The 117,316-nt window shown below is 43.2% G+C and overlaps 1 protein-coding gene and 1 long non-coding RNA gene across 2 annotated transcripts; one reads left to right on the top strand and one right to left on the bottom strand.

Annotated features, from left to right (window-relative positions):
- Window positions 1-23,723: 23,723 nt before the first annotated feature.
- Window positions 23,724-28,484, bottom strand: LOC133775233 (uncharacterized). The gene is made up of 3 exons (XR_009868212.1): window positions 28,444-28,484; window positions 26,532-26,607; window positions 23,724-23,788 (listed from the first exon to the last, which is right to left on the bottom strand). It is a non-coding gene; the product is annotated as an uncharacterized LOC133775233 (long non-coding RNA).
- A 9,720-nt stretch (window positions 28,485-38,204) lies between these two features.
- On the top strand, window positions 38,205-116,886 carry DCUN1D4 (defective in cullin neddylation 1 domain containing 4). The gene is given in 12 exon segments (XM_062213222.1): window positions 38,205-38,248; window positions 38,250-38,344; window positions 64,163-64,233; window positions 64,418-64,457; window positions 75,237-75,351; window positions 78,513-78,604; window positions 86,975-87,045; window positions 93,910-94,001; window positions 100,286-100,394; window positions 111,267-111,371; window positions 113,293-113,395; window positions 113,505-116,886. Coding segments are annotated over 12 exon segments (993 nt in total). The 3' UTR covers window positions 113,561-116,886.
- Window positions 116,887-117,316: the final 430 nt, after the last annotated feature.

The following is a 117,316-nucleotide window of genomic DNA, read 5'->3' as shown; positions in this document are numbered from 1 at the left end:
CTTCCTGAACATGAAGCATCTCTGGGCATTTTCCTCATACTTACATGGTTACCTGTGACACACTGTGTTGATGCTTCCAATCACTCAGGTCCCCAGGATCTCAGGGAACACACCTCAACACACAGCTGGATCCCACCGAGTGAACTTTCTTCCCTATAACCAAGCAGGCTGGTCAGGGGGAGGATTCAGCCCCAAAGTGCCGACCCCACAGAGGGCAGCGACTTGAATGTTGGTCCTGGAGGCACAGAGGTTCTCAGAACTGGGAACTGCTTCATCATTTGGGGCCAACATAAAAATTGGATGAACTGGCAGAGACAGATTTTCCAAATGTTTTATGTCACAGTCTAAGAGATTGACTTGGGTCAATTTAACAAAAGTATACTGAGTACACTGCCATATGCAAAACACTGTATCCCTGTGGTTAAAAAAATATCCTCAGGGCAGGCATTTGGCCTACAGGTTAAGACACAGAAAGTGAACAGAAAATTAACTCCAAAGACAGTAGAATACAGGAAATAAAGATAAGAGCAGAAATAAATGAAATGGAAAAACAATTAAAATAGGTAGAATCAACAAAACTGAAATTTGGTTCTTTTGTGAAACTAATAAAGGCAAAAACGACCAACATCAGGAATGAAAAAGCAGAGCACCCGCCCCCCCCCCCCCAGATCTTACAAATATAAAGAAAATAGAGTTTATGAGCAAAGTCACACCAATTAATTTGCCTCACAAAATATAACTACAACCAATACAAGAAAATACAGGAAACCTATTACAAAAAAACAAAATTTGACAAGCAAACAAAGTAAAACTTCTGGACTAAATTGCCAACGTCACAGGCAAGAAGAACTGCCATGAGTTCCAGTGTGCCCTCATGTACTGCTGCTCATCTCTGTGGCTTACAGCTTGTTCTTGCTGTCCCCACAGCCACCCTGCAGACGTCCTGCTCCAACCTCAGGCCTGAAGCCAACAGCCTTTGAGACCACTTAAGGTGTGGAAGGTCAAGTCTCTGCAGTAAGCACTTACATGTATTCTAGTGGTTCTGAAATAAATAAGTAAATAATACTTTAAAAAGTGACATAGCAGGTTTGAAAAGAAAATTAAAATTTTGGAATTCTCAAAAAAGCTTACTGAAATTTAGAATTCAATGAAATAATTTAACCGCAGTATAGACAAATTGTTGAAGGAAATTTGTAAACTGGAAGATAGAATGGAAGGCACTCCAATCTGGAGGTGGAGAGAAGAGGGATATGAATCAGATGCATCTATTTAATATTTACCAAGACAGTATCCTTGGTACACATGTAATGTGCACCTGTTTCATAATTCCTCTATACCTCTGTGCAGTGATGTGCTTTGTGTAAGTCAAAGTGTGCACCTTCCACTAGTTTTAACAGAAAGCAAGTGATCATTCTCTCTGCACTCATGGAGTCATTCAGAGAGCCTCTGATCACCCAGGCCTCAAAGGCGCTTGTTGTTGTGGAATCGGCTCTGATATTTCGGGTGGGGTGAGAGTGTGGCTGAACATAGTTCTTAGGCTCCTGGGCTAAGGCCTGGTAGCTTGTGAGGGTAGGAATGTGCCATCCAGGGAACTGATGGGGACTGCTTTGATAAAGTGGTTGAGCTTGAGATGGTTAGTACACTGGTAGAATCTGTGAACTCAGCACAATATAAAACATTCTTAGCTCTCCTTACTTGTAAGGTTTCTGAGGGAATCTATCTGTGAGAAATTAAATCAATTCCATGGAAGCGTGCTGTGCTTGTTAGTAGCAGCGCCAGAGTCACCAGTGTTCTATCGCTGGGCCCCAGATGACTGGGAGTGGTGGGGACCTCGTTCCCTTTGATTGCAGCTTACTTGGAGGAGGAGCAAAGTGTTGGAGTCTAGCGGTTGCACTGCCCACCAATGGAGCAGAGCACTGAGTAAACATTTCTGAATTTTTTTCACTATAGCAAACTTTCCAGCAATACCTCCATAAACATTTTCTAACATTTCTGCCAGTTTTCCTTTCGTTTTGTTTCATTTTGTTCCCTCTCCTGTCTCTCTCTCCTTCTTTCCTTCCATATTTTCTTCTTTCCTTCCTTTTCTCTTTTTGAAGTTTAGCTATGCACTAAGATGTTAACTTTGGATGTTCCCTGTCTTTCTTCCCCAAATGCTCTTTTCCTTTTTTTTTCTTTTTTGACAGGCAGAGTGGACAGTGAGAGAGAGAGAGAGAGAGAGAGACAGAGAGAAAGGTCTTCCTTTACTGTTGGTTCACCCACCAATGGCTGCTGCGGCCGGCGAAGCCAGGAGCCAGGTGCTTCTCCTGGTCTCCCATGCGGGTGCAGGGCCCAAGCACTTGGGCCATCCTCCACTGCCTTCCCGGGCCACAGCAGAGAGCTGGACTGGAAGAGGAGCAACCAGGACAGAATCCGGTGCCCCGACCGGGACTAGAACCCGGTGTGCCGGTGCTGCAGGTGGAGGATTAGCCTAGTCAGCCGTAGTGCCGGCCCCCAGATGCTCTTTCAAGCTAAGGCAAAAACACACACATTTCTCGAAAGCATCCTTATGATAGGTCTCACAGCCCAGTTACTCTCAGCCTGGGGTGTTGTGGTCTATAGATGGGTAACGCAGGTTCCTGTGAGAAAATGGAACATCCAGTCTCTCCCCGACATTTCTCTCAACAGTCCAGCTTTCCTCCTTTCTGGGGACCATGCTCTTCTGTTCTGCCCCACTTGCTCCTCAAACAGCGCCCACTTAGGGGAATCTGGCAATGCAGGAGGCGTTGTTCTCTGGCCTCCTACTTCTCACTCGTTTTTTGAAGCCGAGTAAGCTTTGTAGATGAAACGATGGATTCTGCAGATAATAGACAAGACGAGGAAGTAGAAAAGTGCTCATCTGCGCCGGCGCCGTGGCTTAACAGGCTAATCCTCCACCTTGCGGCGCCGGCACACCGGGTTCTAGTCCCGGTCGGGGCACCGGATTCTGTCCCCTCTTCCAGGCCAGCTCTCTGCTGTGGCCCAGGAGTGCAGTGGAGGATGGCCCAAATGCTTGGGCCCTGCACCCCATGGGAGACCAGGAGAAGCACCTGGCTCCTGGCTTCGGATCAGTGAGATGCGCTGGCTGCAGCGGCCATTGGAGGGTGAACCAACGGCAAAAGGAAGACCTTTCTCTCTGTCTCTCTCTCTCACTGTCCACTCTGCCTGTCAAAAAAAGAAAAAAAAGAAAAGTGCTCATCTGGTAGAATACTGGACTGTGAATTCCTTCTTTCATCCAGTTGAATCCATGATTTCGTTATCCATAGTTTCGGTTAACCCATAGTCAACCACATTCAAAATCATTAAATGGAAAATTGCAGAAATAAATAATTCCCATTCTAAAGAGTGTGATGAAATCTTATGCCCTCCTGTTCCATCCTGATTCACATCCAGGGGTGTGAACCATCCCTTGTCGAACGTATCCATACCGTGTATGCTATCTGCACATTAAGTCTCTTAGCAACCACTGCGGTTATCAAACCAACTGTTGAGGTGTTACAGTGCTTGTGCTCACGTAACTATCATTTCACTTAATAGTGACTCCAAAACACAACACCAGTGATGCTGACAATCTGGATATACCAAAGAGAAGCAATCATCTCACATCATCACAAGAAGAAGGTGACTACAGTAGAATAAGGCATTGTTAAAAAAGATGATTTATTGGCCGACGCCGTGGCTTAACAGGCTAATCCTCCGCCTTGCGGTGCCGGCACACCGGGTTCTAGTCCCGGTCGGGGCACCGGATTCTATCCCGGTTGCCCCTCTTCCAGGCCAGCTCTCTGCTGTGGCCCAGGAAGGCAGTGGAGGATGGCCCAAGTCCTTGGGCCCTGCACCCGCATGGGAGACCAGGAGGAAGCACCTGGCTCCTGGCTTCGGATCGGCGCGATGCACCGGCTGCAGCGGCCATTGGAGGGTGAACCAGCGGCAAAAAGGAAGACCTTCCTCTCTGTCTCTCTCTCTCACTATCCACTCTGCCTGTCAAAAAAAAAAAAAATTAAAATTAAAAAAAAAAAGATGATTTATTTGAAAGAGCTGGAGCTACAGCGAGAGCGAGAGAGAAAATCTTCCATCTGCTGGTTTACTCCCCAGATGGTCCAGGGCTGGGTCAGGCCAAAGCCAGGAGCCAGGAGCTTCTTCCAGGTCTCCTACATGGGTAGCAAGGGCCCAAATACTTGGGCCATCTTTTGCTGCTTTCCTCAGGCCACTAGCAGGGAGCTGGATGGGAAGTGGAACAGCCAAGACTCGAATCTGCACCCATATGGGATGTCGTATCACAGGCAGTGGCTTTACCTGCTGTGCCACAATGCTGGCCCTAGAATAAGACATTTTTGAAGGAGAATGAGAAAGCAGATTAGCCTAAGTATTACAGTACAAGGACACTCCACAAAGTTCTTGTGTAGTGGAATTAAAAGATAAATTGTGGTGCAAAAATGTTTTGAAATCCATGCATAGTTTTTCTCATGATACACATTATCTTTTTTTTTTTTTTTTTTTTTTTTTTGACAGGCAGAGTGGACAGTGAGAGAGACAGAGAGAAAGGTCTTCCTTTGCCGTTGGTTCACTCTCCAATGGCTGCCGCGGCCAGCGCGCTGCGGCCAGCGCACTGCGCTGATCCGAAGCCAGGAGCCAGGTGCTTATCCTGGTCTCCCATGGGGTGCAGGGCCCAAGCACTTGGGCCATCCTCCTCTGCACTCCCTGGCCACAGCAGAGAGCTGGCCTGGAAGAGGGGCAACCGGGACAGAATCCGGTGCCCCGACCGGGACTAGAACCCGGCGTGCTGGCTCCACAAGGCGGAGGATTAGCCTGTTGAGCCACGGCGCCGGCCTTGATACACATTTTCTAAGAACTTTTTGAAGGCTCCTTGTTTATACAATTACAAATTTGAGGGAGGCATCAAAATAAACTTGCCTTTTAATTCCATTTTTTCCCACAACCTTTTTGAAGTCCCCTTTATATATTGGGGTCAGTACTATGCATAGTTTTAGGCGTCCTCTGCAGTTCTTAGAATGTATCCCATTTGGGCCAGGGGCACTGCTGTAGCTGTTTGTTCTCTTGGATTTGGGAAGCATTTGATTATCTTAGCTACAGGTTCCTACGAACTAATATCAATACAATTTTTCTGCCTCCACCCCCTCCCCCCCATTTCTTTCTCTCTCAGTTAAACTACCTTGATCTATATTAAGGAGCTCTAGAAGAGTTAATGTCTTGAGCTGCCTTCATTATATGAGCAGCAAATTGGAGCAGCAGCATTGTTGGGTAATTTCTGAGTAAAGACATTAAAGAAGACTTAGAATGGGAACCACTTAGTCAAACATTGATCTGGTTGAATATGTTTTATGAGGCTTTATAACAAAGCAGCTACATGGAATTAGTGGTGGAATTTTTTTAAACTCTAAAATGTATGTATTTTTAAACTCTAGAATATATGCAATATTACAACCTATTTGAGATTCCACTGCCCGTGTTTTGGAATGTTACTGTCATTAATGCATTATTTCCATTGGAAAATGAATTTTATGCTTTGAACATGCAACTTATAAATTTGCTTTTGGAATACAATCTTATCAACAGTTTGGATTTCCTGAACTCCTAAGGCAAAAAAAAAAAATTACTAAAGCATTTTGGAAATATTTTAAACAAGAAGCATTGATGAAATTTTCAGATAATTACAATACCATATTATGAATGCTTTTATTAGCAGAGTTTATGTCTTTAAAATGCTCTGAAGTGAAATAGAGAAGGAAAGAAATCATTGCTCCAAATTCATTAGACAAGTAAGTAGCTTAGTTTTACAGGATGTTCTTTTCTTAGCTGGACTCAAAGCCCTCGCTCTCATCAAAGTAAACAAGAACTTGAATATATTTCACTTAATCTCTCCAGTTGCAACAGGATGGTGATTGATTTTGCATCCCTCAACAGAGAGTAATTAATTATTAATTATTATTAATTGTGAACATCTCTGATCAGAGACTACATCTGTTCTTTTGTATAATATTGAAAATGCATGTTGCTTAGTAGTCTAGTGGTCCTTTTCCATATACTGTTATCCCTCAGTATCCAGGAGGCATTTATTCTAGGACCACTCTTGGATATCAAAATCCCTGGATGCCCAAGCCTGTTATATAAAATGGCATAGTACTTGTCTATAATCCTACAGAACCCTCCTGTATCAGTTAAATCATGTCTAGATGATTAATGCCTAATACAAATGTTACACAAATAGTTCCTACATTATATTGTTTAGGGAATAATAACAAGAAAATAGTATCTGCATATTTTGTACTGACACAGGTTTTCATTTCAGATGTTTTGATTGCAGTTAGTTGAACCAATTTATATGGAACCTGCAGACACAGAAAGCTGTACAATTTATGTATGTATTTATTAGGCTTTTATTTATTTATTTGAAGTATAGTTACAGATAGGGGTAGATATGGAGAGAGAGAGAGAGAGAGATGGAGAGAGAGAGAGAGAGAGAAATCTTCCATCTGCTGGTTCACTCCCTAAATGGCCACAGTGGCCAGGGCTGTACTAGACTAATCCAGGAGCCTGGAACTCCACCCAGGTCTCCCACACGGTGGCAGGGGCCCAAGGACTTGAGCCATTGTCTGCTGCCTTCCCAGGTACATTGGCAGGGAGCTGGATTGGAAGTGAAACAGCCAGGACTTGAACCGGTGCTCCTATGGGATACCAGCATTGCAGGCAACAGCTTAACTTGCTATGCCACAATGTGGGCCCCTGACTATACAATGTATTTTTGATTCACAATCTTTGAAAGCTAGTGTTCTGGGTATCTACTGTTACATAATAAGCTCTATCTCATGATTTTTGTGGGTTAGGAATTTGGGCAGACTTAGCCGGGCAATCAATCCTGCTCCGTGAAAAACTGACTGGGGTCACTTGCTGATGTCTGGATGGTGGCTGGGCTGGGCTGTAAGGTCCAAGCTACTCTCACCCACATGAAGATGACTAAAAGACTCAGCCCCAGCTGCTTTCTTTATGTAGTTGGGCTTTATGTATGATGGCTCATGGCTCCAAAAACAGGTGTTCCAAGGGATAGAAAATGGAAGCTTCCAGAATAGTAAGACTCAGAAATTGGAACAATATTACTTCTTCTGTAGCCTAGTCACCAAATTAATTGTTAAATTCAAGGAGAAAGAACCAAGATATCACATCTCAATAGACAAGGCATCAAACAGTGTGTGGCCATTTTTAACCCATTATAGCTAGACTTCAAGGGGCAGTATGACTGTTTGCATTTTATAGATGAGGGAAATAAGACTAGGCTAATGGGACCACTTTCCCAGTATAGCCAACTTACTAAGTGGTGAAGGTGGGCACTATCCAAGGACTATTGACTCCAAAATAAGTATATATTTTAAAAATTTTGTTTACTTGAAAAGCAAAGAGAGACATATATATATATACACACATACATACATCTATATGTATATATACATATATAATATATACACTCTATAATATATCTCTATATATATTCTCTATACATGTAAAGAATAATATAGAGAGAATATATCTCTCTATATGGGGAGAATATATATATAGAGAATATATATATATGTGTGTGTATATATATATATATATATATATATGGAGAGAAAGAGAGAGAGAGAGAGAGAAGTATTTTCTTCCATCCACTGGCTCACCCCCACAACAGCCAGGGCTGGGCCAAGCTGAAGCCAGGATCTAGGAACTCCATCCAGGTTTCCTACATGGGTGGCAGGAACCCAAGTGTTTGGGTCATTATATGCTACCTCCTAGGGTATACACTTCCAGGAAACTGGATAGGAAACAGAGAAGCTGAGACTTGAACCAGCACTTCAATATTGGATGTAGGCATCCCAAGTGATGGCTTAACCCACTGAGCCACCATGCCTGGCTCGCTAAGCAGCATGATTTAATGCTTTTAATCACTACACCAAATTCTCACCCCAAAACTCAATGTATTTTCTACCCTCCACTAGTATGTATTATGCTTGCTGGACACCGTGTTGGACCCAAATAGTTTCAGAAGAACATAACTTGATAATTACTATTTCTATTTTGCTCTTTGGCTTTTATAACTTATTGGGGACTTTGAGACATGCGAGAGCCCAGATGGGCCATTCTGCTGGCACACGCCCCAGTGTTTCTCTTTTCCCATTTGACTTACAGCTAGTTTTGGAGGTGGGATAGAAGTGACGGCCAAGGGGGGAAGAGGCCCGTTTCCTAAGGGTAAGCGGTTGGGATAATAGCAGCAATGCCAGAGGCAGTCTTTACTAGATGGAGGTGAGTGAGTTACTACCGAGTTCTGAGCAAGCAAGGGGCTCACCTATGGAGGAAGCACCATTAATTTGAAATGAATGGAGATAGGAAAGTAGTCAGGAATTAAGTAGCCATAGGGTGAAGGAATACATCTGAACCATTCTGTCGACCAAAATGAATCAGTCCTTTGGAATCTGATCTTAAATTGAGATATTGTCTAAGAGATGGAGAGTGTGTTTCACAGCAGTTTTCTTGTACATTACAAATGACTTTTGGAAGAGCAGCTCCAAGCACATGACATTTGCTCTGTGGCTCAGATTTGGTGCAGGAAATCCTGGGGCTATCTCTGGCACATGGCACTTTGTCTTTGCTAATAAGCTATGTTTTCACTTTTTTTTTCCTCAAAACTCCAAAAGATGTTTCCTTTCTCTTCCAGTGAAGCAGCGGCTAATGCCAACCCTTCCTTTTTTTCTTATTACAGTGGAATTTATTGCCAGACTATCCCTTAGTTTAAATGTGTGCTCTAAGTCTGTGCAAATACTGCCTCTCCTCTTTCAAAGTGCTGGGATTTTTTTTTTAATTATTTATTTAGTAAAAATAAATTTCCAACGTACAGTTTATGGATTACAATGGCTCCCCTCCCCCCATAATTTCCCTCCCACTCACACCCCTCCCATCTCCTGCTCCCTCTCTGGGATTTGTTTTATTTACTGCCTGTAAACCTGCCCCATTTTTCACCATGAAGCAAACGCACTGTATACCCTGGCAATCTACATCACATGCGAGCAGGGAAACATTCCCTTCCAGGTGGTTCTGAACGTAATCCATGCTGAACAGCACATTGCGTATGCAGAGCTAGGACTTCAAAGTTACAGCAAAAGGAAAGTTCAATCAGTGTCGTTCCCTTGGAACATTTTTGCTTTGTGGATTTCAAGTACCCCACGTACCTGTGATGACTAGAATTTCCATAAAAGGAACAACAGGAGTGCTCGATTGCATTACTTAAAACTGATGGTAGCTGTTACCACAAAGGGAGAAAATGAAGGTAGAAGAAAGATTATGGGAATAGAGTTAGCTGAAAATGAGAGGCAGAGTGCCTGAGCACTATAAGGAATATGAGTCAGCCTATGAGCTGTGCCCATTTGATGTGTCCCTCCTTTATCTCCTTTATTGGCTGTGTCTGAGGCCGGGAAACTTGTGTGGTCTGTGATGTGCCATCTAACTCATCTCTGACCAGGAGAGCCAGTGTGGTGCTGTTGAGTGCAATGTTTTCCAAAATGAGCCTCTCACTTCTAGGTCTGCATGAGATTATTATCTAGCATATAGAAAAGACATTGATTAGAGTTACTATTTTATTCCATTGTATTTCAAATGCCTATTTGGCGTTATGTTTATAGCAGTGTTATTCAAAGGAAATCCATCACAGGCAGCACCAGCATCATCCAGGGACTGGTTAGATAGGCAAATTCTTGGGTCCCATGTCAAATCTACTGACTAGCTGAAACTCAGGGGGTGGGGCTGATGAGATCTGTGCTAGAACGAGCTCTCCAGGTGATTCTGATCTTGTCAAAGTTGGAAGAGCAAACATATATGAGAAACAGGCCCCGAAGGTGTACTGATGGGCTATTCAAACAAAACAAGTCTGAAGATGATTCAGTAGTGGAAACTTGCTGACTCAGGAACCGCAAATTCTCTTCTACTGGTTTCCACATTTTGCTATGTAACCCTGGGATCAGGAAGGTTGTTTCACCGCTTTCACTTCCTGGGCAAGGTTAAGCAAATAACTTAAATCACCCTGAGAAATGCGAATACAATGAAATAGCACAAATTCCACATGACTGGTGTGATGCCCACAGCATGCAGTGAGCCTTGAGCCCAGAACAGGTGCTTGGTTTCTCTGGTCTCGGGTAGCAGTGAACTCCACCACCAGGATAAATTCTTCTGCCTGTTAGGAAACATACTAGTCCTCAGATACGTCACTGTGTTGTATGTGTGAAAGCCAGAGTCTCTTATGATCTGTTACAGCCTGATGTATTACATGTGGTGAAACCTTGACAATAAAGGCATGTGGGGTGAGCACTGTGCAAGGCTGTTTGACATATATTTACCCTTTCCAAGAGATGCATGTAGTTTTCCACTAAATCCCAAGCTGCAGGAAATAGCAACATATGATTCTGTAGATGACCAATATCACATTGTTGTAGGAACAACTAGGAAAGCCACACTACTGATTATCCTGCTAGAACAAGTATCTAGGGTCTGTCTTAGGCTGTGCCTGCTGTAGTCTCACAGTTGGCAATAAATGAGTGCATTCATGGGAGATAATGAAGTGTTGGCCAAAGCTTTTCTCCAAGAGACCTGGGACAGGGCTCCTAACCTTTGCCATTCATAAGAATCACCTGGGGAGCTTGTGCAGTTGGCACACTTTGGGCCTCACTCTCAGAGCTTTTGTTTCAAAATGTATGAAGTGGGTCTAAAAAACCTGCAAGCGTCACAGGTGATTCTGCTGCAAGTGGTTCACACAGAAGAGAATTTTTATGACTTGAGTCACAAATGTTTTAGAGGCAATAAGCACTTTTGAGCTCATTTGGTGTAAGATTTCTTAACCTTTTTCCGTTCCTAAGAGCCAAAACGATTGCCATTAAGATAAATGCATGACACTTTCAAGTTAATATATTCAGGTTTGACAAAACCACAAATGTTAGAAAGGACAAAAAAAAGCCACCATATGCACAGTGGTAACTCATTGCAGACTGAGGCATAGGTAGGATTGTCAGTGTGCTTTACTCAATTCCCCACTGCTGAATTTAACATTACCTCTCAAGAAAACTTATCAGAATGCAAGGGAGAGAGAGTAAGTGTTAACACAGGGATGACCTTGAATCCACTCATGTTTTTAAAATAGTTCATTAGTAATCTTGAACACTTGTAAAAAAGAGATTTTTTTTTATTTGAAAGGTAGAATGACAGAGAGGGAGAAAGGGAAAGAGGGAGAGAGGGAGAGAGAGGGAGGGGAGAGGGAAGAGGGGAGGGGTAGAGGGGGAGGGGAGAGGAAGAGGGAAAAGGGGAGAGAGAAAGAATGTTCCATCCACTGGTTCGCTCCCCAGATGGCCTCAAATGTTGAGGCTGGGCCAGGCTGAAACCAGGAGCTTGGAACTCCATCTTGGTCTCCCATAGGGGCGGCATGGGCCATCTTTTGCTGCTTTCCCAGGTGCATAGCAGGGAGCTGGATCACAAGCAGAGTAGCCTGGACTCAAATTGGCACTCTGATACTGGATGTGGGTGTCCCAAGTGGTGACTTAACCTGCTGTGCCACAACAACAGCCCCTGAACGCTTTATTAGTATTGGATTACCTGGTGATAGAAGGCACAACTGAGACAGCATTGTTCTGGAGTGCAGTAGTGGTTCCCAGATATTTCTTTTTCTCTTTGACTCATGTAAGTACCTTATTTTAACTAGGCATGTAGACACTCAGAATAAAAGACTGCCTTTCCCCCATCTCTTGCCACTAGGCATGGCAATGGGACTTGGTTCTTGCCAATAGGATAAAGAGGAAGTAGTGAGTGTGACTTCTAGAAAATGTTCTTAAAGAGAAGGACACTTTTTTTCCTTTTTTCTGGAGGTGGAATGTGGAGGTGAAGCTACAGCAGCCATCTTGGACTATGATGAGGAACCTTTGTGTTAAAGGTGGTGAGGAAAGAACCACATAGAAGGAATCTGGGTTCCTGAAGATGCCGGAGCTGTCATGGGAGTCCTGGGTTGTTTATGTGGGGATTACATTTTATCTTGCTTAAGCCACTGTTATTTCTGGCTTTTCATTTGATGTTTCAACCCTAATTTCTTTTTTTTTTTTTTAAGTTTTTATTTGGGACTGGCACTGTGGTGCAGTGGATTAACGCCCTGGCCTGAAGCACCAGCATCCCATATGGGCGCTGGTTCGAGACCTGGCTGCTCCACAACCGATCCAGCTCTCTGCTATGGCTTGGGAGACCAGTAGAAGATGGCCCAAGTCCTTGGGCCTCTGCACCTGCATGGGAAACCTGGAGGAGGCTCCTGGCTCCTGGCTTCGGATAGGTACAGCTCCGGCCGTTGCGGCCAATAGGGGAGTGAACAGGAGGATGGAAGACTCTCTCTCTCTCTGCCTCTCCTCTCTATATAAGTCTGACTTTCAAATAAATAAATAAATCTTGAGAAAAAGTTTTTTATTTAATGAATACATTTTTAATAGATACAACTTTAGGAATATAGCAGTTCTTTCCCCCTTACCCACACACCCACCCCAACTCCCATCCTGCCTCCCTCTCCCTCTCCATATCCTTCGTTATGGTTCATTTTTAGTTTGATTTTTATATACAAAGAACCAATTCCATGTTAAGCATAGATTTCAAGTTTGCACCCACGTACACACACACCATATTGTGTACATTTTGAGAACAAGACTTGCAGTTGATTCTCATAGTACAACTCATTAAAGATGGAGGTCCTACATAGGGAGTAAGTGCACAGTGACTTCTAGTGTTCCTTTAACAATTAACACTCTTATTTATTATGTCAGTGATCACCCAAGGCTCTTGCCATGGGCTGCCAAGGCTATGGAAGCCTTCTGTGACCATAGACTCCATCGGTATTTGGACACGGCCACAAGCAAAGTGGATGTTCTTTCTTCCCTTCAGAGAAGAGTACATCCTTCTTTGATGACCTTTCTTTCCACTGAGGTCTCACAGAGATCCTCCGTGTAGGATATTTCTCAGGGCTTTCAGCCAGACCACGAAGCCTTAAGGGTTGATTCTGAGGTCAGAGTGTTATTTACAGCAAATGTCATTCTAGGAGTCTGCTGTGTGGACTGCTTCCCATGTTGGACTTTCCTTTTTAATTCTAATATTATTACCAGGCACTTGATGTTATTTATATGATACACTTAAACCTATATATATGTTGGCTTTAACATTTAATATGATCATTTTAACAGTTAAGATGGCATTTATACCACTGATTTTTATGGATTTGGAGTTCCATGACAAGTTTTTAGGCTGTACCCTTAAAAGCAGTAGGACTGTATGCAAAACTATACTGCTTTACAGTTATAGACTACCTCCTCCCTCTCTTATTCCCCCTCTTATTTTTAACTGGGATCTTTTTCCAAATGACTTAAAATACATATGATTAACTCTATGTTACATAAAGAGTTCACTGTATAGTATGAAGAAGAGAAAAGGAAAAGAAAGAAATAAAACAGAGGATATATAAAATAAAAAGTAACAATAATAAACTGTCCCTCGACAGTCAGGTCAAAGACTATTCAAGTCACTGATTCCCAAAGTGTCAATTTTGCTTCTAATAGCTTTCAGGAGTGCTATTAATTCTCCCAAATCAGGGAGAACATGTGGTATTTGCTTCTTTGTGACTGGGTTATTTCACTAAGTATGAGGTCTTCCAGCTTGCTCCATTTTGTTGCAAATGACCAGATTTCACCCCTTTTTACTGCTGTGTAGTATTCCATAGTGTACATATCCCACAATTTCTGCCTCTCTGTAACTCTGCCTTTCAAATAAATACATCTTACAAAAAGAACAAAGCACGTGGTCTCAAATGTTTATACATGAAAGTGTATGGCAATGGGGCTTGATAAAAATGAAGTTTTTTTTTTAAGGTCAGCTCCCTTATAGTTTGGTTTAGTAGATCTTGATTTGGGGCTAGGTGATTCTGATGCAAGTGGTCCATAGATTTCACTTTTGAGAAACACTAGCATGGTGGCATGGTAACAAACAACATGGGTTTCAATGTTAATGTGCCAAAGAAATAAGACCTTACAGGTATCTTTGAGACTTAGATAAAATAGATAATTGAACAAAGGCAATTGAGAGTAATATACCCTTCAAAATAAGCCAGTTGATAGAAGAGGGAGCAGAATGAATTTTGTATCTAAAAGTAGACAACTTGGAACAACCCACATATCTGTTGCAAAACAGTGGTGAGCACTCTATTAGAAATTAAAATGAAGAGAAGCAGAAGTACATCTTTATAGGAGTTCTTCAGATTACATGGTCTTGACATAGTGTGAGATATGTTAGTTGGTTATTTGTAGTAACAATGGAATGCCTATTTGAATGTTTCAGTTTTTAATTGAGGTGAAATTCACAGAATATCAAGTTAGCTATTTTAAAGTGATCAGTGGAATTTAGTAGATTCATAATGTTGTGTAATAACCACCTCTGTCTAGTTCCAAAAATTCTTATCACCCCACAGTAAAAAACTGTACTCATTAAATAGTTACTTTCTACTCCCCAACTCCTGGCAACCACCAATCTGTTCTCTGTCTCTATGGATTTATAGGAATGTTTCCTATGAATGGAATCATACAATATGTGACCTTTTGTATTTGGCTTCTTTCACTTAGCAAAATATTTCAAAGGCTCATCCACATGATATGTATCAGTACTCATTCCTTTTTATGACTAATGATATTCCATTACATATACAGTACAATTTGTCTATTCATTCATCCCTCTATGGACATTTGAGTAGTTTTCATTTTTTGACTATTGTAAATAGTGCTACAATGCTACTATTCTTATACAAGTATTTCCTTGAATACCTGTTTTCAGTTCTTTTTGGTACATATACCTTGGAATGGAATTGCTGGGTCAGATGGAAATTCTATGTTTGAGTTTTTGAGAAACTGTCCAGCTATTTTCTACAGTAGCTGAACCATTTTACATACACTGGAAATGGATTAGGGCTCCACTTTTTCCACATCCTTATTAACAATTGCTATTTTCTTTTTTTTTTCTTCACTGTAACCATGCTGGTGGGTGTAAGCATCTCATTATGGTTTTGATTTGTCTGTACCTAAAGACTAATGATGTTGAACATGTCTTTATTTGTTTGTTGATCATTGTGTATCTTCTTTGGAGAAATATCTATTCCAGTTCTTTGACAGTTTTAAAATTTGGGTTGTTTTGTGGTGTTCAATTTTAAGAGTTCTTTATATATTCTGATATGATTTTCAATTTTTTTTTTTTACTTATTTGACAGGCAGAGTTAGACAGTGAGAGAGAGAGAAACAGAGAGAAAGGTCTTCCTTGTATTGGTTCACCCCCCAAATGGGCGCTATGGCCAGCGCACTGGGCCAATCTGAAGCCAGGAGCCAGGTGCTTCTTCCTGGTCTCCCATGTGGGTGCAGGGGCCCAAGCACTTGGGCCATCTTCCACTGCCTTCCCGGGCCACAGCAGAGAGCTGGACTGGAAGAGGAGCAGCTGGGACTAGAACCCGGTGCCCATATGAGATGCCGGCGCCGCAGGCAGAGGATTAGCCAAGTGAGCCACAGCGCCAGCCCTCAAATATTTTCTTTCATTCTATTTTTTCAAAATAAATTGTGCATATTCAAATTTATCTTTATACTAACATCAATTTCACTCCTTTGCGTTCTAATGTTCTTGAGTGGAAGACTTGCTTAGGGCCCTGAGCATATGAAAGCCTATATATTTATTGCCTCAGTCCTAACCTTAAGAAGTCTGTGGAAACAAATGGCTGATAGAAACACCATTTTTCAAGTGTATGGTAGAAGAAAATGATTGAGAACTATTTTTCCAGGCCAACTATCCAGATTCAAAAATAGAAGTGTGTATTCCTGATTCCTGGATATCAGAAACTGGTACACAAATATGAAATAATAACAGTAGGAAACACTACCTCACATACTGGTCTTCATTCTGTTCTATTATTTCCCTTAGCAACACTGAAGGAATTATATATTTATTTATAAAATTATTTTGTTTTCTATATCTCCCATTGGAATATATGCTCCATGAGAGCATGGAGATTTTAATATTCATAGTGTTATTGAGATGTAATTAACATATAAATAATTTATCTACTTAAAGTGAACAATTCAATAGGTTATAGTATAATCACAGGTTAGTCCAACCATCACCACAATTTTAGATTATTTCATTCCTCTCTCTTCCCCAAACCCTTATTTCTGTTAGCAGTCACTTCTTCTCCCTGTCCTCAGAAGTAATGAGGAGTCCACATTCTGTCTCTATGGATTTGCCTATTCTGGACATTCCATATAATTGGAATTATATAATATGTGTTCTTTATTGCTGGCTTCTTTCATTTTGTATAGTAATTTTCAAGGTCTACAAACTAGTAAACATTCATACTTTATTCTGTCTTATTAATAAATAGTATTTTGTCGTACTGCTATATCACATTTTCTTTATCTACTCATCAATTAGGCATGACTAGTGTGCCATGAACGTTCATGTGAAGTTTTGTGTGGGCGTATTTTTTCCATATCTCTTGGATGTGAAACCTAGGAGAGGAATTACCAGGTTGTATGATAGCTATGTTTAAACTTATGAAAAGCTACCAACTGTTGTCCAAAGCTGTTATACGATTTTGCATTCCCAGTAGCAATGTATGTGGGTTCCAATTTCTCCAACACTTGCTGTTCACCACCACTTTTGTCAAGACTTGCTATTATTTAACTTTTTTATTATAGACATCCTAGTTGGTGTGAAAATCTATCTCATTAAGGTTTTGAATTGCACTTTCCTCATAACTAAGATATAAGTAATTTTCTCATGAGCTTATTGGAATTTGTAGATCTTCTTTGGTAAGACATTTATTCATCACACCTGTTGCCTGTTTTCAGATTGCTATTTGCTTTCTTATTATTGATGTGAGAGTTTTTTATATAGTCCAGATACAAGTAAGTCCCTTTATCAGATACAGATACAGGATTTGAAAATACTTACTCGCATCTATGGGTTGTCTTCTTACTTTGTGGATGGCATCTTTTGAAGCAGACCCACCCCCCCGTAACTCTTTCAAATAAATCAAATCAACCTAGAAAAAAAAGTTATGGGATTGGTGCTGTGGCATAGTGGGTAAAACCACTGCCTGTGGTGTCAGCATCACATATAGGCACTGGCTCAAGTCCCTGCTGCTCCACTTCTGATCCAGCTCCCTACTTATGTGCTTGAGAAAGCAGTGGAGGATGGCCCAAGTGCTGGGACCCCTGAACCCATGTGGGAAACCCTGAAGAAGCTCCAGGCTCCTGGCTTCAGATGGGCCCAGCTCTGGTCATTGAGGCCATTTGGGAAGTGAACCAGCAGATGGAAGACCTCTCTCTCTGCCTCTGCCTCGGTGTAACTCTGCCTTTCAAATTAATTAATTAATTTTTAAAAAGTACAAAAGTTTTTCATTTTAATGAGATTTAATTTGTTTTTGCTTGTGCTTTTGGTATTACATCTAAGAAACTGTTGCCTAATTCAAGCTCACAAAGATTTATTACTGTTATCTATCCAAGTTTCACAGTTTCAGATTTTACACTTATCTGTGATCTGTTTTGAGTTAATTTTGCATACGGTGTGAGGTAGCAGCTCAAATTTCTCCTTTAGCCTGTGGGTACCCAGTTGTCCAGCACCATTTGTTGAAAAGACTGTCCTTTCACCATCAAATTGCTTTGGCACCCTTAATGAAAATTAACTGCCCATAAATACTCATTTTTATTTTAGTGCTCTTAATTCTATTCCATTGATCTATATGTCTACCATTATGCCAATATTACATTGCCTTGATACTGTAGCTTTGTGATAAGTCTTTTTTTTTTTTTTTTGACAGGCAGAGTGGATAGTGAGAGAGAGAGAGACAGAGACAAAGGTCTTCCTTTTTGCCGTTGGTGCACCCTCCAATGGCCACCACGGGTCGGCTCATTGCGTTGATCCAAAGCCAGGAGCCAGGTGCTTCTCCTGGTCTCCCATGCGGGGGCAGGGCCCAAGCACTTGGGCCATCCTCCACTGCCTTCCCGGGGCATAGCAGAGAGCTGGCCTGGAAGAGGGGCAACTGGGATAGAATCCGGCGCCCCAACCAGGACTAGAACCTGGTGTGCCGGTGCTGCAAGGTGGAGGATTAGCCTGTTAAGCCACGGCACCAGCTTGATTACAGTGACTTTTTCCCTCCCATAACTTCCCTCCCACCCGCAACCCTCCCATCTCTTGCTCCCTCTCCCATTCCATTCACATCAAGATTCATTTACAATTATCTTTATATACAGAAGATCAATTTAGTATATATTAAGTAAAGATTTCAACAGTTTGCACCCACACAGAAACACAAAGTGTAAAGTACTGTTTGAGTACTAGTTATAGCATTAATATACATTGTACAACACATTAAAGACAGAGTTCCTACATGGTTGGTAAGTGCACAGTGACTCCTATTGTTGACTTAACAATTGACACTCTTGTTTATGGCATCAGTAATCACCTGAGGCTCTTGTCATCAGCTGCCAAGGTTATGGAAGCCTTTTGAGTTCACCAACTCTGATCTTATTTACACAAGGCCATAGTCAAAGTGGAAGTTCTCTCCTCCCTTCAGAGAAAGGTACCTCCTTCTCTGATGGCCTGTTCTTTCCGCAAGGATCTCACTCACAGAGATCTTTCATTTAGGTCATTTTTTGCCACAGTCTTGGCTTTCCATGTCTGAGATACTGTCATGGGCTTTTTAGCCAGATACGAATGCCTTAAGGGCTGATTCTGAGGCCAGAGTGCTGTCTAGGGCATTGTCATTCTATGAGTCTGCTGTGTATCCCACTTCCCATGTTGGATCCTTCTCTCCCTTTTTAATTCTATCAGTTATTATTAGCAGACACTAGTCTTGTTTATGTGATACCCCTGACTCTTAATTCTATCATTATGCTCAATTGTGAACTGAAACCGATCACTTGGACTAGTGAGATGGCATTGGTATATACCACCTTGATGGGATTGAATTGGAATCCCCTGGCACGTTTCTAACTCTACCATTTGAGGCAAGTCCGATTGAGCATGTCCCAAATTGTACATCTCCTCCCTCTCTTATTCCCACTCTTATATTTAACAGGGATCACTTTTCAGTTAAAATTTAAACACCTAAGAATAATTGTGTGTTAATTAAAGAGTTCAACCAATAGTATTAAGTAGATAAAAAAATACTAAAAGGGATAAAGTACTAAGTTGTTCATCAACAGTCAGGGCAAGGGCTGAACAAGTCACCATTTCTCATAGTGTCCATTTCACTTCAACAGGTTATATTTTTGGTGTTCAGTTAGTTGTCACCAATCAGGGAGAATATATGATATTTGCCCCTTTGGGACTGGCTTATTTCACTCAGCATGATGTTTTCCAGATTCCTCCATTTTGTTGCAAATGACTGGATTTCATCGTTTTTTACTGCTGTATAGTATTCTATAGAGTACATGTCCCATAATTTCTTTATCCAGTCTACCGTTGATGGGCATTTAGGTTGATTCCAGGTCTTAGCTATTGTGAATTGAGCTGTAATAAACATTAAGGTGCAGACAGCTTTTTTATTTGCCAATTTACTTTCCTTTGAGTAAATTCCAAGAAGTCAAACTATCCCTCTTTGCAGATGATATGATTCTTTATTTAGGGGATCCAAAGAACTCTACTAAGAGACTATTGGAACTCATAGAAGAGTTTGACAAAGTAGCATGATATAAAATCAATGCACAAAAATCAACAGCCTTTGTATACACAGGCAATGCCACAGCTGAGAAAGAACTTCTAAGATCAATCCCATTCACAATAGCCACAAAAACAATCAAATACCTTGGGATAAACTTAACCAAGGACATTAAAGATCTCTATGATGAGAATTACAAAATCTTAAAGAAAGAAATAGAAGAGGATACCAAAAGATGGAAAAATCTTCCATGCTCATGGATTGGAAGAATCAATATCATCAAAATGTCCATTCTCCCAAAAGCAATTTATAGATTCAATGTGATACCAATCAAAATACCAAAGACATTCTTCTCAGATCTGGAAAAAATGATGCTGAAATTCATATGGAGACACAGGAGACCTTGAATAGCTAAAGCAAACTTGTACAACAAAAACAAAGCTGGAGGCATCACAATACCAGATTTCAGGACATACTACAGGACAGTTATAATCAAAACAGCATGGTGCTGGTACAGAAAGAGATGGACAGACCAATGGAACAGAATAGAAACACCAGAAATCATTCCAAACATCTACAGCCAACTTATATTTGATCAAGGCTCTAAAACCAATCCCTGGAGTAAGGACAGTCTATTCAATAAATGGTGCTGGGAAAACTGGATTTCCACGTGCAGAAGCATGAAGCAAGACCCCTACCTTACACCTTACACAAAAATCCACTCAACATGGATTAGAGACCTAAATCTATGACCCGACACCATCAAATTATTAGAGAACATTGGAGAAACCCTGCAAGATATAGGCACAGGCAAGGACTTCTTGGAAAAGACCCTGGAGGCATAGGCAGTCAAAGCCAAAATTAACAATTGGGATTACATCAAATTGAGAAGTTTCTGTACAGCAAAAGAAACAGTCAGGAAAGTGAAGAGGCAACCGACAGAATAGGAAAAATATTTGCAAACTATGCAACCGATAAAGGATTAATAACCAGAATCTACAAAGAGATCAAGAAACTGCACAACAACAAAACAAACAACCCACTTAAGAGATGGGCCAAGGACACCTCAACAGACATTTTTCAAAAGAGGAAATCCAAATGGCCAACAGACACATGAAAAAATGTTCAGGATCACTAGCAATCAGGGAAATGCAAATCAAAACCACAATGAGGTTTCACCTCACCCGGGTTAGAATGGCTCACATACAGAAATCTACCAACAACAGATGCTGGCAAGGATGTGGGGAAAAAGGGACACTAACCCACTGTTGGTGGGAATGCGAACTGGTAAAACCACTATGGAAGTCAGTTTGGAGATTCCTCAGAAACCATACAACCCAGCCATCCCATTCCTTGGAATTTACCCAAAGGAAATTAAATTGGGATTACACATTTTAATGAATGAACTGGAACTGCAAGATGAGAAATGTACAAAACAACAAACAAAAAAGCATCACCACAACAAAATAAGTCAAAATATAGATGAAAGTAAATATGAAATGGAGTCCTACTGAATTCTAGTTCCTGGAGCTAATGGATCCTGAAGGTAGACTATCTCTCTGCTGAATGAGGCAGGATTCTTTGACTCCAGTTAAATTATCCAGATGAGGAACTCAGTGGGAGAGAGTTGGGTATCTCACAGAATGCCTGGGGAGGTTGAAAAATCTAGTTAAAGCAAGAAACAAGCAAGTTAGAATCTAATCAAGGTCCTGCCATGTAGAAGTGTTCTGGGGTCCGGCGGCATGGTGCAGTAGGCTAATCCTCTGCCTGCAGCACCGGCATCCCATATGGGCGCCAGTTTGAGACCCGGCTGCTCCTCTTCCAAGCCAGCTCTATGCTATGGCCTGGGAAAGCAGAAGATGGCCCAAGTCCTTGGGCCCCTGCACCCGCATGGGAAACTGGGAGGAAGCTCCTGACTCCTGGTTTCGGATCGGCACAGCTCCGGCCGTTGTGGCCACCTGGGGAGTGAACCAACAGAAGGAAGACCTCTCTCTCTGTCTCTCTCACTGTCTATAACTCTACTTCTCAAATAAAAAAATTCAATTAAATTAAAAGTGTCTGCTTAGGGTGTTGCTGTTGGCACCATGATCCCCAGACATTGCTGCACAGTGATGGACTCTGCCATTCTTGAATTCTCTTTGCCACTGTGACTTTCTCTAATTCCCCCTTACACCTTTGCACCACTCTCCGCAGATGCAAAGTCCTGGGCAGGAACATTTGCTTTTCTTCTGTGGCCTCAGGTCAGCTACTAGGCCTCCTTCAATACCAGGACCAGGGCTTAATAAACACATTTGCTTCACTATTTTTTTTTTTTTGACAGGCAGAGTTAGACAGTGAGAGAGAGAGAGAGACAGAGATAAAGGTCTTCCTTTTTCCATTGGTTCACCCCCCAAGTTGCCACTACGGCCAGCGCGTTATGGCCGGCACACTGCACTGATCCGAAGCCAGGAACCAGGTGCTTCCTCCTGGTCTCCCATGCCGGTGCAGGGCCCAAGCACTTGGGCCATCCTCCACTGCCCTCCCGGGCCACAGCAGAGAGCTGGACTGGAAGAGGAGCAACCGGGACAGAATCCAGCGCCCCAACTGGGACTAGAACCTGGGATGCTGGCACCGCAGGTGGAGGATTAGCTTAGTGAGCCACGGCGCCAGCCCATTTGCTTCACTGTTAAACCTGCTTTTACTTGTTTTGATTTTGTGGTACAAAACAATCACACAAGCAAACACAACTTTCTTTAAACCTAAGCTATATTATAGCAAAAGGTACAGAGTGAAAGGCAATAAAATTATAGGAACAGCTACCACAATTTATGGACTTTTACCAGGTCCTGGGATCAGTGCTTTACATACTGTGTTAGTTTCTTACAGCTGCTGTAACAAATCACCCAAAATTTAGTGATTTGACATAGAATACATTTATTTATCATTTTAAAGGTCTTGAATCAGAAGCCTGAAACGGGTCTCCCAGGGCCTGAAGTTAAGGTGTTGTCAGGACTCTGCCCGCTCTGGCGGCTCTGGAGGGATCCATTTCCTTGCCTGGTTCAACTTCTAGAGGCTGACAGCTCATACGTGGATATCCTGAGGGACCATTATTCTGTCCGCCATGTGTATAGTATCTGTTTTAGCCCTCACACGCCTCCTGTGATGTAGGTGGCAGTGTTGTCCCTGCTCTGGTTTGAATACACACATCCCTTTCAAACTTATACTCTGAAATCCTATCATCCCTGACCCCAACTGCTGGAATGCCATAGTACTAAGAGGTAAGGCCCTTAGGAGGTGAATAAGTACTGTTGTTAAAGGGCTTGAAGGGCGGGGCGTCCTGAATCCAGCTTCAAATGTGGATCCTGAGACAGTGAGTGATGTGATGGCTCCAATAGTTGGGTCCCTGCTTCCCACTTGGGAGATCTGGGTTGAGTTCCTGGCTTCTGGCTTTGGCCTTGGCCCAGCTCTGGCCATTGTGGGTACTTGGGCAGTGAACCAGCAGATGTTTCTCTCTCTCTCTCTGTCTCTCTTTTTCTCTCTGTGCATGTGTTTGTGTGCCTCTCAAATCAATGAATAGAAATGTCAAGGGTGCGTGGTTACTAGCCAGGCCCACTTTGCCCTCTGCTTTCCACCATTTGTGGTCACAGTGTTTGTCCTTCCTGCCTGTCTTTCTTCTGCCATGTGAGGACACAGCCAGGAGCCCCTCAGCAGACACTGAATGCCAGTGCCTTGATCTTAGACCCTCCCAGCTTCCAGAAAGGGAAGCAATCAATGTCTGTTCTTTATAAATAGTCCGTGGTGTTTTGTTACAGCAGCCGACATGGACTCAGTGACTCTTTTAAAGTTAAGGAATTTTGCACAGGGAGGTCTGATGACTGGACAAGCCAGTGCTCAACTCTTGAGTGCTTCATTCCAAAAATACGAGAGTGGAAACTTTTTGTAACTCCTCTACCTGACTGCAGCAGATGCTCTGGTTCTGCAGTTCTGGTGAAGAAAGCGTGGCTGGGATCTGAAGGACGCATCATCTTTGCATTTCTCCTCTCATCTGGTGAACTGGGGAGAAGAATGGCAGTCTTCTGAAACCCTTGGATGCCCAGAGGTGGTGAAGCAAAGCAACCTCATTCTGTGATTCTTATTCCCAAATGTGGGTGTATGCAGCAGCCCCCATAGGACAGTCTGGATCTCAAGCCAATCGTGTCTGGCTTATGAGAAAGGGACATGAGTTTCACAAAAGCCTCAAGTGCCAGCCTCTTTAACAAAATCAGTAGCAGCAGCAGCAGAGGCAGCAGCGTGAGATGCAGTATGAAGTCCTGCAGTTGGAGAGATCTGTCCAGAACAGGGGATGCCCTTAATGTGGGAATAACGCAAAGACCAAAGAGAAAGCAGACTGATTTTGGCTGACAAAACCATAGAGGATTTCAAGTTGCCTGACATCCCTCCCCCCGCTCCCGAGAAGGCCCTAACAGATACAAAGCACAGAGAGAAAACCAGCTTTACTCTCCTGCTCTAGGCTTGCAGATCAGATGTAGGAAGCCCCTCATCTTAAAGGCTGCCCACTGGCACTCAGCATGTGGAGTAAGAGCTGCTGACTCTCCTGCTATTATGAAATCAATCCCTTTAGCAATCCATAGCCAAGTTTTAGACACATCAGAGCCACCCATTAACATGCGTATAAGCCCAAGCTTGCAAATGCTCAGGGACTGTAGAAACCCACGGGTGGTCTTGGTGGGTGATAAGATTGTCATGGAAAAAGGGCGCCCTGTCCCTCCAGCCTTCACCACTTCACCCAGCTGTGGTGGACAAAAGGAGCACTAGTACAGAGTCTGTCAACACTTGATGCATGAAATGTTCACTGAGGATCTATTTTCTGCTGGAGACAGTGCTAAATCCCAAAGACAGAGCCTTTACTCTGAAGAAGAGGAGATCACACAGAGTAGAGATTGCTGTGGTGAAAACATGGGGCCTGGCACGGATAATGGACTGGACGTGGGAGGAAGAACACCTGGACAAGCTTTGCTCTCTGAGCCAGGACTCTCCCAGGGGTAGGTGACCAAACTCTCACGTGAGCTACAGGCATTATAATGCCAGCCATAAGACCAATCCCCTGGAAGGACAAAGGCTCAGCCAGGCTTCAGGAGCCACCAGAACTAGGGACTGGAGTGCCATCAAGACAGGGCCGTTGTATGGGTCATTCCTTTGTCTGGCAAGCTCTTCCCTCCCACTTGGCTAATCTCCTACTCATTATTCATGAGACTCTAGTCACTGCCTCAGAGGAACCCCGCTCCCACCACCCATGTCCCTGACTGGATCACACCCAGAGTCCTAACTGGTCTAGTCAAGCCTTTGGGACAAATTATTATAAGCTGAGCCCTTTGGGAAGACAGTGCCAGTGTGTGAAGAACGGCGCGGCCCTTTCTCTGGACAAACACCTTCTCCCCAGGGCTCATGGGTTGGTGATGGAGTCTAAGCGGGATTTCAGCTCCCTTCCCACCATGGTCTGTGCTCTTTTGTGCAGTGCACAAACTGTACAACAGAATACAGCTGCAGGGCCAGATCCCCTTGTTGGTACACTCTCAGAAAAATTGTGTACATTTTCCTCTTCCTGCATGCTAAAACAGTAGTTTTACTCTGCTTACATGATTATTTAAGAACTATGTTCCCTGTCAACACAGAAGTCCCACCAGGGCAGCATCTAGTTTTAGTCATCATGTTCTTCCTGTAGCCTAGCACAGGGTCTGGCTTCTGGAAGGCCCTTGATAAATAATGATAGCTTCAGGAATGAAGGGGCAAGCCAACAGGTATTTCTGTTTTTTTTTTTCTTGGCTTTTTCTAAGAGGGAGGAGCCATGGTTGCTGGCAGCTGGGACTCTGTAGATGGAGATGGCTGCCTCTCGTTAAATTTCTTTTTTGACAGGCAGAGTTAGACAGTGAGAGAGAGAGACAGAGAGAAAGGTCTTCCTTTTTCCATTGGTTCACCCCACAATGGCCGCTGAGGCTGGCGCGCTGTGGCCGGCGCACTGCGCTGATCTGAAGCCAGAAGCCAGGTGCTTCTCCTGGTCTCCCATGGGGGTGCGGGGCCCAAGCATTTGGGCCATCCTCCACTGCACTCCTGGGCCACAGCAGAGAGCTGGACTGGAAGAGGGGACAGAATCTGGCGCCCCGACCGGGACTAGAACCCAGGGTGCTGGCTCCACGGTAGGAGGATTAGCCTAGTGAGCCGTGGCGCCGGCCTAATTCTTATTTTTAAAATGCCAGTGAAGGAGATTAATTGGTGTGGCTGAGACCACATGCTTACTGGACAGGGAGGCCCTGTGAGTGGCAACCGCTATCAAAGCTTTATGTGATAAATGACATGGGTGAGCTGCTCCCCAAAAGAAGAGGGTGTCTTTCTCAGAAAGGACAGGAGGACAAAGCAGAAGCAACTCTGGGTGTCCCCCCCACAGCCCCTCAATGTGCCACGGGCTGTCCCTTGGGTGTCTCTGTCCCCTCATCTGAGAAATGAAGGAATGTGCTGAGCTCACTTAGAGATTGTCCAGCCTCAAGATTCCACTCCTTGTTGTTCAGGTTCTGGTTCTCCTACCAAATTCCATTCCAGTGCTGGCAGTGGTCAGTGGACAAAGACATGACTGTGGGCAGCTTCAGTCAAGGAAGGCTTCATGGAGGTGAGCTTTCAAGGGAACTGAATGTGGAGGGGGAGGAGAAGAGGCTTGGAAGAGTGGGAGTTTGGCTTGTGGAGTATGTTAAGTGTTAGTGTTGAGACACGTTGAGTCTTTTTTATTTTTCTGTACTGTACATACCTTTATAAGGGGTAATATCTATATTTTCTTCTCAATTAGCTTATCCAAGAACAGCAAGCTGGTCATCCAGAAGGATCTGAGGGAATGACACATTGGACAGGTACATTTTGATAAGGGCAAATTAATCAAAATAGGTCCTGTTACACAGCATCACTAGGGTCTATCAATCAGGCTGACCATATTGGGTTCTAATCTTTGTATATGTGTGATGGGGGCAAGGGGAATGGTACTTATGTTCCAGCAGCACAAACTTAGGGTGACTCGGGGAGGCAGGCAAGAAGGAAGTATGTCCATTTCATGACACTAAACAGACATGATCCGTCTCATACACAAAAGGCTCCCAGCCTTCTCTGTTAGTCAAGTTTTCATCACTACGACTAAATAACAGACACAGGATACTTATGAAGGATGACTTTGGCTCATGGTTTGGGAGGTTCAAAGTCCAAGATTGGATGGTGTTTGATACAGGGGTGGAGGTGGCCGGCAGAAGGTATGTGCAGGAGAAGGATAACATGGTGAGGCAGGAAACAGAGAAAGTTCCTGGGCCCATCTTGGGATTATATAACCAACCCTCTCAAGTTAATTATCTTCAGAGGGTACCTTTCTAATGACCTAAAGACCTCCCACTAGGCCCACTTCCCAATCCCCATGGTTGGATCCAACTTGCCCATAGCACTACCCTGGGGCCCAGCCTTTAACACATGGGCCTTTGTAGAACACTGAAAGTAACATCCAAACTATAATATCTTCTCAGAATCGCCAAGATACAGTAATTCTGGCACCTGGCAGTTCCCTTTCCAACTCTTGAGGCTACCCACTCTGTGGCTTTCCTCAAGGATGCTGTTCAAGCTGATTTGAGTTGTGTTCAGCCTGTGACCAAGGTTAGGGAACGAACAGGTTTGCTTTCCCTTGCTGAGGACAGGCTTCATCCTGAAAATGGGAGCAGTCTGTCCTGGGGAGCCATCTACCAGGAGCCACAGTGAGGGGCCCTGGGCACCCGGAACGGAGAGCTGGAAGGGAAGAGAACTCTCACAGAGGAGATGTGGGAGGAATAGCAGCAAGTGGCATATGTGTGACCCGTGTACCCTTCAATCCTTTAAAGCCACACTGCTTATGGCCTGTCACAACACTCTGCTACATTGGGCCCCTCTCTTACATACCCCAACATGTGGTCCTGTTTCTGGACCCCCTAATTCGTTTAACCAGGAATAGAATAAAGATCCATTCCCTGGAAGAGTGTTTCACGTTGCCATTAATGATAAGCAGAGGGAACACAGAATTGCTTTGGCTTCCGAGGTCTGTGCTGAATGTAGCTGCTCATTGGTGCTCGAAAAATAGGCACAGAGGCTACACTAAGGGACCTGTCTATGCTTCAGTCTCTTTACGTGCAAAATAGATTTTTACAAAAGTATCTACCTCATGGGACAACTGGGAGGGTTAACAGGATTTAGAACAGTACCTGGTACAAAGGGAGCAGCCCTAATTCTATCACCCAATTTGTTATCTATGAATTTGAAATGTTTCCCAGTGCTAAAGGTGTTAACATGTGAGTGGAGGTTTACAACAGACTCAAGTTGTGGTGAGAGAGTTTTGAAGTCAGAAGTGATTATGAGATGAAGGCAGGAAGAATAAAACAGAAGTTAGAGGGCTCAAGTTTGGACTTGCAGGATACACTGACCAGACTGTGGGGGTGGGGCAGAGTATAGAATTGCCATAGAAGTGCCATAGAAATGCCATAGAAGCTTCCAGTTCTGGGGCTCAAGGAGCTGACTGGAGCATCAGGTCAAGGGATGAGGGGATGAGCCGTTAGATGAGTGTCTTTGTCTGTTTTCTGTTGCTGTAACAGAATACCAGGGACTAGGTATTTTGATTTTATTTATAAAGGAAAGAATTTTATTTTGGCTCACAGTACCGTAGGCCAGGAAGTCCAAGACCATTGCGTCAGCATCTGCTTTGCTTCTGGTGAGGGCCTCGAGTCATCATAATACTGCAGAAAGCAGAAGGGCAAATGGTGCATCTGGAAAAAACAAAGCACTGAGGAAGGGAACTTGCTTTATAACAATCTGCTCTCAAGGTAGCTACTCTAGTCCCAGGAGAATGGCATTAATCCCTCCTAACAACCTAACCACTTCCTAAAGTTTATACCCCTCAACTCTCAAATTTCAACACAGGAAAAGGCAAAGAGAGACTGTGGGTGAGTGAGACCCAGAGTCTGGGTGTGGGTAGCTGAGGAAGAAGCTGTTTTGACTTGAACCTCATTTGGAAATGTAAGTGAATAAAATCTGGAAAGAGATGCTTATTCTCAGCATCTCCTCTCCAAAGAGCGCTTCTCCCCTGCTCCATGTTTGATCACACTTCTTTAAAGATGCTGGCTCTGAGCCAAGCCTTCCCAGGAACTCCACCATTTTCCCACATTTTGAAACTGTTTGTCTTACCTGCCACTTCCCAAACAAAATTCCCGTTATTTGAGCACAGGCTCAGATGTCAGCCAGGCTCAGGAGGAAAGCTAACAAAATGGAGTTAACCTCTCGCTAAAGAAATTATGGATGGCACCGACTATTCCCTAAAGCCCCCGAATGTGAAAAAGGAAATACCTATTAACACAGATGAAAGTCTAATCTTGAAATCCTTAAGTTAGGGGATGGTAGAATGGGCATAGGTGGGTTTCAGGCTTTTGCTAGAGCAACATCATTTTCACGGATTCTTAAAGGGTTCTGTGACTCCAAAATAGAAGGGGAATTTGCTTTAACTTATCTTGGCTAAGGCAGTGTAGCGAAGTAAAATATAGCGTAAGTTGGAAGAAGAGATTTTTCAATTGGGTAAGCTAGTGATTTTTGTGTGTGCATATGCACACACACGCACATGTGCACAAAGGTAGGTCTGCATAGTAATCAAATATGTATCTCCAAATTATTTTCTGTTTCAATTTTGAAACCATAGATTTTTCTTAAATGTTTGGATCTACTGCTTTCCTCCCTCCAACATGGCTCCTGTAGTATTTTCAGCTGGAAGTTCAGGTTTGAATGTTGGGAGGCACAGGGTGGCTAAGGCAGCTGTAGTAGAATCTGAAATCTGCTTAGTCATGGGTTTTTGACATCCTACATACCCTTCCTTTCCAGAACAGGAAGTTCTTATTTCCATAGCATGTTATTATCCCAAGGAAGTGAGCATGTATTTTCTACAGCTCCCACCCTCCTCTTCCCTCCCCTTCTTCCTGCCTTCTCCATCCTGCTATCTGCCTTCTCCATCCACTCTCCCAGAATGCTTCACTTTGGGATAATGAGATGCTCGGCTGCCTTGCAGCTACTGCCGTCTGGAGATGGATGGGGTCTCCTGTACTGCACAGAGAGAGATGTTAAAAAGACATTGTATTCATGGAAACAAGCTAGGGAAGTCGAGGGGAAACGAAGAGCCTGACAGCACACAGAAGCCACTGTCTAAGTAAATGGTTATTCTTTCTGTCCATCCCCTGCTAGCTGAAGTAATTGAAGCTATGCTGTATTTATGGAAGACACCATAAAGGTCATGCATTGTTTAGAGTCAATTGGAAAATTATACCTTCTGAGATCGAATTAAATGCAGCATCATTAGGATTTGATTAGCTCAATGTGGAGTAAGGTGAAAATACCCAATTTTAAAAAGAATATGCAGTAATGAATGAGTACATTTTTATTCAAATACTGTTAATTCTCTAGGTAGGTGTGATTTCCATAAAAGAAAAGGCCCTGAGTAAAAAAGGAAGAGTCAGTTTAAGCATTTTATAGCTGTGCTGGAGAAAAAGATTGGCAAAAAGACATGAATGCCATGGCTGATATTCATGTGTTCAGAAACCTTGGAAGTTAGAAATAGTTTTCAAAATAAATGAAATTTCCTTTATATCTAGGAGAGGCAAAAAAGATTCATTGTTAAATGAAATTTAAATTGAAACACTGATGTCAAATTTAAGTAAAACTGGCAAATTCTTAGCTTTTCTGAGATCCTTAGGATGACTACTTTCTTCAAGAAACAACGCAGAATTTTCTAGAAAATTTAAAAGTACAGATTCATTTTACTTGAAATTGTCGCTAAGCAGAAAAATTAGACAGGTGTCCCTCACATGATTGCATTAGGTTCACAAGGAAACATGTGACGGTGTCACATAATTGGTAGCCATGCATTCATTCCTGCTTTCCTCTTCTACTGTTGTACATGCTTTTACATATTTTATCTTGTTTAGCCCTTATTTATCCCTTGAAGATATTATTTCCATTTTTTATAGATGAAGGAACTGAGGTCCAGATAAGTTTAATGCCTTATTCACGGGTGTAAATGGTAGAGTCTGAATGTTAATCCAGGCTGGCCCAAGGGGAATACTTAAAAACACTGGCCTTCACCTCTGGTATAGCAGATGAAAAATGTTTTAAGTGAATAACCATGCTCTCAGGGAAGGGTAATATTACTTCAAAGTGCTAGGAAGAGAAATTATTCATTGTGGGAACACAATAGGTGTCTCTATTCACATAGAATCTCCTGTAATTTACTACCATCTGTTTACTTTTTAAGGACACCATCCTATAGTCACAGGAATTTTCTGTTTCCTTATTCATTTGAACTCTCAGTATCAATCAATTCTCATTAAGCTAGTTTTCAAGGAGTTTGAATGATGTAATATTACTGTTGGGTCTCTCTTTTTTTTCTTTATTGTGTAAAGTTTCACATTTTAGCTTCCCTACTGGAGGCAGACGCCAGTGAAGGACGTTTTTACATTCTAACTCAACGTTCACCATAAACTCTAGGAGCCAGGGAAGAAGGAAGTCAAGCAATAAAAAATAGTGACAGCAGTTTTATATATCCTCAGGGGAGAAAAGGGGTTAGCTTGGAGGAAGAGCAAGATTTGGGGTGACAAACTGGATGCAATGGGACAGGGCTTCTTCAGGAAAGTGATGGTACTGTAGAGTGACACAGTGACACTAGCATTGCTTATTAGGCATTAGTTGAGCATTTCTATGTGCTGGGTATTTTTAAGAGCTTTACTTACATTTATTCATTTAATCCTCACAACATCCCCTGAGGATATGTGGAAACTGAGGCACATAGCTATGAAGTAATTTCTTCTTCTTTAGTGGTAGAGGCACCAGAATTTTCAACTAGGCCATCTGGCTCCAGAAAGTTTATGTTCTGCTTCTGAAAAAATAGCAAACATGCTCCCAGGGCTAAAATGTCCAGTAAAAAGTTGATTCCCAAAGGTTCCGTGCCATTCTATCTCTTAAAGTTTTTAAATTTTGGGTGATACATTACAACCCCAATGGAAGATGATTGGAGAAAAAAAAGAAAAAAGGAAGTCCCTTGAAGTTGTATTGTAACTCCACATTTCAGGAGCCTGACAACTGTGGTGATTAGAAAGAAGTCACTTGCTTATTTTTAAAGTTCAACTTTCTGCCCTCTAGAAGCTGATGCAAAAAAAAGTATATTAAAGGAAGACACATGACAAATATTGTTATCCTTTCAGCTTGTCAGTCACTACCACTGTGAGGAGAGGATGTCCTCATTGGCATAGTGAGGGAAATGTCTACTTCTATGCTCTTTCCATTAACCTGGTAGTAGGGACCTGACTGTATACAGGTATTGAAAAATGAAACTAACATTTTTATTATTCTTTTAGCATCTGGTTAGTAGTTATCTGCAAAACTGTTTCCTGAAAAGCAACATATGTTATAGTGACATTCTTTTGTTATTATAGACTTGAGATGAAACTGAGTCCCAATAACATAGGTGTCATTGGCTGACAGGTTAATAACAGTAAGACCAAAGAAGCCGCCCTTCTCAGTAATATAGCCAAGTAAAAATTTGGGGGCAGGAATCTGACCTAGCCCATTCAGACGCTTCTATCCCATGTTGGGCTATCTGGGTTTGATGACCACCTCTGGCTTCTGATTCCAGCTTCCTGCAACTGCAGACCCTGGGAAGCAGCCTTTATGGCTCAAGTAATTGTGTTCTTGCCACACCCATGTGGGAGATCTGGATCGAACTGTCAGCTCCTGGCTTTGGCACAGCCCAGATCTGGCCCTTGTGGGTATTTGGGGGGAGTGAACCAGAAAATGAGAACTCTCTCTTGGTCTCTTTTTCTCTCTGCCTCTCAAATTAATAGATTTTTAAAGATTTATTTATTTATTTGAAAGTCAGAGTTACACAAAGAGAGGAGAGTCAGAAAGAGAGCGAAAGAGAGAGAGAGAGAGAGAGAGAGAGAGAGAGAGAGAGGTTTTCCACCTGCTGGTTCACTCCCCAATTGGCCGAAATTGCCAGAGCTGTGCAAATCCAGAGCCAGCAGCCAGGAGCTTCCTCCAGGTCTCCCATGGGAGTGCAGGGACCCAAGGACTCGGGCCATCTTCCACTGCCTTCCCAGGCCATAGCAGAGAGCTGGATTGGAAGTGGAGCAGCCAGTACTGGAACCAGCGCCCATATGGGATGCCGGCACTGCAGGTGGCGGCCCCACCCACTATGCTACAGCACTGGCCCCTAATAAAAAATTTTTTTAAAAAGGAGAATGATTTACATTTAGCAAATCCTCATCAGTACACTGGATAAATAATCTCATTAAAATATGGCAGAAATCTTTCTGACTCATTCTTTTCATAATTTTTATCTACAAAGGCAGTCTGGGAGGATACATGTTCAATACTGGAAAGAGGTCTGGTTTCATTATTTATTTATTTTTAGATTTTTAATTTTATTTGAAAGGCAGAGTTACAGAGAGAGAGAGAGAGAGAGACAGAAGGAAAGAGAGAGAGAGCGAGAGAGAGAGCGCATGCACTCCCATCTTCTGGTTCTCTCTTCTAGATGCCTGCAACAGCCAAGGCTGGGCCAGGCCAAAGCCATGAACTTCCATCTGGATCTCCCACGTGGGTGATAGATGCCCAAGTATTTGGGCCATATTCCATTGCCTTCTGGAGCCTTAGCAGGGAGCTGGATCAAAAATGGAGCAGCTAGGACTTGAACAGGCACTCATATGGGATGCTGGTGTCACAGGTGATAGCTAAACCACTGTGCTGCAATGCGAGCCCCTTTTCTTTTTCTTCCTTTTTTTATTTTTGACAGGCAGAGTGGACAATGAGAGAGAGAGAGAGAGAGAGAGAGAGAGAGAGAGAAAGGTCTTCCTTTGCCGTTGGTTCACCCTCCAATGGCCGCCGCGGCTGGCACGCTGCAGCCAGCGCACCGCGCTGATCCGAAGCCAGGAGCCAGGTGCTTCTCCTGGTCTCCCATGGGGTGCAGGGCCCAAGCACTTGAGCCATCCTCCTCTGCACTCCCGGGCCATAGCAGAGAGCTGGCCTGGAAGAGAGGCAACCAGGACAGAATCCGGCGCCCCGACCGGGACTAGAACCTGGTGTGCCGGCGCCGCTAGGTGGAGGATTAGCCTGTTGAGCCGCGGCGCCGGCCTCGAGCCCCTTTTCTTTTACACTTGATCTTAGCCAAAAGGCAGAGAAGTGATTACCTGTTACCTTTTAAAAGTACATTCACATCCATATTATTGTCTCCTTATAAATACCTCTCTGAGGAATGTAGGGCATATATCAGGGGTCTTCAAAAAGCTAATGGAAAATGTAAATTATGAAAAAAACTTACATGGATTTCAATATTTTGGTTATCTTTTATTTCCATTTTTCCCCCCACAAATGTCATGAAGTACTCTTGTATTCACCTTATTGCAAAGAGAAGGAACTGAAGTTTGGCAGGGGACTATTATATCCTGAGCATTTGGCTGCTTAGGGTCAGTTTTACTAATTAGGTGGTTATCGAAGCTCTCTAAGCCTCAGTTAATTTACCTTTAAATTGAGGATGATATTAATACCCCTTTGGGTTGCTGTGAGGTTTGGTAGAATAGTTTGTAACTATCACACAATTAGAGTAGTGTCACATAGGAGGCATGAAAAAAAAGTAGCCGTCTTTGGGGAAAGGAAATTGTCAGTTATGAGTTTGGAGAGAAAAACTTTCCTGTTCTCTATGGATACATTTACTATTTTTTGTTTTTCATTTCCATATCCTGGAAACCCAGTTGGTCTGACTTGTTATAACTACAAGAGTTCCACATATTCTCTCACTGTAATCTAAGGTTGAATTAATTATTCCCTGCTGTATGTTCTTTCTTGATCTCTTCGGATCTTACAGAGGCATATTTATCTGTCTGAGCAAGCCTAACTATTTCAGTCTTGAGGACAATGTTGTCCATTCTCTATTGGACAGCACATCTCAACATGCACAAGAAAAGCATGCTATAGTGGGGTTTGTGGAATCTGGGGATAAGTTTAAAATTTGTTTGAAGAACTCTGCTGTTTTTCTTACTAGATTTTTCCATATTAAATTCTAATATTGGCTTAGGGTATTTCAAAATATACCTGGCTAAAATTAACATTGTATACTTAATAAGAAAAAATTCAATTAAATTAGGTATTAGTTAACATAAGGTCACTTGATTAAATACTTGGTTAAAACACTCCTGGCTCTACTTGTGGTTCCAGCTTCCTGTTAATGCTCACCCTGGAAATTAGCAGTAATAGCTCAAGCAGTTGTGTCTCTGCTACCCATATGGGAGACCTAGATGGAATACTGGGGTCCTGGTTTCAGCCTAGCCCAAACCTGGCTGTTGTGGGTATTTGGGGGAGTGAAACAGAAGCTGAAGATCTCTTTAACTTACTGTTTCTGTGTCTCTCTCAAATAATAATTTTTTAAAATAACTTGTATCAATTTGACATAATAATTTATAAATGGGAAGAGAGTATTTACCCATTTTGGAATTTGGATTTTTGATACTGGTGTGGTGTAGGGGAAAAGTGCAGTTGTGTGGTGTAGGGGAAAGGAGCTGGACTGGGAGTTGGGAAACTTGAATTTAAGTATTGCTTTGTTAGTAACTAGCTGAGTGACTTGAATTAGACACGTAACTCCTCTGGTCCTCAAGTCTCATATTCTTAAAATGAGGAAGGTGGATTCATAATCTCCAAAGTTCCTTCCAGATCTAAAATTTCACATCAGTCAACATTCAGTTTACTTTAAGGAGCAATTAACCAGTGCCTCCTTCCAAGTGCTCTACTAGGTGCTAGGGAAATAAAAAGATAAACATAACAAGCTTCCTGACCTCAAAGGTTTTTTTATCTTGTGGATTATTAAAATGACTAGGTAATATTTGCAGACCAGTATGTTGTCATTTTATTATACCGGTTTTATTATTCATAAAACATGTGGGCCAGTGAGGCTCAGAAGACTGAGCTTTGCCTCTCAATCCTCAGGCTGTAGCTAAGTCTATTTTTAACTTGAAAATAATCATACTAACCCAATTTGCAGCAAAGCTGAGAAATGACAAACGTGTATTCTATACATTTTTATGGACACCATGTAGGTGCCAAGGGAGTGCTGACAGCTAGGGAGAAGGCAGCTAGCAGGTCCCTCACACAGCTTAAGCACATACATTATTAGAAAGTTTGCCCTTGAAGTACCACCATAAACAGTACAAAACAACAAAAACAAAGGAAAAACCCCAATTCTTTTTTACACAAAGATTAGAAAATTGTATAAATCTACATGTAATTAATATTCCCTAGATTTGATCAGGCTGAAAACATGGCTCCAAGCAAGGACAGTCTTTCTTACAACTAGATCAGCCCGAGAAGGAATTGGCCACTGAGTCCAGAGGTACCTACCCATCTGTATGGGGCCCAGCCGAGGTCAGGTGCAAGGAGATCCACGAGGGACGTTCTTGTCTTGAGAAGGATCATAATTCTGACTAGGTGAGGCCGTTCATAAGTGTATGAATGACGAAAACAGGACAGGTAAAATACGGAGGATGCAATGACTAAGAAGTTAGGGGACCTAGAGATGGAGCAGTTTACAGTGGGAGTGGTGTGGGGCACAGGAATGGTTTCTTTGAGCCCCTTCTTTGAATCTCTTGCTTTGGCGAGATACCTATGTCCTGATAAGAAACCTCAATTTCAGACACCGGCGCCTCCAACGCCTTGGCTGTAGAAATCTATCACGCAAACGCCTGGGCATGTTGTTCCCTGCGGCTAGGGGTGTCACGGTGGCATCGTGGGGACGCCCAGGCTGAGGGGCTGCGGTGCGGCCTTGGGATACAGGGAAGGAGTGTGGGTCGCTGTTGGATTCGAGGAGAGGGTGATCCTTCGCTCATGTCGCAAAATGTTACTCCGCTATCGTCGTGTGGTGGTGGGACGATTTGGTCACCAAACACCGAAAACCCAGGGCGAAATTTGGAAGCCTGGTGTGAATTCTTGGCGTGGGAAACCCCAGGCGCGGAATTCACCTCAGCTAACAGCCTGCCTCTGTTTCGTGTCGTGGTCGCCCTCTGCGCGTCCCGCCTTGGGTGCCCTCCGGTGACGCTGCTCTGAGGTGGGCCGGCGACTCGCCGACGCGCCCGAGCGACCCCGGCCCTGGATTTCCGGCATGCTGCCCGGGGCACGCGGACGGGGACGGCTGTGGGAATGCTGTGGCATTCGAAGCCTTCGTGACAGCCCCGCTGGCACTCGCAGGGGGAAGGAGTGGTGTAGCCTCTGGGAAAGAAGCGCTTTTCCAAAGTGTGGAGAGGGCTGCAGGTTGCACGAGAGACAGCGTTTTGTTCCCCACCGGAGGGTCTGCTCGGAATTCAAGACCTGACAATGCTTGATCCGGTTCTCTGTGGTAGGAAAAAGCCGGCAAGAAAGTCCCGGTCCAAGTTCGGCGAAGCCCGGGCTCCTGCAGAGTCCCTCTGAGGACGGGGGGCGGGAAGGCCGGACGCGTCGTGCCAGGCGCCAGGAGTGGGCTGTCCTCCCTACTCCGTGCAACTCGAGACAAACTGCCCCAACTGCGCTTCCCCGTCTCAGCTCAGGGAACACTTTGCATGCTTTGTTTCAGACGCCCACCCATCTTTCTCAGTGGGTCTCCCGCTCCACCAATCCCGCCCGTCACGGGGCGGGGCTTCAGGGTCAAGGTGGACCAATTTCCCCAGCCTCGCCCCTACACGCGCTTTCGGACCCCCGGGGATGACTGACGGCAACCGGGTCCAACCTGCTACTCCCGAGCGTGGCCTCCGCTAGGGGCGTTACGGAGACCAGACACCGGGACCAATCGCTTTGGAGCCCAGGGGGCGGGGCCTCTTTGCCAGCTCCAGACCGGCGCTATCGGCACTCCTTCTGTCAAATCAGAGACGCGAAGAGGCGGTCCCTTGGTCGAGGCTCAGCCAATGGAGGAGGCGAGGTGGGCGGGCCCGGAGTGCTTGGCGGCGGGTCCTTAGCTCCCAGCCGAGGTGCGGTGAGCCGGTGGGGGGACCGCGAGGCGAGCGCGGGAGCCCGGGAGGCGAACGGGGTGTGAGCTGCCCGAAAATGCACTCGGATGCCGCAGCTGTCAGTGAGTTTGGGCGAGCCAGCGGGCTGGCGCCGCCGGCACTTTCCGCTCGGGTCCCGCCAGTCCCCGCCCCGCGCCTCCCGTCCCGAAACGCGCCGGCAGCCCCTGCCCGGGAGCCACCCCTTCCCCTCGGGGGCCGGGGCGGGCGGTGACGCTGCGGGCGGCGCGGGGCGGAGGCGGGCGTGGGGGGAAGGGGCCGGCCTGCCGGGGGAGGGCGGAGGTGAGGGGGGTGGGGACTGGCTCCGTTTCAGTGTTGGGGGAAGGGGGGGCGGGACGTGCGATGAAGGGCCCGGACCGGAGTGTCCTGGGTGAATGGAGGTGGAGGCGGCTGCGGGCGCTAGCGGGCAGGGCCGGGGCGGGAGAGCGGGGGAGGGCGCGAGCGAGCGAGCGGAGCGCAGGGGTGAGGATTTCCGAGGGGCTGCGCGGTGCGGGCGGCTCCGTGTGGAAGGCGGGTGAGTGCGAGGGGAGCGCGGGGGCGGGGACAATGGGAAGCAGGGCTGGATGGCGGGGGTGGGGGAACAATGGGGCGGGGGAGTGGGGGCCACCCGAGCGGGGCGGGAGGGCGGGCAGGGGGCGAGGGCTGAGGTAACGGGAGAGCGAGGTAGTTGCGAGGGCTTGGGGTGCGGTGGAAGAGTTGGGGAGTCCGGCGGGCGGGAGGGGCCCTGGGAGGGTGGCAGGGTACCGGAGTGATGGGAGGGGACGAGGTGGTGGTGAGCGGCCGGTGCCGGCGGTGTTGGGACGGTGGGGGTCCCGGGGATGGGTTGGGGTGGCAGGATGGGGGCAGGGGTCCGGCGAGGAGGCGGGGGTGAAGAGCTAGTTGGGGAGGAAGGGGAGGCGGGGAGGGGCTGGACTGTCACGTCCAGATTCGGTCCGGCTCCGGGCTGGGGGGTTGTGTCTGGGGGAGGTGCTTCCCCCCCCCCCGATCGAGGCAGGGTCCCGGGGGGGGGGGAGCCCCGACCGTCGGCGTGCGGCGAGAGGAGGGGGCGGGGCTGGGGTGCAGGGGCCGGGGGAGGTGTCCCGAGGTTTGCTCTGGCGGCGGTTCCCGCGAGCGGCGGGAAGCGAGGTCAGCGCTGGCGCGGGCTCCGGCTGCGGGATTGGGAGGCGGGGCAGAGGCGCGGGCTGCGGGTTTTCCGTGGCGGGAGCCGGAGAGGTCGGGCCCCGGAGTCTGGGTGGCGGTTTTGCGCAGGGGAGGTGTCGGGGTCCCTGGCGATCCGTGGGTTTGGCAGTCTGTGACGCAGTTGTCTAATTTCTGGCTGTCAGGTGTGGAGGCTGATGGCTCACGACCCGCTCGCCTGCAGGGAGAGCTTGCCCGGAGGCCTCGCGCAGCGCCCGACGGGCGCGACCTCTCCCTGGCATGCGGGAAGGGCGCTTTAGGGGTTTCCTTAGGGTCTGGTTCCAGTAGCCGGGTGTGAAGGGGAAAGGCAGTCCGCGGAATTCTGGGACTTGTAGTCCCGGCCGCGCCGGGCCGCGGTTGGGTTGGGTGCACGTGGGTAACTGTGGAAACGAGTCCCACAATGCAGCGCGCCCCCGGCGCCTCCCTGCTCTGCCAACTCGTGCTTTATTCCCCAGCTGACCTGAGCTCGCTCTGTGAGGCGCCCCGGTCCTCTGGGACTGGAGCGGTTCCCTGGACCTTCTCCTTCTATCTGCGGGAGAAGCAGAGCCTGAGCAAAGCCCAGGTGCTTCACACTGGAGTTGTTTTTTTTTTTTTTTTCCAGTCTCCTGGTTAACTATTTCCCCCTGTGTTGCGTGGCCTTACTTGTTTGATAAATTCTAAGTCTTGGACCATCTAGCGTGCATACTGTGGAAGACATTCTTTGGCAGCACAATCTGAAGCAATGTTTAGGATGGTGTATTTATTGTGGCACGTAGGTTAAAAGGCTGTCTTACGTAATATGGGAACACAGCAAAGATGACTATAACCCTCGTGAAGATAATATAAATGAGGGGATGATATTTGTTGAAATGTTTGGATTGCTCAAAGATAAGAGAATTTTTTTGGAAAAAAAAAAAGATCTTGAAATGAATTGAGCAATGGAGGTGTCATTTTGGAACATCAGGTGGGAATTATCCCATTCATAAAGCCAGGATGAAAATGTGAAGGTGAACAAAGAGAATATATGATATCTTCGATTTTCAAGAAGCTTGGAAAACAAATGAGACCAGAGGAAGACAAGCTGTATAAAAGTTGGAGAGCCTTAGTTTTTTTGTGTGTATTTGTTTTGTTTTTAGATACAGCTATAATTCTTTCTCTCTTTAATATTAGAGACCTTCTTCTCAGTCTGTAGACTCTCCCTTTACCATTTTTTTAAAAAGATTTATTTATCTGAAAGGCAGAGTTAAAAGAGGGAGGGAGGGAGAGAGGGCTGGGGAGATAGAGAGATCGAGATCCATATCCAGATCTTCTGTCAGCTGCTTCACTCTTCAAATGGCTGCAGTGGGCAGGAAAGCCAAGAATCTGGAACTCCATTCAGGTCTCCCACAGGGGAGCAGGGGCCCAAGCACTGGGCCATCCTCCACCGCTTTCCCAGGTGCATTAGCAGGAAGCTGGATCAGAAGTGGAAAAGGCCTGGACACGAACTGGCATCCATAGGGGGTGCTGGCCTCCCAGGCGGTGGGTTAACCCACCTGGCTACATCACAGGGCCCTTCCTTTACCAGTTCAGTGATCTATAATGTAGAGCACCAGGAGATTAGCTTAGAATTGAAATATAATTTTTATGTGCTGTGTAAGGTGTTAGGAAACAGTTGGTAACATAGTCTCTAGAAGAATGTTCTAATCACCCTAATGATAAAATTTTACCAAGCAATCCTCAGACTTGGACACCTTTTGCTATAATTACAGATATACTGAACATGCGTACCTGATTGCATGATGGTTCTTTTTGTATTGTCTGAAACATTGAGTGTTTTGAGGAAATAATCTCTATCATGTCTTACTTAAGCCAGCAGTGAAATACCCAGCAACTCTTTGTAATAAGTAATATGGACATTTTTCAAAAAATGTTCATTTGTGGAATTTGCTCTTGCAAAGGTGATGAGGTTGAAAAATATTCATGAGCTATAATTGTATTCGAGAAGGTGTTTCTAAAGAAAATATTATGCTAGTTGTATCCCTTCTTTTTTCTTTTGTTCTGTCGCCAAGCATAGAGTCCTCTCCACACATGTACCACCTGCTGCTGGCCCACCCCAGAGCCCCACGTTCCTGCACACATACACTTTTCTTTAGCTTTGGATTTCAGGTTACTCTGATTTTTGGTTATTGAGGAGGTACTTTCTTGTGAACCTACTTATGCATTTAAACAGATACTTGTTATTCTTTATCCCAAATTTTGGAGAGGATTTTTAGGTAATCTTTTCTGTAACATTGCCAGAAAAGAAAGTCTTCATTTTTGTCTTATTCTGTTGTCTTATTCATCTGTACTGGACTTCAAGAAATATCCTTATTGGCACTTGATCACACTTCTTTAAACTTTATCTTATTTATTTTTTCTGTTTTTATTTTTAACTGTTCCCAGCAACTCTTACAGCTTATCGCCTCCTTTTTTGCTATAAGTTTGTGTTATCCTCATCTCAATCATCATTATCCTCATCCAGCTAATAATAGCTAATAATCCTGCTAACTCAGCAGTATACAAATCAACCTGTCAAAAACAGACTTTCGGCAAGTAATAATACTTACTAAAAGTGGCCCATTTTACTTAAAAGACAGAGAGACAGAGGGAGATATTTTATCTGCTAGTTCACTCCCCGAATGCCTACAGCAGTCAGGGCTGGGTCAGACCAAAGCCAGGAGTCTAGACCTTGTTCTAGATCTGCATAGGTGGTAGACACCCATGTACTTGAACCATTATGTGCTACTTCCTAGAATGCACATTAGCAGGAAGCTGGATCAAAAGTGGAGTAGCCAGGACTTGAACCTGACTTTCCAGTATGGGATGTGGGCGTGGCAAGTGATGACTTAACTTAAATTTGGTCCTATTATTGGCTGAATGCCCTGCCCAATATAAGCAGGCTAATTATTGTCTAAAGATAGGTGGTTCTAAGACTGTGGCAGTGGCTTAATGGTGCTGCAAGGTTAGGTCTTTGGATCTTCTTCTCTATATTGTTAGTATTTTGACTTTTGATGCTCAGGTTCATTGCTTTGTGGTTGTAGTATCTATCATTGGTGCAGCACCACACATCTTGCTTATGTAAGAAAACTGGCAGGGGAGCTGGTGCTGTGGCGTAGTGAGTAAAGCCACCACCTGAAGTGTTGGCATCCCATGTGGGCACAGGTTCAAGTCCTGGCTGCTCCACTTGCATAGGGGACCCGGAAGAAGCTCCTGGCTTCTGGCTTCAGAATGGCACAACTATGGCGGTTGTGGCCATTTGGGGAGTGAACCAGCAGATAGAGCTCTCTGCCTCTGCCTTTCTGTAAATCTGCCTTTCAACTAAATAAATAAATCTTCAACAACAACAACAACAACAAAAACTGGGAGGGAAGGAGCATATCACCTCATAACTCCCTCTTAACACACAGGAATCTTTTCCAGAAGCTCCTTGGGTAGAAATGATCTCATGCCGCTGTCATGAGGGCAGCTGAGGAAGTCATTCTGGCATTTTCTGTTGCGGGCTGTGGGCTTTGCTTGAGTGGAAGAAGGGTGAGGAGAATGCTCTGGATTGGCCTCCCACTGGTTATAGCCCGGAACCAGGTGCTTGGGCTGTCTCTGGCTTGGTCTCGATCTTTTTTAATCTGCTAAGTTATTTTTTGTATTACTGTAAAAAAAAATTAGTGCTGACTTACTAAATACAGATAAAGCCTTGTCAAGAAAAGTAAAACAACTTATATATAGACTTAACAAGGTGCAAAGAAAATGCTTAAAATGCTTGCCATGTGTTGGAAATAAGCCATGTATTTGGTTGAGCTCCCTAGCAGTCAAAGCAGAAGAAAATAAGACCAATTAATTTTATTCATTTGGCAATGAAACTGCGGTAATTTTAATAACCGTATTGGAATCTTAAACATTTTTCATCTCTCTTGCTTTCCATGTCTGTCTTTTCCTTTTTACCAGCGACCCAGCCTTTCTTCTATTGTGGTAATAGCCAGTAAGGCTCTGGCCCGGCTCTGGCCAGGCTCGGCGTCCTCTCTCACCCGTGGAGTGGTATTTATTGCTAGAATTTGTCTACTTCAAGAACCTTGAAGGTTTCTAGTTCCTTACTTACATTTGGACTCCTGAGAACCTGGGTAGGCTTGATCTGTAGTTCAAGCCCTTTTTTCAACCTCTTTCCTGACAAACTGCCTTCAGTGATGCGGCCTGGAACTGGTCCTTAATTTGAGATCCTCTCTATTGGGTTCTCCCTCCCTGGCGCCTCCAAAGCACTGCTCAGTTGCGTGTTATATAACCATAGCTGCTTCTGTACTTGCTTCTCCCCTTCCCAGTTTGATTTTACCCCCTTGAGAGAGACCTGGGACCTCATCCTACTTAGTCTGCTGTAGTGGCGTGCAGTATCTTGCTTAGGTCCTCTGATAGGAGGTACTTGTAAAAGTTCATGGAAAATAGAATTAAAAGATTAGTTTCTGGTTTAAAAAATATTTGGAATCTGTACCTATGGAGGGTCTGCAAAAAGCTCATGGGAAATGCATATTATGAAAAAACTGCATGGATTTTCTACTTAAATGGTTAACTGTTCAATAGTGAATTATCTGGAAAATATAGTTCTGCTTTTGGATCCTCTCATTATCTTCAAATTTTTCTTCAAGCAATACAAACTATCACTTATTTCATTTACTGCCTTTTTATTTTAAAGATTTATTTATTTACTTGAAAGTCAGAGTTACACACAGAGTAGAAGAGGCAGAGAGAGAGAGAGAGATTCCATCTGCTGTTTCACTCCCCAATTGGCTGCAATGGCCGAAGCTGTGCTGATCTGAAGCCAGGAGCCATGAGCCAGGAGCTTCTTCCAGGTCTCCCACACGGGTACAGGGGCCCAAGGACTTGGGCCATCCTCTATTGCTTTCCCAGGCCATAACAGAGAGAGCAGCCGGGTCCCGAACCGGCATCCATATGGGATGTCAGCACTTTAGGCCAGCGCTTTAACCTGCTGAACCACAACGCCGGCCCCAGCCTTTTTATTTTTTAAAGTAAGCAGTATGAACACTAATTTAAATGGTCTTTTTAAACTATGTGCAGATAGCAGTTTTGAAGAGTGTCTATGATATGGAAAGAGCAAACTGCTGGGGCTGTGCAGGGAGCTGGAGGAGTGTGTCCATGTGCGGTGCCCGTCCGGATCTCCTGTCACAGTGCTGCTGTGTGTGGAAGGTTAAGGCAGGGCTGCAGGTCTGATGTGGAGGGGCCTTGGAGTGCTTCTACTTTGTCCTGCTTATTTGTTTTGAATGACTTGATCCTGGTTCTATGAACTTATTTCTTAACTGTTTAGTGAGGTTGCTTAAAGCCTTCTTCATTTGGAAAAGGATGGTAAAATATGTAAGTTGAAGGTAAAATTTAGAGTAAAAATTTTTGTGGTAAATCTAACATTGATGCTGATAACTTTTCATAGTTGGTCAGCTTGAATTGATGTTAATAGCTTTTCATAGCTTTTTTTTTCTTATTTTGAAATTTAGGTTAGAAGTGCCTCTTGAGAATCATTCTTTTAAGCAGAATACACATTTAAAAATATATTTTAAGAAAACACTGTTACATTTTAAATAGAATTTGGTACTTCAGCAGTCATTGCATGGCATTTTCAGATTAAAAATTTTTTCCTAGGGTATCTAGCATTCTAGTAAATTTTCTGCTACTTCAGGTTTGAATTGCTTTTCTTTTAATTAGAAAACACTACTAATGAAGAATTATTTTCAATCTAGGAGATAGCTTGTAGATTTTGAAAATAATATACTGAATAAAGAAACAACTAAATTATTTCTCCAGATAGCATTATCTCTGGGTATGATGGTTTGTTTGTTTAAGTTCTATCAGTGAAGATTTTTTTCTTGTGAATGTTGTGTTGAAACCCTTTGTTTATTTAAGTTCTATCAGTGAGGATTTTTTTCTTGTGAATGTTGTGTTGAAAACCTTTCATTACTTGCTGGCCTGCACCAGCAGGATTTGAAGCAGCAGGAGTAAGCCAGTTGTATCTGTAGTGGGCATTGAGAGTCTTCTTGCGCCCTAGCTCTTCCTCTGATTGGACAGTTCCTGCCTCAGCGGGCAGGGCTGCCCAGATGCATATTCCCCAGGGTGAATCTGAAGAGGAGGCAATGGGAAGGTGCCAGGAACCCCTGCAGGCAGTTGTGGTGTGTGAACAGGGGTGACGACTGCTGTTCCTAGAAGCCAGGCTGGGCCTGGCTGTGTGGACAGTGCACTCTGCTGTGTGCCAGTAGGCATTGTTTGGTGGTGCAGCTGATAGGCTTGGTTCTTTGGGTTTCCTAGAGATTTTATGAACTCTTCAGTAGCTCTTTTAAAAATCAATTTCCTGTGTAAATCAAGCAGAACTGGTTTGTGATGCTCACAACTAAGAGTCCTAACACTAACACACCCAGACAGGTCATTGGCCATGTGTGTGGTCTGGCCCTTGTGCAGTAATTTACCTTTTCACCCTGGCTGCCTGTGGGCTGTGTTCAGACATGACCCAAAGGACTGAAGGACACAGGCCATCACAACAGTAGGTCACAGTAGCTGTCTTTGCTGGCAGTAAGGCCAGCATTTGGTGCTCTTTAGGACTGGCTTTGTCCTAATTAACTGTCCCTAAAAAGTCAACTAGACACATGTGAGACCCATTTTTAAAGATCTCACTTGGGAATATTAGCTATGGAAGTGATAATGTCTGGTTTTTTTTTTTTTTTGGTGTGTATGGAATATTTTATTTAGCTAAAAATTGTATCTGATACTGCTAATAGACTTCTTAGTCAACTTAATTGAAGTATGACTTACATATTAACAAATTATACCCATTTTAAGTATACAGATTTGTAGATTTTGATAAATACATGCGTATATATTCTGGTATAAACACTACTAAATTAAGATCAGGACATTTTCTTTAGTTCCTTTGTGCCTTCTATAATCAGTGCATCCTCACCAACCCAATGCTATGGTCTGTCTGTCTTTCTTTCTTTCTTTCTTTCTTTCAGATTAATTGATTTATTTGAAAGGCAGAATTACAGAGAGGCTGAGGCAGAGAGAGAGAGGGAGGTCTTCCATCTGCTGGTTCACTCCCCAGTGGCCACAATGGCCAGAGCTGCATCGATCCAAAGCCATGAGCCAGGAGCTTCTTCTGGGTCTTCCTTGTGGGTATAGGGGCCCAAGAACTTGGGCCATCTTCTGCTTTCCCAGGCCATAGCAGAGAGCTGGAATGGAAGTGGAGCTGCTGGGACTCAAACTGGAGCCCATGTGGGATGCTGGCACTGTAGGCGGTGGCTTTACCCGCTATGCCACAGCACTGGCCCCAGCCAATGCCATGGTTTTTGGCTTTTAATGTATATTTTCTTAGGCTGCCTCCATATCAGTTGATGATTTTGTCATTTTGCTGTTCATGGGAGGTATTACAGTCTAAATTCATCATGTCAATCTCTTTTTTCATTTTTTCTTCCCATTAATTGAACTATAAAGCTAACAGTGCTAGACATTCATATCTAGCTTCTTGCTAATACACCCAGGAGGCAGCAGATATGACCCAAGTTACTTGGGTTCTTCCTGGCCACTTGGGAGACTTGTACAGAATTCCTGGCACTTGGTTTTAGCCTGTCCTAACCTTGGCTATTGCAGGCATTTTGGGAGTAAACCAGTGAATGGAAGACCTCTGTGTGTTTGTGTATCTGTCTTCTGTCATTCTCCCTCTCTCTGCCACGCTGCTTTCAAATAAAACAGTCTTGAAAAAAAAGAAATAAATGAAACCCAGTTGGTGATTTTATGGGATTCCCCATAAAAATCAAAAAGAAAGAAAAAAGAAAAAGAAAAACTGTCAGTGCTATATGCTATAAAAATTATAAATCTATTATTTAGGATTTTACCATATGGGACTGTCTTGAGTTAGATGACTTTGTTCTATTTGCTTTTTTCTATTGACTTTTGTTTTTCTCTTTCTTTCTTTCTTTTTTTTTTTTTTTTGACAGGCAGAGTTAGTGAGAGAGAGAGAGATAATGAGAAAGGTCTTCCTTTCCGTTGGTTCACCCCCCAAGTGGCTGCTACGGCCGGTGTGTTGCAGCTGGTGCGCTGCACCGATCCGAAGCCAGGAGCCAGATGCTTCCTCCTGGTCTCCCATGCAGGTGCAGAGCCCAAGGACCTGGGCCATCCTCCACTGCACTCCCGGGCCACAGCAGAGAGCTGGACTGGAAAAGGAGCAACCGGGACAGAATCCGGCGCCCCAACCAGGACTAGGATCCAGGGTGCCGGCACTGCAGGCAGAGGATTAGCCTAGTGAGCTGCGGTTCTGGCCTAACTTTTGTTTTTCTACGGCCCAAAGATATAGAATGCTAGCAGTTACTGCTTGGTTGTGATGATGTCTCTTATTGCTGCCTGGGTCGGATTGGGAGGCAGGAAAGTCTAGTTGCTAGTATAGGCCATAGTCAAAATGTCTAGATTCAGATCCTTGCACTGCTGTTATCAATAGATGAATTTCTCCTCCACTCTGTGCCCTTCAGAGTCCTCGTATATAAACACTACCTAGTGTGGGATCTGGAGTTGTTTAGTCACCAAGTGTTTATTGAGCACCCACTGTGTACCAGGTGCTGTTCCAGGCACTTCGCAACAAGCAGGACTGCGCCAGGGTCCCTGTGTTGAAGACTTCTTTGAGTGAATTCACCTGTGGAGACAGCAGAGTAATGGGCAGCTGACCCATGAATGATGACGACAGAGCTGGTTGATATGGATTGTCTCTTTTGCTTTTGGGTCGTCTTGGCATGAGTCCCAGCCAGTTCAGGATCTAGAATTTCTGAATCCCTTCTTGCCTACTCTTTTCTGTTGGTTTGCTTGCATTTATAGTAGGCCTTTAATACTGATTCTAACTGGGCAACTGAAGAATTATAGCTTTTTCATACTTCCTCTGCTCACTAATGAAAATTCATTTTTAGTTTTCTTAGATTTTATTTAAAATAGATATGTATTAAAATACTCTTGAAATACTTGTTATATTCTTTTTAAATACAGGAGATATCAAACTACCTTGTAGAAAAGCCAGAGAACATAAAACTTACCTCCTAGTAGAGCTACTAACTAGAGTTGTTGTGTAACAATTTTGAAATTATTTCTTCTTTTTATAGTTTAGGGTTTTTTCCTCCCTTTAATGTCTTTCTACAGATGCCACTCCCCAGATTATACCACAGGCAACTGAGAAGGACAGTTGGACACTCTACTCCAGTGGCTATTGAATTAATAGGTTTGAAGACCCATCATGTTGTTCATCCTGTCCTGTCTTTACTTTTTGGTGCTCTAGGTTCAGTCTGTCTCAGTCTCTTCTGTGTTCTAATAATAATGGAGATAAAATAATGAACCTTGATTGGCGCACAGTACGGGCCAGCACTATGCCAAGTCCTGACATGCACCTTCTCATTTAATCCCCTTCATACAGTCATGGAGAGAACCCCACTATTCTGATAGTACTGATGAGAGTGAAGTTGGGTAACACATGCAGGGTCACCCAGACAGGACGTGACAGAGGTGGGACTTGAACCCAGGGCCTTCTGATGCCACAGCTGGCATTCTTTAACCAGTATCTGGGCTCTTGTAACGTTAGTAAGTTTAAAGGATGATTTTACTCCGAAGGACCAAGTGGATCTGTGTTCTCAGAGGTTAGGTGGGTGAGAAAGAATCTGGGGCTATTTGTACCTTGTCATATTGGGAATGCAGCCAAACCATGTGTCCTGAAGTGACTGATTCCTTTGAGATGGCACCAGCAGGCACAGCCAGCGTGGTGGGTGATGGGAGCTAGGTGGCGGGCTCTCTTCCTGGGCAGCTGGTTTCTTGTCCCAGCCTCTTTTATGGGTTCTGTGAGAGTCAGGAAAAGCCAGCAGCTGTGGACTTGAGTGGCTTTAACTTTGGGTCTTGTGCTCAGTGAAAATGCTGAGTCACCTACACTGACCTGCTGCCCTTATCTATTTACCCTTTTCCAGGGCTCCTCTTTGGCTTTGATGCCTTGTAAATAGCAAATATTTACTGAGGAGGAGAATGAAGTTAACACTGTCCTCACTTGCTAGTTGTTTCCGTTCCTTTTTACTCAACTTTTCAGCCCTGCCAGTTTTTTTTTTTTTTTTTAAAGATTTACTTGTGTTATTGAAAGGCAGAGTTACAGAGAGGGTGAGGCAGAGAGAGGTCTTCCATCTTCTGGTTCACTCTCCAGATGACTGCAGTGGTTGGAGCTGTGCCGATGCGAAGCCAGGAGCTTCTTCCGGGTCTCCCACATGGGTGCAGGGGCCCAGGGACTTGGGCCATCTTCTACTTCTTTCCCAGTCCATAGCAGAGAGCTGGATCGGAAATGAAGCAGCCAGGACTTGAACCAGCGCCCATATGGGATGCCGGCACTGCAGGCGGCAGTTTTACCTGCTACTTCACAGTGCCGGCCCCAGACCTGTGAGCTTTTCCCTGGAACTTGACGTTCTGCCTCTCATCCCACCCCTTCCCCCACTGCTGATGGGATACCCTTGAATAAGTCAGAGTTCTGGCCTGTACTTGGGTGGCTTCCGGAGCACTTGCTGCTGGCAGCTCAGGGTTTGAGTGCAGGGCGAGGGACGGAATGCGGCTCTCCAGCTGCGGACTCAACCGGGCTGCTTGAGAAGATGGAGGCCCTGCTACGTTTCACTTAGTTGGTCTCGATTGGGGGCCCTGACAGAAGTGTGTACTTCAGGCGACCCAGAGACTCATGTGCAGCCAATGAATGTGTTTTTATTTTCTTTGTCTTTTGGATAAGTTTTAAGTTGCTTGTGAGCTGGATTTGATTTGGGCTATGAGGGAGAGGATTCAAGGCATGCCGCAGCTCTTGCATGGGCCCTGCACCAGGCGGCTGGCACATTTCCTGCGCACCTTGTGACATCATGGCCAGCACCTGGGTGGTGCACTGCTGCCCCCTACTCCCACCCCGTGCTAGCAACTGTTCTGTGTGCATAATCTTATGAAGTAGGCAGTGTTGTTATCTATTTTAAGGAAAAAAGAAGTTTCTGTTGCTAGCAATGAAGGGCATATGGACTGAAGCCAACCCATAATCCAGCTTTTAGTTTTTCCTCATTTTGCAGAATGGGAAACTCATTTCCAATCTTTGTGCTTTAATAATTTAGCCTCAAATGTGAATATATATATATGTGTATTATATATATGCATGTATAAAATAAAGATTTATTTGAGAAGCAGAGTTTATGAAAAGAGATAGGGAGGGATAGAGAGAGAATCTTCCATCTGCTAGTTCATTCCCCAAATGGCTGCAATGGAGAGACCTGGGCCAGGAGCCAGGAGCTTCTTCTAGGTCTTCCATGTGGGTGCAGGAGCCCAAGAACTTGGGCCATCCTCCGTTGCTTTCCTAGGTGCATCAGCAGGGAGGTGGACTGGAAGTGGAGCAGCCAGGACTCAAACTGGTACCCATGTGGGATGATGACGTTGAATGCGGCGGCCTCAACCAGTGTGCCACTACGCCGGCCCCTGTATTTGTTTTTGTAAATGAAACAGACCCGTGCCATTTCATAAAGCTAGTAACTATGTATGCAAAAATTGAGCATTGATGTTATAGATCATTTAATATGCTACGTTAAAGTAGACTGCACTTAATGATAGATTTTATTTTCTAAGTCATTTTGAGGTAAAATTTGTTTTAATGTCATACTTCTTTACTTACAATAGATTTTGTACTTTTAAAACCATATGTACTTTGTACTTTTGAACTCATCTGTAGATCTGCACTGACTTGTGACCTGACCTACCTCTTCACATTCAGGCTCACACCTGTAACCTTCCAGGACACTAAGTGTGTCTCACATCAGGGTTTCAAACATGTTCAGGTCCCAGCATCCTAAAACCCAGTGTCAGCACTCAAAATCTCATACATATCTGGTTGCCTTCACAGCCAGACTTCTTGGACACATTGTCTGCATTTGACTTGGTCTGTCTCTCCATCTCCATTCTCTCCTCAGCACACTTCTTTTTGGCCACAGTTCTGTCAGTGCCATCTTTGCTGAGATTATGGGGTAACAGCCATGTTGCTAACTCTAGTGATTTTTTTTCTTTAACATTTATTTTTGTATTTGTTTATTTATTTATTTATTTTGACAGGCAGAGTGGACAGTGAGATAGAGAGAGACAGAGAGAAAGGTCTTCCTTTTCCGTTGGTTCACCCTCCAATGGCTGCCGTGGCCGGTGCGCTGAGGCCGGCACACCGCACTGATCCGAAGCCAGGAGCCAGGTGCTTCTTCTGGTCTCCCATGTGGGTGCAGGGCCCGAGTCCTTGGGCCATCCTCCACTGCCTTCCCGGGCCACAGCAGAGAGCTGGACTGGAAGAGGGGCAACCGGGACAGAATCTGGCACCCCGGCCGGGACTAGAACCCAGGGTGCTGGCGCCACAAGTGGAGGATTAGCCTATTGAGCTGCGGCGCCGGCCCTTATTTTTATATTTGAGAGGTAGAACCAAAGAGAGAGAGAGAGAACAAGCACGCAAGAGAGAGAGCTATCTCATCTGCTGGTTCACTCCCCAAGTGCCTGCAACAGCCAGGAACCAAGAATTTCATCCAGGTCTCCCATGTGGGTGTCAGGAACCCAAAGTACTTGGGCATCATCTACTGCCTCCTGGGCATGTAAGCAGGAAGCTGGCTCAGAAGTGGAAGGAGAACTTGATCCAGGCCACTCCAGTATGAGGTGCAGGTGTCCCAAGGTGTCACTTAACCCACTGTATGACAATATCCACCCCAGTGACTCTTCAAGCATTGATTCCCCTATTTATTGGTACACAAAGCAAAAGAAAGTCTTCAAGGAGCTTGGGCTCTAGGGAACATGACAAAAATGTAAATATATATATAAAATATAATGCAAGTATCATGAAAGACCTCATATTGTATGATTCCACTAATGTAAAATGTCCAAAATAGGCAAATCTACACGGATAGACAATAGGTTAGTTGATTGCCTAGTGTTGAAGGGCAAAGGGAGAAATGGGGACTTTCTACTGAAGGGGTGATAAAAATGTCTTATGATTAGATTGTGGTGAATATACCACAGCCATTGGTTCATATACTTTATTTTAAAAAATTAGTTACATTTTGTTTGAAAGGCACACTCACACACACACTCACATACACACACACACAGAGATATCTAATAATCCACTGGCTTATCCCGAAAGTGCCTGCAACAGCCAGGGCTCTGCCAAGTGATAGTCAGGAGCCTGAACTCCCATTTTACTAAATGGGTGCCAGGGACCCAAATGTTTGAACCATTATCTTCTGTCTGCCAGGTTGTGCATTAGCAGGAAGCTGGAATTGGAAGTGGAGCCAGTAATTAAACCTTGGGACTCTGATATGGGGTGTGGGCATCATAACTTACTATGCCAAATGCCTGCCCCTGGTCCATATAATTAAATGTGTGAATTGAGGGGCTAGCATTGTGGTATAGCAGGTAAAGCTACCACCTGCAATGTTAACATCCTGTATGGGCACTGGTTCATGTCCTGGTTGCTCCATTTCTGATCCAGCTCCCAGCTAATGGCCTGGGAAAAGCAGTGGAAGATGACCTGAGTGTTTGGGCCCCTGCCACTCACATGAGAGACTCGGATGAAGCTCCTGGCTCCTGGCTTTGGCCTGGCCCAGCCCTGACTGTTGTGGATGTCGTGGGAATAAAGCAACAGATGGAAGACATCTCTCTCTGTTTCTCCCTCTCTTTCTGAAACTCTGACTTCTAAAAAATCTTTTTAAAAAGTGTGATTTGTTTGGTGTGTTAATTATATCTCAAAAAGCAGTGAGCCAATGTATTATCAGGAAGTGATGAGATCTGTGAAAAAATTAAGTCCAATAGGGAGGTGGAAGTACTGCTTTGAATGGGCAAGACCTCTGATGAGGTGCCATTGGGTATTTTAATAAAGATGATTGTCAGGCATTTTGACCATCAGGGGTCCTGGAGGTAGAAGGCATAGTAAATGTAAAGGCCCTGAGGTAGAAATTCATTTGAAGATTCAAGGAAGGATGTGGCTGGAAGGGAGTGAGCAAAGATAATAGAGTGACATGACTTAGGTTAGATCATTTAAGGCTTTGTAAGGGCTTGCATTTTTTTGTTTGTTTTTTAATACTTTGGTAAGAAGTCCAGAACCTCAGTGACTGCAATCAAAAGTTGTAACATGTCCTTTGTAGATTGGCAGGGATCTCTGCTCCACATCGTTTGTAGCTTCACCCTTAGTATATTGAAATTCATAGGAAAAAGAGCTTCTGTTTCTAGAAGGAAGACATCAAGGCAGACATCCATGGTGGATCCCAACCACAGCACACTCTGGACTGTAGCAACACTTTGTTTCCTTTTTCTGTATCACTTAGTAAAACAGCTTTTCAGGAGAGGGTTGCCATGTAGCCCTTGGCTTGGCACACCCAGAGCATTCCACGTTGAATCTCAGGGAGGCAGTGGCCTGCACCACTGGATCCCATTCTGTTTGTGGTCCAGATACATTTACATTGAATGCTGATGTTCATAGCTTTTCATTTAGCTTAACTTTTTTTTGGCAATAACATGGTCATTATTCAGTAACCCTCCCCCTTCCCTCCTTTTCTGGTTTATTTAATCATTTTCCTGATCATCACAAAGCATTTATGAAATGCATGGTGTTGTATTCAAAACTTTTGTACCCATTTGAACCTTGCTCACTAATTGACTGGCTGGAGTTTAGCTAATAATGCCTTTGTGAATGTTTAGTGACCAGAAGAATGGAGTATGTTTGAAATAGAAATACCAATTGGCGTTATATATTTCTCCTGCACCACTTTTTTTTCTCTTAAAGTGTGGGTAGGTTGTTTTAGATTTCACTAAGTTTGTGATGTTTTTCTTTAATATTAACATTGTGTACTTGATTACTAACAACTTCGGGTAGGAAAAGTGCTGCTTTTCCCTCTGTGTGGAGGGGGAAGATAGATGGACATTTTTGCTGTTTCAAAATGGAAGAAGTTGCTTTGGGTTGGGAACCAGAAGATGCCGGTTTTTCTCAGGTTGGCTGTGGCTGGCTGCTGTCTGACCCTGCTTGAACTAGTAAGATGAGGAGAATCAGACTGAAGGACGGGATATATCCAACACTTGTCTCTATCTCATCTCCCACATGCCGTCCCATTGGTGTTTCCTTACAGTGTGGTCACATTTTATAGAGAGGCTGGTCCTAAAGTCCCTAGGTAAGGTGAACAGTCACATTCATTAAAGTGCCCCTGGAAATCCTTGGAGGCAGTAGCTCACTGGAGAGCGTCTCAGAGAGTTCAGCTCGACCAGTGCTTTCCTGCGCTGACTCTTCAGTTGAGCACCAGTTGAAGCAGCTGGCTTGCATGTAAGGAGCTGTGTTTTCTGAAAAATACATCTCTTTAAATACTAGACTTACATGTTATAAGTTTCATAAAATGTGATTGGTACATGAAAACTTAGACCAACTGAGGGACTATCCATGTGTCACGTGTTGTGCTTATTAAGTAGAAGGAAAGGCAGTTAGTAGGACAGCTGAACTTTCTCCTTTCTCCTCCCCACGCCTTCTATTTTGGCCAATTAAAGACGGTTGAATTTGCATAAGTTAAATGTCTATTCTCTGCAATTCCAGAGTACTCAGGGCCTCTGCTCTCCACTTGGCCACCTCCTGAGGACCCTAGTCATTTTTCACCTCAGTTACTTCCAGTTGTCTCCATCAAGGGCCATTCTCAATCCAAGACATTCATTATCATGTCTTATACTTGTCCCAGAGCTTTCTAAAAACCTCTGCTGATTAGAACACTTTCATGGCACCCAGGCTCCCATGTGTTGTGGAGGCCAGTAAAGTAAGTAGCTTTAGGGTCCTGGGAGCAGATATGCACGCCGAGTCGGGAGATTTCTTTAAAGTCATGTGCCATAATCATTTTTTTTTCCTTTCATGTAAAATTGTAAATGAAATACCATTGGTGCTGCTTGAATGTGCTACATTTATCCATTACATTTGTATACATACCCTTTGGTGGTCTAGTTGGAAATACAAATGCTTAGGAGATTAAATCTAAATTTTCAAGCAGGATTCACAGGTTATTCATTTTCTGACCTTTACCTTTCTTTTGAGATTCCTCTTTTTCCACATTTCTCACTTGAAGATGACTTGAAATACCCTGAGCATATTGTATTTAAGTCTTGGTATCTTGATTGAATACTTATTGAGCACCTAATATATGCCAAGAACTGTTCTAGATATTAGGGATATAGCAGTAGAGAAGACCATATTGCTAGCCTTTGAGGAGTTTACGTTCTGATGGAGAGGAAGATGATGACAAACATATAGTGTCAGGTGGTACTCACGCTAGAAAGAAAATAAAGCATGGCACAGTGGTGAAGATGGGGAGGGAGATGTTTGTTGGTCTGATGAGATTCTCTAAGGAGGTGATATTTAAATGGCAAATGATAAAGTATGAGAGCAAGCCATGTTGCTGTTAGGGGGAGGAGAGCCTAAAGCAAAGAGAACAGTGCATGCAAAGGCCCAGAGGTAGAAGTATGCTTATTCACAGAATAGCAGGAAGCTTTCATTTGAAAAAAGAATGAGCCAGGGGAAAATGAGTAGGAGATGAAATTGGAGAGATGGGTAGAAGCAGAGTATACAGGGCCCTAAGCCTGTAGTGAGTTTGTTTTGCCTTGAATGCCTTTCCCTTCCATCTGTAACTTTTAGGTGAGGTTGGAGTTAATTTTAGTTTGTTCCACATGTTAGCTAGTTGCCCCTAAATATACTGGATACTCTCTTTTCTATTGATTTTTTTTAAAGATTTACTTATTTATTGGAAAGTCAGAGTTACACAGAGAGTGGAGAGGCAGAGAGAGAGCTAGAGAGAGAGAGAGAGAGGGAGGGAGGGAGCGATGGAAGGAGAGAGAGAGAGAGAGAGGTCTTCCATCTGATGGTTCGCTCCCCAATTGGCTACAACGGCCGGAGCTGTGCCGATCCGAAGCCAGGAGCCAAGAGCTTCTTCCGGGTTTCCCACGCAGGTGCAGGGGCCCAAGGACTTGGGCCATCTTGTACTGCTTTCCCAGGCCATAGCCGGGAGCTGGATCGGAAGTGGAGCAGCTGGGTCTTGAGCCGGCGCCCATATGGGTGCTTCAGGCCTGGGCGTTAACCTGCTGTGCCACTTTGCTGGCCCCTATTGATTTTATTCATACATGAATGTGCTTTAACTGTATGTATATTTATACATATATATGTATGTTTAACAAGTATTTTTCATTGTCTTACCTTTTTTAAAGTAAAAATTGTTTATTCACACTCCTTGAGAAGTTACCATTCCTTTGAAAAATTCTTTATGAACAAAAAGCCAAGAAAATTACAATAGTAGCTAATGCCAAACCAAAAATGTACATCTGATGTATACAGACTTTAAAAAGTATTAACACAGGCGATGCGTTGCTTTATCTTATACATGTACTATACTGTTAAACTTACTCTATGTTATAACAAGAATGGTCAAAACAATGGCCCATAGGCTAAATATGTCTCACTACCTAATTTTTGTAAAGTTCTATTGGAAAGCAGCCATATTCATTTTATGTACTGTTTATGGCTGCGTTTGAGCCACAGTGGCGTAGCTGCAACAGCGATGTGAAATGTCTCTAGAAAGACTAGAAATGTGGATGATTTGGCCCTTTACAGGGAGTCTCCCAACCTCTGCTGTACACTGTGTATTGGTATCTTCAACAATTTTTCCGCCATTCTAGTGTATTTGTTCTGAACTTGAGTGTGAATCTGCCAAACTTGCCTAACTCCCTTCCTTTTCCTCATTTCTTTTTTGGAGTGGAAAACTGGGGAGCAGGCAAAATAGAAATTTGCATTTAATTTATAGGTTAAGGAAGAGGGCTGGATTGCTTTCCCATGTTGGGTCTTTTCCATTCCAGGAATATATCATCTCTACATTTCTATTTTTCAGTAAACTTTTATTGTTCCTTATTGTTTTATTGCTTTTTAAAAATGCTTTATTTCCTATGTGTACTGTTGCCTTTGTTGCTGTTATAACTGAGATCTTTCCCCAGTTATGTTCTGTAAGTGACTCTGATATAAAGGAACATTTTTGCTTTTTGAGAATTTAAATTTTGTTTTTGACCCTCTTGTGGGCATAGATTTTTAGGACTGTTAATTTTTTAATTGTTTATTTAACTTCTATTTATTTGAAAGGCAGAGTGGCACAGATCTCCCATCTGTTGTTGCACTCCCCAAACGTCCTCAGAGCCAGGCCTGGGCCAGGCCAAAGCCAGGAGCTGGGAACTCAGTCTGGATCTGTAACTTGGATGGCAGGAACCCAAGTACTTGAGTCATCACCTGCTGCCTTCCGTGGTGTTCTTTAGAAGGGAGCTGGCATTGAGAGTGGAGCGGGGCTCAAACCCAGGCCCTCCATTGTATGATTCAGAGGTGGCTTAACCACTGTGCCATATGCCTGCTCCCAGGACTTTTCATTTTTAAATGGTTTCTTTGGCTAATAGTCATTGTCTTTACTGGTAGTTGTTTCATCCTTCATATTTGTGTATCTGCCTAAAATGTGGCGTTCTGTTGCTAGGGTGGTTTAGGGGACTGACCTTTGACCCTCTAGTGGTGTTCACTTTTTCCTGTTATATTGCATAGGGCACAATAAATGGGAATTAACAACACTACCAAGCAATTTTATGCCTAGTCAGCATTTATTGATAGTTTTAAGACTACTCAGAAGATAATTAGGGCAACCTGTTAGTCAAGCAGGCTGTGCCATTTTGCAGAGCCAGTTGTTGCTTTTAATATGGAAAATAGAGTTTGCATGCCACGGAAGAAAGTCAAACCCAGTCACTGCTTTACTGTGGCAGGCCATTTGAGCAGAGAATAGTTGACTTAATCTAGCATTTATCCTTTGGAATTGAAATATGAGCAGAAGGAGATTTTTATGAATCACTTAGTGCTTTCCTAAATAGGTTCTCTGTAAAGCATTTGATCTTTACCTTTAACGTCCATGCCTTTAGGATTTGAAATCCATTTTAGATTTTAAGGTCTGTTGCTTGCCCTGAGCACTAAACAGATGAACTGTAAATCCAGTATATGTTAACCTTTGTGAGTCTATCTTTTAATGTCAGTTTTTTCTTTTATTCCCCCCTGAGTTTGTGTCTTCTCCTTATGTTGGTGAAACTAAAGAAAAATTATTTATGTTGCTGGTTTTATTTTTTTTTCTTTTCCTCCCCCTCCCTTTATTTGGGTGAAGAGAAGGTGGTTGTAGGGATTGAATATGGAAATGGGTAATTGCTGACATACGTTATTTGGTCTGTGATGTGAACCTATAGTAAATGAACCTGGTATGTTTTTTGTATTGTGTTACGATTACCTGCGTCTGTCACTATAAACATCAGTTGGAGGCCCATGAATATCACAGTGCCATCACAGGCTGCAGAGCTGTGTCAGGCTCCTGCTCCAATCACGGAGGGAGCTCTGACTTTGGAGTCTTTGATGAGGGACTAGAGATGGACCAAGGCAAGATAGAAACTATTATAAACAGCTGTGTGGTGCAGCGAACAATATAAGCAAATGCAGTGCTAATTAGTATCTCTGTTGAGTACTTACTATGTTCCAGATATTGTGATGGGTGCCTGGACACATCTAGGCATTGTACTAGGTGTCTGAATATATATTTTCATCCTTACAACAATACTATAAACAATCATTTCTTAGCCTCATTTTACAGATGAGGAAATTGAAGTTTAGGTTAAATAACTGGTAGACCTAATTTTTTTTTAGTAGTTCTATTTGTTATTGTTTTGAGGCTTCTCCATACCGTTTACCACAATGGCTATACTCATTTACATTCTTACACATTTCACAAGTGTTGCCTTTTCTCCACATCCTTGCCAACACTTGTCTTTGGTCATTTTTATTTATTTATTTATTTATTTATTTTAGGCAGAGTGGACAGAGAGAGAGAGACAGAGAGAAAGGTCTTCCTTTTGCCGTTGGTTCACCCTCCAATGGCCACCTCGGCCGGTGTGCTGCTGATCCGAAGGCAGGAGCTAGGTGCTTATCCTGGTCTCCCATAGGGTGCAGGACCCAAGGACTTGGGCCATCCTCCACTGCACTCCCAGGCCATAGCAGAGAGCTGGCCTGGAAGAGGGGCAACCGGGACAGAATCCGGCGCCCCGACTGGGACTAGAACCCGGTGTGCCGGCGCTGCAAGGCGGAGGATTAGCCTAGTGAGCCACGGCGCCGGCCGTCTTTGGTCATTTTGATAACAGCCAATCTTGCTGGACTGAGATGATACCTCGTTGTGGTTTTGATGTGCATTTCCCTGATTACTGACGACGTTGAGCATTTTTTCACGTACCTGTTGGCCACTTGTAAGTTTTCCTTTTAGAAATGTCTGTTTAGATCTGTTGCTCGTTTTTTAAAATAAATATTTATTTATTTATTTAAAAGTCAGAAATAGAAGTAGAGAGAGAGAATCTTTCACTACTGGTTCACTCCCCAAATGGCTACAATGGCCATGGCTGTGCCAGGCCAAAGTTAGAAGCCAGGAGCTTCTTCTGAGCCTCCCACGTGGGTACAGGGGCCTAAGGACTTGGGCCATCTTCTGCTGCTTTCCCAGGCACATTAGCAGGGAGCAGGATTGAAAGTTTAGCAGCTGGCACTCAAACCGGTGCCCATATGAAATGCCAGCACTGCAGGTAGTGGCTTTACCCACTACATCACAGCACCAGCCCCTACTGCTCATTTTTTTTTTTAACTAGTTTAAGTTCTTTATATATTTTTAAAAAGATTTACTTATTTATTTGAACGGCAGAGTTACAGAGAGGCAGAGGCAGAGAGAGAGAGAGAGAGAAATCTTCCTTCCACTGGTTCACTCCCCAAATGGCCATAATGGCTGGAGCTGGGCCGAAGTGAAACCAGGAGCCAGGAGCTTCTTCCAGGTCTTCCACGCAGGTGCAGGGGCCCAAGCACTTGGACCATCTTCTACTGTTTTCCCAGGCCACAGCAGAGAGCTGGATTGGAAGTGGAGCAGCCGGGTCTTGAACTGGCACCCATATGAGATGCTGGCACTATGGGCAATGGCTTTACCCACTAAGCAAGAGTGCCAGCCCCAGTTCTTTATATTTTAATTTTTGTTAACTTAAGGTAAACAAATTTCATGTAATTTATATGTACAGATTTAGGAACATAATGATACTTCCCACCCTACCTTCCCTCCCACCCTTCTTGCTCCTTCTTCTCTTATTCCCTCTTTTCATTTATACAATGAACCACTTTCAGTGTACTTTATACTCATAAGATTAGCTCTACACAAAGTAAAGAGTTCAACAAATAGAAGGAAAAGACACTTTTCCTCAACAGTAGAGACAAGGGCTGTAAGCAATCATCAAACCTCAAAATTTCATTCCTACAGATTGCATTTTTGATACTCTATTAATTACCACAGATCAGGGAAAACATGATATTTGTCTATTCAACTGGCTTATTTCACTAAGTATAATGGTTTCCAGTTGCATCCATTTTGTTGCAAAAGACAGGATTTTATTCTTTTTTACAGCTAAGTAGTATTCCATACTATATGTATTCCATACACACACACCACAATTTATCCCACTCATCAGATGATGGACATCTGGGTTGATTCCATATCTTAGCTATTGTGAATTGAGCTGCAGTAAACATGGGGGTACAGATGACTCTTGTATATGCTGATTTCATTTCCCATGGCAGGATTCCCAGGAGTGAGATTGCTGGTACACCTGAGATTTGAATGAGGTTTTAGGCTCCAGGTAATGCAAAGTGGTATTTTGAGCAGGAACAGAGTATGTGCATGTGTACCTGCCTGTGCATGTACACTGGACTCTGTGGAGACTGTGGATGGCAGTGGGCAGACTGGTGTTGGAAAGAAGGCTTTTGTGGAATGGTTTGGTGACCGGGAAGTTTGGAAATATTGGTTCAGCCCAGTTCATGAAATTCCAGGAATTCCAAAATGAGTACAACTTGAAGGTTTTTTTTTTTTTTTTTTTTTTTTTTTTTTTTTATCTCTTCCACTTCTTCTGAATTCATATAAAGGAGTGAGAAAGATGTACCAGTTTCAGTTCCTTAAGATGCTCTTCTGTGAATTTTGACAGTTGAGTTAAGGGCAGCGTGGTGAAATGACAGAGGCATAGCGTGGGGAGTCATGAGAGACCTCACTGCAGCAGTGGCCTTTGGGAAGCCCCTCTCTCTTGTCCTTCCTGGGGCAGCAGGGCAGGGGAGGGGGGAAGCTCAGTGAAAAGAGAATCTAGAGACTCAGGTTTTCTCAGGTTTTGGTTTTGCTCTTCAGGAGGCTTGGGAATTTAATTAATATTTTAAGTTGATAATGGTATGTTTGTCTTCCATTTTTTAAATGAAGAGAGTATTTTTTTAACTTTTATTTAATGAATATAAATTTCCAAAGTACAGCTTATGGATTACAATAGCTCCCCCCCCATAACTTCCCTCCCACCCGCAACCCTCCCCTCTCCCGCTCCCTCTCCTCTTCCATTCACATCAAGATTCATTTTCAATTATCTTTATATACATAAGATCAGTTTAGCATATATTAATTAAAGCTTTCAACAGTTTGCACCCACACAGAAACACAAAGTATAAAATACTGTTTGAGTACTAGTTATAGCATTAAATCACAATGTACAGCACATTAAGGACAGAGATCCTACATGAGGAGTAAGTGCACAGTGACTCCTGTTGTTGACTTAACAAATTGACACTCTTGTTTATGGCATCAGTAATCACCCGAGGCTCTTGTCATGAGTTGCCAAGGCTATGGAAGCCTTTTGAGTTCGCCAACTCTGATCATATTTAGACAAGGTCATAGTCAAAGTGGAAGTTCTCTCCTCCCTTCAGAGAAAGGTACCTCCTTTGATGACCTGTTCTTTCCACTGGGATCTCACTCGCAGAGATCTTTCATTTAGGTCATTTCATTTCTTTTTCTTTTTCTTTTTTTTTTGCCAGAGTGTCTTGGCTTCCCATGCCTGAAATACTCTCATGGGCTTTTCAGTCAGATTCAAATGCCTTTAAGGGCTGATTCTGAGGCCAGAGTGCTGTTTAGGACATCTGCCCTTCTATGAGTCTGCTGTGTATCCCACTTCCCATGTTGGATTGTTCTCTCCCTTTTTGATTCTATCAGTTAGTATTTGTAGACACTAGTCTTGTTTATGTGATCCCTTTGACTCTTAGTCCTATCATTATGATCAATTGTGAACAGAAATTGATCACTTGGACTAGTAAGATGGCATTGGTACATGCCACCTTGATGGGATTGAATTAGAATCCCCTGGCATGTTTCTAACTCTGCCATTTGGGGCAAGTCAATTTGGGATTGAGCATGTCCCAAAGTGTACATCTCAAATGAAGAGAGTATTAAAGAGAGTTATGGCTAGATAGTAGATGGGAGGTGTGTTTGTGCAGGAACTGGGTGTTTAAACTCCTCACGGCGTCTTGCAAGTCAAGGGAGGGCTGTGTCTTCTGGCTTGAAAGACATCTATCCAAGCTTGTGAAACATAAGTAAGTGTGTCCATACACTTGCATTTGCTCACACACCTGCGTACTTTTCTGTGCAGTTGTACCCAGTAATACGGAAACTCGAGAATTCCATGTCCTATCTGTCATCGTTTATCTTAAGCGCGGCTAGACTATTCAGATGCCAAACAGTTGACACGTGTCTATATTAGAGGCCCAGATAGAGCCTGAAGCCCTGCTTTGGATGTCTCTCAGCCCCAGTCCCTGGTTCTTTGGACCCTTCTAGAGGTGGCTGTCTGTGTGGTGTGAGGCTGTTGGCTGCTGCTGGGCTGTGCATGTGTACGTGTACACGTATGGCCTGCAGCTCCTGACACCCGCGTGTGAATGTCAGGGACTCCGCTTCTGGCCTGCCCCTCTGTTAGGAGGAAGGAAAGCTTCCCAGGCGCTGGCATAGGATCAGCTTGCTTTCAGGACTCCACGTAGTAGCGCAGAGAAGGTCCAGCCTTAGCACAGACTGCTTCTGTTGTGGCATCTGCTCTTGGCATCTGATGCGTGGTGTCCCAAATACAAATTCCAGTAAAGGGTGATTTCTTTCTTTCCTTTTTAAATCAAAATGTTATAACCTGCAGAATTACAGTATCTTTTCAAGGTCAATTTCATTTTAACCTTTATGTTAGGAAAAGAAAAGAATCTAATGTAAATCCTGATGTTTCATGACAGTACTCTGTTGATACTCATTCGTAAACTTTGGACTTGTATGCATAGAGCCTAATAGTATGCAAGCATACTTAAGTTTCTGAGAACATTGGAAGTAGATGAAAGCCTTTACTGAACCAAGTGCTTCATGACGTGCAGCACTTTCGGATGGAACAGCTTCGTTTATCTTTTGTGCATGGCTTGGGGTGGAATTTGGAAGTGTGTAGAGATGACACGTGCCTCCCCTCTTTGACCCGGATATGTTTCTGGAGGAGAGGGCTCTCCCTCCATCTCTTGTGCTGGGTATGCTTTAATATTGCAGTGTTTGCAAGGAACTCAACAGACTACCCCTGGGCTCTGCTTTCTGAGACTCGGAGCTTGCAGGACACGGGTGTTTTTTTCGTACATGTACAAGTACAACTGTGGGAGGGGCTTAGATTTTGTTTTTGCCCTCTGTGTTGTATACACAACAAAATAAAAACTCAAAATATGTATGAGTATTTCATGTTAATCAAAATTTTTTTAAAAAAATACTCCTATAAGAAGTGTTGGACATTGTGATTTTTTTCTTTCATTTTCTTCCTGGGAGTTTATTTATTGTACTAGAAATTCTGGGGAAAGGAAAAGGGAAAGTGAATACTTCATTGGAGATCTCTCTTCTATTGGTCTAATTCATTTAATTTGGTAACATTATTGATATTTTTCTATTAATTTCTAGTTCACTGTTGGAGGAATTTTATAGCTACTGTAGTATTTTTTTTTAGAATTCACATGAAAATTTCATGAATTTTAACGTTTGGTTGGGATTTTAGCCTTATTGTCAGACTTTATTTCTGGGAGATGGATTAGTAATTGTATGTTGTTTTTAAATAAGTATCAAATTAATTGAGATAATATTCACTTGTCAAAACCTTTGTCTTTTTAAGTCTTTTTGCAGTTTGGGAAATAATAACATTGAATTTTCTTTTTCTTTTAAAGACTTTCAGCTGAACTCTCATCTCTCAACACTGGCAAATATTCATAAGATCTACCACACCCTCAATAAGCTAGTAAGTCAGTCTTCTAAAGCTAAAAGTACCAACTGTATAAAGTAGGCGTTATATACTATATATAAGTGTGTTTGATGAGAATTTAGATTATAGATATCAATGCATCAACTACTTATGAAAATAGTGAATCTTAAAGCTGCTGTGTGGTGTGCAATATCTTTATTAATGAACATGTTTCTTGCAGAACCTAACAGAAGACGTTGGCCAAGACGATCACCAAACAGGTATTCATAATGTTAACTCTACTTAATTTGAAATAAACTTTCCAATATAAAATTGTGAAAGAGAAGCATTAGCCACAAATACTCTATGTCGCCGTAGTAGACTCCATTAACAAGTTGTCACTTGATTGAAAATGCTTTTCAGGGTACAGTGAAGGCAGCCATATTATAGCTCCTTCCCAGTAAGAAAATCTCTTCTAGAGCTCTACTTTAAATTCCCTTAAAGCACTGGGGATTCTCTCTAGTGGTTGTTGTGTTTTTTTTTTTTTTTTTTTCCTGTACTGAAGTAATACGGTTTGAAAGGTATTCCATAAGTATTTGTTAAATTGAGCTGAAAAAGGATTTGATCAGTAGGTGTGTATGTGTGTGTGTGAGAGAGTGAGCACGCACACAGGTACAGATGCATGTATGTGTGTCTTGCATAGGTCCTGAAGATTATGAATTGGGAAGCTTTGAACTTTGATTATTGTGGTTCTCAAAGTTCAACAGCATTGTGATGACCTGAGGAAGACTTGTTTAAAACACAGATTGCAGGGCAGGCACTGTGGTGTAGCGGGTTAAGCCGCTGCCTGTGACACCTGCATCCCATATGGGTGCTCATTTGATTCCTAGCTCCTCCACTTCTGATCCAGCTCTCTGCTAATGCCCCTTGGAAAGCAGCAGGAGATGGCCCAAGTGTTTGGGCCCCTGCCCCCACTTAGGAGACCCGAATGAAGCTCCTATCTCCTGGCTTCAGCCTGGCTTAACCCTGGGCATTGAGATCATCTGGGGAGTGAACCAGCAGATGGAAGAACTCTCTATCTTCCTCTTCCTCTCTGTAACTTTGCCTTTCAAACAAATAAATCCTTTTTTTAAGAAGAAAAAAAAAAAGATTTATTCATTTGAAAAGCAGAGTTAGAGAGAAGTGGAGAGAGGGAGAGGGGTCTTCCATCCACTGGTTCACCCCTCAAATGGTTGCAATGGCCAGAGCTGTGCCAATCCAAAGCCAGGAGCCTGGAGCTTCTTCCAGGTCTCCCTCGTGCGTGCAGGGGCCCAAGGACTTGGACCGCCTTCTACTGCTTTCCCAGCCATAGCAGAGAGCTGGATGGGAAGTGGAGCAGCCGGGACTTGAACTGGCACCCATATGGGATGCTGGCACTGCAGGCGGCGGCTTTACCTGCTACGCCACAGTGTTGGTCCCAATAAATAAATCTTTAAAAAAAAATTGTTAGGCTCTACCTCGAGAGTTTCTTTTAAAATAGTTTATTTATTTGAAAGGCGGAGAGAAGACACAGAGAAAGAGAAAGCTGCCATCTGCGGATTCAGTTCTCAAATGCTCTGTAAACAGGCAGGACTGGGCTAGGCTGAAGCCAGGAGCCAGGAACTCTATCTGGAATTCCCATATGGGTGGTAGGGATCCAGTTATTTGAGCCATCTCCTGCTGTCCTCCCCCACTCCTGCCAGGTGCACATTAGCAGGAAGCGGGAATTAGGTGTGGGGCCCTGGCTCTGACTTGGGCCTTCCTTTATGGGATGTGGGCGTTTCAAGCGATGCCTTTAACTATTTGTAAAATGTTTGCTCCAACCCCCAGAATTTCTGATTCTTTAAAGTTTGCATTTCTTTTCTTTTTTTAACGAAAACTGTTTTCATTTTATTTGAAAGAGAGACAGACGCACAGAGATCTTTCATTTGCTGGTTCACTCCCCAAATGCTAGCAACAGCTAGGGCTGGGCCAGGCCAAATTCAGCAGCCTGGAATTCACTCTGTGTTTCCCATGTGGTGGCTTGGACCCAAGTTCTTGAGCAGTCACCTGCTGCCTAGCAGGATGTGCATTTGTAGGAGGCTGGATGGGAAGCAGAGAAACCAGATCTGGAGTTTACATTTCTAACAAGCTCTCACATGGGGCTGGTGAGCTGGTCTGGGACCACCTCTCTGAACTGCTGGCAGCCATAAAGCTCCGAAACTTGCAGTGGACCCATAGATACTAAACTTTCAGGAAAAATTATTAAAATGCATTTTAAGTCTTTTGAAAATTACCACAGTAATATAAGAATCTATGTATGTCTTAGTCTGTTTGGGCTGCTGTAACAGAATTTGCCTTAGATTGGGTGGCTGATAAACAACAAAAATCTATGGCTCACCATCCGGAGGTGGGGAAGTCTGATGTGGAGGCCCAGCAGATGGTGTGTCTGGTGAGGGCCTGTTTCCTGTTGATGGTGCCTTCTGGCTGCACCCTCACACAGCAGAAGGGACAGTCAGCTCCCTCAGGCCTTTTTGTAAGGCTCTAATCCCATTCACAAGGGCTTCCGGCTCATGACCTCAAAGTCATGAGTGACCATCACTCCTCAAAGTCCCAGCTGTGTTAATAACAACACATTGGGGATTGGATTTCAACATAAGAACTGGAGGGACACGCACATCCTGGCCATAGTAATGCTTGTTGGAGAATGTCGAATAGCACAAAGTAAATGGAAGGAAAAATAACGGCTCTCCCTCACGTGGCCCAGTCCTACCTTCTCCCCCAGCACACCATTAAATGCACATGCTTTTTTCAGACCTTTTTATTTTTTTAAAGATTTATTTATTTATTTGAAAGTCAGAGTTACAGAGTGAAAGAGAAAGGAAAGATAGAGATCTCTTCCATCCACTGGTTCACTCCAAATGGCTACAACAGCCAGGGCTGGGCCAAGCCAAAGCCAGGAGTTTCATCTTGGTCTCCCACATGGGGGCAGGGGTGCAAGGACTTGGGCTGTCCTTCACTGCTTTCCCAGGCACATTAGCAGGGAGCTGGATCAGAAATGGAGCAGCCAGGACTTGAACCGGTACCCATATGAGATGGCAGTGCTGCAGATGAGATTCAACTCAGCAGTTTAACCAGTTATGCCACAGCACCGGCCTCTGGTTCAGACATTTTTATTCCATTTATATGTTAATAGCAGTGCTTATTAATTTAGTATCATTGATAGTATATCTTTTATTTAATGGTATATCCTAGAGACTGTTGAAATTTAGAATTTTTCCCATCCTTTCCTCCAAATTGGTTCAGAATCAAATGAAAATTAGGCAGATTTTAAGATGCAGATTGAAGTTTTGCTGGGAAACACAGTTCAGATGTACAGCAAGAATGTAAGGCTTTTTAATATATCAACTGAATCATTGCCACAATTAGATACGCACAGGCCAGTGTACCTGCTGCCTCCCTCTCCGCTCCCCCACTGACAGCAGAAGGGTTCATACCCTTTCTGGCAGCTTGGCTGGCAGGCAGTCTTCAAATGGAGTTCAGAGGTGCTGGGGTCTTTGCTAGGTTCTGAGTCTCTGGTCACGAAAGACCAGACATTCCTCCTTCCAGGGGGAAGAACTGAGATGGGGCAGAGACTGTGCCTGGGGTGTTCTTGGGGGTCGCAGCGTATTGAGGGGCCTTTACCTGGTTTTTCCACATCAGTAAATTCAGATCAACTCAATGGCAATCAAAAAACAGTTTCTTTAGTAATTTTAAACCAGTGTATGCACGTGGCTATTTATCTATTTGAGAGGGAGAGGCAGAGAGAGAGCATGTGCTTGCATCTTCTGGTTCACAGCCAAATGCCTGCTATGGCTGGGGCTGGGCCAGGCCAAAGCTAGGAACTGGGAACTCAGTCCAGGGCTCCCACATGGATTGCAGGGATCCAACTACCTGAGCCATCTGAGCTGCCTCCCAGGGTGTGCGTTAGCAAGAAACTAGAATCAGGAGCAGAGCTGGGATTTGAACTGATAGCGGATGTGGACATTCCAGGTGGTATCTTAACTCCTGTGTCAAACACCTGTCTGTACACATGGCTTTAAATGAAGTGTTGAAAATGTTGTAAAACAAAAAGTGAAGGCTTCTGTCCTGTTTTATCATCACTAGCTGCCACCACTTACTAGCACTTCACACTTGATTTTCCATAGGTAACTCTTAAGTGTCTTATAGTTGTTAGCCAAATTTCCTCAAGTATAAGTGTACATTTTGTATGTGTTTGTTTTTGTCACTCAGTGTATCTTTGAAATCTTTTCACAGTGACTCATTTAATGGCTGCATGATTTTCTAACACATGGGTATATCCTAATATGTTTGTCCAGCTTCTTTTTTATTTATTTATTTATTTATTTTTTATTATTTTTGACAGGCAGAGTGGACAGTGAGAGAGAGACAGAGAGAAAGGTCTTCCTTTTGCTGTTGGTTCACCCCCCAATGGCCGCTGCGGCCAGCGCACCGCGCTGATCCGAAGCCAGGAGCCAGGTGCTTCTCCTGGTCTCCCATGGGGTGCAGGGCCCAAGCACTTGGGCCATCCTCCACTGCCTTCCCAGGGCATAGCAGAGAGCTGGCCTGGAAGAGGGGCAACTGGGACAGAATCCGGCGCCCCAACTGGGACTAGAACCCAGAGTGCGGGCGCCGCTAGGCGGAGGATTAGCCTATTGAGCCGTGGCGCCGGCCCCTGTCCAGCTTCTTGTTGATAGACATTTGTGTGTTTCACTTTTAGCTACTACCAGTAATGCTGAAATAAAATTTTCAGGGCCAGTTTTAACAATTAAGGGAGAAGTACCTTTCTCTCTTATTCTGAAACAAAATATTTGTGGGCTTTTGTGGTTAAGGAAAATAAAAGGAGAAAGTATATTTGGCCTCATGCCTCCCCTGTTGCCCTTGGGGGCAGCAGAGGTGCCAGCTGTTTGCTGTGTGTTATGCTGGTGCAGTGCTTGGTACCTCGCAAGTGCCCAGTGTCAGTGAGTGCTAATTTCTTCAAATAGTCCATTTTATTAGCATTTCCCTACTTGGTTAGAGCATCAGGTATGTGGTTCCCATTCCTGGTAGAGTATATTTTTTAAAACTAGACAACATATAATGTGTGTCGTTTGGGAATCTGAGAAAGTTTAATCACTGTAGTACTTCTGTGACTCTTTTGGGCCAGCAGGAGGCCGAGCAGGATCTGTAGTTACTGGATACAGAGGAGCCTGTGTCTCCCTGCTCTGTCTTCTCCAACACTGGTCTTTGATGCTCCCAGTCTTCCTCCCGTGAATAGGTGAGGGTGAGGGAGGTGGAAGAGGAAAGACATAAAGAGACAATAAATCTTGAAGTAGCTCAAAACAGAGGGTGTGAATTAAAAAAAATATATATGAGGAAGGAAGATACAGGTTTCAGAAATAATGTTTAGAGAGAAAGGAGAGGAAGTTTTCTTTTGTTTTAAACAGGTTAAAAATTGTGCATTTAAAAGCTAATAGTTTCACTCAAGCAAGTAAGTAGTTCAATGATCTGTTGCAGAAGATGAAATAAAATATTAGGTACTGATAGGGTGTCTTAAAATGTGACCTGTTTATCAGTTTAAATTACTGTGTCTTTGTGACATTGTTCGGTGAAAAGTGAGTAAAATAGCTATATAAAAAGTACTGAAGTGGCAGGATATCCATGTAAAATGTTATTTAGTGAAACAAGGCTTTGATACAACAAGCCCAGTAAAGTGAAAAATTAGACAGTGGGATTTTTGTGTTGGGAACTTGGCATTTGTACTAAGTTTGGATAAGTCAGAAAAATTCTCTGATTGTGTATACCTGTGTGAGGGTGCTTGGCAATTGGGCACACAGTTTGATCTGTGAGAAATTAATCCTGACATGGACGCTTTTCTTAAGGAGCATCAAGCAAAAAAGATTATAAAAAAAAAAAAAAAAAAGGCAGTGAGGCACCTACTTAGACACCATTTATTGAGAATAGTATGCTTAGTTTTTATCCAAACAGCAAGCTGCCTAGACAGTAAAGGGTCCTTGGTCTGATCCAGGTGAACTCAGGATGCCCTTGGAAGTTGATTTTCTGGCACAAATACTCGGATAGAGTTGCTGAAAAATGTTGGCGGTATTTCTGATTGTTTAACGTAGGATGAAAGGCTAAATTCAATGACTCTCTTACTTACTTGAAAAGATGCTCAGTTAGAAAATACTTCATTTGTCTATATTTAATTTTGTCAGTATTTTCATACTAAACATTTTTTCTAGTTTAGTTTGAAGTAGTTTAGGTGTTGCAAATTCTGAGTGAAGTTTAAATTTAATGATATAAGTGCATACAAATTTGTAGGACATACTCATTTAGATTCAAGTATTTTTATTATAAAAAAACATTGCAGACATATATTAAGAAGCAAACATTCCGCAAACATTTGTTTAAAAAGAGTCCTAGCTGAGAGGAAACTTAGGTTTTTTTTAAACAAATAGAGGAAGTTGAAATACTAGTGTATTATATATTTGTTAGGTGTTTTACAACTCTGGAAATGTACTGATTTTTTTTTAAGCAGAATTTGATTTACATATGTTTTAGGTACACATTTATTCAACAAATACTGATTGGGTGTCTGCTGCAGGACTCAGTAATGTATATATCTTATTACTGTAATGAGCTGCTGTGTCAGCTGCTGGGTATGTAGTGAACCAATCAGGACCCTGCAAGCCAAGGTATGCCTTTGTACGTGCACTTAAAAAATCCTAGCTTTTGCTCCTGCCCAGTTAGGATCCTGGCAAATAACCTTAGTTGCGTGCTGTGTGTGTTTGGTTGATTTCAGTTCATGAAGGCAAATTATTATTTTAAGTCAACTTATTTTCCATAGCATTAAATATATGCTTTTTTATACAGCCTGAAATTTTTCACTATCATCATGGGTTCTAGGGTGGTTCTGTCTTTTTTTTTTTTCTTTCAGATTTATTTATTTATTTGAAAGGCAGAGTTACAGAGAGGCAGAGGCAGAGAGAGAGACAGAGGTCTTCCATATGCTGGTTCACTCTCAAATGGCTTCAATGACCAGAGCTGGGCCTATCCGGAGCCAGGAGCTTCTTCCAGGTCTCCTAGGCAGGCCATCTTGTACTGCTTTCCTAGGCCATAGCAGAGAGCTGGATTGGCAGTGGAGTAGCCAGGACTGGAAGTGGTGCCCAGATGGGAACCTGGCATTGCAGGCGGCAGCTGTACCCACTAGGACACAGTGCTGGTCCCGGTGGTTCTCTCCTAAAGAGCCAGGCTGTCTGGTCCTCAGGGCCTTTCCTTGCCTGCTCTGTGTTTGCTTCATTCTCCCAGGCTACTGGGAGATGGTCAGTGAGTCTGAGAGTGCCTGTGGTGGACATGAGCAGACATGTGAACGATGGCCCCATAAACAGTCTCTCACTGATGATGATGATTAGAGAGAGCTAATTTAAAGTCTTGCCTCATAGCTAAAAGATAACATTAAAAAATCATTGTCATTTTATTTCAAAGGTGAATAGACAGAGAAAGAGCCAGAGAGCTCTTCCATCTGGGAATTCACTCTCCAAATGCCTACAACAGCTGGGGCTGGGCCTGGCTAAAGCAAGGAACCTGGAACTCAATCTGTCTCCCATGTAGTTTGTAAGAACCCCAGTACTTGAGCTGTCACGTGCTGCCTCCTAAGATGTGTATTAGAAGGAAGCTGGGTTGGAAGCAGAGCGTTGGGACTTGAACCAGGCACACTTATGTGAGGTGTGGTCATTCCAGGCTGCGTCTTAACTGCTGTGCCAAACGTCTAGGACATAGGACATAGAAATTTTGAGTAAATGAAAGAATAAATTGCCAAATGTGGGATGGTTTGTGTTTAAATATGAATATTTTACACAGACACAAGAAAAATATTCCATAAAATTGTTAGCAGAAAGTGGTCATCCATTTAAAAACGTGAGAGGAAATGGACAAAGTTGGTTAACTTAGGATGTTGGTATGCTTACCAAAAGTGTGCTGTTCTTGACAAGTAGGATACAGTGAAAGCCAGAACACTGACAGTTGTTTCTGTGAAGGAGCAGAGGGTGCAGGGGCAAGTGAATTAACTTTTTTTTTTTTTTAAGATTTTATTTTTTTATTTGAGAGGTGGAGCTACAGACAGAGGGAGCGACAGAGAGAAAGGTCTTCCATCTGCTGGTTCACTCCCCAAATTGGCTGCAGTGACTAGAGCTGGGCCAGTCTGAAGCCAGGAGCCAGGAGCTTCTTCTGGGCTTCCCATGTGGGTGCAGGGGCCCAAGGACTTGGTCCATCTTCCACTGCTTTCCCAGGCCGTAAACAGGAAGCTGGATCAGAAGAGGAGCAACTGGGACTCAAACCAGCGCCCATATGGGATGCCGGAGCCCCCGGTGGAGACTTAGCCTACTGCAACACAATGCTGACCTCTGGATTAACTTCTAATGGTTGTTATTGGTGCTGATGTGATTTTCAGCAGTGTTTGTCTCCTCACTGACTGAAGAGATAAGTGTATTTTCCCCTGTGTTCAGCAGGTGCTATGGAGACCAAGCTTCAAGGTGTAGGACTTTTTGATTTCTGGGTGTTTAGTTGCTTCACAGCTAGGCAAGCTGGACTTTTCATTCTGTAACCTTCCCCTGGGAAGTCATCAGAATGAGTCTTGCATGTTGGCAGGCTACAAAAGCTTGAGTCACTGCAGTTCTTTGGCCCTTTTAGTATATCAGTGTTTGTAAACAGGATACTGTTTACAGGGAAGATGGATGGGGTATGTGGCTGGGTGGCAGCCCTCTCTCGGGCTCCTTCTCTTCCAGTTCTTGCTGTTGTCATGGGGAGAAACAGGGCGTCACTGTGTTTCTGAAGAGCTCTCTACTCCTGCCCTTTGAAGGACAGGGTCGAGTTGGGCCCCTAGGAAAGGTGGCTGAGGGTTCTGTGTAGACCTGTTTGCGGTCTGGTTGTGTACTGAGGGAGCAGCTAGGGTCTTGGCCTGTGCGCTGTCAGTAGCAGGCTGTGGGCAGGAGCCTCATTCTGGGTTGTAGTTCGGGTTACTCGTACACAGGGGTTTCTGAGTGCTGTGTTCCTGAAGCATGTCATCCTAGGAACTTAGCACGGTGGTAGAAGTGGCCATCAGAACTGGCATTCAGAGTCCAGTTCTGATCATTGCTTTTAGCAGAGTTGTGACTGTTGGCTACTGCCAACTCCTTCCTTGCTGTCAGAGCAGATGTCTTGAAGGAAGCTGTCCGCCTTCCCCATGTCCACTCCCTCACCTCATATCCATCCTGGCCTGGTGCAGTCTGGCCCCTGCTGCTTGCCGTCTCCTGCGTGCCTTCGCTCCTCACCTCTGCCCTGCAGTTGGACACCCCTCCTTGAAGCACACTCTTACCCTTTGGCTGCCAGGGTACACACCCTCCCCCTGGGTTCTCTCCCAGCCCAAATTTGCACCTTCGTTTCGCAGTCTCTTGAAAACCCACGCTCCCCATGGCTCTATTCCTGGTTCCCTGCTTCTCAGCCTCTGTTTCTGTAGCCTTATAGAGGTGGCAGCAAACAATGGCTGAGAGTTTGGGCTTAGCTGCTGGGCTGTTTGGGTTCACACCTCCTCTTGGGCTACTGCTTTCCAGCTGTTACTTATTCTCTCTTGGCTTCAGTTTCTTCCTTTGTAGCACTGGAGGTGCTAATAATACCTCCACGCCAGCATGTTGTGATGGTTGAGGCAGCACTGACGGCTGGCTTGAGTGCTGCATGCATGCCTCTGTGGGGCCACCCAGAACCTGGTTCTTAATGTGACCAACACGAAACATAGTACTTGGCACCTGGGCACTTACTGAATGGATGTTTTCATAAAAATCTTGGGAGGTAGATGTCACAGTTCTCATTCTTCAAATGATGAATGAGAATCCCAGAATGGGTTAGTGACTGAGTCACATAGTTGCACGAGGAGCTGGAGCTCATTGATGGCAAGTTGTTGCAACCCCAGCACCCTTACGCAGTCTGTCCACTTGGCTCAGTGTGCACCCAGGGCCTTCCCGCAGCACCTAACAGGAGCAGACCGTGGGGTCCAGTTCACCACTTCTGACTTCTGAGACCCTGGAAAATCACTTGAATGCCGCCTAAGCCTTAGTTTTTCCTGTTAAGTAGAGATAATCTTTGCCCTGCCTGTCATTCCATGTAATTGTGTGAACCCAATGGCATACTTAATAGCACTTTTGCCAAGAATGGGATATTTTAATTATCTTATGATTATCTTGTGATTTATAATGGTTTGTCTGAAGTGAGACTGCCTGGATAGGAAACCCAATTTTGCCACTTAACCTGTCTCTGCCTGTTTTCTGGCTTGTACAAGGCGCTAGCAGTTCTTTCTTCAGAGGCTTTTTGTGAGCTTAAACGAGCTAATACGTGCAAGGTAAGAGCAGGGCTTGTTTTACAGCAAGGACTTGGTAAGTGTTCAGTGTTATTATTGTCTGTTGCTATTGTATTTTAGTATTTCCTGCCACATGAAAGTCAAGCTTCTTGATTGAAAGCCGTGACTATAAGTGGCAGGATCGTCTTCAAGTAATAGAAACAAACACAAAATTGTTGTGGAAGTTTTGTTTAAGGTCATGTCAGATTTCTGTCACCAAAATCCAAATCCTGTATTTTATCAGCTATCCCTTGAAGCAGAGAAGTGTTGTTGTATGTATTTCAGAGTCAGGGTTGCTGCTTGAGCTGACCTTGCCTCGTGAAGTGCATAAATGAAATAGCAGCACAATTTCTGTTGAAGGAACATGGACAGTAAGAGAAGTGGAAAGCTTAGATTACTTATATCAGGGCTTTTTAGAGAGGAAATAAAATTGTGGCCACTTTTATTTCTGGTATGATTCGGGGCAATGGAAAAATGAACTTGTCATTGTCAGGTTTATTTCTTGACTATAACATTTTTCAAAAAGGAACTAAAAGGCATTTTATTTCTTTGTAGCATTTGCAGATAGCATCTAAACCTTTTACAAGCCATGGCAATTTTTAAACTTAGCAGTAATAGACTTTGGAAGTGTTATGATGTGGCATACCTTAATTCTTTGCACTTTGAATTTATTTTGTAGGAAATCTGCGGTCTTGCAGTTCTTCGGACTGCTTTAATAAAGTGATGCCACCAAGGAAAAAGAGAAGACCTGCCTCTGGAGATGATCTATCTGCCAAGAAAAGTAGACATGATAGGTATGGTGCCGAGACAGTAGGTCAGAGTTGATGACTTGCAAGGTGGGGGATGTGTGTCTCCGGTGTGGGTCTTCCAAGTGTGCCAGTGCCAACTGGGATATTGTTTTAGTTCTGCAAGGCAGACATTCAAGGTGTAATTTTTAATGATGCTCATTTTATATTGGGTTTATAAAATGTAAAAACAAATTAAATAATTTGAGTTCTTAGACATTAAAGTTTTGCTGCAATCCATTGATCCACCAAAACTGTACAGAGTTGATTTCTTTTAAAACCTTGCTATCTGTGCCTGGTGAGGAATTTGTCTCTGTTCTTTAAGGGGACTCAATAAATATGGTGACAGAGATGGAGAGTTTCTTATACTGAGTACTCTACACGTGCTTGGAATACCAGTAAAGTTCAGGTTTATTCTCGTATGGGTGAGAATTGATAGGAACCAAAGGTGTTTAAACCACTTCTCTTTCAGACAAGTGAACTCTTAATGTTGGTAACTCCAAAGGCCTGTTGATTTGTTTACTTTAGATATGTTTATGATATGTTTATATGTTTAGATATGTCCACTGCAGGCCAATTCTAGAACATTTCCATGGTCCCAATCAGATTCCTGATGCCTGTTCACAGTCACTTCCTGTTCCCAGTCCCAGCCCTAGGCAACCAGTAGTCTACTTTTTGTCTCTACAGATTTGCCTTTTGTGAAAATTTCCTATACATGGTCTTTTGGGCCTTATTTCTTTCAATTAACATGATGTTTTTGAGGCACACCAGTGTAATAGCAAATATGAATATTTCATTCCTTTTATTTGCTGGATGGTATTCCATTGTATGGTGTCAGTGGTTTTTGTGTAGACAATTTTTAAGTAATTCAGATATTGTAGTGTCGTACATAGGTCTCCACATTATTGACCATTTACAGGCTTTGAGCTGAGATAGGAATATCAGGGCCCCTGGGGTGGAGCATGTTTGTTTGGACCCTTTGGCCAGTACCCACCCTTGTTTCCAGGTAGTACAATTGCCTTTTGTAAGAGAAATACACACCTGGTGGTTTCCAGGTTCATTAACTTAATACCTATAGCCATGTTCTTTTTTGGTGTTAAAATCCAGAATCTGGGGCTGGGTGTTTGGTGTAGCAGTTAGGATACTGTTTGGGATGCCTGTATCCCATACTGGAGTGGCAGGGTTGAGTCTCCGCTCTGCTCTCTATTCCAGCTTCCAGCGAATACACGCCCTGGGAGACAGCAGGTGATGGCCTAAGTGGCTGGGTCCCTGCTACCTATGTGAAAGACCAGGTTGAGTTCAAAGCTCCCAACTTTGGCCTGGCCCAGCTCTGGCTGTTGTGGACATTTGGGGAGTGAGCCAGTGGATACATGATCTCTCTCTGTCTCTCAAATAAATAAAATAAATAAATAAATAAAAATTAAAGCTATGAAAATGTCTTCCATGGAGGGTTTAAAAAAAAAAAAAACTGGAATCTTTAATCAGAGACATTTGCAGATAATTTGGTGTATGTGTAGGTTGTGAATAAATGTTTGATTAGGAAAAAAAGAATTATATGTGATATTTATATTATGTTCTATATAAATAAAAACTGTATTTATAAGTCATTATATATGTTACTAGTTTACATATCAATAAGGGATAAGTAATGTATACATTCATAATTTTTATATCCAACCCATTATTTTAATGCTTCTGCCTCCTCCCCCTTCCTATGCAGGGGCTCTCTCAGTGCTCAGCCCCTGGTTGTTAGTAAGGAAGGAATTCCTGCAGAAGGCCATGGAATTGCTCTACTTTGTGATTCAGTTGTGCAGCATTTGCTGGGCTTGTACATACTCTATAGAGTTTTAAGGCAACATTAAGAGCCAGGGTTTTCTATATTCCATTTTCCAAGGTTTTAAACTGAAGCTGAAATTAAGAAACCATATGAAGGACTTTCTGTCATTAACCTTATGCCAGAGTTTATTTTCTTCCTGGAAGCTTGGCCATAAGTTGATGTTTCTTTTTATTTGCCTCGTGTTCTTGTGGATTATCTTTTTTTATTATTATTTTTTAAGATTTATTTATTTTGGCCGGTGCCACGGCTTAATAGGCTAATCCTCTGCCTGCGGCGCTGGCACACCGGGTTCTAGTCCCGGTCAGGGTGCCGGATTCTGTCCCTTCCTGGCCAGCTCTCTGCTGTGGCCCGGGAGTGCAGTGGAGGATGGCCCAAGTGCTTGGGCCCTGCACCCGCAAGGGAGACCAGGATAAGCACCTGGCTCCTGGCTTCGGATCAGCGCAGTGTGCCAGCCGCGGCGGCCATTGGAGAGTGAACCAAAAGGAAGACCTTTCTGTCTCTCTCTCTCTCTCTCTCACTGTCTACTCTGCCTGTCAAAGAAAGGAAAAAAAAAAAAGACTTATTTATTTTAAAGTTAGAGCTACAGGGGTAGGGGTGGGGAGAGAGAGACAATTTTCCATCCACTGTTACACTCCCTAAATGGCCTCAATGGCCAGGGCTGGGCCAGACTGAAAGCCAAGAGCCAGGAACTTCATCCAGGTCTCCCTGATGGGTAGCGGAAGCCCAAAGACTTGGGCCATCTTCCACTGCTTTTCCCAGGCCATTGGCAAGGAGCTGGATTGGAAGTGAAGCTGCCAGGACACAAAGCGGCGTCCATATAGGATGCCAGCATCCCAGGCAGTGGCTTTACCTGCTACACCACATTGCTGGCCTCTCATGGGTTATCTTGATACTGACAGATTGTTCCTTAGACTGCTCTGTGCCCGTCTTGACTTTGTAATAACGCAGACGTCAGGAGAACTTCATGGAGATGCATAAGTGATCTTTAGGGTGGACAATAGTGCCCTTGACATTTCTTGCTGTATCTCACTAGCATTCTGTAGTTAGTTGCACATATTGAATACCTGTTCTATTCAGTTTTGACTGATTGTTAACCAGAGAAAAACAGGAAGTATGTGGTTGCTATTTAATTCTTTATTAAGGTATTACTGTTTTTAAACACTGCAGTTATATGGGTTGAAGCTTGCTAATGAGGGAAGTAGGATGTTAAAAATATATTTAAAATACTGATTGAATAAATGCGTGGTTCAGTAAAAGAATAAAAAGTACCTGCTACTTAAAAGAATTCAGTGTCTTTACTTAAAATAACTTATAACTGCTTTTCAATTTCTAGCATGTATAGAAAATATGATTCAACTAGAATAAAGACTGAAGAAGAAGCCTTTTCAAGTAAAAGGTGCTTAGAGTGGTTCTATGAATATGCAGGTAGGTAATCATTGACTCCATCTTTGCCTGATCCTTATGAAAATAAGAAATATTTTAGAGGGGATTAAAAAACTTAAAGATGTGCTTTTCAAATACAGTGTGTGTATGTGTGTGTGTTTGTGTAGGTGTCTGCTGGGGAGAGAGGGAGGGAGGGACATAGTTGAAACAAATCACTGAATGTCCTATTTATAGTCAGCAGCTAAGCCAAAGAATTCAGAACACTATAAGGGAGCTGAACAGATGAAATGTACTTGGGAGAAATACTTTTGATTCCTAGGAAACGTGTAAGCTTTGCTGCTTTGAACTTTAATGTAGTGCCATGAAATTTCTTTATACTAAGTGTCTATTTTGAAAGATCATTTGGCAGAAAATATTTTGTCATTTAAAATGTCTTAAATTCAGTCTCATTTTTGTAACTTACCATAATTGGTTAAATAATATAACATCTTCATAATCTAGGACTTATTTATTTTTGTGACTATGTGTGGCATAAAAAAAATAATTTTGGGCCTGCTTGAGCCGAAGGCTCTGTTCGCCTTCTTCTCCCTCATCTTAATTCAGGCTGTTTCGTAACCTGTCAGCTTGACTCTCCCAACAGTCATTGAACCAATTTTCTTGTCATCAGTCTCTGCTCCAGGCCAGGTGCCTGTGGCCCCTGTTGTGTTCTTTAAGACAAGTAAATAAACTACACAGATAATGCAGATCATTCCCTGATAATTCTGCACATCGCCACTACCTGCAGGATGAATGACAACTAACTTGCTGTCTTTTTGCCAGGCCACCGTTTCTCCACTTTCCATCTGACAAGTCTGTATGTTTTAAGCCCATGGTTAGCTTAGTAGCCTTCTTTGTACTCCCATAGGACATTGTTCATACTTGGTTTTTGTTTTTTTTTAAATATATTATTTATTTATTTGAGAGGTAGAGTTACAGACAGAGAGAGGGAGAGACAGAGAAAAATGTCTTCCACTTGCTGGTTCACTCCCCAAATGACCGCAACAGCCGGAGCTGAGCTGATCCAAAGCCAGGAGCCTGGAGCTTTCTCTAGGTCTCCAATACGAGTGCAGGGGCTGAAGCACCTGGGCCATCTATCCACTGCTTTCATAGGCCATAAGCAGGGAGCTGGATCAGAGAGGGGCAGCCAGGACTAGAACTGGCACCTATATGGGATGCCGGCTCTGCAGGCAGAAGCCTAGCCCACTACACCACAGCGCCGGCCCCCTCATAACTTATTTTGATCTCCATTTATTGTGAATCAGCATGAGGATTTCCTTTTTTGGCCTGAAAAGCCCTTTCACCCCTCCCCCTACTACTTTTGTGTGATAGGAGCCCTGCCCCCTTGGCCACAGGGTAACCTAGACCACGCCTATCACATAGACTTCCTGGGAATTTTGAGAATGATGCTGGGAGGAGAGTGCCATTGTGTTCAGGAGGTGGACTGGGAAGGATCTAGTCCTGATCCCTTACTACTATGGATTTGTGTGAGCCACCCCAGTATCTTTTTTCTAGTGAATTCTCCTTTGTTACTTGATTTGGTTCGCAGGGCATGGACACTAGGCAGACACACAGCCTTAGAGTTTGTGTGTTTTCCTGCTTACTTTATTAGAAGTATCTTTTCTTGAATGCATTTTGTTGTCCTGGTGAAGGTGGTTGACACTGCTGGGGAGGGGCTCGCTCTGCGGGTGCCGAATGAGTGAAGAGTTTTCTCATATTCCTGTTACTTTGATTATGGAGATCATTGCTTTCCTGTAGTGATTCACATTTCGTGTTATGAAAATATATTGTAAAAAAGAAATTTAAAAGAAAAACCCATTAGCATAGGTACTTTGATTTTTTTTTTGGGGGGGGGGATGTCTTCCTTTATAAGCAAACATAAATTTTCCTGCTTATTTGCCTTTTTCTGGCTTCGAAAAGGTGATATTTTGGGAGTGAAGGTTAAGCCGTATGATTTGGGTTCACAAGGATTCCTGCAGAGTGATTCCTTGCAGTTCCTCCTTGCAGGAAGAATGTATACATGTGGCTATCCCTAGTTTCACACCCCTCCCACCTTCTAATTTTGCCTCTTTTCTTGTGTCTTATCAGTGGGGAAAATGGCTTGAAATTGGAAGTAACTGAAGGCACTGGTTGGCACCTGCTTTTACTTTGAGTCCCAACAACCTCATAAATTGAAAGCGTAAGGTCAGAATTGCTCCAGGAAAGTGATGTATGAGAAGCACTGGGATGAGCGAGAGATGGTGTTGTAGGATAAGTTTGTGGGTGTCGGCTGTGAGGCTGCAGCTCCCCTTGATACTATGAGTGGCCCTTAGCGCCCAGGCTGTGTTCATTTTCCCCAGGAGAGAGCCAGCTGACTTGGGCAGTAGATAAACTGACTCCTAGTCTGAAAATCTGGTGGAATGTGGGACGGTCAGGGCCCAGGCACGCTGTTGTTTCGCGTGGATAGCCCCTTAGCCCTTTTCTGAGTTTTCAGCTCCACTTTTTACCTGCCCTCTGCTTTTCATGCCTCCTGCGGCCCACTCCTCCCAGCTTCTGTCTGGCCAGTTAACTCTAGCTATTCTTGGTACATCCAGGAAGCAGCTTTTCATTTTTTTTTTTTAAAAAAGCTCAGTATCGGGTTCTCAAAGTTTAAATAAATAGCCCCTTCCACTAGAAGCTCTTCCTCCTGTTCTAAGTGACTGTGTGTTAGTCTTGTTTGCACTAAAGTTGTCTGTGACTTTAGAATTGGCTGGAGGGTGGCGGGAGTGTGTGCTGTTTAAACCACTCCATCTGAAACTGGAATCTCATTTATTTTAACTTGAATTAAAAGAACCAGTTTTATGTAAATCATTTATCAAAAAAACTCCTCTTTCTGAAATATATCTAAGAGTACAGAATTAAATCAAATACAAGGGCATTCAAAAAAGTTGGTGGAAAAAAGTGTATTATGTGAAAATAGTGCATGGACTTGAGAATACTTTGTACCAAATAAATATTTTTAATTGCATTTCTTATGAACTCTCTGAAGTACCCTTATACACTGGTAGGTGCCAACACTGATTTTTCAGAGTTAACCAAAGCTCATAAACATAGGTCATGCTAGTTCTCTAAGCCCTGACTGCGGTCTCTATTTTGGATTAAGTTTTGTAGCAGACTTGTTGCTTGGTTTACCAGAATGATATTAGAAACCAGGAATAGGTGCAGAGTCTGTCACGGACAGATACAAAAAGCACAAGTGGTCTGACAGTGAAGGAGGAGGAACTAGAGAGCCTGGAAGCCGCATTGGCCTCAGAAATGCATGTGTTGTAATCAGAGAAACTTGAGCATGGCCATGAAATAAAAGAGAAATACAAGTAGTTCAGGACGCCTGCTTCAGATAGCAGAGAAAGTGGTAGGATCGCTTCTATTTTTTTCCTAAATTTTTATTGATATATCTTCTATTCCAAATGTACCATCAACATCTGGTCAGCCAGGGTATTCCCTAGCTTATTATTGTAGATAGAAACTTTTTTAGCCATTTCTCAATCCCACTTCTAGTTTGTGTTAGCCAATGGCATCATTATCTTGCCTGACAAAGGTTATTACCTTAATTCTACAGGTGAATTGATAAATTTTGGGTAAAATACAACCACGATTCCAATGAGCATTATGATTACAGTGAGATTTAGATGTGTGAAATTAAAATAGAAGGATTATGGATATCTCTTAAACATGTTTATTGACAAACTATAATATATTTAGGTTAAAATATTCTTTTGGCAGTTATGGCTTTATAAATCGTCTTCTGAAATCTAGCTTTTTTTTTTTTTAATATTTTATTTATTTGAGAGAGAGAGTTACAGACTGTGAGACGGAGAGAAAGCGAGGTCTTCCATCCGCTGGGTCACTCCCCAAATGGCCGCAGTGGCCGGAGCTGGGCTGATTCAGAACCAGGAGCCTCTTCCAGGTCTCCCATGAGGGTGCCGGGGCCCAAGTATGTGGGTCGTCTTCTACTGCTTTCCCAGGCCATAGCAGAGAGCTGGATCGAAAGAGGAGCAGCCGATACATGAACTGGGCACCCATATGGGATGTTGGCGTCGCAGGCGAAGGATTAACCTGCACCACAGCGCTGGCCCCAAATCTAGCTTTTAAAAGACACTGCAGGGCCAGCACTGTGGCATAGTGAGCTAAGCCTCTAGAGCATGCGGTGTGGCATCCCAATTGCATGCCGGTTTATGTCTCGGTTGCTCCTTTTCCAATCCAGCTCTCTTCTATGGCCTGGGAAAGCAGTAGAAGATGGCCCAAGTGCTTGGGTCCCTGCACCCGTGTGGGAGACCTGGAATAAGCTCCTGGCTCCTGGCTTCAGATCGGTGCAGCTCCAGTTGTTGTGGCCATCTGGGGAGTGAACCAGTGGAAGGAAAACCTTTCTCTCTCTCACTGGAGTCAGGAGCTAGAGTCTGTAATTGAACTCAAGAACTCCGGTGTGGGATGCAGGTGTTTTAACTGCTAGCTAAATGCCTGAAAATACTCTTTAAATCAGGAAAAATAGGAAGTAAAAAAATTGAAAAAGAATTATAAAGTAACTCTTCCCCCCAGGTCTATGCAGTCATCTCCAAGGTGCCATAAAGGCAGATAACAAAAAAAAAAAAAAAAAAAAAAATCTGCTCTTAAAAAAAACCTCTGGGCCGGCGCCGCGGCTCACTAGGCTAATCCTCCGCCTGCGGCGCTGGCACACCAGATTCTGTCCCGGTTGCTCCTCTTCCTGGCCAGCTCTCTGCTATGGCCCGGGAAGGCAGTGGAGGATGGCCCAAGTGCTTGGGCCCTGCACCCGCAAGGGAGACCAGGATAAGCACCTGGCTCCTGGCTTTGGTTCAGCGTGGTGCGCCAGCCGCAGCGGCCATTGAGGGGTGAACCAACGGAAAGGAAGACCTTCCTCTCTGTCTCTCTCTTTACTGTCCACTCTGCCTGTCAAAAACAAAACAAAACAAAACAAAAAAACAAAACCTAACTCTGGCCAAAATAGGAATAGAGGCTGTTTTCTAATCAAAATCGTTACTTAGTCTCACAGTTTAAATACTTTACAGTAGTGGAATGGTGGAAAGAGCTATGATACGTATGGATACACACTCATACATCTTATAAAATGTATTGACCAGCACAAGTAAAACAGATATACAACTACTCTCACAGGAAGATTCCCAGGCACATCAGTGGGAAAAGCAAAGTGTGGATTTATAGGTATAGCATGAACCCATGTGTGTAGATAAACAAGTTTAAAACTTGTATTTCGTTGTGTATTTGAACTTACATAAATACATGCAAACAAAAACAAAAAAATACATAGCAAAAAGGTTTGAAAGGATACGTGCCAGACTGGTAAAGAAAGGGAGAAGAAGGCTTGCTTTTTTTTTTTAACTATTTTACTCTGTATCTTCTCTATTTGAAAAATGTGCATAATACATACATGAGCGCACACATATTTGCACTCTCAAACCCAAAGCTGGTGATATAGGAAGTGACAAAATGGTAAGTGTATTCTCATTTACATCAGGAATGGGTTATATACTCTGATTCTCACTACTGTTACTTGCATTTGTTTTGGAAGCTGCTAGCTAGCCAGTGCTGTTAGATAAGAGAAAGGAATGGGGGCATAAATATTGGACGCAAGGAGGCAAAAAACATCATTCATTGATGATGACATTAAATTACTGAATCTCTGGAAAGCCAAAGAGAATTGCCTGGAAAAATGTAGAGACGTTGAATATATATATAATCCATGCATGTGGAATGCTGTAGAGAACTGATTTTTGTCTCCAGGGAGAAGGGAGAAGGTAAAGGGAAAATTTACTTTTAAGTATTTTTATTTCCACCTCCAAGAGTAATTTTGTATCATGATTGTATATTAATGTACAAAACCCCTAAGTTAAAAAATGTTTCATTTGATTTCTCCCCAGTAATTGAGAAAATTAAGAAAACAGAAAAAAAGATAGAGTTGGGGGAAAGGAAAACCCATGAAAGGTTTGAAAGAACTTAATCTGAAACAAAACATTCTGTATCAGACTTGCACATTTGTGATTAAAAGGAAAATGATGTCATGGAGGAAAAGTCCTTGCTTGGGCCAGAAGATGAGGAAGGGCCTGAGTCTGAACTTTGGAGGGGATGTGGAGAGGGACAGCTCGGAAGCACAGACGTGACAAGACTTTACAACAAGCACTCTTGGTGGTAAACGCTGGTGGTAATCCTGAGAAGCCTGACCTTTGTTGAGGACAGCTGGTACTTTTTTTTTTTTTTTCTTGTAATCTAGTTATTACTTTGTATTGAAATTACCCCTATGCCTTGTCTCCCTTCGTGGAGGGCAAGGGTCACGTTTTAGTCTTTGTAGTGAAGCAGCTGACACAGGGCATGGCTCCAGGATGTGTCTAGTAAATGGTGTCTGAACAAATGATGGGTTCTGCCAGATGTGGCGACTTGCTGGATCTAGAGCCTATGGGAGGATTGTCAAGTGACTGCTTTATTCTAGTATTCATTTATTTGTTAAATAAACTTTTATTGCTGGTATGCTGAAATTGTAAAAGGAATAAAATAGCTTTTGCTCTTGAGGAGGTCAGAGAGAACCACAGAGGGGCTGGGACTTTGAAAACAGTGGGCTCAGTGTTAAGAGAACCATTCCTAGTGTTGCTTGGAGCTGGTCCCCAGGACTGCCTGACCCAGGCTCAGCAGGTGGGAGGATTGGAAGGATGGCCTGTGTGATCTCAGGGATAAACATTGGATGAATTTGCCAGGGCCGACTGGGGCCGGGGAGGGAAGATGGGCTGAGCTGCCAAGAGTAGGGTGGTGGTAGGTACATGTCAGGACATGGGGTAGAGTGAAACCACAGGCAAGCAGGTGTTCCTGGGGCTTAGTTTTTATTTATTCAGCAGTATCTGTAGATTCATTGATTCATTTGTTTCTAAAGAAACCGGGAAACATGTTTTGTGTGTGGAAGGATATGAGACTTAAAGGGAAGGGAGGCACTAGATCATTCAGAGGCTTATTTGATGTGCCACAGACTTACAGTTTATCTTTAGGCATAGGGAGCCGTTGAAGGAGTTCAAGCCAACATGGGAACTGTGTTTGAGCTAGGCCTCCTGGAGGGCTGTGTGCAGGATGGGTTTGAGTGGGAGTTGTGGGGAAAGGCTATGGCATTGGGAGATTCCAGGGAAACTTCTGTGAGAGAATAAATCCTGAACCAGGGTGGTGCAGAAGTGCAATTAGGTCATGTTTAGAAGATGAATTGGCAGTGCACGTGATGATTGATTGGCTGTGGGAAAAGGGAGGAGGAATACAAGATGACTCCCAGGTTTCTATTTCTGTTGGCGCCACCAGCTGAGACAGAATACAGGAGGATAAGCAGGCTTGGCCTGGGGAGATGACTAGCTCAGCCCACTGCAGCCGTGTTTGAGAATGTGAAGTGCAGGGGAAGGAAGTGTGGGGCAGAGATAAGTTTAATTATGGCGGTGAATCAGGAGGTGGGACGGCCAGATGGTGACGTGAAGCTGTCCAAGAATAAGGGGGAAGGACTGAGCTAGACAGAGATCTGGCAGTACCTGAAACCTTGGGTGTGAATGAGATTTCCCGCAGGGTATACAGAATGAACTAGAAGAAATTTAAGGATGGAACTCTGCCCATCAAATTTAATGAGAGAATCAGTGGAACGCATGGGAAGTGAAAGAAGAGAGGAAGGAGGAGAACCCAATGAGAGAAGGTGCTTCACAGTTTTGTGAAGAGAGAACTTCACCTTTTCAGACATCACAGAGAAGGCAAATGAAGGTTGACTGTGTCGGGTAGATTTGACAGAGGATTACTGGTGATCTTGGCAAGAACATGTTCAGTGGAGAGAACAAAGCAGGAGAAACCGAATGGCAGTGGTTGAAGACTGAATAGTGGAACATGTGGACAGTTCTTTCTGGAGGAAGCAGCCAAAGCTAGAGAAGAGCATTTATTATTAAGAACTAAACAAATGTTTCTGTGTAAAAGAAATATTTATGTTATTTCTCAATTAGCTGTGTAGGAAACACTGTGTGATTCTTTACTGTGTTACCAGAAATTATTGTGTGCATTGAAATTATTATGAAAATAAAAGGAGAACTTTAAGCTACTTTAAAGAGCTGGAATTGAACTTGATATCTTTAAACAAAATTATATGAACCCTATTCCAAATGTTGCGGACCTGGTGATAAATCGATTTAAAGGATTGTACGGGGAACAGTTTTATTTCAGTAAAATCAAACTGAAATTTGAAACTTTTTCAATTTATACCTGATTTGTTTCTTCCACAAAAAGTTAGGACGTTGAAGTCTTATTTCACGACAGTGTTGTACTACTACAGTAGGAATAGTGGACATAGGTTTAATTTATAGAAGATGTATTTCATTTCAGGTACTGATGATGTTGTAGGTCCTGAAGGCATGGAGAAGTTTTGTGAAGACATTGGGGTTGAACCAGAAAATGTAAGTCTAACTGACTGAGTTGAGTGAACCATTTATGTTTCTCACAGAAATTTTTTGTCCCTTAACAAAAAAGCAATCATAAAGAAGTAATGGTATGCTAGGTTTTATGACACAATCTAAGAAATAAGTTTCAATTCTACTTTGATTTATAAGTAAATCTTTTTCATGTGAATGCTATGGTGTAACTGTAACTATTCTCTACCCCACACATTTAATTTCTTATTTCTCAAAGGTACAGTATTTTTTTTTTTTTAAGATTTACTTATTTATTTGAAAATCAGAGTTACACAGAGAAAGGAGAGGCAGAGAGAGAGCTTGATCTTCCATCCGATGGTTCACTCCCCAATTGACTGCACCAGCTGGAGCTGTGCTGATCCGAACCCAGGAGCCAGGAGCTTCTTCTGGGTCTCCCATGCGGGTGCAGGAGCCCAAACACTTGGACCATCTTCTACTGCTTTCCCAGGCCATAGCAGAGAGTTGAAGAGGAACAGCCAGGACTCAGACTGGTGCACATATGGGATGCTGGCATTGCATGCCAGGGTGTTAACCTGCTGCGCCACAGCACTGGCCCCCGTAGTTAAACTAGATGTTTAACAAGTGGTGTGGGCATGTGTCCTAACAGTGACAGGTCACCTGGGGGACTGAGTCACTGTGTGCTGTGCACCTTTGCCTCTGTTGTATAGTTAGTGCAGGACATTGAATAGTGATGCATTAAAGTCTTAGAGTAGGTTGTAATTATGACTTCTTCACAGGTCTTTCACTTCCAAATGAATTTAGCTCAAAAAGTGATTGCTTTTTGGTGGATAAACCCTAAATATTTTCTTTAAGAAGCTCAAAGTACTTTATATGCTTAATTGTTTTTGATTAATTCTTAGCTCCATGTTGTTATTGAATATTCATTTTTCCCTTGTTCCCACATCATTTCTTACACTTAAGTAAAAATTATGCTCTTATGTGTCTTGACTCAGTAACTGCAATTTAATTTTGCTTTAGCCTCCAATTTAACAACTGTGACCTGGATCCTAAATGAATTTATGAGCTGGAAGAGATCATCCTCTTCAGTCTATTTCTGAGGCATCTGGCGCCCAGGCATATAAGTCATGCTTTTAAAGAAAACTAGAGGGCCAGCATTGTGGTGTAGCAGGTAAAGCCGCTGCCTGCAATGCCAGTATCCCATATCAGCATCGGTTCGGGTCCCAGCTGCTCCACTGCTGATGTAGCTCTCTGCTAATGGCCTGAGAAGAGCATCAGAAGATGGCCCAAGTGTCCAGGCCCTGCCACCGGTATGGAGATTTGGAAGAAGCTTGTAGCTTCAGTCTGGCCTGGTCCCACCTGTTGTGGCCACCTGGGGAGTGAACCAGCAAATGGAAGATCTCTCTATCTCTTTTTCTCTTTAAATTTGCCTTTCCAATAAATAAATAAATATTAAAAAATAAAACAAAATAAAAGTAGGGGAGCTGGTGTTGTGGCTTAGCCAGTTAAACCTCCACTTTTGATACTGGCCTCACATGAACACTAGTTCATGTCGGCTGCTCCACTTCCGATCCAGCTCCTTGCTAACGGCCTGGGAAAAGCAGTGGAGGATGGCCCACATGTTTGGACCCCTGCTACCTACATGGGAGAACTGGATGATGCTCCTGGTTCCTGGCTCCAGCCTGGCCCAATCCTGGCCATTGTGGCCATCTGGGGAGTATACTGGCAATGGAAGATCTTGCTTGCTCTCTCTAACTGACTTTCAAATAAATAAATAAGTTAAAAAAAAAAAAAAAGAAAGAAAGAAAAGAGAACTAGAACATGAGGCTTCATACTATTTTTAAACTTTTTACCATTTCTGGTTCTTTGTCACCTACCGCTCTTCTCCCACCCCCAAATGACACTTCGGATTTTCCAAAGAGCCTTTAGAATGTCTTTTACTCATTGGGTGGTTTTTTGTCTTCTTTTTTTTTTTTTTTTAAATTTTCTTAAAGATTCATTTATTTATTTGAAATGTAGAGTTAACAGAGAGGCTGAGGCAGAGAGAGGAGAAGTCCTCCATCTACTGGTTCACTCCCCCAGATGACTGCAACAGCTGGAGCTGCACCGATCCAAAGCCAGGAGCCAGGAGCTTCTTCCAGGTCTCCCACGTGGGTGCAGGAGACCAAGGACTTGGGCCATCTACTGTTGCTTTCCCAGGCCATAGCAGAGAGTTGAAGAGGAACAGCCAGGACTCAGACTGGTGCCCATATGGGATGCTGGCATTGCAGGCAGCAGCTCTACCTGCTATGCCACAGCACTGGATACCCCCACCCCCCTTTTTAAAATTTGAGTCTGTTCCAGATGGCACCTTGATAAATTATTCAAATTGGTGTAAAGGTTTGGGGACAGCTGGGTCAATAATATTAACCCTGATCAAGTCTGTAGACATAGGAAAACATCATTTTCTGCTGGGAGCCAGGCCCTGCTTGCAGAGTATTTTCTGCAGGTCATCACCAGAGGGGTGGGAATTGGACTTGAGGGGCTCTGGAGGTTTTCCTCAGCGGATAGTCATCAGCTGGAAGATCAGAGCAGCAGGCAGCAGGGCCTGGATCAGACAGTGAGCCGCTGGCATGGTGAGGGTTGGGCCGCAGGTATGCCAGGGATCAGCTGAGCGTTTAATTCCGAGGTGGAAAGGGCAGGCTGGTGTCTGGAAGGGCTTGATTCTAGCTGAGGAAGAGGGGAGGCATCGCTCTTCAAAGTTCCTCACCCCAAATACCAGGATGACAGTCATTAATGTTCTGTTGTGGCACTCTGAGTCCTTTCTGTAGCGAGAGAAACAGTTTTGAAGTGAAGCATATCCAAGATGAAAAGGCCAATTTCAGACGATTCTTCCAAGTGTTTATTACTGTTCTTCTGTTCCAAGATGCCACCAGTGAAAGTTGTGCTATTTTATGTCATCACTGAGACAGAAAAGGTGTTGCTGAGTAAACTCTGCCTTGCCCTCAACTGGGCGGCCACATCCCCGTTTTAGAGACATAGCATTTGAAAAACAGGCCGTGAAATATGGTGTTGATGAGCAAGTGCTTAAAAAGTATTTAAAGCCTTCACCTCACCTGATATTTATAGCTTACAAAATCCAAGCAGGCTTGTAAAATTCAAGTCTACTTTCATTTACCCAGAGGAGGGCAAAATCCCTCATGGAAGTAGTTACTGTCCTCATTAGTCAACATTGAGAAGGTGCTTTGTACAAAGATTGTTTGCTGTTGTCAAGGTCTGCCTTCAGCTTCAGCTGGAGAGCTCTGTTTGGCGTGCGCTTGTACATATTCCCGCACCCTCACTGGGGCTTTTGTTTCTCCTTAAAGTGTATATGTAGGATTGTCAGTCTTTCCAATAGAGGGTTAAATGGAGATGTAGTTTGGGAAGGTATGTAGTTTGCATTAGAAAATGTGGGTAACGTTCACCTAAGTAGATCGATACACAGGAGTCAGAATTTCAAGAAACCTGCAGATGAGGAGAAAACCCACTTATGTGTGAATAACTTGAAGAACCTATAGTCCTTTCTTTTTTTGGAAATTCTTTTTTTTTTTTACAGGCAGAGTGGATAGTGAGAGAGAGAGACAGAGAGAAAGGTCTTCCTTTTTGCCGTTGGTTCACCCTCCAATGGCTGCTGCGGCCTGCGCATCGCGCTGATCCGAAGCCAGGAGCCAGGTGCTTCTCCTGGTCTCCCATGCGGGTGCAGGGCCCAAGCACTTGGGCTATCCTCCACTGCCTTCCTGGGCCATAGCAGAGAGTTGGCCTGGAAGAGGGGCAACTGGGATAGAATCCGGTGCCCCGACCGGGACTAGAACCCGGTGTGCCGGCGCCGCGAGGCAGAGGATTAGCCTGTTAAGCCACGGCGCCGGCCTTTGGAAATTCTTAGAGCCTATTGATCTCTAGTTTTAAATCGGTTTAAAAATGATTAATAAATAAGTTAACAGTCACTACTTGTCAGAGTAGTATTTTTTTTTAATCTAACCTAATGGATTGGAAAAATGATATGTACAAATTTTTTTTGATGAAAGGGTACTAGAAATTTATTTCTTGTTCTTAATTTTTTAAAATATTTATTTATTTATTTGGAAATCAGAGTTATACAGAGAGAAAAGGAGAGGCAGAGAGCGAGAGAGAAAGGTCTTCCATCCACTGGTTCACTCCCCAAATGGCCGCAATGGACAAAGCTGGACTGATCCGAAGCCAGGAGCCAGGAGCTTCTTCCGGGTCTCCCACGCGGGTACAGGAGCCCAAGGACTCGGGCCATCTTCTGTTGCTTTCCCAGGCAGTAGCAGAGAGCTGGATGGGAAGTGGAGCAGCTGAGACTTGAATCAGAGCCCATATGGGATATTGACACTGCAGGTGGTGGCTTTACCCGCAATGCCACAGTGCTGGCCCCAGTTCTTATTTATTTTTAAAAGATTTATTTATTGGGGCCAGTGTTGTGCCATACTGGGTGAAAGTGCCAGTATCCCATATGGGCTCTGGTTCAAGTCCCAGCTGCTCCTCTCCTGATCCAGGTCCCTACTAATGCACCTGGTTTTAAAAGCAGCAGAAGATGGCCCAAGTGCTTAGGCCCCTGCAACCCATGTGGAAGACCCAGAAGAAGCTCCTGGCTTTGGCCTGGCCATTATGGCCATCTGGGGAGTGAACCAGCGAATGGAAGATATCTCTCTCCCTCTATCTCCGACTTTCAAATAAATAAATAAATATTTGAAGCTTCCCAGATGACCGCAACAACCAGGGCTGGGCCAGGCTGATGGTAGGAACCAGGAGCTTTTTCTGGGTCTCCCACATGGGTACAGAGGCCCAAGCACTTTGGCCATTTTTGCTGCTTTCCCAGGTGCATTAGTAGGGAGCTGGATTGGAAGTGGAGCAGCCAGGACACAATGCAGTGCCCATGTGGGATTCTGGCATCACAGGCGGCAGCTTTACCTGCTGGGACACAATGCCAACCCTGGTTCTAGAGATTTAGTAGGTATCACAGTTAATAATTTCCAAAGTAGAAAACTATGAAGTGAGCATCAAGAGAAAGCTTTGCATTAGATTAGACAAAGCCAGAGGTTTCTGGCCCATGGACTAAGTTGCTGGCAAGCAGATGCAAGAACAGATCTTCAAGCCCCCTCAGTACTCCTGTGGAGTTTTTGAGATGCGTGCCGGCTCTTTGACTTCTTGCCTCAGTATTTCTCATTTGGGTTCATGAATAGTGGTCTATGGTTTTGAACAAGTCACCCAGTAGTGGAAGTGAAGCCTTGGTTCCTTGTGAAGAAATCAAACTCACTGCTCAATATACAGTTTCCTCATCCTTGGCCAGCTGTTTGCCAAAATCACCTATTTCTACCCATTGCCCTTCTCTGTTACAACAGATGCATAGCGCCCATCAACAGTGTATGCCTGATCCAGTTTGGGACTTGGGCATCCCTTTTGTATGAATAACTGCCCATAGATAGCCAAACCCAGAGTGGCATGCTCATCTTAGGTCTCCCCCCCTCTTGTTTATCTTTTTAGGACCACTGTGTCCTTTTCAGTTCTTCCTCACCTATCCTTGGGTCTCTGAGGTAGGTGAGAGGGAAGACTTCGAGTCATGAGTGGCCTCAGCCCTGGCCCCTGCAGGGCCTTGGATAGCTTGAAGATAGAGCCCGTTTGAGATGTAATCGTCTTCACACCTTCGGGTACTTATGACTCACCATCAGTGCTCTGTGATGTTCTTTTCTCTAAATTAGCTCTGTGAAAAAAGTGATAGAGCAGTGGCATGAACCAGAGTTGTCGCAGTTACTGATCACTGCGAAGTTTCAGAAGACTGACTAAAAGCAAGAGTGGAACTGCGGACCTGACCCCTGCTGAGGAGTGATTGGGCCTTGCACTCACCCTCAGCTCATTGCAAGCAAAGTGCTGGTTAAGTGGAATGTTGGAGGGTGGGCACTGTGGCATGGCGAGTAAAGCCGCTGCCTACAGAGCCGGCATCCCATGTGGGTGCTGGTTCGGGTCCCGGCTGCTCCACTTCTCATCCAGCTCTCTGCTATGGCCTCCTGGGAAAGCAGTAGTAGGTTGCCCAAGTCCTTGGGCTCCTACACCCGTGTGGGAGACCCAGAAGGAGTTCCTGGCTTCTGGCTTCAGATCGCCTCAGCTTTAGCCGATACAGCCAAGTGGGAAGTGAACCATCGGGTAGAGGATCTCTCTCTCTGCCTCTCCTTCTCTCTGTAACTTCCAAATAAATAAATAAATCTTTGAGGAAAAATGTTGGGTCATCGTACAATGATTTCCCTCAGGGGATAGTTGGACTCACAAACATTAATCTACTTGTGCTATAACCCCACTGTATATCCCCCACTTGTTGTTAACATACTGTTCTGTACCTTGCTATTTCAGTTAATAAATCTTGGAGATTATTCTGTAGTTGTCCATTTGGTTTGTCTTAATGGTGCCATAGTATTCCTTTTGGTGTAGTGTGTTCAGCAAATCTTTATCTCTTATAAATGGACATTTGGTTATTTTCTATCTTTTATAACTACATGCAGTATTATATTGAATATAGTTGAATATACATCTTGTGTGCATTTGCAAATGTATCTTAGGATAACTTTCTGTGAATGGAATTGCCAAGTCAATAATTGGTTCTGATTGTGATAGACACTGCACGGTTGCCCTCTGGAGAGGTTAATGGCTTTTTACTTTCCCCATCGTGCATGGTGAGAATACATATTTCTCTGAGCCCTTGTCAGCAGATTGTATAATCAAACTTTTTAGATAGTTCCCAAGCTAGAACCCACGTTGAAGTTCCCTGTGAATGTTTCATGAGTCAGCAGTTGTGAACAGAGGCACTGGTTAGAGGTTAGTGTATCTGATTGCTGAGATTTTGTCTTTCTTTCCTTTAAACAGGTAGTTATGCTTGTCCTCGCTTGGAAATTGGATGCACAGAACATGGGTTATTTTACTCTACAGGAATGGTTAAAAGGAATGACTTCTCTACAGTAAGTCCTGAGGCTGCACCGGCGGGGGAGGGGGATTCCTGCCCTCCCCAGCGGCTTGCCTTCCCTCTGGGACCTCATGATGCCACTGGCCGAGTGGAAGGGAGTCAGGTGGTCAGGGCAAACTTCCCCTGTGGCTGAAGATGTAAAGACCAAGACCCATTTTGAGGACACAATGTTATGGGTGAATTTTAACCATTTAGGGTTCTATATATGTGTATATGTATGTCTACAGAGACAGAGTGTGTTAGTTTTCTGAGAGAGAGTGTTGTCCAGTAGAAATGAAATATCGTTTTCTCATGTATGTGAGCCACATATGTAATTTAAAATACTCTAATAGCCACATGGGAAAAGAATCAAGTATGGTTAGGTTTACCATATTTAACCAAAAATAACTAAAATATTATTGTTTTAACCTGTAGTATTTTATAAAAGCAGTGGGATATTTTGCATTCTTTTTTCATAGTAAGCCTTAAAACTGGTGTGCATCTTCCATTTCCTTGTATTCATTACGTTTCAACCGCTCAGTAGTCACATCTGCCTAGGGCTGACTGTATTGATTGGTGCAGGTTTAGAGCCTAAGCACCAAAGGCATTTGGTTTACAGTTAGTGAGGAAAAATGTGAGTCATGTGTAACTCTTCAGTGAAAACACTGATGGCTTCTGTTTTATATATATTCTGATTTTAGCTTTGGACAAAATTAGAACTTCATTACAACAATAATGCTAGTGGTGATCAAACAGTAGAGATTCCATTTGTGTTACCTGGCCCAAATAAGAAAAGAGTCAGGTTTTATGTATTCACTTTGTCCTGTGTGCGCGCGCGTGTGTGTGTGTGTGTGCATGTGCATGCATGCTAAGTTTCACTACAGAAAATAAGTGGCTGTTGTGTCGTGGGCCATGAAGATTGTGCTTGAGGTAGGGCACTGAACACTTCAGTTGGTACTGAAGGGGATGTGGTAATTCTTTGCAAAGGAGCTTTGATCTAAAGTGCTTTGGATGACCTTTTTTTTTCTTTTCACTTTAACTGTGGATAACGGATCTTGTTTTTTATTGCATTAATTGGGGTTTGAAATGGTTTCATTTAAGTAATTTTGGCATTTGTCAGCTTGCATAATAGTATTATCCATTTGTCGTGGTTAATCATGCTTTATTTGCATTGTGCTTTAATAGTTGATTCATACTTGAGCCTCCTGGCTGTCTGAGGAGAGGGCTGTTCAGACTTTGTTCTGGACATTTTAGAAATGAGGAAGCTGAGGCTCCGAGAGGCTGTGTGACTTGTGAAAGTGGCGGAGATGGGACGGAAATCCATGACTTCGGATTCTTCATAAAAAGGAGTTTGAGGAAAAAGCCAAGCCGTCCTTTTGCAGATTCACTCCCCTGTCAGCATGCTCTAGAAGTTTAGGGGAGACTACAGTCTCTTTCAAATTGGGTTTGTCTTGTTGGGGAATATCTCCTGATCGATTTTCAGCCTACTGACTCTTTCATTATTTTCCTCATTGCTTTTCTTTGTTGCTTTTCCAATAGAGCATGTGATGGCTGCTCTTTTGTGTGTCCTTGGAGTGATGAATGTAAGGCCATTTCAGGATTTTATTTCAAGGATTCAGAGGGGGCACCGTCAACATTTCTTCAGGCCTATTTCCATTTGTCTTAAGAGGGTGTGATATCTATCCTGGGTTTTTTTTCAACATTTTTTTTTTTTTTTAAATATGTATTTGAAAGGTGAAGTGACAGAGAGGGAAAGGGTAGACAGAAGGAGAGGGTGAGCAAGATCTTCCATCTGCTGGTTCACTACAAGCGACTGTTACCTGATGCCAGGTTTTTTCTGTGTGTTTTGAGGGCCATGTGTCCTGGTAGTGGAAGAAATAGTTTCCTGCAAGAGGTCTACATCAGCATTCCAGGTTGGGAACACTGCTTGCCACTTTGTGGGGCACAGGTGGTGGCAGATCTCACAGGTGGCTGCTGCTTGGTCCTTGCAGTTCAAGGTTTAGTGATGAGCTTGGGCCACTGTAAGGCCATGGGCGGATCTGCATTGTCCCAGTGAAATGGAACTCTGAAATTGGCTTGCTGATCAATGATGTGGACGTAGTTATTTGGAATAACTTTTACATTTCTTTCTAGTTCAAAAATAACTCAACTTCATGTTTTAGTTACCTCTGCTCCCCGTGCCCTCGAACCTCCCTATATAAGTCATTTGTTCAGCAGGTATTTGAGTGTTAGTGATATGCCAAGTTGTACTATTCTAGACCCTGGGAAAATAAAACCCCAAAACAAGACAGAGTTGAATAGGGGCAGGGGCTTAAAAACAATATTCAGACTAAAAATCCAAAAGCAATAACATCTCTTCATGGTAATTAAATTAATTAAGTTAAGTACTGTGTTCGTGAGGGATATGTATCTAGTATACACAAAAACTGAGAGGGTAATTATATGCTCTCAAGATAGAAAGTACTCCATCTTTTGAATTATCTCAGCTTCTTTTAGGATTTTTCTCTTTTGCTCGTTTTAATTTTATTTGACTATCCACTGAAAGCTTTTGGACTCAAACTGGAATTAATATGCGTGACAAAACCTGTGTTTATGTACATTAGTATATGCCTTCTTCCTTTGCATTGTTTGGCCTATAAACAACAGAGTATTATTGACCATACTCTTGGGGACCATGAACTCCAAAATCAAGGTGTCTGGTGAGGCTCATTTTTGTTTCTTTAGATGGTGTCTTCTGCCTGTAAACTTAGATTTTGGAAGATGCAAACAAGCTCCCTTGGGCTTCTTTTACAAGGGGGCTAGTGCTTACAGGAGGGCTCTGTCCTCATGACCTAAATCACCTTCCAGAGGTCCCTCCTCTGCGTGCCGTCACCTGGAGGACGGGGCTTTCAACATAAGCATTTTGGGGAGACAATCATTCAGACAAGAGCAGTGTATTTAGTTAAAATTCGAGTTAAAAATTGCTACTGTGCAGTGAGTATACTAGATAAAGCCCATGAGTTTTCAGAACCATAGTTCTGGCGTGGTTCTGTTGCTTCCTGGGTGTCTCTGGTAGCATCTCCGAACAGGACGGTTATGTGACGATGACGTGTGACTTACACGTGGGCATTCAAAAATTGGCCTCCTTGATGCCATCTAGAGGAATTGCGTGCTTGGCCTCCCCGGGACCTGCCTGCTTGGGACCGAGTGGCGGTGTAAGTGAGGGCTGGTTGGAGACAGAGCAGCTGCACTCCCCAGGTGACTGACAGTCAGGGGAGACACAGCTCTGCTTTGACTGTTTTTTTTTATTTATTACCTTGTTCTGCTGTATGGTTTATGATTACTTCTGATAAGTTAAACTTAAGGCTGACCAAGTGAGCTAGAATCGTAGCTGACTGCAGCTTCTGCAAGTCCGTTATGCATGGCACACAGAAAAGCATAGGGAAACACAGGGTGAAGATGGGCTGCCTTCTAAAGTCTCACTGTTTCTTCACAGGCCCTGTGGTAGCGCCCTGTTCTCTCTGAAGAGGTGCTTCTTGAGTGGCCACTAGAGGGCAGCCTGTGGCTCCACACTCAGCAGATTGCTTGTGGGAACAGAGCCCCCTTTGCTTTGAACCTGTGTCACCATCCTTCATGCATACATGAAGTGAGATTTTACGTGTGTTTTGTATATTTAAAACATGAGGCGCATCCGTTTCTTACGCTCCAGATGAGCTCTTCGCGTGTCTTTCAAACACAGGGACATCTTTTTGCCAGGGTGGCTGGGCCCATTCCAGGCATGCTGCAGAACCAAGTTCACATTGCACCTTCCAGTTCTGCCCCCGAGTCCCAGTGACTTTGTTTTCTCTCGGCTGTGCAGCAGTTATCATAATGAGAGAGTCCTGCTTCTGAATTTGTTCAAGCCAACAGCTGTTCTTTTTGCTCTCGTTGGACAGGGCTGAACTAAAATCTGGCCGGTTTGGTGGCTTTGGTCCTTGACCCTCCTTTCTAGTGAAGAGCAGGGACCTGGACTTTGCATGTTTGTGGGTTAGCTGATTCCCTCCCAAGTTAAACAAAAAGAAAAGGGAAAAAAAAAAAAAAAACAAAAAAACAAAAAAACAAAAAAACTCTCACTGTAGTTCACAACAGCTCTTTATGGGCTGACCTCCCTCTTGTGTTTCCCTCTTAGTCTGTCCACTGCATTCAGAGTGGGTTTCTTTTAGTCCTTTGATCTTGCCTTGCTCCCTCTGCAGTGGGTCTTTTTTTTTTTTTTTTCTTTATTTATTTTATTTTTTTTGACAGGCAGAGTGGACAGTGAGAGAGAGAGACAGAGAGAAAGGTCTTCCCTTTGCCGTTGGTTCACCCTCCAATGGCCGCCGCAGTAGCGCGCTGCGGCCGGCGCACCGCGCTGATCCGATGGCAGGAGCCAGGTGCTTCTCCTGGTCTCCCATGGGGTGCAGAGCCCAAACACTTGGGTCATCCTCCACTGCACTCCCTGGCCACAGCAGTGAGCTGGCCTGGAAGAGGGGCAACCGGGACAGGATCGGTGCCCCGACCGGGACTAGAACCCAGTGTGCCGGCGCCGCAAGGCGGAGGATTAGCCTGTCGAACCACGGCGCCGGCCTGCAGTGGGTCTTTGCACACGCTTTCCCTAGTATTTGGAGAGCCCTTGGCACATCTCCAAAAACATCTATTTCCTGGTTAAGAAATCAAATATTTACTCTAATTTTTGGCTTTTAGATAGTTCATCATCTTAATAAAGAGATCATGGAGTCTTATTTATAGTTAGCTACAAAACAGCTTTTGCCGATTTTTTTGCTAAAAACAGATCAAGACAATCTATTATGAGCCGTATTTTAGTTATATAGCATGCAGAATGTTTACATTGATAATACTTGCTATATAAACTGTCTCTACTCAGTAGTAGGAAAAAGCTCTGTAGAGAAACACAAGGGAACACCCAGCATTGAAAAGGCTTAATATTGGTTAATATCAGTTCTCGATTTTACGGGCTAGAGATCACGAACAGAAAATTAATTTTAAAAATAGCCTATTAGTCTACTGCCTTATGAAAAGTAAACACTGTCACTTAGTGGTAAAAATAGGTTGCCATCACTAGGGCTCTGCAGAGAAATGTCTGATGGCAAGGCCACGGCAGGGAGAGAGCAAGGTGAGCTGGAACATCTTGTGCCAGAAAGCAAGGAAGTGCTCAGAGCCTGGTGGGGGTGTGTCAGAGGGACCCTGGAGCTTAAGGGGCCTCTGCGGGAATAGGGGCAACTTATGTATCAAACAGGATATAGACAGTAGCAGATGCTAACACAGAGTTAAAGCCAAAAATCCCCAATCCATACGGTGTTCCTATCAGAATTGTTCTGGTGTAACCATTGGGACATACCTGACAAGTTGCCTTTCTATAAGCAAAACTAGCCTGGTCCTTTTCTAAGTGACGTTGTCAAGACAGGCAGAAAAAGTAGAACTCTCTTGTAGAGACTAAGGATGCTTGACAATTAAAAGCAATGCATGCTCCTTGATTGGATCTGAGATCAAAAACAGCTGCTCTGCCGGTGCCATGGCTCACTAGGCTAATCCTCCGCCTGCAGCGCCGGCACACCGGGTTCTAGTCCTGGTCAGGGCGCCGGATTCTGTCCCGGTTGCTCCTCTTCCAGGCCAGCTCTCTGCTGTGGCCCGGGAGTGCAGTGGAGGATGGCCCAAGTGTTTGGGCCCTGCACCCCATGGGAGACCAGGAGAAGCACCTGGCTCCTGCCATCGGATCAGCGCGGTGCACTGGCCGCAGCGCACCAGCCGCGGCGGCCATTGGAGGGTGAACCAACAGTAAAGGAAGACCTTTCTCTCTGTCTCTCTCTCACTATCCACTCTGCCTGTCAAAACAAACAAACAAAAACAAACAGCTGCTATAAAGGAAAGTTGAACAACTGGGAAACGTGCCTGTGGATTGTGTATTAGCTATTGTAGACTTCTGTATTAGAAAGCCAACAGTGATGTGATATTAAGAGTGATGATGATGATATTGAAGTTGTTGGGAGTGAAATGACATTGTGGTTGCTAGGGTTCTAATGGTATAAAAAGGCATGCTTGTGAGGGCGAATGCACACACGTGACAAAATAGTCATTGTGGAAGCAAGGAGATGGATATATGGGTGCTTACTATTCTGTATGTTGGAAACTTTTTTTTTAAGTGTAGAAAAAATAGGTCCTCACAGATACATTCTCACTTCAGGATTTTTATCTTTCCCTTTGGTGATGTCCTTTGTAGTACCACCGTGATTGAAGAGAATTAAAAAAGACCTTGGGTTTTAATTTGCCTCTATTCTATTTTTCTAGATGTGACACAACAGAAAAACTCAGAAATACTTTGGATTACTTAAGATCATTATTAAACGATTCTACAAACTTTAAACTTATTTACAGATATGCGTTTGACTTTGCACGGGTGAGTTCTCTGGAGCCTATCCAGATGTTTCCCTCCCCACCCCCGCCCCTCCTTTGCCTGTTGAGGTTTGTTTTGACATGCCCCAGCGAGGAACTTGAATAAATTGCTCCCAGGGTGCTAGTTAGTACTTCTTTCTTCAGGTATGCTTTTAAGACTAACTGATTTGGGGCAAAAAACTTGCTTGTTAGCAAAAAGCTATAATGGCAGACCGTTACTTGTATTTGGGTCTGGCTTGGAGTTAAATGAAACACAGGCCTGGAATACACACTGTGAATATCGCTCCAGTTAGTTTGAAGAAGCTCCTTTTTACAGAACAATAAACCTTTCCCCTTCACTCACTGTGTTTACTAGGATAAGCTAATCGTGTCTAATCCAGTTTTACTTTGGGTGCTTTAGTATATTTGGAAATCAGGTGAAATTCAGACCTAAGCTAATTACAGTAAACATTATTCAAATGTATTTTTCTAATCACCATTTTGAAGTTTTTATTCTACTTGTCACCTGTTGAGTCAAAGCCAGATGTGGAAGGGTGTGACATAAGTTTGACTTGTTGGTCTGGCCACCAGAGGTAGTGGACTCTAGAGCACCAGTTGGCTTTGTGTTCATTCAGACAACCACAGCCCATGTCATTGTACTTTATTCTAGAGTGATGTTTTCTATTAAGTCTCTGTGTCCTGTGGATTCAAGTACTAAGCTTTCTTCATTGACTGTATTTTTTTTTAAAAAAGATTTATTATATTTTAAGCAGAGAAATCAGTGACAAACAATCCTTTTTTCCTTTACTACGTTGCTGATCTTCTTAACTTTTCTGTTCTCTTTGGCTGTGCTAGTTCAGCACCAAAAGTTTATTTGAAGAATTCTGATGCAACTGCACTAACACAGTGGTAGTTCTCTCTGGTGCCCTTATTCATGTATTTTTTTTTCCATTTTCCAACCTTCTAGTAGAATCCCAACATGCGTGAAAATGTATTGATGCTAGAAATGATAAGGCAAAACTCAGATATACTGCTTGAGTAAAAGGCATCTGTGTAACTGTATATATAAATTATTTCCAGATGTTTTACAATAGACAACATAGTTCCTAAGATGAAATAGTTTATTGATGAGGCTTATTTTTCCTTCCCAGAGTCAACAGTTCCTTAGAGTCAGAGTAGAAGTTCCTTTAGGCATCATCATGCTGTCTTCTCCACCCAGATCAGCTGCTTGTTAGCTTCCTTGTTTGGGGGCTCCGAATTCTCCCAGACACCCACTACACTTTGACTGCAGGTTCTCCTTTCCTCCTCCCGGCTCCTGTCCCATTCTGGGGGCAGCCCCAGGGGCCCACCTCAGGCTCCTGTGGTTGCCTCTTGGTGCCTCCACCACAGCCCCAACAGTTGAAGTCCTTGCTTCTCCTGAGCTGGACTCCTGCAGTAGCCTTACTTTCTCGCCCAGCATTTGCATCACTAGGGTGTCATTCCTCTGCCTTTGTCCCTTTGCTGCCCCAAAGCCCCTCAGGACCTTCCCAGTGCTTTTATATTAGTATAGTGTTTCCCAGTGTTTACAGTGCACTTGCTCTCATTCCCTGCTCAGAGGGACAGAGATGGTTTCAACCTACTGTCAAGAGAAAGTGGGCCTCAAGGAAGTGGAGAAATTTGACCTTGTCCTGTTGTGCATGTAGACAGTAGACCAAGATTCAAACCTCCAGGTCCAGCCTGTAGGTTACCCTGGGTCCTCTCAGTGGAGTCCCAGGCTTCCCCTTCCCATGCTGCAGCTGTGCCCTGGTGAAACTGCAGTAACTGTTGCTCACTGAACCTACTGTCTGGCCTTTCCGCCTCGCTACCCTGCCTTGGACATAGCGGGCCCTTGCCTAGACCTTGGTTTGTGCTCTCACAGCCCTACCCAGCTTCTGGGCCCAAACCACTTGCTTCTACTCTGTGCAGCTTCCCTGGCTCATCCTGTGCAGAAAGATAGTGCTGCCTCACTTGCAGAGCGCTGTGTCCCCTCTGGCTTTGGCGTTTGGGTCAGACCTTAGTTTCTCTTGGTGGGTGAGGGACAGTGTGTTTTCTTCCTTCCTACAGCCAGAAGTAACCAGCATGCTGCTTTGCTTTTAAGGAGTTGCAATAAATATTGGTGAATTAAGCCCTTTTATGTAATGATGAATAACAGCTGCCCACGTCTAATCATTATTGATTCAGTGCAGCTAAAACAGGCTGTAAGGTGAATTTAGCGGTCTTTGTTTTTACTTCGTTTTGCTTAGCTGTGCTTTAGGTTTTGAGATGTTGTGTTTTCATTTGCATTCACTTAAAAATACTCTCCAGTTTCCCTTGGAGTTTCTTTTCTAATCCATTGGTTATTTAGAGGTATGTTTTTTACTTTCCAAGTAGTTAAAATTTTGCAAATAATCTGTTATTGATGCCTAGTTTAATTTTATTGTAATCAGAGAACATACCCTGTATGATTTTGACCTGATTGATTTATGGTCCAGAATATGGTCTGCTGGGATGAATGTTTTATGTGTACCTGAAAGGAATGAATATTCTGCTGTTGTTTAATAGAATATTCCATAAATGGCTATTAGATCAAGTTGGTTAATAATGTTACAGTCTTGTATCTGCATTGATTCCTGTCTGCTTGTTTTGTTAATTGCTGAGACAGGGATGTTGAACTCTCCACCTTAATTATTTCTCCTGTCACTTCTGTAATTTTTTGTTACTTCATATATTTTGAACCTCTGATATTAAGTTTAGCCATACTTAGTATTATCATATCCTGGGGGCCGGTGCTGTGGCATAGTAGATTAAGCTTCCACATGTGGTACTGGCATCTCATATGGGCACCAGTTTAAATCCTGGCTGCTCCTCTTCCGATCCAGCTCCCTGCCATGGCCTGGGAAAGGAGTAGAAGATGACCCATGTCCTTGGGCCTCTGCACCTGTGTAAGAGACCTGGAAGAAGCTCCTGGCTCCTGGCTTCAGATCGGTTCAGCTCCAACTGTTGCAGCCATTTGGAAAGTAAACCAGCAGATAGAAGATCTCTCTGTCTCTCCCTCTCTCTGTCTGTGACTCTGCCTCTCAAATAAATAAATCTTTAAAAGAAATAATAATTGTCATAACCTCTTTGTTCTGAATTCTTTATTCTTTGTTCTTTATCCCTTGTTTGAGGCCTGTTTTGTCTGATACAAATACAACTACTCCAGCTTTTTTTTTTTTAAACCTCTGTGGCTTTACATCGAAAGTGGATTTCTTTTTTATTCATTTGTTTGAAAGGCAGAGTATCAAAGAAAAAGGGCAAGACAGAAAGATCTTCCATCCACTGATTCATTCCCAAAGTAGCCTCAAATTCAGGGCTGGATAAGTAGAAGCCATAGAGCTAGGAACCAGGAACTCCATCTTGGTCTTCAACATGGGTACAGGGGCTCAGGCACTTGGGCCATCCTCTTCTGCCTTCCTAGGCACATTAACAGAGAGCTGGACCAGAAGTAGAGCAGCCAGGACTTGAACCACTCCCAAATAAGAAACCAGTGTTGCAGGAGGTGGCTTAATCCGTTATGCCACAATGCTAGCCCCTCAATATCTATATTAATTAGGATGCTATAACTGTTTACATTTAATGTAATTATTGGGATGGTTAAGTTTATATCTCCTATCTTGCTGTTTTCCCCCTATTTGTCCCATCTTGTTTTTTGTTGCTTTTTTCTTGCCTTCTTTTGGATGTTTTTTTCAATGATTCCATTTTTTTCACTATTGCCTTATTAGCGATCTCTCTTTTTTCTAGTAATTGCTTTAGGTTTTACGATATACATCTTTAAATGTTCAGTCTGTCTTCCCATAATGTTATTCCACCTTATAGAAAACACAAGAACGTTTACACCAGAATATTTTCATTTTCCTCTTCCATACTTTATACTATTCTTGTCTTACATTCTACTTATGCTATACAGATCACAATATACTATTAGCATTTTTGCTGTAAATAGGCAAAAATCTCCGTTATGGTTCCTGAAATAGATCATTTCTGTGCTGTTTACTGCTTTTGTGTAAATCTGGATTTCTACCTGGCATCGTTTGCCTTTCTTTTTCACTACTTTTCAGCAAGCTGATTATGATGTCCCTTGGCATAATTTTCCTTATGTTTATTCTGGTTGGAGTTTGTTGAGATTTTTGGAGCCGTGAATTTATAATTTATGTTATGTTATTCAACTGTTTCTTCAAATTTTTAAGAAAGTATTTATTTATGTGAAAGGCAGATTTAGAGAAAGGGAAAGACACAGAGAGAAAGGGAGAGGGAGAGAGAGATCTTCTGTCAAGTGGTTAAATTTTTTTCTTTCTGTTCGCTTATACCTTTGTTCAATTGCTTGATGTTGTCCTACATGCCATTGATATTGCGCTCATTTTTTCCTCTTCTTTGTTTCATTTTGGGTGTTTTTTATTTCTGTGTCTTCCAGTATTAATCTTTCCTTTGTATTTTCTAATTTGCTGTTAATCCAACCGGCATATTTTAAATATATTCAGATACTGTTTTTCATCTCCAGAAATTTCTTTTAGGTCTTTTTAAAAAAAACATTTCAGTTATCTCCTCACATGATAATGCTTCCTTCTATCCCCTGAAATAACTAGAACATGTTTATAGTAGATATTTTTCTAAACAAGCTAGTCTTCTGAGTCCATCATCTCTGTCATTTCTGGGTCTCTTTTTCTTGGTTGATTATTCTCTTGGTTCTCGGTCATGTTGTCCAACTTCTTTGCAGTTCTAACAGGGGTTTTTTTTTTTTTTAATTGGGGCTGGATAATGTGAATTTTATGTTGTTGATTGGTGGTGTTCTATTCCTTTAAATAGTGTTGGATATTTTCGCTCCTGGTACATAGTTAATTTTCTTAGAATCAGTGTGATCCTTTGAAAGAGCTGTTCCAAAGCAGCTTTTATTCTAGAGATGAGTCAGTCCCTCAATTAAGGCTAAGTCTTGAGGATTCTACCCAATGCCCTATGTGTTATGCCGGCGGCAGTAGAAACTGTTCCCAGCCCCGTGTAGGCCCTCGAGACTTCTGCTTCCTCACTTCCAGTGGTTCTTCCTGCAGACACAGCATGTTTCCTGTCGCTATGTGCTGATTGGTACTCAGCCCAAGACCCCAGGAGGCCACTCAGAAGGTCTCTGGATCTCAAGGTTCAACTCACACCTCGCTCACATTTTGCTTCACAAATGGTAGTCGCCTCTGCCTCCCTGAAGTCCACTCTCTGTCGTCTCCAACCTAGCGCTGCTGGCCTTGGCCTGGGTTCCCCTTTCTCTGTGGCCTGGAACCACCTCCATGCAGTGAGCTGGTGTCTTACAGGCCCTGCTGTAGGTCTCCTACTGTCAGGGCTCGCAGTGCTGTGCTGCCCGTTTTTCCATGTGTGAAATCCATCACTTCGGACCTTTTGTCCTGTTTTCTGGTTGTGAGTGAAAAGGGAAATCTGGTCAGGGTGGGTCCATCTTAGTTGGAAGCAAAATTCCAATCTCCTCACCTAACCTTCCCCCCTGCCCTGGCTTTATATATTTATTTTTTCCTACTTAAAAATTAGGACTTCTAAAGGTAGTTACTTAAAATTAACTAACACAGCAGACCTCTTAAAAAGCATACTTTAAATGAAAATAGAACTTTCTGGTATAGTTTTTTTTAATATAAAGATTTATTTATTTATCTGAAAGGCAGAGTTGTTACAGAGAGGTAGAGAGAGGGAGTGAGAGACAGAAAGGTCTTCCATACGCTGGTTCACTCCCCAGATAGCCACAACAGCTGGAGTTGTTGATCCGAAGCCAGGAGCCAGGAGCTTCCTCCAGGTCTCCCAGGCGGGTGCAGGGGCCCAAGGACTTGGGCCATCTTCTACTGCTTTCCTAGGCCATAGCAGAGAGCTGGATTGGAAATGGAGCAGACAGGACTCAAACTGGCGCCCATATGGGATGCCAGCACCTCAGGTGGTGGCTTTACCCACTACACCACAGTGTCTGCCCTTCTGGTATAGTTTTAATACCCTAATTATTTTAATGCCCTAAATTACTTTTAATACATTTATACCATTTCTTGACTGGTACTAACTCCCCATGTTCAGTTTCCTTATTGATAGATTGGACATAATAACAGCACCTATGTGTAAAATGAGTTTAAGTATAAGGGATTTAGGACAATTTCAGAGTAAGTTCTCAGTAGAAGTTAACCATAGAACTAGAACTAAGGCCGGCGCCGTGGCTCACTAGGCTAATCCTCCGCCTTGCGGCGCCGGCACACCGGGTTCTAGTCCTGGTCGGGGCACCGGATTCTATCCCGGTTGCCCCTCTTCCAGGCCAGCTCTCTGCTGTGGCCAGGGAGTGCAGTGGAGGATGGCCCAAGTGCTTGGGTCCTGCACCCCATGGGAGACCAGAAGCACCTGGCTCCTGCCTTGGGATCAGCGCGGTGCGCCGGCTGCAGCGCACCAGCCACGGCGGCCATTGGAGGATGAACCAACGGCAAAGGAAGACCTTTCTCTCTGTCTCTCTCTCACTGTCCACTCTGCCTGTCAAAAAAAAAAAAAAAAAAAGAACTAGAACTAATTGTTTAATTCTTCTACATTGCCATGACTTAAGTGTGTGCAAGCCTCAAGATTCAAGTAATGACTTATTTTCTGAGCATAGTGCTTGCAGTAATAGACTCCGAGTGTACCACGCAAAAGCAGTAAGGAAAGACTGTGCCTGTTGGCAAAATGTTTTTCTTTTGTTCAGGAAATGTCAATAGTTTATCTTAATTAATTGCCTTGCAGACATTGTTATATGTAAACCAGTGTTAGCTAAGTTCTAAAAGCATAATTATTTTAATTGTGTTAGATATATTTTTCCCAGTGGGAGGCTACTCTTGAGTTTCAACTTTTTGCTTTTATTATGTCTTTAAAAAAACCAACAATTTCCATTAAACCAATTTACATTTCATCAACTGAACTGCAGTATTTGAGATTGGAGTTCTTGGAGTCTCTGGTTTTACCTTGCATCTGTGTAGGTAGCTGAGTTAAGAAGGCTGACTGTGCTTGAGTCAGTGCCATCCCTGTGGTCTCACACGAGGGTGCGTGGTGTGCGTCATGGTCTTTCCTTCAGGCCTTTTGTTTTCACCGATTTAAGACTAGCCCTTGCCGTGTATGGTTGGAGTCATGATTGCTTACATATTGTTTCTTGAGTCTAACTCACATCTTTGGAAAAGCTTTAAAATTCTTCCCTGTTGAAGTTCTTTGTTAATTTCAGTAAAGTAAGGTTCCTCTTTTCACACCTAGTCTCAAGCTATTAAAACTTGGTGAAAATTGGAAATTTTTAATCTGAAATAGTTAGGGGCCTCTGATACCTCAGATTATGGGTACCTAGGCATTTGAAGATTAGTTTTGGTAATATCATATTTACACTCTCATATTTATAATTAACTTTTTTGGTTTGTGTTTCCTCATAGTTGTGCCACTTTAAGAAAAAAGTGTTTAATTGTCTTATTTTATAGGAGGACTGAAACAGTTTTACATAAACAAAGGCACTATTTTTATTGTTTACTATTATATTGTGAGTCCAAATCAGACCTTAATAAATCTTCCTTATTCTCTCTGTTAGCTGTTTGTTGCTAGTCTCTGACTCTGGAAGTGCGTTTAGTCCACATGTAAAATTAACTTCTTAGAAATAGGATCCTTTGGGCCGGCGCCGTGGACAGGCTAATCCTCCGCCTTGCGGCGCCGGCACACCGGGTTCTAGTCCCGGTCAGGGCACCGATCCTGTCCCGGTTGCCCCTCTTCCAGGCCAGCTCTCTGCTGTGGCCAGGGAGTGCAGTGGAGGATGGCCCAAGTGCTTGGGCCCTGCACCCCATGGGAGACCAGGAGAAGCACCTGGCTCCTGCCATCGGATCAGCGCGGTGCGCCGGCCGCAGTGCGCCGACCGCGGCGGCCATTGGAGGGTGAACCAACGGCAAAGGAAGACCTTTCTCTCTGTCTCTCTCTCACTGTCCACTCTGCCTGTCAAAAAAAAAAAAAAAAGAAAAGAAAAAAGAAATAGGATCCTTTGATTTTGCAGCTGCACTGTTAGAGCCTTGATACCCTTTGGTTCCTGTGTTTTCAGTCTAAGGCAGAGTTTAATTGTGTATTGTAGGGGATTGGTACATCTATCCAGTTCCTGTTATTTTAAAAAATGACACAAAAGTTGTTTATCTGAGAAAATTAAAGTTGGTGGAGTATATGTACACATTTTCAATCACAAGATGAATAGGAAGAAGAGTTTCCATTTCCTTCTCTCTTCCTCTTGACGGACCCTCTGAGGATGCTCAGTGGTTCTTGGCAGGCTGTGTTAGGTACTTCGTGCTTAGGTGCGGAAATCTGTCGATCTCCTTTTTACCCCATGAGCAGAGGGTCACAGGGCTGGTTTTGACTATACTGTCTTCATTTCTTACAGAGAGCTTTTGGCTGTCTTTGTGTACTCCTTTAAGTTGTTAAGGTGATTATTATTTTTAAAATGCCCATATGTTGCTGGCTGCCTGGTTGCATCCTGGGAGATTCATTTCACTTCTGATCGGGAACTCCTTTGCAGAGAATGCCTTTGGGACCCTCAGTTATCAGAGAAACCCCTGGGAGTGTCTCCATTTTCAGGTTTACAGTTGTTGGCTGTGGGATCTCTCCACTGTTGGCGCCTAGGAATTTTTTGAGTGTTTCCAGCGATGGCTGTTGGCACTTAACCCAAGTCCACCCACAGGCAATGGTGGTTATCAGTGAGATGCCACTGTTCAGACTGTGAGTGCATCCATAATGTCTTTCTCTTATTTGCTAGGCAGAAGATGGTGTTAGTGATTGCGAGCTGCTGGCTGGCACCCTTGCAGAGCAGGAGTGAGTGAGTGCTGCTCAGCTTTCCGGTCCTGTGAGTCTGATCCTTTCCTCCATGTTTTGGCACCACTGCCAAACACATACGTTGAAATCCTTCATGAGCATCATCAGTTTGTTGGATGGTTATATTGTTGCAAAGAGTCTGTCTAGCTCCTTTGTATCTTTTCTTTTTTGTCACCTTAGTGTATGTCCATTGTGATGGGGACATAGGAGTTGATGATGATGATGATGGAAGAAGACACAGTGTCTATCAAAGCAAGACTAGAGATTGGGCTTCAGTGACTTGAGTACAAACTCTCCCCAGGGAAAACTTTTCCAGAGGGCCAGTGCTGCCAGCCCAGTGCTGCATGAGCTCTTGTGTCGACAAATGGATGTGGCCTGGTCCTGTGGTGCTGCTTGTGTTTCCTAACAGTTTTTCTTGTCGATTGCTTCATAGGATAGTATGCTAATGCCGTCTGCCACACCTGTGTTATGGAGTAAGAGGAAGTTGCCATTTGCTTGCTCAGTGTATCACTGAAGTATAAGGCCTTGACACTCAACAGACCAATGAGGCTTGATTGGCAAAAGGCAGGCAATCTCTAGAGCGCCTCTTCTACTGTCCTCTTCTCCACTGATAATAAATGCACCCCAGAACAGGCAGTCTGCATGGCCAAGGGACGGGCGGAGAGTGCCTTGGAGAGGAGGCCCCACTTACTTCCGTACACTGGGGAATTACAACATCCCTGCCATCTTCAGACTTAAGCTGCCTGTCAGCAGAGAAGGGTGACTTGGAGCCACCTGACCTCTTCTCTTTGTGGACAGTGGTTACACTTTATGACCGGGACCAAAACTCAGCTCTATTGCACATCTCCGTTAAGTAGCACGTTTCTGTGTCTTCATCTCCCTTGTGTGCTGTTATTGACTAAGGCCCTTACATTGGCTGTATTGTTTCTTCACTTTTAAAGTCAGTGGCATGCCTCAAATTCTTTGTATACTGAAGAGCATTTCACTGTTCTGATTCCTTGAGGTGACAATTAATTCTACCTGGAGGGATGTGTAGTTGCATGGCAATGGCACAGCATCGTCCCTTACTTTGGTGAATATTTAGATTCAACTCCAGTGGGGTAGCCAGGCACTTTCTCCCTTTGTCAAAAAATACGTTTACATGTTTTCTCTGTTATTAAGAAACCATGTGGTGGCCAGCTTTGGGTACGTAAGGTTACTACCACTAGTCCCAGGCCCTCCATCCCTTTCCATAGAAACTGCCCCCTTGTGGTTCCAGAGTGGAAACTTGTAAGAAAGATGAGAATGAGGAATCAGGATCGTTAATTGCAAATGTAAATGGACTAAACGTAATCTAGGTTTGTGTACTCTCTCTTCTGGTTTCCTTATGAAATATTGTCTTTTGCTTGTTTACTAGTTTGGGGGTATTTGGTTAGGAGATTCAAGTCTAAGAACTCCAAGGTAAGAAGGGCTTTATAGACAGACATCCTACTTGCCCCCAGAACCTGTGGATGAACACATCCTTTGATTAGGGGAGCCTCAAAGCCCCAACGATTATTAACAGAATTTAATTCTAGCATGCTTAGGTATGAAAAAAAAATTTTACCTCATAAGGTAAAACTATTGGAAAAAATGATTTGTTTTTGAAGGAAACCTGATTCCTAAGCATGGAAATCAAAACCTTTAAATTAAGTTATAGGCTTTAAGATCAACAGTTGTGATTTTGATCATTATAAATGTCAAGCAAGCTATCGTTACAGATTTTTATTTTTCTTGGGAAATGAATACTGGTACTACATAACTCAGTGATTTTGCATCAGGATCATTATTCAGTAGACATGAATTTCTTACAGTAAGTTTATAATTTATATAGTACTGACACATTCAAGCCTGCCACCACGTTTGACTACCTTCCCTCCCCCGCCTTAGCTTTTGACTCAGGGTTTTTATGGTTATTTGGTAAATGAGCTGTTTACTAATTTCTTGTTGACGTGAAATACAAATTTGGATGATTGGAATTTGTTATTTGGGGGCATCTGGCTCATCCTTGTTTTTGTTTGTTAAACAGGAAAAGGACCAGCGCAGCCTAGACATAAACACTGCCAAGTGCATGTTGGGACTGTTATTAGGAAAAATCTGGCCCCTTTTTCCAGTTTTTCACCAATTCTTAGAGGTACCAAATTGTTATTTTATGAAATGTATGTTTGCTTGCTTAGAACGATAAAATATACTTTAACCATTTTATGTAATGTTTTTGTTTGTTGTGCTTTCTGCCTGTAGGAATTCTGGTGACAAACTTGCTGTCATTCAGCAATGAGCTCTCTTCCCGGAGCGCATGTGTATATGCGTGTAACGCTGTGTTGCATCACTCCACGTTACAGATATGTCAGACATGGCCACAGCTCTGTCCTTTCCTCTCCTTTCTCATCTCCATTTTAAAAGCTTCATTTTGTTTAGATTTCCTGCTCCTTATAACAATGGAGAAAATTGACTTTCTTTTGGAGGAACTTGCACTTTTATTAAGCAAAGGTTAAAAAACAGTCATCCGCCTTCTTACTAAAATCAGTTTGTTGTCACTTCTTGTCTACTTTTATCTGTAAGGACCTTAGCTCAATCTAGTCCTAGTCAAACTGACAGTATCTCCTTTGGTTTAACTTTTCTTCAGCTTTGTATCAGAAAGAATCCATTGCCTTACACCATCATTGTGTGTTGTTTAAGTATTGGTGACCGAATATTCTGGTTGTTGTTGAAATGTCATCATGCAGGACCTGGAGGGATCTGAGATACAGACTGGAGTTACTTGGGTTGTCATGTATCTTTGCTAAGCCCTTTTTGAAAAAAAAAAAAAAAAAATTGCCCTCAGCCTGCAGAGATGTGGGTGCTGGGTCTCTGAGAAAATCCAGGGCCTTCCCTTGGCTCCAGCTTCCCTCTTGAAGTCATCCTTCTTGCGACTTACTTTGTGTAATGGCCCAGAAAAGCTTAGCAACAGATAGCATTCTTTGAGGACTGTTATTAAAGTTGCTCTTAATGTAAGAAACATTTGTTTACACGACAGTTCCTATGTCCCTTCTTGTATGGCTCGTTCTGATTTCTCAGACAACCCCGTGAGATAAATCAGCACCATTCGGAAAATAAATGGGATCGGTCCTTGTTCTCAGCAAGCACAGCAGGATCTGAGCCTGAGTGTAAAGGTTTCTTCAGCCAAAAGACATTGCCAGTTTGACTTCGCACAATTCTGGGAGCATTGTCAACTATTTTAAGACTGGTTTTTATTTTTAAGTGCTTAGAAAGCTAACAAAGAAACAGTAATTTTTTGATTTCTGGTTTTCTTGTGTTTGCATCCTTAAAATCATTGATAACCTTCTGGGCTTTTTATGTACTTGTATTGTTTTATGATATTTCTTGATCTCAGTGGTGAGGATTTATAAATTTTTGGCTCCAGATTTTATTTCTGAATATACAATGATATAAGGATACAGTATTTAAAATATAACTATGGCTTATTTCTTGTCTAAGCGGAATAGAAACACCATGCCATGGCTATTCTACTTTTTTTGTGATGAGATTCATGTTTTGAATGACTAGAACAGTCACTTTCTGCTATTACAAGGGCATCTAGTGCCAAGACCACTTGTAGCACTTACGGGTTTTCGTTGAGTGACCCACTGCTGCATGTGCTTTAAGCCAGCGACTTGGCGGTGAGCAATGCTGATCATGGCAGGGCTTATTAATGGATCCTATACATGAATTACATAGATTATCTCTTTTAATCCTTGCAATGTCTCCATGAAGTAGGTGTTGTCCCATTTTATATAAAAGGACATTTGCCATTTAAGAAGTTTCACTTCCAGAGGTATGAAAGTGTGTTTCTTTGATGTGCTTACCATTTTATGTGGCTGTAATATTTTTGTAATGAAAATTGTCATCCAAAGTTCTACTCTTGCTCTCACCCACCATCCTACATTGATATTTAACACACCTCAAATGGAAAGAAGCCCCCCAACAATGAACTTGAAGTTGATTCATACAGCAGTTTAAACCCTCCCCTTTGTTCATTTTCAGTTAGTAATTGATATTACTTTCCCATTCACCAGCAATCAAAATACAAAGTTATTAACAAAGACCAGTGGTGCAATGTGCTAGAGTTTAGCCGAACAATTAATCTCGACCTGAGCAACTACGACGAAGATGGAGCATGTAAGTACTGTGGCTGAGTGCTCACTCCCGCCTCTCCCAGCGTGTGTATTTGCATGTCTTTCTCCTTGGAAACAGCCTCAGAGCCATGTTGTTTTCTCTCTCTCCCCAGGGCCAGTGTTGTTGGACGAGTTTGTGGAGTGGTATAAAGACAAACAGATGTCTTAGGACTTTATACATAGCAGCGAGAGAGTCACTGTTACCACAGTTATGTCAACCATTAGCCATAAATTGCTGTTTGTATCAAAGCGCATGCTGCTTTCCTTGCACTGTCGCCCTTTGGCAGGGATGTTTTGGTGTTTGCTATTGACTGGACCAGCTCTGTTTGCTGTGTAGCATTGTTCTCTTGAAAGGCTGCTTTGCAGTTTGTATTTACACTACAGATTGGTGAATTTGCCAACGTCCTCACTGTGATTATGTGTATATTGCTGTTTAAATTTTGTATATGTGTATAAAAAGAAAAAAGCTTCACCTAGAGATTATTTCTGCAAAAATGTATTGTACAAATAATTTTGTGGCATATTTCTAGTCCCTTTTTTCAAATGAACCAATTATACTTGATTTGGTCTCAAATGTAGCATTTCAGAAGATGAGACAAAACAACCTTAACCATGAGCAAACATTGCCAGAATTAACCTTACTGTTTAAGAGGCCAACTTTTGGAATGGGGTGGGAGTCCTAAACTAACTTTTCAGTGGCATAGGCCAAATCTCATTTGGTTTACTTAACAATATTAGCATCTTAAAATGATGAACGTTATCGACATGTGTAACATGCCACCATTCACTTCCACCATGCAAGGCATGGTTTTTTGTTTTGCAGTGTTAAAACTGTAGCAGCTTGGATTTAGGTATAAATGACCAAATTAAAATTGCACCTTTTTATTTTTTAAATTGGGGTTTAAATTCTTATGAACTTTATTTAATGGTATTTTTCCTCCCTCAACCCCTTCCTAACCCCTCCCCCCCCCCTTTTTCTTGGCATCCTTTTAGCCAGTGTTGGATCTGCTGATGCTTTGTATACCAATGCTAAGTAAAATTTATTTTGCCTCCTCCATGAAAAAAAATGTAATGGTTCGCTGGCCATTTATAACTGCTGAGCACTTTTAGTTGAGGCTTGAAATTTCAGTTAATCTTGTGTGGTGTGTGATTTTCTAGGTTTTTTTGTTTTGTTTTGTTTTGTTTTCTTTCTTTCTTTTTTTTTTTTCAAAGAGTTGTGAGAGAATTGTTTAGCTTCCTTTTAGTTTGTTCTCCTGGTTTTGTTTCTTTCATGCTAGGCTTTTCCTGGCAGCACGTCCATTGCTGGCAGTGGACACAACCACCAGCATTGAGCTCACCTATCACAGGTTAGGACCTTTCCTGGAGGGGCCATTTGTCGTTTCCTGAGTCATTTGTACAAAGGGGGACTGCCGTTATTTATGTAGATGAGAAAATAAGAGTAATAAGCAGGATAATGTTTTTAGGTTTGTGTTTTATGGTTTTTTTTTTTTTTTTTTTGCCTTCTTGAGAAAATGTGTAGATAACATGTTTTCGCCCAACTATCTGGTGCTATTGATGACTAATTTAGTCTCTAAAGTTTTATGAAAACACAAAAATCTAGTGATTTAACCCAAGTAAAGAGTTAATGGTACATTTGAACAAGATAAATGCTATAGTTGTGAGCAAGATCCGCGATTGAGCTTGTAATGATTGGAAGAAGTTTGGAATCATCTCGAAATTTGGCCAAAAATATCTTCTAGCTTAAATGTGAATGTTTAAATGGCATTAAAGGAGTAAAGCACACTGACAATGCTACTCTTTGACCACTGTTGTAGTTTCTTTGCAAACAGTGTTCAGATTTTCATATTTTTCCCTAACGGAACCACCAAAGACAGAAATTTTGTATGTATATACAGTGTGTGTGCATATACAAAATCATGGTATGGTAGAATGCAACTACTTCCTTTTTCTACCAAATAGAAAAGGTTTGGTTTGCTGTGAAATAAACCAGAGGTTTAAAAAGCTCTGTAGTGATGAAGCATACTGAACCATTCCTTGTTTGTACTCTTCACTTTTAACCTTACAATCTAATAGCAGTTTGCATAAATTAATACCTGAAAGAATAACATGTTGACAGCAAGCAACAGCTATTGAGATCATTCTGTTGAAAAGATTCTGATGGATATGTGTGTGTGTGTTATAGCAGTGACTAGCCATGGGCAGACTTGGATCTATGGAGAATTGATTCATTTTCTAAAGTACCCCAATAAGTTCAAAAAATTAAACTTTAAAGGCAGCAGTTATTAAATTTGATCAACTGTAGTTTTGTTTGAAGCAAATATAAATCACAGGTGAAATTATTTTAAATATATTACAATCTAGAGAATCTTTTTAACACTAAGCACAGTTAGTCCTAAAATAACAGGATTATTAGAAGGGAGAAGTATTAGCATTTTATTGCCAGTGAACATGTTCAGAACAGGAGAACCACCCAGGGAAGAACCATCTCAAGATGTGTGATATGTAAGTAAGCATTGCACAGGGACAATCTTGCCTGTTCAGAAAACTCTAAATCATCTTTAAACTGCCTTGAAGCACAGACTTCTGTGACTATGGGGTTGCAGAGTGCTTGCCCTTGGTTTTCTTGATTTCATGTAGTTATTTTTAAGAGGAGAAAAAGGAATCGGACTGAGTAATAAGATGCTTTTTCTTAGACTTCCCTAAGTACACAAAATTGAACGGTCATCAGCCAGTTGTTGACTGGCTGATGTTAAATACATGAGGGTGCCTTCTTGTGATTTTACTCCAGTACCTGAGTCTGCACCCTTTCTCTCTTTTTTCTGTTGTGTTTTGAACTCCACATTACAGTACTCTGTTGTAATGGAACACAGCTCTTAGGTGTTTACTGCTGCTGTAGGTCAGGAATTTTATCCTTTAAGTTGTCACAAACACCCACTGTAATGTTTCTTGTACCTTTTTGGAAGCATGAACTCCGAATTAGGGTTTTATGAATCTGACTAGGCAAACCTCTAAATTTTGGTTCAGATTTCTGTTGCCTGTCAATTTCCATTTTAACAGTGCTTTTGAAGTTTATACAGAAAGCTTTAAAAGTTAGTTTGTGCCCTTGGTTTTTATTCTTACAACTGCTAAAATACCTCTGTAAGCCTTATTCTATATTCTTTCATATGTTGTATAATAAATGTAAAGAATTCATTGACCAACTGAAATGTTGGGTGTCTGTAAATGAGACCAAAATGTGGGTTGCTTTTTTTCATAAAATAATTTCTATTTGGGGGTTACTGTTTAATGAACAGCAGCTATCCTATAACTGTGAATGCTTCGTGTCGTCAGTATTTGCATTACATTCATAAAAGTGTGCAAGTCCTGTGACTCCCAGCTTAACTAAAATACTGTTATGCCACCTGAGTTCAGCAAACTGGTTTTAGGTTTTGATGGAATTGATGTAAAATGATATCCCATAAATAAAAAGTATTTGTGTTTGGTTTCAGAACTGGTTAATAAATCCTTTATTCTCTCTGACTTGAGCTTAAAAAAAAAAAAAAACTGTTTATAGTAGTTTTAAAGTATGTTATAGTTTTCTTTTTTCCTCTCAACTTTTTCTGTTGGGGATGTTCAGAACTATAGAAGAACATGCAAGAATAAGACACTACAATCCCTTATGCCTACCACTTAAATTTTTTTAGTAAACATTTCCCCTCATTCCTTGCCCCGCTGAGTGTTTGCATGTGTTCGTGAGTGTGTGTAAGTGTATGTGGGGGGGGGGGGAGGGGTACTTCTTGAGAGTAAGTTATATTATGATCCTTCATGCCTGATTTTTCAGAATAAAGACATTCTCCCATAGCCATAATAGAGTGATCACACTCAGGAAGTTTAACAGCGATATAGTACATTATCCAATATGCAGTCCAGATTAACATACCCCTAA

The sequence above is a fragment of the Lepus europaeus genome, chromosome 16 (assembly GCF_033115175.1).
Source record: "Lepus europaeus isolate LE1 chromosome 16, mLepTim1.pri, whole genome shotgun sequence".
In the NCBI taxonomy this organism is placed as follows: domain Eukaryota; kingdom Metazoa; phylum Chordata; class Mammalia; order Lagomorpha; family Leporidae; genus Lepus; species Lepus europaeus.
This window is presented reverse-complemented; position numbering and strand designations above follow the sequence as displayed.